General features: G+C 40.9%; 1 protein-coding gene across 1 annotated transcript; it reads right to left on the bottom strand.

The window, feature by feature from the left end:
• Positions 1-36,905: 36,905 nt before the first annotated feature.
• LOC126418711 (serine/arginine repetitive matrix protein 1-like) lies at positions 36,906-135,109 on the bottom strand. The gene is made up of 9 exons (XM_050085614.1): positions 134,921-135,109; positions 134,571-134,789; positions 107,239-107,427; positions 106,889-107,107; positions 76,385-76,558; positions 76,035-76,253; positions 38,200-38,388; positions 37,850-38,068; positions 36,906-37,223 (listed from the first exon to the last, which is right to left on the bottom strand). The coding sequence occupies exons 1-9, from the start codon at positions 135,107-135,109 to the stop codon at positions 36,906-36,908; spliced, it is 1,935 nt and encodes a 644-aa protein (XP_049941571.1).
• Between the last annotated feature and the right edge of the window lie 9,070 nt (positions 135,110-144,179).

Below are 144,179 nucleotides of genomic sequence, written 5' to 3'. Positions count from 1 at the left end.
TTGGTAACTGCCAATTCTGTCCTGTTTCCATCCTTGACTGTAGTTTCCATAGTTGTGGAAACTCACGATCAACGAGATAAAATACGATAAAACTCTTTTTCATGGCACACCTTCAGCAAAACACCAGACAAACAACGTCTGCCACCTTTCCAAATTTCTGTAAATCAAAATTTCTCTGAAACGTGTCAGGCAAGCCTTATGTTTCACAAACATATCAAACATCACCATACGCTGTCTAATATTTGGCAAACATAAGGAAGTTTGACAAATATTTGATCGAAATGGGGCCCTTTAGAGACCCTTTTTTTTTGCCAATACCTTACTTGTGTGAACCTTAATCATAATTTTATAGTGCTCATTGACTCAACTCATTGTCACTGTAAACAGGATCCACATCCTAGTGTCTAAAGTTCGGAGAACCACATCATAAATGAAAAAGACTATATTAATGAAAACGAGCATTTTTTCTCCAGAGTATATAGTTAAATTTTCTCTTGATTGAACAGATCATTTCTTATTAATTAAGCAGCATAACTGATTGTGATTTACAACAATTATAATAACAAGCAATTCATTTTACCTTTCTCTCAATTAAACTGATCTCTTTGCATGTTTTTGATTACTTTATGTACCAATTTCCTGGCTTCAGTAATTAAGAGATGCTATTGTATTTTGTAGTAATTTAGAAATCATTTACATTTAATTATTAATTTCTTGAGAGGGAATTATAAATCATAGGAACAGTTCGTTTATTGAAATTAGTAGCTAACAGTAAGGACTACACTAAGATTGTTAAGTAAATACTTTTGCATCACGTAATTCAATAATTCATTGTGTTTCGAATTTTTCTGTAAGTTCGTTAAAGAATTCTAAAGTTTTCAATATGTACTTTGACATGATGATCTAATTTTGTGATCACTTGTCTAAACAAATTAACTCCCAGGTGAGTAGTGACCATTGACGCCCACATACATGTTACTGATTGTTATAAAAGCTTAAATTCATTCAAGTACAATTGATTTCAGGAATAAATTGTCCCCTTTAGGACTGGCGATACTCTTATTTTATTACACCATTAAAATTTCATCAATTTGCATTTTTCTCATTAATGACAAATTTGAATAATCTTTCAAAATTAATGCACTGAGATGACAAAAGTCAAGAGAGAGCGAGTTGCACGTACACAGAAGGCTGTGGTATCGCATACACAAGGTACAAAGGGGCAACGCATTGGCGGAACTGTCATTTGTACTCAGGTGAAAAAGATTTACTACGTGATTATGGCTGCACGACCGGAATTAACAGATTTTAACGCGGAATGATAGTTGGAAGAAGAGGCATGGGACATTCCATTTCGGAAACCGTTAGGGAATTCAGTATTTAAAGAATTAATTTTTCCGAGATCCAAGAGTGTGCCGAGTGTACCAAATTCCAGACATTACCTCTCACCACGGATAACGCAATGGCCGAGAGCTTTCACTTAACGACCGAGAGCAGTGGCGTTTGCGCAGAGTTGTCAGTGCTAACAGACAAGAAACATTGCGTGAAACAACCGCAGAAATCAATGTGGAACATACGACGAACGTATCCGTTAGGGCAGTGCTGCAAAATTTGGCATTAATGGGCTATGGCAACAGACGATCGACGTGACTGCCTTTGCTAACAGCACGACGTAGCCTGCCGCACCTCTCCTTGGTTCGTAACCGTACCGGTTGGACACTGGACGACTGGAAAATCGTGGCCTGGTCAGATGAGTCTCGATTTCAGATGGAATGAGCTGATTGAAAGGCCCGAGGTATCCATGGATCCAAGTTGTCAACAAGCCATGTGCAAGCTAGAGGTGGCTTCATAATGTAGTGGGCTGTGTTTACGTGGAATGGAACTGGGTCCCCTGGTCCAATTGTACCGATCGTCGACCGAATATGGTTATGTTCAGCTACTTCGAGACCATTTGTTCTCAATCAAGGATGAAATTTTTGTGGATGACAGACAGTCCACCGAGTCTCCGATAACAATTTTTCGCTGTTGGTTAGAAGAACATTCTGGGATATTGGAGAGAATGATCTGGCCACTCAGTTCGTCCGACATGAGTTCCATCGAACATTTATGGGACTTAATCGAGAAGTCAGTTCGTACACAAAATCCTGCACCGGCAACGCATTCGCAATCATGGACGGCTATAGAGACAGTATTTGTGCTGTGGACTTTCAACGACTTTTGGAGTCAATGCCACGTCGAGTTGCTACACTACGCCTGGCAAAACGAGGTACGACACGATATTAGGAAGTAGCCCATGACTTTTGCCATCTCAGTGTATATTCGCATTCGTTACTAGGGCAGTGTATTCACTTGTCATATTAACGGTTGGCTGTAGTCACTTTCACATCGATACGGTTTATTTCATAAAAATCAATGCCTTTCCGATCATTTTCCGTTCGGATAATCGCGTTCGATTGCAGCAGATGTCGGAGGTGGTGGTGAGGCGTAGCGCCGAATACCGATCCTGCCTTGGAGGCGGTTAAGTGGGAGATGTGTCTCAGAGCTGGATAGTACAGATGGCGACGCGAGACTGGACGCTCACGTAGTTTATGTATCAGCCGATAGAGGAAAATACTGGATAGGGGACTGATTTAGTTTCGATTGTGCCCACTAGAGTGCACTAAAGTGGTAGAAAGTTTCTTATAAACTGTTCTAGTATTTCCATAAAGTGTTATGTCTTTTTACGTAGGTAAAATGTTTTAAATGTTTTAGCAGTATGAATGATGCGTGAGTGTGGTTTAAGGTTAATATGAAGATAATTGTTTAACGAGTTATGTAGTGGGATTTAGTGTGGGATCATTTCGAAGACGTATGGATGTGGCCAAAGGGGATTTTTAAAGAATAGATTTGTAAAGTAAGTTTATAGTAAAGGGAAAGTTAATTCAGTTATAAATAACAGTAAATAACGTTATGCATAAACAAAACCTCAGCATATTAGGTAATTACGTCGGTAAAAAGTGCAGTCGTTAGGTTTATTATTTTGTGATTGGCTATTGATTAAAAGCGCGGACTGACGCGAGAGAACGTTGTTTTGGTATTGGCTGTTGAGTAAATTGACCAATGGTAAAGTAATATTGTTCGCTCGCCTTTCTCTGCTGGTAGAGAAGACTTATTGTTAGAGTATTCTAGGGTGGAGTCGGAGCCTAGCCATGACACAGTTCGGACGTGTGTAGTAGGAGTTCCGATGGAAATGATAAGTTGCCGGATCTGGCAGTGTTTCATACATCAAAAGTGTTGTAAAGTGACGGCATAATTATTCCGAAGGGTGTGTAGAAACTTCGGAATTTTTAAGTGAATTTTGTGACGAGAAAAGACATAAATTCCGCGTGGCGTATTGAGCAGGTCGGTGGCTAAAAACTGTGACTCCATTAGGTACCGACAGACTTAATATTTGGCGAGCGTTCTCAACCAAAAACAATACGTATTTTTGTAGTTATTACGTTTTCGGGAAATGCAACACCATAAACTTGCTAACTTGAGTGAAAGGGATTGTGAGTGACTGTATTAAGACTAGCACAGGCTTGGCAGTGATACTTGTTCACCTAAGTTTCAGAATATATTAATTAAGGACAAAATTTCCAACCTTTCATTTCGTGTGAAAACTTTCTCCCGAAACGTAGATTAGTGACTTTAATTGCAGCCTAGTTCACGTCGAAGTACAGTAGGTTTCGCACGGCTTCCCTTCTGATGATCTGCTGAGACAATGTTCACAGGTAGATGCAGGTCCGTCGTAAAGGGACGGAAGGAAACGCGCTGCCGCAGTGGGAAGTTTACAACGTAAATCAGGAACAGTGCCTCTTAGCGTTAGGGTGAGCAGACTCACCACCACCAAGAACTGGACTGTCGTCACCAAGGGTGCAGCAGAACCACGCAAAATAACTTTGCTGGTGTGGGAGTGAGAGTTTCTTAGATGGGGAGACGAGTCGGACGGAGCAGGGAATCCACGAGAGGCGATATCAGATTGATCTGTCGGTGTTGCTTCATCGGGAGGACAGCCTCCGGAATCGCGGCACGCCATGAATACTGTATGTTCGCTACGAGCGCAAGCCCACCTGCTCGATGTCGTCTCTCCTTCTCTGGAACTGGAGCAGCGCGGCTCGGGGGGGGGGGGGGGGGCGGTCTCTCTCTTTCTCCAGCGGCAATGTGATCTGCGCGCGACGCCCCATCGATTGCTGGCCACGCGAGGCTTAAATTTTCATGCTCTTATGCATGCCGCCATGCGAATAAAAATGCTGATACATCGGCCCTTCTGATCCCGTTCGCAGACCGAACCTATTCTCTGCTAGCAGGCGAGGGCAGTACCAATCACAGGTTGCAAAAAACCGTGGGCTGCCAAACGTTATCCCAGTTTCTCGACTGGAAGTTGGGATGTGCCTTTCAGGCACGATGTGATTATTGACCTGCTCGAGAGTTTGCGCGAACTTGTCCTGGCACTTCAAGTGCAGGTCTGCGAAGAAATTACATAGTTGTCTGTTGCAGGATCATAATTACGCTCCTCCATACCCTTTTGTGATAATGGGTACTACGCTGATATAAATAAAAACGTTGACCGTCTAATTCAGCTGTAGACTTCCATTTATTCATCCAGAAGATTCCCTGTAAGTCCATGGACTAAACATTTCACAATAGGCGCCACAATTGCACAATACTTTGACGTAGCTGAACATTACAAAAATTCATCTGCCATCTTGGATAAACAAAAACCTTCGGCTCGCTAGCTTCTGAGAACCAAATACGGCGGGCTTTCTCCCAAAATCACATATTCGATTACACTTTAACCTCCTCATACAAGTGATAAATAAGGGACGGTATTTTTGATAGAAATGCAACAGATGTTGGTGATTTGCATGTACTAGCTCTGCATTTATGTAATGACCATTAACTACAGAAATGTCTTTTAGTTCTCCCATTTATCAGTACACAAGATAACATGAACACAGTAGGTTTTCTGTAAATTTCAAGACAAGTTATGGTTTGAAATTTGTCTTTTGCCTGAAAGTGAGTTCTTAAGTGTTGTGCATCATTTTAATAGAGCAAATATCCAAATGGGATCATAGGGTACGAATAAATTATGTTTGAAATTCTCATATACGGTGAAACAACTTAATGCAACAAACTTGGCAAGATTTAAACCACATTCCCAATTCTCTTTCGCCTAAGTTTTCTGTTGAGGTATGAAGTCTCAAAAGGTAAAAAGCAAACTTTGAAGTTACGTATTTTACAAAATTAAGTTTTATTAATGTTATGTACTATACAAATGTCCTCTCAGTCCTTTACAAATGTTGTGATCATTATCAAACTCAACTGAATTCTACTGGTATTTAAATTGCTTCGCAACATATTACGTCTGGATATTTGAATACTACAAGCATCATTGTAAACACGGCTTGCTAAAAATATATATTTTCTTTGTTAATTATAAAAAAGCCAAATAAGGTGACACTGTGTACGTAAAGGTACCACAGATAGTATTCCAAACTTAGTTATTCAAATAACGAGTTTTATATGCTGACAGCTGAGCGCGAAAAGTGTTAGTAAAGAAACCAATTCACAGCAACATGTAATATTTTGTACAGTACCTGACCGTATTTCTTATTGAGCGTGAAAAGTGTTAGTAAAGAAACCAATTCACAGCAACATGTAATATTTTGTACAGTACCTGACCGTATTTCTTATTGAAATTACCGATACCCTACCTGAAACTTCATAGCTGCTAAGAAGGTTTGATTAATGTTATGTACCATTCAAATGTCCTCTCGGTCCTTTACAAATGTTGTGCTCATTATCAAATTAAACTGAATTCCACTAGTTGGCGTTGTTGGTCATTAAAATGGCAGTACCATGAAACAGGCATGCATAACCGTCAAACTGACCGTAATTATACAAGGAGGCACCAAAAACGTTTCGAGCCTAGCTCTGTAACGCATCAACAGACGACAGCCTGAGGCAGCTTGCGCAGGCACACGGAGCACCGACCTTCACAAGTCAGTGCCCCGGTACACAGGGTCCTGTTTACTCTTTTGTGCCACGAGACGCGATAGCGTTGTCCGGCTTACATTGTGCGTTATTAACCAAGTTGCACCTAACTTTTCTTTGGAATGAAAATAACACAGACTACACTCACTAAATGTAGTGGGCTTATGATGAGCAGCGATGCTATAATGTGCTAAACTTGGAAGTTTTTCATGCGACAGAAAATGTATGTATCTGTACTAGTAACCTACAATATTAATTGAGTTACGTGTTTCTCACGATGTTTCTTTGTGACATATAACGGAACAGTTCGAAATTCTTTCTCATTTTCCTTGTCTTCGTTCATCATCCACCCCAAAAAGTACTGTACATGCTTCCGCTCTATAGGAAACTGTATATCAGTAAAGTTTAATTCACTTGCATTTAGTCACATGTTGTTTATTCGTATTTACATGGTACAAACCAGTTAGAATTAACCACATTCAACAGGTAATCGTATGACTGAATGTTTTCGTTTCTCCTCACTTTTGGCAGCTGTCTGTAACATGTTATGTAAAACCCCTTATCTTCATTAAGAGTAACATGCAACTGATCTATTTCTGTTAATGTCCTACCAGAATCTCACTCTTTAAAACTTTTCACTTTCTTTAACAGCACGGCACTAATATTAGTTGAATACCACTCATCAATAATTTTGGATTGCTTCAGACTTACATTATTTGTATTTAGTTTCGTCTCTATTACATCATCTGACTTGGGAAAGAGAAAGTTGCTGACTAGTGAAAACCCGATTTCAAGAATCTGGTTAATTTTACGAACTCTATTGTCAAAGGTGTAAAAACAGACATTCAAGACGTGCCCAGGATCGCTTAAACCATCCGAATTACCTATCACACCTACTCGTATTTGACTTTCCTCAGAAACCCATTCCAGATTACTGTTTGGATTTAATTTAACGTGCTTTGGAGAGTTTGCTCGTTATTCGCTTTTAGTGCTTATTAGAATTACCTTCTATTACAAACAACAGGGTCTTGTAATGCAAATAAATAAATGAAACATCCCCGCCATCTAGCCACATTTAAGTCAAAAAGCTCCATTAACAAAATGAGAAAGACACTGAAATTCATGATGAGGATAAATTGTATAGAGTACAAATAGAATTGCTCTGATACTTTCAGCTAGATTGTAATACTTTCCCTCAAATAGCTTCATTTAATATATACTCTTTTATTTATCATACACTTAATTTTTCCCGAAGGCATGCAGCTTTACTGTATGATTAAATGATGATGGCGTCCTCTTGGGTAAAATATTCCGGAGGTAAAATAGTCCCCCATTCGGATCTCCGGGCGGGGACTACTCAAGAGGATGTCGTTATCAGGAGAAAGAAAACTGGCGTTCTACGGATCGGAGCGTGGAATGTCAGATCCCTTAATTGGGCAGGTAGGTTAGAAAATTTAAAAAGGGAAATGGATAGGTTGAAGTTAGATATAGTGGGAATTAGTGAAGTTTGGTGGCAGGAGGAACAAGACTTCTGGTCAGGTGACTACAGGGTTATAAACACAAAATTAAATAGGGGTAATGCAGGAGTAGGTTTAATAATGAATAGGAAAATAGGAATGCGGGTAAGCTACTACAAACAGCATAGTGAACGCATTATTGTGGCCAAGATAGATACGAAGCCCATACCTACTACAGTAGTACAAGTTTATATGCCAACTACCTCTACAGATGACGAAGAAATTGAAGAAATGTATGATGAAATAAAAGAAATTATTCAGATTGTGAAGGGAGACGAAAATTTAATAGTCATGGGTGACTGGAATTCGAGTGTAGGAAAAGGGAGAGAAGGAAACATAATAGGTGAATATGGATTGGGGCTAAGAAATGAAAGAGGAAGCCGCCTGGTAGAATTTTGCACAAAGCACAACATAATCATAACTAACACTTGGTTTAAGAATCATGAAAGAAGGTTGTATACATGGAAGAACCCTGGAGATACTAGAAGGTATCAGATAGATTATATAATGGTAAGACAGAGATTTAGGAACCAGGTTTTAATTTGTAAGACATTTCCAGGGGCAGATGTGGACTCTGACCACAATCTATTGGTTATGACCTGTAGATTAAAACTGAAGAAACTGCAAAAAGGTGTGAATTTAAGGAGATGGGACCTGGGTAAACTGAAAGAACCAGAGGTTGTACAGAGTTTCAGGGAGAGCATAAGGGAACATTTGACAGGAATGGGGGAAAGAAATACAGTAGAAGAAGAATGGGTAGCTTTGATGGATGAAGTAGCGAAGGCAGCAGAGGATCAAGTAGGTGAAAAGACGAGGGCCAGTAGAAATCCTTGGGTAACAGAAGAAATATTGAATTTAATTGATGAAAGGAGAAAATATAAAAATGAGGTAAATGAAGCAGGCAAAAAGGAATACAAAGGTCTCAAAAATGAGATCGACAGGAAGTGCAAAATGGCTAAGCAGGGATGGTTAGAGGACAAATGTAAGGATGTAGAGGCCTATCTCACTAGAGGTAAGATAGATACTCCCTACAGGAAAATTAAAGAGACCTTTGGAGATAAGAGAACCACTTGTATGAATATCAAGAGCTCAGATGGAAACCCAGTTCTAAGCAAAGAAGAGAAAGCAGAAAGGTGGAAGGAGTATATAGAGGGTCTATACAGGGGCAATGTACTTGAGGACAATATTATAGAAATGGAAGAGGATGTAGATGAAGATGAAATGGGAGATATGATACTGCGTGAAGAGTTTGACAGAGCACTGAAAGACCTGAGTCGAAACAAGGCCCCCGGAGTAGACAACATTCCATTGGAACTACTGACGGCCTTGGAAGAGCCAGTCCTGAGAAAACTCTACCATCTGGTGAGCAAGATGTATGAAACAGGCGAAATATCCTCAGACTTCAAGAAGAATATAATAATTCCAATCCCAAAGAAAGCAGGTGTTGACAGATGTGAAAATTACCGAACAATCAGTTTAATAAGTCACAGCTGCAAAATACTAACACGAATTCTTTACAGACGAATGGAAAAACTAGTAGAAGCCAACCTCGGGGAAGTTCAGTTTGGATTCCGTAGAAACGCTGGAACATGTGAGGCAATACTGACCGTACGACTTATCTTAGAAGAAAGATTAAGGAAAGGCAAACATACGTTTCTAGCATTTGTAGACTTAGAGAAAGCTTTTGACAATGTTGACTGGAATACTCTCTTTCAAATTCTAAAGGTGGCAGGGGTAAAATACAGGGAGCGAAAGGCTATTTACAATTTGTACAGAAACCAGATGGCAGTTATAAGAGTCGAGGGACATGAAAGGGAAGCAGTGGTTGGGAAGGGAGTAAGACAGGGTTGTAGCCTCTCCCCGATGTTGTTCTATCTGTATATTGAGCAAGCAGTAAAGGAAACAAAAGAAAATTCGGAGTAGGTATTAAAACTCATGGAGAAGAAAAAAAAACTTTGAGGTTCGCCGATGACATTGTAATTCTGTCAGAGACAGCAAAGGACTTGGAAGAGCAGTTGAATGGAATGGACAGTGTCTTGAAAGGAGGATATAAGATGAACATCAACAAAAGCAAAACGAGGATAATGGAATGTAATCGAATTAAGTTGGGTGATGCTGAGGGAATTAGATTAGGAAATGAGGCACTTAAAGTAGTAAAGGAGTTTTGCTATTTGTGGAGCAAAATAACTGATGATGGTCGAAGTAGAGAGGATATAAAATGTAGGCTGGCAATGGCAAGGAAATCGTTTCTGAAGAAGAGAAATTTATTAACATCCAGTATTGATTTAAGTGTCAGGAAGTCATTTCTGAAAGTATTCGTATGGAGTGTAGCCATGTATGGAAGTGAAACATGGACGATAAATAGTTTGGACAAGAAGAGAATAGAAGCTTTCGAAATGTGGTGCTACAGAAGAATGCTGAAGATTAGATGGGTAGATCACATAACTAATGAGGAAGTATTGAATAGGATTGGGGAGAAGAGGAGTTTGTGGCACAGCTTGACCAGAAGAAGGGATCGGTTGGTAGGATATGTTCTGAGGCATCAAGGGATCACCAATTTAGTATTGGAGGGCAGCGTGGAGGGAAAAAATCGTAGAGGGAGACCAAGAGATGAATACACTAAGCAGATTCAGAAGGATGTAGGTTGCAGTAGGTACTGGGAGATGAAAAAGCTTGCACAGGATAGAGTAGCATGGAGAGCTGCATCAAACCAGTCTCAGGACTGAAGACCACAACAACAACAACAACAACACTTTAAAGGTGATCAAATGATCTCCTTCTGTAAAGCACCCCTTCTTAATTAACTGCACTATTTTTGCATTTTCTTTGGAAAATGACAACACATCAAAGCCTGAAACTTTTATTGTGAACATGACTGTGTCTCACAAAACAAATTCAGTGTTACAGTAATTTTCATTTTGGGGAGCACATATCAGTTTTCATATTACTATCATGTTGTGAGAATTTATGAATTTGAATAGATATTGATAATGCTATCGAAGTTAAGTTACTTGAATATGTCAGACATTTAGATACGTGTGATGCATTCTTATTTACATTTATTTATTTATTTACATGTCAAGTTCCGTAGGACCAAATTGAGGAGAAAATCTCCAAGGTCATGGAACGTGTCAGTACATGAACTTACAACATAAAAGTAATAATAGATAAAAATAAATGCTCATGAACCTGAAAGAAAATCAGTCCATAAGTTTAAGCAAACGCTACCAGCATTACAATGAGAATCAGCTTAATTTTTCAAGGAACTCCTCGACAGAGTAGAAGGAGTGACCCATGAGGAAACTCTTCAGTTTCGATTTGAAAGCGCGTGGATTACTGCTAAGATTTTTGAATTCGAGTGGCAGCTTATTGAAAATGGATGCAGCGGTATACTGCACACCATTTTGCACAAGAGTTAAGGAAGTCTGATCTAAATGGAGGTTGATTCTTGCCGAGTATTAACCGAGTGAAAGCTGCTTATTGTTGGAAACGAACTAATATTGGTAACAAGAAACGACAATAAGGAATATACATATTGAGAGACCAATGTCAAAATACCCAGACTCGTGAACACAGGTCGACAAGAGGTTCTTGAACTCACACCACTTATTGCCCGAACCGCCCGTTTCTGAGCCAAAAATATCCTTCTAGAATGGGAAGAGTTAGCCCAAAACATAATACCATACGACATAAGTGAATGAAAATATGCAAAGTAGACTAATTTACGTGTCGAAGTATCACTCACTTTCGATACCGTTAGAATAGTGATAATGGCAGTATTAAGTCTTTGAACAAGATACTGAACGTGGGCTTTCCACGACAGCTTACTATCTATCTGAACACCTAGGAATTTGAACTGTTCAGTGTCACTAATCATATGCCTGTTCTGTGAGATTCAAACGTCGGGTTTTGTTGAATTGTGTGTTAGAAACTGTAAAAACTGAGTCTTACTGTGATTTAATGTTAGTTTATTTTCTACAAGCCATGAACTGAGGTCATGTACTGCACTACTTGAAACCGAGTCAATGTTGCACACAGCATCCTTTACTACCAAGCTAGTGTCATCAGCAAACAGAAATATTTTAGAGTTACCTATAATACTACAGGGCATATCATTTATATAAATAAGGAACAGGAGCAGCCCCAACACTGATCCCTGGGGCACCCCCCCACTTGACAGTACCCCACTCAGATCCCACATCACAGCCGGCCGGCTGAAGTGGCCGTGCGGTTAAAGGCGCTGCAGTCTGGAACCGCAAGACCGCTACGGTCGCACGTTCGAATCCTGCATCGGGCATGGATGTTTGTGATGTCCTTAGGTTAGTTAGTTTTAACTAGTTCTAAGTTCTAGGGGACTAATGACCTCAGCAGTTGAGTCCCATAGTGCTCAGAGCCATTTGAACCATTTTTTTAACCACATCACAGCCATTATCAACATTGTGAATAATGACCTTTTGCTGCCTGTTGCTAAAGTAAGAGATGAACCAATTGTGAGCTACTCCCCTTATTCCGTAATGATCCAACTTCTGGAGCAATATTGTGAGAACAACACAGTCAAATGCCTTTGTTAAATCAAAAAATACGCCAAGCGTTCGAAACTTTTTGTTTAGCCGATCCAGTACCTCACAGAGAAAAGAGAATATAGCATTTTCAGTTGTCAAACGACTTCTAAAGCCGAACTGTACATTTGATAGCAAATCGTGTGATATAAAATGATCAATTAACCTTACATACACAGCCTTTTCGATAACTTTTGCAAACACTGATGGCATAGAAATAGGTCTAAAATTATTTACATTATCCCTTTCTCCCTTTTTATAAAGCGGCTTTACTACTGAGTACTTTAATCGCTCAGGAAACTGACCATTCCTAAAGGAAAAATTACAAATATGGCTAAATACGCGGTTAACATGTGCAGCACAGTACTTTAATATTCTACTAGACACTCCATCATAACCATGAGAGTCCTTAGTCTTCAGTGATTTAACTATTGACTCAATCTCCCTCTTGTCTGTATCACAGAGGAGTGTTTCAGACGTCAATCTCGGAAAGGCATTTGCTAAGAAATTTATATGATTTCCTGTAGAAACTAAATTTTTATTTAGTTCACCAGCAATGCTCAGAAAATGGTTGTTAAGTACTGTACACATATCTGATTTATCAGTAACAGAAATATTATTACTGCGAACTGACTTTATATCGTCTACCTTGTGCTGCTGACCAGACACTTCCTTCACAACTGACCATATGGCTTTAATTTTATCCTGTGAATTAGCTATTCTATTTGGATACCACATACTTTTTGCCTTGCTAATAACATTTTTAAGCACCTTACAATACTGTTTGTAATGGGCTACTGTAGCTTGATTGTGACTACTTCTAACATTTTGATATAATTCCTGCTTTGTTCTACATGACATCCTTATCCCACTAGTCAGCCAACCGGGCTGTCCATTACTGCTAGTACCCTGTTTAGAATGTTCTAATGGAAAGCAACTCTCAAAGAGCATGAGAAATGTGTTATGGAAAGCATTGTATTTATCATCTATATTATCGGCACTATAAACATCTTGCCACTCTTGTTACTTGACAAGTTTTGAAAAACTCTCTATTGCTGTTGGATTAACTTTCCTACGTGGTTTGTAATTAAATATGACGTTGGTTTGAGTACAAAAACCTTTTAATGTTAAAATTTGAGAATCATGGTCTGACAGGTCATTGACCCTTTTACTAACAGAATGCCCATCTAGTAATGAAGAATGAATAAAAATATTGTCTATGACTGTGCTACTATTCCCCTGCACCCTAGTTGGAAAAACCACAGTTTGCATCAGATCATATGAATTTAGGATATCTACCAACATCCTTTTCCTTGCACAATCACGTACAAAATTAATATTGAAGTCACCACATATAACTACTTTCTGGTACTTTCTACAAAGTGGATCAAGAACCCTCTCTAGCTTAAGCAAAAATGCTCTGAAGTCGGAGTTAGGGGACCTATAAACAACAGCAATTAGAAGTTTAGTTTCACTAAATTCAACTAATGCTGCACAACTTTCAAATATCTGTTCAGTGCAGTGTCTTGATACGTCTATGTACTCAAATGAAATACTGTTTTTTACGTACAGAGCCACTCCCCCACCCCACAAGGAACTCCTCGAGAAACAGTCAGCTAATCTGTAGCCTGGTAAAGGAAGCCTCTGAATTAACAAATTATTTACGTGGTGCTCTGATATACCAATAATTTCAGAGTTATCATCTATTAGCAGTTCACTAACTTTCTCTCTAATACCTCTTATATTTTGATGAAATACGCTAATTCCTTCTCTACTTGGAAACATTACATCCTCTGGAGGTGAGCCCTTAGTTAGAGGCACTTCCTTTAAGCAAGTATACCTATCAGCTCACTTCAGTCTAAAAAAGGTGCAGCTCTAACACCAACCACCACAGGAATTTTTCCATGAGTGATACCACCACCACCACCACCACCACCCACTACACTGTCACATATAAGCTTAGCCAGCCTCCCCTTCCCATACCTATTGAGGTGCAGGCCATGCCTAGTGAAACACCATCTACTGATAGACCCAACTGGCACCACTGAGATGTGATCCATGCCCTCCGCCATCAGCGCCCTCCCCAGCCCACATTAACGCGCCTAACAGCCGCATTAAGGTGAGGCCGATCATGACGCTGAAACAGTTGCACGAAATGCACATCAGTGCCACCAGTTTGAGTAGCTATCTTAACCAAGTCACCACTGACATCATATTCCCCATCACTATCGAGACTGTTCCCTGCTCCACCCACTATCACTACCTGATCCTCTTTCGTAAAATTCTTGCATAACTCCCCTATGCTTTCAGTCACCTGAGCCAATCCTGCACTAGGCTTCACAATGCTGGAGACCTGGTACTCACTCCCCAACACTTCCTGCAACTGCTGGCCCACACCTCTACTGTGGGAACTACCTAGCAGCAGAACCTTTCTGCTGGACTTTGCAACTAACCTAGGCCTCCTAATTGCTGAGGACTGCTGCAAGTTACCTACATCTACGGCTACACGAGGCTCCTCTCCACTCAACCCTGACTGTTGGTCGTATCTATTGCATGTATGCAAAGTAAAACTGAATACCTCCTCTTCCTAGCTACCTTCTTTCCAACTGCCAGTTCCCATTCCCCACCACCCTTCACCCTCCTCAACCTATCTCAACCTATCTAGTTCCTCCTTTGCGCATTATAACTGCACCTGAAGGGCACAGATCTTGCGCTCCTGCTCCTCTATTAACTTGTTTCTACTACAGATTCTACATTCCCAGGAGAGGATATCCCTAAAATGACCACTGGCTTCCCCACTGCATTCCCCCAATGAAAATACTTTGAACAAATCCTACACCGTAAGCCACTACTCACAAACTTACGACAGGGCCCACACTTTTCACTCATGGTAAAAATTTTACAGTTACTCAAAAAAAAAAAAAACTATACATCTACGTTACCAAAGTTAGTTACACCAGTAGAACTATTTAAGCACTAACAATAATGGTCTCAAAATTCTCTGTCTACGAAGAAAGCAGCTACTTGTATTATTACTACTACAACACAGCCAATACCAATACCAGCAAAACTTCACAAAATTATTGGCTAAAACCAAAAGATTAAAACGACCACTGTAACACTAAGCGAAGTTAAAACTGTGGTGTCACCGCCAGACACCACACTTGATAGGTGGTAGCCTTTAAATCGGCCGTGGTCCATTAGTATACGCCGGACCCGCGTGTCGCCACTGTCAGTAAATGCAGACCGAGCGCCACCACACGGCAGGTCTAGAGAGAGGTCCTGGCACTCGCCCCAGTTGTACAGCCGACTTTGCTAGCGAGGCTACACTGACCGATACGCTCTCATTTGCCGAGACGATAGTTAGCATAGCCTTCAGCTACGTTTGCTACGACTTAACAAGGCGCCGTGTTCAATTGATAATTGATATTATGAAGCATGTATCATCAAGAGCGATGTTCTACAATTGTGGATTAAAGTTAAGTATTATATCAACTACGTACTTTATTTGCAATTCTCAAGATATTGTCCTGTTCCAGACCTCACGCCAGTCAGCGTGTAATTAAACGCGTGCATTTCGGCCTCCTCTAGAAAAACAGTGTTGGCTCTTCTGCCAACACTACAAATTGGCGACTGGGATACAAACGGTCTCCTTTATATATAACTAATTTACTTGTGTCATGGTTTCGCCACAATCTCCAGATGTACTGTCCGAATTTTGTCGCTTGCAGAATCAGCAGACGCAGGCCTTACTGGATGCCCTTTGACAGCTCGTCCAGGGTCAACGTGCGATGCAAAACGATGCGGCCGCCGCCGCTCCATCGCTACCGCAGCCATAACATGCAGTTGCACCACCTTTTCGTCCGTTTGATGCGGTACTGGAAAGCTGGACGGAGTGGTCACGCCAATTTGGATTCCATCTCGCCGCCTACAGAATTCAAGGTAATGAGCGGCAGCCTCACTTATTATCATGTGTCGGCGTCCAGACGTACCGTGTGATAGTGAAATTGTTTCCCCGCCGCGACGTAGCAACTCTGTCCTACGAAGAAATTTTGTCTGCATTAGATGTATATTTCAAGGAATTAGTCAATGTAGTTGCAAAACGGTATACGTTCTTTCGTACAAAACGTACAGCCAGTCAAACTAATTGGGAGTGGGTTGCAACTTTGCAAGGCCTTACTAGGGATTTCGCTTTTGAGTGTGAATGTGGACTCCCTTATTCAGATACTATGGTGCATGAAGCAATTGCACAGAACGTTTTCGATGTTCGTATAAGGGAGCAAATTTTGAAACTAGTCAATCCCTCCCTTCAACAAGTGATGGACATATTGGATAGGCAAGACACACTTGACTTTGCTCAGGAATCATTTGCAACTTCGCCATCTGTGTGTCACATTAACCGGCCCGCCGGGCGAGCTGCACGGAACTGTAAACAGCCCTCGCGCTCGTCCGCGCAGCTGCCGCCAAGCTCTCAACCACGTGTCCCGCGGCAGCAAGCAAATGCAATGCTAAAATCATGCCCGCGGCGTGCTACTAGACATTCGCGTGAAAATTGCCCGTCACGCCAAGCTATTTGCTTTTTCTGTAATAAAAAAGGACATGTTCAGAGTGTTTGCCAGAAAAAGCTCAGATCGGACACTCACAACAATTCCAGGCCCTTTGCTTCGCGCCAGAATCGAACCACGAATACTCAGGCTCGTGAACCTTCGCCCAAGGACAATCATGTCGTTCATTCCACTCCGCCCAGTGCCACTCTCTCTAACAGTGTCTGTGTTCGTCCCACAAATAGTGTGCGTCGACGTCGCCGGAAATCTCGTCAATTAGCAAGTGATTCTGTACCAGTGTCTGTTCACGTTGCACGAGACAGTAGCTCTTGTCGTCAGCAGGACAATAAACTTTTTGTAGACTTGGACATTAATGGCAACGTGATACCATTCCAGCTCAATACCGGAGCTGCAGTTTCATTGCTCAATTTAGACACGTACAAACAACTGGGCACACCTCCCTTGCGTGCCGCAAATGTTAAGTTAAATAGTTATTCCGGTCAGAATATCCCTGTGTTAGGACAGTGCAGCTTTCTTGCAACATACAAGGGACAAACAAAACTTGTGTCATTTTACGTACTTCGTTCTTCTTCTGCAGTTAACTTGTTTGGTTTAGATTTATCTCAGTTGTTTAACTTGTCTATAGTAAATCAGGTCCTATCAGTGAACCAGGCTGTGCCTTCAGCCAGTGTTTCTCGTCTATGTGAAGAGTTTGCAGACATTTTTGCACCGGGCCTTGGTTGCGCTAAAAACTATAAAGCACATTTGGAACTGAAAGTAAACGCGCAACCGAAATTTTTCAGAGCGTGCAATGTTCCCCACGCATTGCGTGATGAGGTCGCAAGAACATTAAATGATTTGGAATCACAAGGTGTGATTGAACGTGTGCAGGCTTCTCTCTGGGCATCACCCTTAGTAATTTTGCCAAAACCTTCCGGAAAATTGAGACTTTGTGTGGGCTTCAAAGCTACAGTGAATCCACAATTAGTGACTGCAACTTATCCTTTACCCCGCCCGGAAGATCTTTTTGACAAACTGTGCCTGGGTAAATATTTTTCGAAGTTGGACTTAGCAGATGCGTACTTGCTAATACCAGTGGACGTCGAATCCCAGCGCGTCTTGGTGGTTAACACGCATCTTGGTTTGTACCGATTCAAAAGACTGCCATTCGGGTGTGCATCCGCCCTTGCATTGTTTCAGCAATATCTGCAAACTGTTTGTGCCTCGGTCTCTACTGCAGCAAACTATCTGGACGATATTGTGATCTCCGGAAAGACGGAAGAAGAACATTTAGCCAATCTCAGAACATTATTTCAGGTCTTGCGGCAAAATGGTCTTCGCTTGCGGAAGGACAAATGTGTGTTTTTTGCTCGTGACTTACCATATCTTGGCCATGTAATCAATGCCCAAGGCATTCATCATAGTCCAGAGCACCTCCGTGCCATACAAGACTTGCCTTCGCCGCAGAATTTGAAACAGCTGCAGAGTGTGCTGGGTAAAATAAATTACTACCATCGCTATGTGCGCAATGCCTCTTCCATTTCAGCTCCGCTTCATCGCTTACGCCGAAAGGTGTTCCGTTTGTCTGGACGACGGAATGCGAACGCGCCTTTCACCAGTTGAAATCGGCGTTGCTTTCAAATACTTGCTTTACGCCATTCGATCCCCAGAAACCCCTTTTGTTGATGGTAGATGCATCGGATTTCGGGATCGGTGCTGTGCTTGCGCACAAAGATGGTTCGCATGATCGCCCTATTGCCTTTGCGTCCAAATTGCTCTCGTCTGCGCAAAGAAATTATTCACAGATCGAGAAAGAAGCTTTGGCTCTCGTCTTTGATGTTACTAAGTTTCATGATTTCTTGTATGGTCGTCACTTTACCATCATCACAGACCACAAACCTTTGACATCGCTTTTTCATCCGAACAAGCCTGTACCTCCACGTACAGCGCAGAAATTCATTCGCTGGTCTATTTTCCTCTCGCAGTACCGCTACGACATCTTGTATCGGTCCACTGCTAAGCACGGAAACGCCCATGCGTTGTCCCGTTTGCCTGTTGTTGAGGATAGAGCATTCGATTCTTCCGAACTTGCTTGCATGTTCATTGATGCGGAAACCGATGACGTGGTCGAATCGTTTCCGATTGATTTTCGTCGTGTAGCTACAGCCACAGCTGCTGACCCAGTCCTTGCTACCGTTTTGCGTTTTGTTGCTACGCAGTGGGCCTTGTCGAAATCACGGATCGAGGATCCGTTGGTTCGCCGATTTTTTGCTCACAAGGAGACTTTTTGTTCGACGTGGTGTTTTGCTGTTGCGTTCTGATAATGATCAGTCCAGGGTCGTGGTCCCACGTTCGTTACAGTCCTCTGCCTTACGGCTTCTCCACCAAGGACATTGGGGTATAGTGCGAACGAAACAACTTGCTCGTCAGCACTGTACTTGGTTCGCAATCGATGCTGCGATTACGAATATGTGCTCTTCTTGCATGGCGTGTGCCGAACGACAATCCGCACCACCGCGGAAATTCTTTGCATGGCCGAAAGCCACTTCCCCTTGGCAACGCTTACACATCGATTTTGCTGGTCCAGTCTGGAATGCTCGATGGTTGGTTGTGGTAGATTCTTTCAGTTATTTTCCTTTTGTTGTCCGGATGTCTTCCACGACGTCGTCTGCCACCATCCAAGCGTTATCCGCTATCTTTTGCATTGAAGGTCTTCCACAGACTACTGTTTCCGACAATGGCCCACAATTCATGTCTGCAGAATTTCAGTCATTCTGCAAGGCCAATGGTATTCAACATCTGACAACCGCGCCGTTTTCGCCTCAGTCCATCGGTGCCGCTGAACGATTGGTCCGGACTTTCAAGTCACAGATGTTGAAGTTGAAAGAGTCGCATTCTCGGGAGGACGCCTTATTGCTCTTCTTGTCCTCGTATCGCTCTCAGCCTCGAGATGGTCGCTCGCCGGCTGAGTTGCTCCACGGTCGTCCTCATCGAACCTTGATGTCTTTGCTGCATCCGCCGCATCAGGTTCCTGTGCAGCGGCAGACGCCTGCTTTTGCTCCAGGCGACGTTGTATAGTATCGCAACTATCGAGGTTCACGGCGTTGGCTCGCAGGGCGCATTCTTCGCTGCCTCGACCGCGCTATGTATCTGGTTTTGGGGGCCTCTGGTGAGGTGCGTCGGCATCTCAATCAGCTGCGCCACTGTCGTCGCATGGGTTCTGCCGCTCCCCGTCTGCTTTCAGCGACGGTGCCGTCCGGTCAGCGCCGTGGGGACCCATCTAATGGCTCGCCTCACCCCCAGGCGTTACCGACGCTACCTTCCATTTTGCCCCATGGCGACGCGCCGCAGCCGCCGCCGCCGCCGCCGCCGCCTGTTCTCCCGTCGGCGCCGCCCGCAGTGGACGCTTCACTGCAGCCGCCAAGCGCCTCCTCCCGTGACCAGCTGTCCTCCGACATGGAACTCTTGCCCGCTCCGGACCACATGTCGTCTACGCTCGTCGGGTACCCCGACGCGATGGAGGTCGACCCTTCGGCCCCTCCTGTCTCTCTACGGGCGCATACACCGCATGTTGACGTGCACCCTGGACTAGGTTTTCAGGCGTTTCCTAGCTCCCCACGGATCGAATGGCCGGGTGAGGGTGGCACAGCCTCGCCTGTTCTTAGGCTCCCCACCTCGTCGCACACGTCAACGTGGGGTCCTCCCCACGGCGGGCGGAAGTCTTATAACACAACCGTACGCCGATTTGCGGGGGAGGAATGTGGTGTCACCGCCAGACACCACACTTGCTAGGTGGTAGCCTTTAAATCGGCCGCGGTCCATTAGTATACGCCGGACCCGCGTGTCGCCACTGTCAGTAATTGCAGACCGAGCGCCACCACACGGCAGGTCTAGAGAGACGTCCTGGCACTCGCCCCAGTTGTACAGCCGACTTTGCTAGCGAGGCTACACTGACCGATACGCTCTCATTTGCCGAGACGATAGTTAGCATAGCCTTCAGCTACGTTTGCTACGACTTAACAAGGCGCCGTGTTCAATTGATAATTGATATTATGAAGCATGTATCATCAAGAGCGATGTTCTACAATTGTGGATTAAAGTTAAGTATTATATCAACTACGTACTTTATTTGCAATTCTCAAGATATTGTCCTGTTCCAGACCTCACGCCAGTCAGCGTGTAATTAAACGCGTGCATTTCGGCCTCCTCTAGAAAAACAGTGTTGGCTCTTCTGCCAACACTACAAAAACACTAAATGAAAATTTCACTGAAATATTTCACTAGAAAGAATAATAAACGTCATTTGAAAATTAAAGCACGAAATTTACTAACGACTTAAACACACTGAAAACTATAAAACACAGCGAGCGAACGATTACAAAAGTTTATTAAGTTATTATTTCGTCACAAACGACACGCAACACCGCTGAAATCTATTAAATTTAATAACTGTATTACAGAGCACAAATAAGGTTGTCAGTACTTAGCTTATATCCGCTACAGCTGCAGTGCACGCCGCAAAATGTAAACACTGAGGCACGGGGCTTAGACGACGAAAGCAGACTCACAAATAATAGACCACTCGAGTCAATAACACAGGAAGAAAGACTGTGATTAATGAAAATCCACTAATAAGTTACTTTTACGGCAAATATTAAAACAAATAAACTTTAAAATAAGTAAATGAAGTCTAAAATTTATAAAATATTAACGAGCTATTTCAACAGCAGTGCAGCACACGTGTCGTCACACCAAAGATCCAACATGGTACAAACCTGTAAGAATTGACCACATTAAACAGGTAGTCATATGATTGAATGTTTATTACTGCATTTTCCTTTTCTGTCACTGACTCCATTTCCCAGCTACTTCATATTCTGCCATGTGAAATGAGATGGATCCCTCTGCTGTTGAGTTACAGCTGGTAATCAGTAGGTGAAATATGTACGATTGCCAGTAACAAAGAGTGATTCAAAATGAATATCGGCGTTTAAAGCTTTTTAGTATTTATTGCATTCAACTTACAATATTATAAGTAATACAGCAAATGAAAGAGCAGCTGAAACTGTCATCCTTACACGTGTTCAGTGTGGGCACCATTCGTCACCTGACGCACACTGAGTCGATAGGCGAGTTCTTCCCAAATCTTGATCAGTGTGTCTGATGAATACTTTCAACAACTATTTCAATGCTGTTTCCTAACCTGGGTAGATTAGCTGATAGTGGAGGCGCATACACAGGATCCTTTATGAAGCCCCAAACGTAAAAGTAGCATGGCGTCAGATGGGGTGAGTGTGGAAGCCACGCAAAAAATACTATGTCATCTGGACTCTTGTGACCAATCCAGCGATCGGGTATAACTTCATTTAACCAATCGCATGTTGTATTATGCCACCGAGACAGCATACGATCTTGCTGCCTGATATATGTCTGTGGTTCAGCTTGATCTGAGTGAGGCCACCGTTCTAGCACATTAAGATAAGCCTCACCAGTTACAGCTGCTTCACTCTAAAAGAAAGACCCATAAACTTTACACCGAGACTTGGCACAAAAAAATTCAGTGCAGGGTAGTCCCATTGCAGCTGTATCATCTCTTGATGATTTGCTGACCCCCAAAAGCATACGGTATGTGTGTTCACATTACCATTTAGGCAAAACGTCGATTCATCACTGAAGACGACATGATCCAACGTATCTCAGTCGTAATGCAGCAACAATTTGTTTGGAAAGTTGACATGTAAACCATAGTATGTAGGCTTTAGAGGTGGTAACAGCTGCAAACAATAAGGATGTAGATGTAAGCGTCTCCTTAAATGCCTCCATACAGGTGTCAGGAGAATTGTTGATTCATGACTAGCCTTCAAAATTGATTTCTTTGGGCTATGGGTGAAAGACTCTCTCATTCGTTCAACTTATTCTTCTGTCACTCTTGGTCTTCCACTCTTGGCCCTTGCAAAGACAGCTGGTGACTTCAAACTAAAGATACCACCTAAGGATGTTATTATCGTTTTGAGCATTAGAATGGAACTTAACATGGAAGGCACGTTGCACTGTAACAACAGATTCAGCCCTTGGAAACTGTAAAAAACAAGAAACTTTCTGTTCATTAGGCACCGTCTTTGCTACTAGTGTTTTCTAATGCAAGACACAGGGAACAGAGCACGTGCACAGGCATACAAACAAAACTAGCTGGGTTTCTCCTTCGTCTCATGTATTTCCTGTAATTAGAAGTTGAATGTAATAAATGCTACAAAGCCTTAAAGCCCTGACATTCATTTTGAGAGACTGGTATATGTGAGACTTATATTTTGGAGAATAGTGTGCATGCATGTGTGTGTCCAAAAAAAGTGTTGAACAATTATGACTGTGATGGTAAAAAATCACTAAGCTCCAGCAGGTGGGAGCCTAACTTTTGATTTCTGTCTCTCCACTCAATTATCAAGTGCCTATATCTGTGTGTGTACTGTGATGCAATCTGCAAGCATGTCACATTCCAGTAACTTGACTCAAATGCATGTGTGTTTTCTCAGCCAATTCCGACTTGTGCTGACAAGTTGAAACTTATTCCAAGAAGCAAAAGTGGTTAGTCGGTAAGTAGCTACTTTTAGAAGCCAGTAAGTGAAGACTTGTTCTAATAAGCAAAATGCTTACTGCGCGAATTATGATTTATCGACATATGCCTACATGCGTTCAAAGAATCATGGCTGTTCGGCATGTAAATGCATGATGACACTGATGACATGCAAGAGTATGTTCGGATATCTTCAAGAGCCACATAGCCCATCACCCACCAACTGCTACCTCTCAAACAGTCACTGCCTCTGACCTTAACTTTGTCTGTGCTGCGCGCCAGAGTCGAAGCCAGTTGTATGCTGCGTTTTTAATAATTTTATGGTGGTATAATGTGAGGAGAAGTCATACTTCTGTTCATATACATGAAATGCAAACATGGAACATCCTGAATACGCTGAATTACATATTTTCCCTTCTATTTTCATAAGACTCACATGTTCATTGCTCCCAAACATTCACAGTCTGATACAATTTCCTAGAATTATTCGAAGTCAGCCATTCGCCTCACCTTATGAGCTCATTCCATTTCCAGCATTTAGTATGGATTTTTAATCAATGTGATTCGGTCGCCACTAATACTGTATGGATGGTTTTTCCATGCTCAACTACCATTTTGTTACCTTACTTCATAGCCAGTAACAACTCAAAAATGTGATATGCATATTGTTTCTGTTCGTGTGTTACTATTAAACTTACAGCCTTCTTTTATGCAACTCGCTTTGTGTTGCTCAATGTACATGAAGGGACATGCACTGTGTGCTAGTATAGGAGACTGAACGTCAATTTCGTGTTACAGTTTTTGTAACGCGAGTGATACACTCTGAGGAGGAAAAGTACTGCTGTTCATATACAAGAAAGGTATACATGGAACATACTGTATGTGCTGATGTACGTTGCAGGTAGTAGAATCTTTTTAGGTCTCGCATCTTCCCATCCATAATATTCACGGAGAGCACATTGCAACAGCCTTCTAAATTTAAAAGATATAGTGCAGCCATTTCGGCAGTTTTTGTTTGAATGTCGAGTGAGGTAGAGTATCTTCCATCATTTATTGTATGCAACGCCATAGTACAGGAAACAATTAATTGCTTTTTTTACTACTTCTGCTAACATACTAATGACTACACAGCATCAAAGTAAGTCCTGCTTTTGTATAAAATATCTGTCTATTAAGAATTTTAAACATTTTCTCTTATTAATCGTTGAATTAAACCACGAATTCAGATTATGGTAGTCACCATGATGCGCTGGTCACCCTGTAAATTAACCATCCCTTGCACCCATGAAACAGTATCCATGGTCAGCTGGTTGTCATTGCATAGGGTAATGCCAGTAACCACAGTTTGGGGAGAATGTCAGTTACAGCTACTGTTCAATGTTACTTCAAGGAAGTATCATGTAGTCTCCACTGTGCCTTAGCGTAAGATGGCTTTATCAGCAGAAGATGACAAGCTTTCCTTTGTACTGCAAGACGAAGGTTTTTACACTACAATGGAGTTGCTATTATGTTTGACTAACTTTGTAGAATAGGTGACTTTGAGTTTCGACGGAATAAAATGGTAGAGTCGTTGTAATATTTGTAGCTTTAATCGTCCCAGTTTCCGATACATTGCTAACTACTCCCGAACTTCGACACAGTGCCCCACTGCACATTGTTAACGAAGGTCTGAGCAAATAAATTAGGTTCCCAAATATGTGAATGGCTTGAAGACTACTTAAGTATTCATGAGAGACAAGCGTATCATCAAGAGTGTCCCGGGAAAGTGTGATAGAACTGCTGTTGTTCTCTATACAGGGTGGTCCATTGATAGTGACCGCGCCAAATATCTCACGAAATAAGCATCAAACGAAAAAACTACAAAGAACGAAACTCGTCTAGATTGAAGGGGGAAACCAGATGGCGCTATGGTTGGCCCGCTACATGGCGCTGCCATAGGTCAAACAGATATCAACTGCGTTTTTTTAAAATAGGAACCCCCTTTTTTATTACATATTCGTGTAGTACGTAAAGAAATATGAATGTTTTAGTTGGACAACTTTTTTCGCTTTGTGATAGATGGCGCTGTAACAGTCACAAACGTATAAGTACGTGGTATCACGTAACATTCCGCCAATGCGGACGGTATTTTCTAAGTGATACATAACCCGCGTTAAAATGGACCGTTTACCAGTCGCGGAAAAGGTCGATATCGTGTTGATGTATGGCTATTGTGATCAAAATGCCCAACGCGCGTGTGCTATGTATGCTGCTCGGTATCCTGGACGACATCATCCAAGTGTCCGGACCGTTCGCCGGATAGTTACGTTATTTAAGGAAACAGGAAGTGTTCAGCCACGTGTGAAACGTCAACCACGACCTGCAACAAATGATGATGCCCAAGTAGGTGCTTTAGCTGCTGTCGCGGTGAATCTGCACATCAGTAGCAGACAAATTGCGCGAGAATCGGGAATCTCAAAAACGTCAGTGTTGAGTATTATACATCAACATCGATTGCACCTGTATCGTATTTCTATGCACCAGGAATTGCATGGCGATGACTTTGAACGTCGTGTACAGTTCTGCCACTGGGCACAAGAGAAATTACGGGACGATGACAGATTTTTGCACGAGTTCTGTTTAGCGACGAAGCGTCATTCACCAACAGCGGTAACGTTAACCGGCATAATATGCACTAATGGGCAACGGAAAATCCTAGATGGCTGCGACAAGTGGAACATCAGCTACCTTGGCTTCTTAATGTATGGTGTGGCATTATGGGAGGAAGGATAATTGGCCCCCATTTTATCGATGGCAATCTAAATGATGCAATGTATGCTGTGTTCCTAAGTAATGTTCTACCGATGTTACTACAAGATGTTTCACTGCATGACGGAATGACGATGTACTTCCAACATGATGGATGTCCGGCACATAGATCTTGTGCGGTTGAAGCGGTATTGAATAGCATATTTCATGACAGGTGGATTGGTCGCCGAAGATGGCCATGGCCATGGCCCGCACGTCCACCGGATCTGACGTCTCCGGATTTCTTTCTGTGGGGAAAGTTGAAGGATATTTGCCATCGTGATCCACCGACAACGCCTGAAAACATGCGTCAGTGCATTGTCAATGCATGTTCGAACATTACGGAAGGCGAACTACTCGGTGTTGAGAGGAATGTCGTTACACGTCTTGCCAAATGCATTGAGGTTGACGGACATCATTTTGACCATTTATTGCATTAATGTGGTATTTACAAGTAATCACGCTGTAACAGCATGCGTTCTCAGAAATGATAAGTTCACAGAGGTACATGTATCACATTGGAACAACCGAAATAAAATGTTCAAACGTTCCTACGTTCTATATTGTAATTTAAAAAACCTACCTGTTACCAATGTTCGTCTAAAATTGTGAGTCATATCTTTGTGACTATTACAGCGCCATCTGTCACAAAGCGAAAAAAGTGGTCCAACTAAAACATTCATATTTCTTTACGTACTACACGAATATGTAATAAAAAATGGGGTTCCTATTTGAACAAACGCAATTGATACCCGTTTCACCTATGGCAGCGCCATCTAGCTGCCCAACCATAGCGCCATCTGGTTTCCCCCTTCAAGCTAGACGAGTTTCGTTCTTTGTAGTTTTTTCGTTTGTCGCTTATTTCGTGAGATATTTGGGCCGGTCACTATCAATGGACCACCCTGTATACGTAAGTTATCTGACTGAGAAGCGAACAAAGGTCTGGGGTTATTTGCAGATGACACTTTGGTGTATGGGAAGGCTTCATCATTGATTAAACAAGGTGAGTGAAATATAATTTCTAGCTGATGTGATGAATGGCAGCTTGCTCTCAATGTAGAAAAAATGTAAGCTAATTCAGCTAAGTAGGAAAAATAATCCTTCAACGGCTGAATGCAGCATTAGTGTGATGCTTGCCATAATCCCATCGATTACATATTTAGGCTCAATGTTGCAAAGTGATATGAAATGGAATCAGCTTGTAAGGACGGTAGTAGGGTATGCATATTGCTGACACAGGTTTATTGGCAGAATTGTAGATAAGTGTATCTCATCCACAAAAGTGATTGCATTTAGAACACTAGCACAACCCGTTCTCGAGTACTACCTGAATATTTGGGATCCCGGCTAGGTTGGAATAAAAGAATACATCGAAGTAATTCAGAGATGTGCTGCTAGAATTGGTACTATGGTTCTTAGTGGAGTGCATGTTCGGTGAGAAGTTCTTAAAACTCATTTCCTATCCGGATGAGGCCTCCCTTTCCCATTATATGAAAACCTGTTTATTTTATTCATACGGACATAGTTTTTATGTTACTTGTTATACTGTGTGTTATAAAATCGCAGGCTCAAAGTGTTCCTCAAATACATGTGCACACAGCAGGATCCTCGGTTTACAGTACACATGCCATGTTACACGCTAAAATTTGGAGCCCTCTAGTGGACAAGGGCTTCAAATACGCAGGCAAAAAGAATAAAGATGTAGAATGTTGGTAACCTTTGTTTCGTCTAAAAATCTTTGAGAGTTTTCAGATAAAAAAATTTGGAAGTAATGCTTTTCTGGAAACTCTCATTTTCAGTTGTTCGTTATGTAATTACACTTTCTTGCAAGGTCAATGCTGTAAGATTTAAAGCTGTGGTACCCTATTTAAGTATTTCTGTAGACAGATGATCTAAGGATTGTATTTTCAAATGTCATGAGGCGCTGCACGGGAGCATGATCGAGACACACGGATAGCTCCGTTGGAAAACTTTAGAACAGTCATCATTGGCTGATGAGCAACCAAATTGAGTGTGGGTCAACACACTCCTTTCTACACTCCTGGAAATTGAAATAAGAACACCGTGAATTCATTGTCCCAGGAAGGGGAAACTTTATTGACACATTCCTGGGGTCAGATACATCACATGATCACACTGACAGAACCACAGGCACATAGACACAGGCAACAGAGCATGCACAATGTCGGCACTAGTACAGTGTATATCCACCTTTCGCAGCAATGCAGGCTGCTATTCTCCCATGGAGACGATCGTAGAGATGCTGGATGTAGTCCTGTGCAACGGCTTGCCATGCCATTTCCACCTGGCGCCTCAGTTGCACCAGCATTCGTGCTGGACGTGCAGACCGCGTGAGACGACGCTTCATCCAGTCCCAAACATGCTCAATGGGGGACAGATCCGGAGATCTTGCTGGCCAGGGTAGTTGACTTACACCTTCTAGAGCACGTTGGGTGGCACGGGATACATGCGGACGTGCATTGTCCTGTTGGAACAGCAAGTTCCCTTGCCGGTCTAGGAATGGTAGAACGATGGGTTCGATGACGGTTTGGATGTACCGTGCACTATTCAGTGTCCCCTCGACGATCACCAGTGGTGTACGGCCAGTGTAGGAGATCGCTCCCCACACCATGATGCCGGGTGTTGGCCCTGTGTGCCTCGGTCGTATGCAGTCCTCATTGTGGCGCTCACCTGCACGGCGCCAAACACGCATACGACCATCATTGGCACCAAGGCAGAAGCGACTCTCATCGCTGAAGACGACACGTCTCCATTCGTCCCTCCATTCACGCCTGTCGCGACACCACTGGAGGCAGGCTGCACGATGTTGGGGCGTGAGCGGAAGACGGCCTAACGGTGTGCGGGACCGTAGCCCAGCTTCATGGAGACGGTTGCGAATGGTCCTCGCCGATACCCCAGGAGCAACAGTGTCCCTAACTTGCTGGGAAGTGGCGGTGCGGTCCCCTATGGCACTGCGTAGGATCCTACGGTCTTGGCGTGCATCCGTGCGTCGCTGCGGTCCGGTCCCAGGTCGACGGGCACGTGCACCTTCCGCCGACCACTGGCGACAACATCGATGTACTGTGGAGACCTCACGCCCCACGTGTTGAGCAATTCGGCGGTACGTCCACCCGGCCTCCTGCATGCCCACTATACGCCCTCGCTCAAAGTCCGTCAACTGCACATACGGTTCACGTCCACGCTGTCGCGGCATGCTTCCAGTGTTAAAGACTGCGATGGAGCTCCGTATGCCACGGCAAACTGGCTGACACTGACGGCGGCAGTGCACAAATGCTGCGCAGCTAGCGCCATTCGACGGCCAACACCGCGGTTCCTGGTGTGTCCGCTGTGCCGTGCGTGTGATCATTGCTTGTACAGCCCTCTCGCAGTGTCCGGAGCAAGTATGGTGGGTCTGACACACCGGTGTCAATGAGTTCTTTTTTCCATTTCCAGGAGTGTATATGGGTGAGTACGTTTATCTCGCCCCATGCTCCCTGCCCCCTGGGAATGCTAGAGCCACCTTCAAGCCACAAAGTTGCGTGCACCTGTGGTAATCTGACGCCTAGACTAACACAGTGGGGCTGAGGCACTACTACGCTGGTAGTGCTGGTGTGCAAGATGCACCTCCAACCCCTGCCAGTTCCTGTACCAGCAGCCAGCTGTTCTCCAAGCGGCCTTGATGTAGGGGCGACCCCGCGAACACTCAAACATAACTGGGGGATGCATGGTGCTGCCCACCTCCTGCCCCAACCCGTTCGCCTGCATCCCTCTCTAGAATGCAACCACCGAACATGCTACACAGCAGGTGGTCGTCTTACCCTGAGCAGTTGCCTGCGAAAGTGGACATCTCAACAAAAGTCAGCTACATCAACAACAAGGACTAGACAGGCAGCAATTAGTAGTTACAGAAACATTTCCCTTTTTTATTACCCTGTGTGCTGACAATGGGTAAACAATAAATTGGCCAGAAACTTGTGACTGTTAGTGAAGACATGCAGCTAAGCCCGCTAACAAATTTAATGACTGAAATGCGAGGCAAAGACTGATTTACTGTCAGCATTTCCACACTATGTTCTTCATTGAACACAGAATGGGAGATATGATTAAGCAAAGTTTGGACATTAATGATTGTTATATTATGAGAAATTCAAATAAGTGTAATTTCTAATTAGCACACGATCTTTCCAGTAGGATTCATTGATATGTCTGTACCGAGTAGTAACAGTGTGGAAACTCCCCTAACCAAAGACAATTTTTGGAAACGATAGGGAATGGCCAACTGCAAATAGCAAAATTAAAGGACTTATGAACGATAACTGTAGAATCGAGGTTCACGATAGAACAATCATCTTATTGCTTGACAATGGATGCCTTCAATACTGAGTGGTGTTGGAATGACATTTTGCTGGAAGATAAGCGATAGACCGTGCAAAGAACAAGACTTGGAGACAACACCCTCTTCTCATTATCCCTGTCATCATGCCCTTCTTCAACATATGGTGCCATGAGAAGAAACTTTCAAACTCTGACGACCTGACTACAATTTATGTTTTCTGTGTGTGCAGCAACAGTGAACTGACGCGTTTCGGGTGTGCACTGTACAGCATCTCAGAAGTCAAGGTGTAATCTTTTTATATGTTGTGGTTTGTGTACTTTTCGCAGGGAAAAACGATAATTTATCTAAAGATTTCACTGAAACTCGTCCAGATGAAGACCATTTTTGCATTATTATTGTTTTTCTATTATCTGTTTCTTATTTTCGCGAAATTAATCTAGTATTAATTTACATATGTACTTCTATTACATTTCGTTCGGAGCAAGACCATACTTTCACAAACCTAGTTAATAACGATATCAGAATTTTTAAGAAAACTTTTGTGTTGTTCACAAGAATTAGGGTTCCCTCTTGTGATTTCGTCGCTTGATTAGACAAGGTAAAGAAGAGAATAAACAAGGAAAAAAATTTATTGCCTTGTCCCTAGATTGTAATAACAGATCAGTGTAATAAACTGTTTCTCGCATTCGTATGCGGTTTATTTATTTATTCATTGAGAAAACAATTTCTCGTAAATTTCTTTAACTCAAGAACCATCTAATGTAAAAGTAATCAAAAAGAAAACCGCGACATAAAATCAGCCTGTTGATGAAACATAACACATATATAACACTGTTTTTCGATTTCCTTTTAGGTAAGAGAGTAGCTCTGCACTTCACCATATGTCTTATTTCTCGGTCTGCTTAGAAAACAGACACATACTGTAAGTGTAAAAAATGTATGCTGGTTTTGATCTTAGAATAAAACGTGAAACAAACGTCAAAGACTTTTCGTATCGTTCTTACCATAAGTTCTCCAAGTGTGGATATTTACGTAATTGTGTACAAATTAACATTGTTTCAAATCGATTTGGCCGAAATAACGAAGTCGACAGATTATTGTGAAGAAACATAAAGGCGGAACGCGCATTGCATTCAGTCATTAATTTGGTATTGTTCATAGCAAATCGCGGTCCTGAGATTAGATGCCGATTATTTTAACACATCTTGCGATCATTACATGCAAAAATTTATTGTAAATAATTCAGTCATTCTTCTCTGATAAATGAATCTGTCGGGCTTCGATCCTCTTAGATGCAGGACCCACAAAGAAATACTGGTTATTAAAGACCAGCTCAGGTATTTATTAGAACATAAACTTGCACTGACCATTCTTCATGGCCATAACACGCACAATTGAGATGTATTATTACTCTCTCTGTCTCTCTCTCTCTCTCTCTCTCTCTCTCTCTCTCTCTCTCTCCCTCCCTCCCTCTGCCTCTATGACTATAGTTGCATTTTTGTTGACAACTTCATAATGTCGATTACCATTAAATTAAACTTATCGCCACACTTGAGAATCTTAAATCAAGAGAGTAACGTGTTATGGCGTCATTTTTCTAGACTCTATGAGGAGTAATGAAATATAAGTCCCATTTCCTCGTGATTTTGTAGTTTTACCAAGTGTTTCTTCTCTGTCTGTTTCCACATATTTTTACCATGCTGGGCGGAAAGGTTACACTGGGAGCCGAATTGATTCTATTTTGACTTTTAGTTTTTAATGCGTTTAATATTCAGCAAACCATGTAACTTAAACCACGTTTCGTCTTCACACATGACTGCCAGTTTGTGTGAATATGGGTGTAACTGTAAACACAGGCACAATGGCGAAATTAAGTGAACTTTTTAGTTTCCGCTTTGTAGAAGGGACCGGGAACGGCTGCTGAGTTTAATTTTTCGACTCTGGTTCGGGGCACTAAACTTTTGGGGCAGTCATCTGCCCAGGCTTTCTTACCACACAGACCCATGTGCAAGGCAAGCACTTGTTCAATTTTTAAACGTATATCTGAAAATTTTGAGCAAAGGAATCAGGTGTTGTTTCTCATACTTTCTGAATAAGAGGACTCCTAACATCGTGGAAAAGTTCACATTCTTGATTGGTCAATTCGCGCCTCCAAGTTTTTTTCCATGATTGTGCACGGGGATAAGGCAGGCTGTACTTTGTGCAGAGTCAGTCAGTCGCTGTGCTGGTGTCTGGTGAGTACGATGATCCGCTGCTTCGTGACCTTGTAAGCTGTTTTACAATGGGAATTAGTTCAGGTTTTCGTCTTATGAATTTTCCATAATTAATTAGTTCTGTTTTTCGTCTTATGAATTTTCTATAATTTTTAATGCCATTTGTCAGAAGTATTCTGGGTTTCTTGTGAGTGTTATTATAGATTAACTACACTACTGGCCATTAAAATTGATACACCACGAAGATGACATGCTACAGACGCGAAATTTAACCGACAGGAGGAAGATGCTGGGATATGCAAATGATTAGCTTTTCAGAGCATTCACACAAGGTTGGCGCCCGTGGCGACACCTACAGCGTGCTGACATGAGCAAAGTTTCCAACCCATTTCTCATACACAACAGCAGTTGACCGGCGTTGCCTGGTGAAACGTTGTTGTGATGCCTCGTGTGAGGAGGAGAAATGCGTACCATCACGTCTCCGACTTTGATAAAGGTCGGATTGTAGCCTCTCGCGATTGCGACATTGTTGCTCGCGTTGGTCGAGATCCAATGACTGTTAGCAGAATATGGAATCTGTGGGTTCAGGAGGGTAATACGGAACGCCGTGCTGGATCCCAACGGCCTCGTATCACTAGCAGTCGAGATGACAGGCATCTTATCCGCATGGCTGTAACGGATCTTGCAGCCGCGTCCCGATCCCTGAGTCAACAGATTGGGACGTTTGCAAGACAACAACCATCTGCATGAACAGTTCGACGACGTTTGCAGCAGCACGGACTATCAGCTCGGAGACCATGGCTGCGGTTACCCTTGACGCTGCATCACACACAGGAGCGCCTACGATGGTGTAGTCAACGACGAATCATGGACGCACGAATGGCAAAACTTCATTTTTTCGGATGAATCCAGGTTCTGTTTACAGCATCGTGATGGTCGCACCCGTGTTTGGCGACATCGCGATAAACGCACATTGGAAGCGTGTTTTCGTCATCGCCATACTGGCGTATCACCCGGCGTGATGGTACGGGGTGCCATTGGTTACACGTATCGCTCACTTTGAACAGTGGACGTTACATTTCAGATGTGTTACGACCCGTGGCTCTACCCTTCATTCGATCCCTGCGAAACCCTACATTTCAGCAGGATAATGCACGACCGCATGTTGCAGGTCCTGTACGGGTCTTTCTGGATACAGAGAATGTTCGACTGCTGCCCTGGCCAGCACATTCTCCAGATCTCTCACCAATTGAAAACGTCTGGTCAATGGCGGCCGAGCAACTGGCTCGTCACAATACGCGAGTCACTACTCTTGATGAACTGTGGTATCGTGATGAAGCTACATATGCATCTGTACCTGTACACGCCATCCAAGCTCTGTTTGACTCATTGCCCAGGCGTATCAAGGCCGTTATTACGGCCAGAGGTGGTTGTTCTGGGTACTGATTTCTCAGGATCTATGCACCCGATTTACGTGAAAATGTAATCACATGACACTTCTAGAATAATATATTTGTCCAATGAATATCTGTTTATGATCTCCATTTTTTTTTGGTGTAGTAATTTTAATGGCCAGTAGTGTAGATTCTGGGTGGCTGACTTTATTCACTACTGAACTTGCGAATGGTGACGTCAAATAATTTTTTGTCTGTGAGTCACAAGCCGCTTTTGACGACTCAATCTTTCCTAGAAAATGATGAATTTTGTTCTCTGTTATTCTGCGGATGTTTGACTGCTTATGTGTGAGCACATTAACGTCAATGAAGCGTTCCTTAGTCAGCCTCATCCTATCTGAGTAATGATGATTAATGTAATGACAAACAGCTTCGCCAGCGTGCCATCCCACCTCCCGTGGTTATTAACATGATTTACCGTGTAATAAAAGAATACTAGGAAGCATTTCGTGAAGTTAATTCCCTGATTGGCCGATTGAGGTCCACTAGTTAAATTTACTTTGCACGGACTCCGTGTGAATAAACTTGGGGCCAAATTCAATTACAGTTTATCTGACTTCAGATGGTTTGGCATCATGTGGAAGTTATAGAATAATAATCACTAGTTTTTTCAGTGGGAAGCTCTTGGTTACGACAAAGTCTGTGGCATGCCAAAACTTCGTCCCGCTGAAGCACCAATTGCAAATATTTCGGCGGTTTCAGTATTTCATAAACAGTGGGCGACTTTTACGGCAATTATAGTGGTGATTAACGGTGGATACTTTAACTGTGCACCAAACTCCCCATAGCTGTTCTACTCAGGTTTATTCATTTGATCGCTAATGATTCTCAAAACTACCTTGGCTTCGTTATTTGAATTTTGTAGTTTTTGCGGATAGTGCATGATGTTTGCCTTTTGGAAGACGTGGGGAAGTGTTGTGAAGCATTATTTCTAGTGTACACCAAATTTCAAATGCACTAGCAACTAGTTTTGCATAAAGTTCTCTCTATTTGTAGTACAAAATACTCTCTGGAATTCCACTACAAGTATCTCTGGGCTCTAGCAACTTAATACTGTATTGAAAGTGAACAGATTAAATGAATCTAAATGATGGGAAAGTTTTATTGCTGTAATTTGACTTATTAGGGGACTTACAACTGTTTCATGAAAGAGTCTGAGATTCAAAAACTAAATATCAACCACTGTGTGACTCTACTATTTCTGAAATGTTCCCATGGAGAACAAATTAAAACAGCTCACCAGTAACATATCAGGTGCCTCCAAACTTTACTCTCCAACACGAAAAAAAATTTGAAATCCCCACTATGATGACTTTAAAGCTGTTTTACTGTCTTACTTCTATCCTATCTATGTTGTTAATGAAGTGTAAAACATTTCCCAAAATAGCTGTGTAGAGCAACACTTGCTTGCCGACCGGAGTGGCCGTGCGGTTCTGGGCGCTGCAGTCTGGAGCCGGGCGACCGCTATAGTCGCAGGTTCGAATCCTGCCTCGGGCATGGATGTGTGTGATGTCCTTAGGTTAGTTAGGTTTAGTTAGTTCTAAGTTCTAGGCGACTGATGACCTCAGAAGTTAAGTCGCATAGTGCTCAGAGCCATTTGAACCAACACTTGCTTACATCTATTGCTTAGCATTTTATTCCACTTTTGTCTGCACAGCCATTCCCTCTTCCATCGAGTGATGTCTACACCAGCTTGGTAAAAACTGTTTCAATCTAGATGCATCCACTCAATTTCAGTGACTTTCAGAAGATGTTATATTTAGCTTATGACATCTGTAGAAATAAATTTTGATTTTCAGTTTCCTGTTGTGATACCAGTACATCATCTTCAACTAGATACTTATGTGTTGCTTAAAAAGTGTCCCGGTTCTTTATGATTTGTACTCTCCAAGAATCCTATTTTGCCTATTTTGTTAACTTACTCTCTCGCTATAGTTACTTCGCAACTCTGTCTTTATGATACGTTAATCCTTAGTGAAATTACTGGAAATCAATGGGGTTAGTAGCCAAAAGTCTCACACACAGACTGCTTGTGCAAATTAGTAATGCAGGTAACCCTTTAAAGTAGACATTCAGAAGCAGACAATGTCACACCTGGTGAGACTATATGTGGTACACTGCATCACCCACACCTACACATGACCACCATAATCGAATGATCGAATCGTAAAGCTCCAGTGCTTGTTGTGTCACTCAGTGACAAAAATTTTATCTCACTACAAGTTGCATCGTCAGTGACACATCTGATATCACTCTTAATTGCAGAGTTATGGTCTGAACAGTTACCTATACCTACAATAGTCAATACATGTTCTTCTACATGAATATCTTTCCCCAGAGATCTTACATCACAGGTGATATGCTGAGCCCTGTATGTGACGTACAAACAGTACAAACTAGGTATTGACTACGCAGGCATGTCTACGTTAGTTCGAATGTCCCCCACCACGCTCACTGCCTGACAAAAGTTACTCTCCTAGTCTCTCTTTCACTCATCACAATTAGCAATGATCTGCACATTTTCCTTGACTTTTTGATAGTTTCTGAACTTTTCTGGATTGTCCATAGTCAAATCTCTAAGGCGGAAAGTGACTTATAGACTAAATCAACATGACATGTACTATCTCTTAAAACTCTTGTCTGATTTCACATGTTTCACCACAATCCCGTCATCTGCCCAATTTTAACATCACTGAAGTTAACCGCAATGCCAACAGCTTCAATTCCTTCCAAGTAAATTGCTTCTTCACACTATCTTCTGTTTCTGACTGCCAGGCTTCTTCATTGTGATGCCATTTAGTTTGCCTACCAAATAATTCTTTTAAGTAACCAATAAAAGAAAAACCACGATTAAGCAAGTTTTTAAAGTGTTTTATTTAAACCAAATCAGACTGCTTGCGACACTCCACTCACAGCGAGGTTTCAAGCAGCTGTGGTGTTAACGGAATAATCGGCGGGTAATTAGGGTCAGGGTGTTCACAATGAAGAATATAATCACAAAGAGTTGAATCTATGACTGTCGGCAGCTGTCTCTCGTCCGTATTCTTCTTCAGAAGCAGAAATCTTTTCATTGCCTCACGAACACGAGCGAGCCCTCTCTTCATTCGCCTGACGAACCCTGGTCTCTCTGCCATACCATGGTTTCGCCGGTAATCTCTCCTGTTCCGATACATGTCGCGTAGACTCTCCATTAAACGCCCAATCCACGATGTGGGTGGCGGGTTCTCCTGCGAATGAGAAAAAGAATTATTTTTATTACGCCACCTCCTTGAGCAACGCTATATCTACTACCTAAGGTATTGCAGCCTACAAACATTCTGTGACAGGGCAATGACTAGGACTTTTGCAAGTAATCAAAATAACAGAAATATAATATGGATGCTGATGTAGACATAAATGAATCTTCATAATGACAATATCACCACTCAACGAACTTTCCACCCAAATGAATTAAACCAAGTGTTGCAGACATCGTTATGCCCTTACTCATAAATATGCATATTCTTGTTTTGGATCAATCTAATGATCATCATAACAATCGGCACTGGTTACTGAACTTTATTAAACAAATTTGCGATCAATAAATGTTTTCGTTTCCATCTATTCTCAAACAATGTAATGCGATTGCCTTAAGATGAACTTGTCACGCCCCATCATCACATCGTAGTTTTTTACAGAATTTTGTCGTAGTTTATAGAGGACACGATGGGTGAATGAATTAATTAAACCTACATTTACATATATATTTATTACAAGTGTCTTACGCAAAAAGATAATAATAATAAAAAGAAGAAACCTACGTTTGAGTTGCTAATGTAATGCTGTATTTGTAACAGCCACATGGCTAACATACCATTGCTTGTATCTCAGCTCTGAGCTGTGCCATCGCAATCTGCACTTCCTGCGACGGTGCCTCCCGGATAATCTTCCGTCTGCGTGGTCTGTTGGCAAAGATCTGCAGACAACTGGGTGGAACCGGAACTCCGGGCGGGTAGTAAGAGCCAGAGACTTCCTCCTCTTCATCTTCGCCATCAGGCAAGTCAAAATGCACAATTCTTGGTCTTGGACCAAACTGTGGAAAGAAATTGTCATGTCAGTAAACGTGGCTGCATAACATCATTGGAATTCATTTCTATCCTATTTCTTGAACACTCTGACTGTAATTATTGTCTGACTTTGTACAAAGTGGACTGTGCTGCTTACATGCACTGCCTGAAGCACTGGTTTATCAGCAGCGGCCTCTTCGCTGTCAGCGGTGGTGGACTCCGCCTTCTTCTCGTTCGGCTCTGGTCGAGGTGGCCGAAGGCGGCGCAGAGGCGCAGGTGTTGGCGGCTCATCGACCAGCCTGGGTTTCCCCTGGCTGGCAGGTGACGAACTGAACCGCGAGAACATCTGGAAACGTAAAACAAGCAGTCTTTAGTGAATGTCGAATTCGCTGTGGTGAAGATGGTCATGCCAAGTGTGGCTTATTGTTAACTATCATTTCGGTCTCATACCGCAATTTGCTCAGAGTGAACACTCTCCAGCCCTTGACACAACCACCAAAAATTAACATTAAGGGATACTGTATTTTAGATGGAAATTACAATGAAACTGAATGGAAAACTGATCGATTATTAAAAACGAGAAGCATTTATAACAAGGAAACAATTATTGAGAATAATGGAAGTTACTAAATGTGTTAACTGTACACTATAACGTTATTCACACTCACCTGTTACTGCACATTTAATTAGTTTTCGTAAGAACTTGCTATCAAGTCAAATATATTTCATCTGCAAAATTTTTGAAGAACGTTTGGCATTCATAGTCGGATTTATACTGATAGTCACCTTTTCAGGTAACTCAAAGTAGTGAGCAAAGTTATTTCATTTTGTATGTGCAAACAATTTATATAAACCTTCTGACATTATAAGAAAAAATCCTTTTCTCCTCACTCAATGATTTGTACTCATAATTCCAGACTAATTTTCTGGACTACGACCAGCGGAAAATGAAGTCGCTCAACAAGCAGAGAAGTTAATCGATAACGTAATGATGATGGCAGGGGAGGAAAAACCTCATTTACTGTTAGTGAAACCGAGATAAAGATAGTCGATTGTGTTGCTCAACAATATCTGTCACTCAACATTCAAGTCAGCAGAACGTTTTATTTGATTATTTAATGGTTGAAATTGATATCTGAAAACGGGAAGTAATGGTAATTCAATGTACTACTTCTGAAAGTCACCAGTCATTCGAACTATCTCCCTCACCTCATCTAATCCAGCACACCAAACAAAACCAATCGTATGCAGAAATCTACTTAACAGAACACTAAATTACTAAGTATGGGACCACAATTGGAAAAAGTATCTAAAATAAAATTCTCTGCATTCAAATAACACTTTTGATCCATGTATCTGGAAGTGATTTTATAAAAACGGGATGACATTTAGTTTTCTATTATGTCATGAGTAAAAAATTCAGAAGTAAAATAAGCTAATCATAGTTAGTCATCACATCCAGTGTTCATAGACAACTACTACCAAAATCAGATCTAGACTTTGTCTTCATTAAGGGCACCATAGCCTACATATTTGTGTTGTAGATTTGCAGTTTCTTACGGATCTTCAATGAAACTAACATGAGCTTAACCCACTCTGCCTCCTTTATACCAGAGTTGGATGTTAAAAAACGCGTCTAGAAAAAGTTTAACAATTTAGGAATCTAATGTGTGCTCATGCTACATACGTTTTTCTATGTTTTTGCACGTATTACGACCATCGCCTAGAAAATGGTTTGGTTTCGTTGATTGTATGGTTCCTGTTTCCTAGGAAGTCGATGTAGTCCATTATACCCTCGGTTCACACGTAATACGCAATTTGAATATCGGTGGTGGCAATGAAAAACTCTGTTCTACGATTGTATCATTTTCTCAGTAATTACTACACCAATTTTCATCGCAAAAACAAAATGGATGATTCTCTGTCCCGTTATATGTCTGTTAAGCACCAGCCTAGAAACAAATAAAACTTCACTCCATTCGACATCCTCAAAAAACCTTCCATAATCCTGCGTACTTAAGATACTTAAAATATTATATCGCAACCACAATTTCAGTTTCTAGGCGAGCAGAACTTGCGCAGATCCAAAACCCCCAGTCAACATTATCGATTCGCTTACACATCATAACATACTTTCTCCCATTCTGCCTGCCATTCGGTAACGAATCTTCGTAGTGCTTCAACAGCAGCTCTGTTATGCTCTAGTCATACCACATTTTTCATGTAGTTTCGATTACTAGCAAGCGGAGTTCGCAGATATACTTTACATACCAAAAGTTTATCGTGTCGTGCCAATATTACTTGTGTTATTAGCACAAACACGAACCATACACGTAAATCTCGCCTGAAACTGTATTAACTAGTCCACAACAGAAGAAATTTCTAAAAAAAAAACGAACAATTTTATTTTCCTGTTTTGCATTGTCACTCAAGCTATGTTAGTTACCATCTGACAGTTTTATAGAGCCTTCAATTGGTAGTATTTACATAACACCCGACAAAGATATAATTCTTTTTAGTTGATTCTACAAGGACAAGTTGGTAAACGAGATGGAAAGAAAGTTAATAATCTGAATTGCCTTTGATGGTACTTATGGATTTCTAAATAGATTAATTAGTTTTACGAAATTACGTAACACGAAAAATAATAGTATCTGATGTTAGATGACGTGTTTCTGATATTTCAGTACGTAAGTTATAGTTGTAGATCAAGTTGGAAGTCAGATTTTTCCTTGAAGCGTATTTTTGGAGATCGCAGGCTAAAATATCAAATATAGGGATAACTGCTTTTGATATGCTGTAGAAAATATTTTATGGAGGACATCAAAAAATGCTTAGAATGATTTTTCCCGTCGTCGTAAGATGCCGCAAAGCAAAACTTAGGTTCGTGATAACAGGACATAGCTTCGAAAGACACAAATGCTGTCATGAGTCAGAGGACGACCTACTGAATGTACAGTACGTAGCAAGCGCTTTCGAAAAAAGGAAATGAATTTCTGCTCCTGTTGAGCTACAGTATTATTGTGCTTGGCGAACTTACACAAAAGACAAATATTCGTCTACCAGTCTCTGATCCGATGTCTCCAACTGCATAATATTGTAAAACTCATTGATCACGTACCTCCTCACTTCTTCTCAACTTCTTCTCACAACCCGAAGGATGCGAAATAGGCTTCCTAGAAAGCGCACTTCGAAATCGATTCTTTCTTCGGAAGGTTTGTCAATGAGACTGATGCTACGCAACGGTGCGATCGCTTTTGTGAGCGAACTCATTGTTGGTAATATCACGAAGACAAGCATCTGATATATTCGTTAACAATCTGAGTCTGCTTAATGTAAACCGAACAGATTGATCATGATCAAAAGGCAGTCTGTGATGGAAATAGTCGGAAACGATCAGAATGAAGGAGCTGCCAGGGGTTCAGAGAGCCCCGTTACAGTCGCATGTACTTCTTTCCCGTCCTTCATGAGTAAATTATTTAGGGTTTGTGGAATAATGATTGGCTTTGTTTCAAACGTGTATTCTGTTTATTTCCTTTTCCGATGGTGCAGCAAAAAACAAAATTGGGAGTGGATTGAAGATTTCTTTGATAGGGAGCACGTAGCGAGTTATGTTGGATGATTAGTGAGGGACTGATGTGGGTCAGGGAAGAGATTAGAAACCCGTGCTGCTCACCTTATATATTAATGACCTTGCAGATAATTTTAACATTAGCTTCGGACCTTCCGAAAATGATGTAGCTAACTCCTTTTGAAAAAAACTGCACAACTTTTCAGTTATATCTTCATAAAATGTCTATGTGGTGCAAAGATTTGCATGCTGCTTCAAATGTTAAAAAACTCAAATTTTGCACATGACTGAAAGCAGAAATATTTTATCCTATCACTAGAATAACAGAGTGACCAAACTGCACCGAAGCAAATATGGAAAATGCCTGGCAGTAACACTTTGTTTAGATATGAAATGAAATGATCACACAAGCTCAGTCGTAGGCACATCAGATGGATTACATCGACTCGTTGAAAGGATACTAGGGAAACTCATGGAGACCACTGCTGCAAAATACGGGACGTGTACCATACAGGGCCAAAGGGGATTCTTAACGTATACATAGAAGGGTAGCACAAACTTTTACTATTTTGTATGACCAAGGGGAGAGAGTTACAAAAACGCTGAAAAATGTATGAACGCTTCTACATCTACATCTACATTTATACTCCGCAAGCCACCCAACGGTGTGTGGCGGAGGGCAGTCATTACCTCTCCTTACCTCATCCAGAGACGCACCCTCTCGAAACCTGGACAGCAAACTACACCCCTATGCAGAGCGCCTCTCTTCAAGATTCTGCCACTTGAATTAGCTACACATCTCCGTAACGCTATCACGCTTACCAAATAATCCTGTGACGAAACACGCCGCTCTGCTTTGGATCTTCTCTATCTCCTCTGTCAACCCGATCTGGTACGGATCCCACACTGATGAGCAATACTCAAGTATAGGCCGAACGAGTGTTTTGTAAGCCACCTCCTTTGTTGATGGACTACATTTTCTAACGACTCTCCTAATGAATCTCAACCCGGCACCCGCCTTACCAACAATTAATTTTAAATGACCATTCCACTTCAAATGGTTCAGTACGCATACTCCCAGATATTTTACAGAAGTAACTGCTACCAGTGTTTGTTCCGCTATCATATAATCAAACAATAAAGGATCCTTCTTTCTATGTATTCGCAATACATTATATTTATCTATGTTAAGGGTCAGTTGCCACTCCCTGCACCAAGTGCCTATCTGCTGCAGATCTTCCTCCATTTCGCTGCAATTTTCTAATGCTGCAACTTCTCTGTATACTACAGCATCACCCGGGAAAAGCCGCGTGGATCTTCCGACACTATCTACTAGGTCATTTATATATATTGTGAAAAGCAATTGTCCCATGACACTCCCTTGTGGTACGCCAGAGGTTACTTTAATGTCTGTAGACGTCTCTCCATTGAAAACAACATGCTGTGTTCTGTTTGCTAAAAACTCTTCAATCCAGACACACAGCTGGTCTGATATTCCGTAGGCTCTTACTTTGTTTATCAGGCGACAGAGTGGAACTGTATCGAACGCCTTCCGGAAGTCAAGAAAAATGGCATCTACTTGGGAGCCTGTATCTAATATTTTATGGGTCTCATGAACAAATAAAGCGAGTTGGGTCTCCCACGATCGCTGTTTCCGGAATCCATGTTGTTTCCTACCGAGGAGATTCTGGGTTTCCAGAAATGACATGATACGCGATCAAAAAACATGTTCTAAAATGCTACAACAGATCGATGTCAGAGATATAGGCCTATAGTTTTGCGCATTTGTTCGACGACCCTTCTTGAAAACTGGGACTACCTGTGCTGTTTTCCAATCATTTGGAGCCTTCCGCTCCTCCAGAGATTTGCGGTACACGGCTGTTAGAAGGGGATAAAGTTCTTTCGCGTACTCTGTGTAGAATCGAACTGGTATCCCGGCAGGTCCAATGGACTTTCCTCTGTTGAGTGATTTTAGTTGCTTTCCTATTCCTTGGACACTTACTGCGATCTCAGCCATTTTTTCGGTCGTGCGAGGATTTACAGAAGGCACTGCAGTGCGGGCATCCTCTGTGAAACAACTTTGGAAAAAGGTGTTTAGTATTTCAGCTTTAGGAGTGTCTTCCACTGTTTCAATGCCATCATCATCTCAGAGTGTCTGGATATGCTGTTTCGATCCACTTACTGATTTAACGTAAGACCAGAACTTCCTAAGATTTTCTGTCAAGTCGGTGAGTGATGTACACTGAGGCGCCAAAGACTCTGATATAAGCATGCGTATTCAAATACAGAGATATGTAAACAGGCAGAATATGGAGCTGCAGTCAGCAACGCCTTTGTAAAACAAGTGTCTGGCACAGTTGTTACATCTGTAACTGCTGCTACAATGGCAGGTTATCAAGATTTAACTGAGTTTCAATGTGCTGTTGTAGTCGGCGCACGAGTGATGGGACACAGCTTCTTCGAGCTAACGGTGAGGTGGGAGTATTCCCGTACGACCAATTCACGAGTGTACCGTCAATATCAGGAATCAGATAAAACACCAAATCTCCGACATCGCTGCGGCCGGAAAAAGATCCTGCAAGAACTGGACCAAGAACGACTGAAGAGAATCGTTCAACGGGACAGAAGAGCAACCTTTCCGCAGATTGTTGCAGCTTTCAACGCTGGGCCATCAACTAGCGACAGCGTGCGAGCGATTCAACGAAACATTATCGAGATTGGTTTTTGGAGTGGAAGAGCCACTCGTGTGCCTTTGATGACTAAACGACATAAAGCTTTACGCCACACCTTGGCCCGTCCACAGCAATATTGGACTGTTGATGACTGGAAACATGTTGCCTGGTCCGACGAGTCTCGTTTCAAATTGTAACGAGCGGATGGACGTGTACGCGTATGGAGACAACCTCATGAATCCACGGACCCTGCATGTCAGCAAGGGAATTTGAGCTGGTGGAGGCTCTGTAAAGGTGCAGGGCATGTGCAGTTGGAATGATATGGGATCTTGTAGGTCTAGATACCACTCTGACAGGAGACACGTACGTAAGCACCCTGTCTGATCAGCTGCAGTCATTCATGTTCACTGTGCATTCCGACGGACATGGGCAGTTCCAGCAGGACAATGCGACAGGACAATTCGACACCCCAGACGTCCAGAATTGCTACAGATTGGCTCCACACTCTTCTGAGTTTAAACACTTCCGCTGGCCACCAAACTCCCCACACATGAACATTATTGAGCGTATCTTGGAGAGCTAAACCCGTCGTATTCCTACAGGTTTATGGATAGTCCTGCAGAATTCATGGCGTCAGTTCCCTCCAGCACTACTTCAGTCATTAGTCGAGTCCACGTCACTTCGTTTTGCGGCAGTTTGGCGAGCTAGTGGACCACTACACGATATAAGGCAGGTGTATCAGTTTCTTTGGTTCTCAAGTGTGTTAATCGTATATGGCTGAAGTTTCTGATACGTATTTAGCTCCACATTTATCTACTTTAATACTGTATACTGAAGCAATGAATTAAAATTTATAGCAGGTCCGGCATTCGAAACCAGATCTCCTCCTTACTAGGCAGTTGAACTTTTTTTCACTTTATTTTGTTCGTTATTGATCGTTGCATATGTTGAGGGCGGACTTCCAATGACACCCATTCAAGTTCGTCGTTGATCCATTCACTCTGTTTTTTTATTATTATTATTATTATTACAGAGGTCAGATACCGTGCCGGGAACTGCAGACTCGTCCAGACGCTGCAACAGCTGCATGGATCACACTTCTAAGGCTCCCTCCCCCAAAAGAGATTCCATCTCATGTGTCAGCCCTTTGCAAGTGCCTTTCTAAATTCACATCAGTATTGCTGAGGTTTAATCGAACCTGTACGTCAGACGTAGGTAATATTGTAATTATATACAGTTGATGATCCTGAGATAATATGAGTCTCACCTTTATCTAGTATATAACAACGTCTCAGGAATATCAACTGTATGTGCTTTATACACGAGCTACGTTTGAGGTACATACACGATTAACCCCATTTCGCTCATTGCTACGGTGCTATTGCTATATTGGAAAGCTTCGACGACACTGATGCAAGTTTAGAAGGGGAATTGGAATGGGCTGAGGCATGAAGTGGAATTTTATCGGGGATGGAGAAGTACAAAGGTACTGTGTGCAGGTGTGTCAGGTGTAGTGCATGTGTGGTATATTGCCAGGCGCAATTTCTTTGTGAACTCAAGACCTGAGTTTAAAACCTGGTGCTGGTACATATTTTAATTCATTGCGTCGGCCTACATCATTATCGTAGATATAGGTGACTCTCAATATCTCTCACAAGGGAAGCATCACATAGCATCCATTTCAGATATAGTGGTTAGGTGGCCAGTGGATAACCTGTCAAAAACTGAACACATACCAAGAATGAAATCAGGATGAAGATGTACCAAACTATGGAAAACGAAGCAAAATAGGCACAGTGAACCGTTCAAGCTCAAGACGTAGACCACGACAGAATTTCTATTTCCACGGTGTCATCGTTATGTCGCTATGGTGTTGGACTGTGTACACAGGTACGACATGTTACGACTCTTGCGTTCCGTTTGGAAGTTTTGACTCTCGAATTCCTTGTAGCACCATTTATTTGTTGCATTCAGTTCTGTGAGAGGTCTAAGTGGCATCTCGCCTACTCTCACTACTCATCACATTTACTTGCGACAGTAATATATTCTTACCACATGACTCATGTCCTATAACCAGCGTATAGTATGAAAATTGCCTAGACTTCAGGAGAAGAACAGACACGTCAGTGACCAGACAGACAGTACATATATTTGTGAAAAACATTGTGCACGAGGGAGATTTGAACACGGATTTTCTACTTCGTAGACCACCACTGTGACCACATAACCACAAGGCTGTGCCTCGCAACTTGCTCGATGTTGCTCATCTTCTGTTTGTTAGTTTGCTATTTCTATTTTGCTTCTTTTTTCACAGTTCAGTACACCTTCTTAGTGTTTTTATGCTTGATCTGCCATCCGCTGGACCAGATTACCATTGAACATGAGGGTGGGAGTTTCTCTTCTCAGGAAAATCAACTGTAAATATAAATATATTGCAAATCTTGTCAAGAATCCATAATTGTCTGCTCCAGTTCTCCAATTTACAACGAGATTTCTGTACATTTCACATCTGAAGTAACCCCAGACAGAAACACCCAGCCGATTCAGATAAGGTAATCTTGGGGGCCAAGGTAGAGGCTCCACTCCATTTATAGAGTGCCCCAACAACCATATATCACATTCCCCAACCTTTATTCACACACGAAATTTGAGACCAATTACAGGGAAATAATTTCTAGCGAAGTCAGTGGCAACTCATAACCACACACAGGCATTTATCTCGTCAACGGATCTTGGCGGACCCATGTATACTGCAAATACTGTTGTTCCATTGGTGTAAGCTTTCATCTGTGTCGCTTTTCGTTATTAATTGCGATTAGAGTTGGGTAACCGCCGTAGGCTGTTTTAGACTATCATAAGTTAGCGCAGACTACGGTAGATTTTTTAGAAATTTTGGTAAGTTAATGTTGCATCTGCTTTACCTTTGGATTTGGATTGTTGCAAGCCTATCGCACATTACCTCCTAATGATCGTTTTATTTACGTATGCAGTCAGTGTCTTACTACAGTCCTCTAAAACCCGGAAGCAGTGTACCGTTTACAAAATGAATGAGTATATGTAAAGGAACATTTTTGTTCTAAACAATTATCCTCCTGTCTGTTACTTAAGAAAAAACAGAATTTACAATAAACTGAAATTGTCATTGCTTACTTCTGGCTCTATTCGGAAATTGTTGATTTATAAGGTGAAACATAGGGAACGTGTAGTAAATATATAGAAAACAATACAGTGCTATCATATAACGCTAGAAAATGCAATTTTCTTAACAAAAAGTAATATCAGAAACCGCAAAATAAAAATATAACAAACATCGCTTAAATATTTCGTCGGATTTAGATATACCATGTTTCTGTTATTCATTAACAGCTTTCACATTTGTCAATAATAACAACGAACATGGGAATTGGAACTGCTGTCTGCGGATTTCCGAAGACTGCAAGAGTTGATAAGTGCTTGAATTATCGCAGAATCAACTTAACATCTCATGCATCCACGTGCTTACACGAATAATATACAGAAAAATGGAAAAGAAAGTTGAGGGAGTGTTAGATGACGATTAGTTTCGCTTTAGGAAAAGTAAAGGTAAAAGAGAGGGCCTTGTGCCGTTGCAATTGTATGGGAAGCAAGATTGAAGAAAAATCAAGACACTTGCATAGGATTTGTCAACCTGGAAAAAGCGTTAGACAATGTAATATGGTACAAGATGTCCGAAATTCTGAGAATAATAGGGTTAAGCTACAGCGAGAGACGGGTAATATACGATATCTACAAGAGCCAAGAGGGAATAAAAAAAGTGGACGACCAATAACGATGTGCTCGGACTAAAAGTTGTGTAAGACAAGAATGTAGCCTTTTAATTCTACTGTTCAACCTGTGATGGATACACAGTTAAGAGTCAAAGAAACTGGTACACCTGCCTAATATGGTGTAGGAATCCCACGAGCACTCAGAAGTCCCTTAACACTTCGCGGCATGGATTCGACTAATGACTGAAGTAGTGTTGGAAGGAACTGACACCATGAATACTACAGGGCTGCCCATAAATCCGTAAGAGTACGAGGGGCTGGAGACCTCTTCTGAACAGCACATTGCAAGGTGTCCCAGGTAAGCTCAATAATGTTCATGTCTGGGACGTTTGGTGCCCAGCGGCAGTGTTTAAACTCGGAAGAGAATTCCTGGAGCCACTCTATAGCAATTCTGAACGTTTGGGGTGTCGCATTGTCCTGCTGGAATTGCCTAAGTCCGTCGGAATGCACAATGAACATGAAGGGAAGCAGGTAATCTGACAGGATGCTTACGTACGTGTCTCCTATAAGACTCGTATCTAGACGTATCAGGGGTCCCACATCATTCCAACTGCACACGCCCCACTCCATTACAGAGCCTCCTCCAGCTTGAACATTTCCCTGCTGACATGCAGAGTCCATGGATTCACGAGGTTGTCTCCATACCAGTAAACGTCCATCCGCTCGATACTATTTGAAACGAGACTCGCCGGACCAGACAACATTCCACTGTCTGTGTGGATGGGCCCAGGCGAGGCTATGTGTTGTGCAGTCATCAAGGGTACACGAGTGGGCCTCCGACGCCGAAAACCCATATCGAAGATGTTTCGTTTAATGGTTCGCACGCTGACATCTGTTGATGGCCCAGCACTGAAAACTGCAGCAATGTGCGGAATGGTGGCACTTCTGTTACGGTTAACGATTCTCATCAGTCGTCGTTGGTCCTGTTCTTGTAGGGTCTTTTTCCGGACGCAGAGATGTCGAAGATTTGATGTTTTACCGGATTCCTGAAATTCACAGTACACTCACTAAAAGGACGTACGGTGAAATGCCCAATTTCTCGCTACCTCGGAGATGCTGTGTCCCATCACTCGTGCGCCGACTGTAACACCACGTTCAAACTCACTTAAATCTTCATAAAATGCCATTGTGGCAGCAGTAACCAATCTAGCAACTGCGCCAGACACTTGTCTTAACGAGGCGTTGTCCACCGCAGCGCCGTATATTGCTTGTTTACATATCTCTGTATTTGATTAAGCATGCCAGTACCAGTTTCTTTGGCGCTTCAGTGTAAAAGGTTCAGGAGTGGAATTAAAATTCAAGGTGAAAGTATATCAGTGATACGATGTTCTGATGACATTGCTATCCTCAGCGAAACCGAAGAGGAATTTCATGATCTCCTGAATGAAATGAACAGCCTAATGAGTACAGAATATTGACTGAGAGTAATTCGAAGAAAGACGAAAGTACATTTACATCTACATCTACATCTACATGATTACTCTTCAATTCACATTTAAGTGCTTGGCAGAGGGTTCATCGAACCACAATCCTGCTACCTCTCTACCATTCCACTCCCGAACAGCGCGCGGGAAAACGAACGCCTAAACCTTTCTGTTCGAGCTCTGATTTATCTTATTTTATTTTGATGATCATTCCTTCGTATGTAGGTTGGGCTCAACAAAACTGCCCTTTTTTGCACCCTTTCGATGTCCTCCGTCAATCCCACCTGGTAAGGATCCCACACCACGCAGCAATATTCTAACGGAGGACGAACGAGTGTAGTGTAAGCTGTCTCTTTAATGGACTTGTTGCATCTTCTAAGTGTCCTCTCAATGAAACGCAACCTTTGGCTCGCCTTCCCCACAATATTATCTATGTGGTCTTTCCAACTGAAGTAGTTCGTAATTTTGACACCCAGGTACTTAGTTGAATAGACAGCCTTGAGAAGTAGCAGAAATGAGAACAGCAAGAAACTTAACACCAGGATTGATGGTCACGAAGTAGATGAAGTTAAGGAATCCTACTTCCTCGGCAGCAAAATAATCAGTTACTGACGGAATAAAGGGGACATCAAAAGCACACTAGTGCTGGCAAAAAGGGCATTATTGGCCAAGAGAAGTCTCCTAGTATAGAACCTTAGCCTTAATTTGAGGAAGAAATTTCTGAGAATGTACATCTGGTGCACTGTGTTGTATGGCAGTGGAACATGGAAAATGATTCAAATGGCTCTGAGCACTATGGGACTTAACTTCTGAGGTCATTAGTCCTCAAGAATTTAGAACTTCCTAAACCTAACTAACCTAAGGACATCACATACATCCATGCCCAAGGCAGGATTCGAACCTGCGATCGTAGCAATGGAACATGGACTCTGGCAAAACTGAAACAGAAGGGAATCGGAGCATTTGACATGTGATGTTATAGACGAACGTTGAAAATTAGGTTGACTGATAAGGTAAGGAATGAAGAGGTTCTGCGCAGAATCGGAGAGGAAAGGGAATACGTGAAGAACACAGAAAAAAAAGAAGGGACAGGACGAGAGGACATCTGTTAAAACATCAGGGAATGACTTCCTTGGTGCTAGAGGGAGTTGTAGAGAGACAATACTATAGAGGAAGACAGAGACTGGAATACACCCAGCAAATAATTGAGGATGTAGGTTGCAAGAGCTACTCTGAGATGAAGAGGTTGGCACAGGAGAGGAATTCATAGTGGCCTGCATCAAACGAGGCAGAAGACTGACGAATCAAAAAATAATAAAAAAATATCGTAGAATGTACACACCCATTATACTTGGTATACTTTAGCGTATGAAACGTACAAAAACATCATTGTTTTAAATATACATCAGTTGTCACACTTTATTTAACTTCAGTGCATGCTAACCTGGTTTAATGAAGTTACAAATGGAGAATACTCATGCCGTGGGTTGACATAAAGAAAAATTTTATCGCTGGAAGAGTCCAGTGAAACTATGAAGGTGGAACGCAAGATAGACAATCAAAACATGCAGAGTCAGAAAACAGAAGTTCCATGTGGTGGAAATCAAAAGTGATAATTTCTTCAGCTCTGAACAGTTTAACATCAATTCCATCGAACTGGAAAAACGTTAATCACCTAATTACGGCTTGGATGAACATAAGATACATCAGAATAACCAATAAGAAGCCCCATGTAATGCAGTTTACGTACCTTCATAACGACGATGTAGTGAGCTTCTAGGCACGATTTAGAAATAGGCCAAACTTCGGGACATTGCGCTGAATCTCTAGCATCCCAGAGTCCAAACAAGAAAGACCTTGAGTCAATTCCGTGCTTCATTCCACCTCCTCACAATGGTTTTTACAAGCACTTACCAACTGCTACACAGATAGCTAGACATTCCAGGAAAGAAGTGTTTGCAAGAGAAGGGTGTGATGCCCCAAAATAATATTTAAGTATGCAAGGTATTACCTTGTACATGTACATCTGCGAAGAGACGGTTAAGATGTTCAATTTTTATTCCACTTACTTATAATGTCTATAAATTTTTTAGGCCTGAATTGAGTGCATTTTATTTGAAAATCCAATATACTACATTTAATATGTCCTAGAAGTCAGCTGAATCTCCTTTACTTTCCTCGATATCTTAGATGACTTTTTCTGTGGTTGAACTTTCAAGGTCAATATCTCAAAACATGCAATTTCTTGTTTTTTCTCTCTGGCATAGTACCCTCCATATAGCAGAGGTTTCTTTTTGTACGAGCGGTATTCGAAGACTGCTGTGACTGTAATGATACTTTGTGTCCTTGTTTGATGTGGACCAGACTCCGAACACCATCAGTCTGGCCGTAAGTAACGACTCAGACATTAATGCTATACGATCTGCCGTAATTATTGAACCCCTCCCACAACGAGTGATTTGCACAACGAATAGAAGAAAATGTAAGAGATTTACTCGCTTAACGAACGATGTGTCGCATAAAGAGTATGTTGGGTGGTTTCTTTTTGAGTCTTTAATATCAATTTCAGAAACAATTTCTGGCCTGGATCGGTCTCTTTGACCGCTATTAATGAACACTAAGTTACACGTTCTCGTATAAATTACCACTGTGGAAGGTAGAATCTCCGACAATGCTGTATTGAGTCAGCTCTGCTGCTAGCGAATTTTCTGCAAGAATGTTGCAAGATCTCTTCATTGCTCGCGCATGGTGAGTAGTAACCCATTTTCTTGCAGAATCTGTTTATGAATTTCAATTCTGATTTGTCGTCGTTCACCGGCACGAATTCATTAAAGATGTCCGTAAGGAAGTAGCTACACACGGTACGAATTTAATGAACGATGTTGCTAAGTCTCTTTTTCGACTAAGCAGGGCATAAAAAAATACCTTTCGATAATTTTCTTCTAAAGTATGATGTGCTGTACTAAATATAAAAAATTACAGTACTGTGTTATAAGTCTCTTTGAGTATCTACCTTTTCGGAATGGAACACATTAATTAATTCTACAAGGATTCCAACGAAAAAAGTGTTCCACTTAACGAGTATGGATTACGAGTAAGACGCAAAAGTAGTCATACTCATTAAGCGAAGTAACACTGTCGGTGTAATATTGAAGGTCAAGGTCATAAGCAAGCAGATCACTGCGTAATGACTACTGCAGCGCCAGTCAGTGTCAACTCCAAAAGAGTGGCAGCAGAGTGCGAGCTAACATCCCATAGATGTTCGAGCTCGCATGCGGTTCCTCTTCGTCAAAATGTCTTAGCTTAAACTCCTCTAGGGGTTGATCAGCACGTGTCGCGTTACACGCCCTATATTAGACACTTGTGACCCATTGGTTAAATTGTCTGGCTGATGGCAAGTTTGCGAAATACAAAGTTAACATAACATATAATAACAGTAATAATAATATTTGAAACTAAATTAACGACCCATAAATGATGTAGGCCAAACAATTACGATTTGGTTAGAATAATACTTATGCAGAAAGCAAACTAATAGCGAAAGTGGTCGTATTTAGAGTTACTGTTAGACTCGATTGCATATCCGGTTGACACAATTCGATAGTTCACAATCTCATCGTGAAACACAAGTCCAATATTCCAACTCGATATTTACACGAAAAGTTAGAGTTCATACCAGGAGCCTGGTTGCTCAACGCTCGGAGACTAAGTCCCGCGATACCACACAACGCGAAATTTTCTGAGTCGTCTCACTTCCGAGCTGCCTAAAGACCGACTGTCTGCTTTCGCGTCTCAATCCGAACTGTACCCTTTGGTGCCTCCAGCCGAACTGTCCGCTCTCGCGTCTCCACCAGCACTGTCCCTCTGCCCTTCTCCGACCGCATTACCCGCGCACCGAATATCCTCACTCAACTGTCTAGGGCAGTTCCCTTTTCTGACGCCGTCCATATGTTTGGCTACAGCTTATTCTATATTATTTTACATTTTAACATACTTAAATAATGAAAGCTTGGCCACTTTCACGTTCTAAATAAAGTGACAATAATATCCATTACATAATAAACGTTAAATTCTTTTACGTAAAACCAATACAATTTCCTTCTTAGCTTTGAATGCCACGGCCAGTAGCCTTGCACCAGAGTGCTTTATGATATATAAATGAAGAACAAAAGTAACTATTATGCACTAAACTTTACAACAAATATTCTGTTACCTAATGATTCACTAAGATGTCATGGAGTTATCGTTCAATGTGTTTTGTGTGGAAGAAATGATCTCTGATATCTTAACTGAAAATACTAATAATTTAAATTTTCTATATCTTTTAAACCTTCCCCATGAACCACGGACCTTGCCATTGGTGGGGAGGCTTGCGTGCCTCAGCGATACAGATGGCCGTACCGTAGGTGCAACCCCAACGGAGGGGTACCTGTTGAGAGGCCAGACAAACGTGTGGTTCCTGAAGAGGGGCAGCAGCCTTTTCAGTAGTTGCAGGGGCAACAGTCTGGGTGATTGACTGATCTGGCCTTGTAACACTAACCAAAACGGCCTTGCTGTGCTGGTACTGCGAACGGCTGAAAGCAAGGGGAAACTACGGCCGTAATTTTTCCCGAGGCCATGCAGCGTCACTGTATGGATAAATGATGATAGCGTCCTCTTGGGTAAAATATTCCGGAAGTAAAATAGTCCCCCATTCGGATCTCCGGGCGGGGACTACTCAAGAGGACTGTAATTCGAGAGTAGGAAAAGGGAGAGAAGGAAACATAGTAGGTGAATATGGATTGGGGCTAAGAAATGAAAGAGGAAGCCGCCTGATAGAATTTTGCACAGATCATAACTTAATCATAGCTAACTCTTGGCTTTAAGAATCATGAAAGAAGGTTGTATGCATGGAAGAATCCTGGAGATACTTGAAGGTATCAGATAGATTATATAATGGTAAGACAGAGATTTAGGATCCAGGTTTTAAATTGTAAGACATTTCCAGGGGCAGATGTGGACTCTGACCACAATCTATCGGTTATGAACTGTAGATTAAAACTGAAGAAACCGCAAAAAGGTGGGAATTTAAGGAGATGGGACCTGGATAAACTGACTAAACCAGAGGTTGTACAGAGTTTCAGGGAGAGCATAAGGGAACAATTGACAGGAATGGGGGATGAAGTAGTGAAGGCAGCAGAGGATCAAGTAGGTAAAAAGACGAGGGCTGGTAGAAATCCTTGGGTAACAGAAGAAATATTGAATTTAATTGATGAAAGGAGAAAATATAAAAATGCAGTGAATGAAGCAGGTAAAAAGGAATACAAACGTCTCAAAAATGAGATCGACAGGAAATGGAAGACGATATAGACGAAGATGATATGGGAGATACGATAATGCGTGAAAAGTTTGACAGAACACTGAAAGAACTGAGTCGAAACAAGGCCCCGGGAGTAGACAATATTCCATTAGAACTATTGATGGCCTTGGGAGAGCCAGTCCTAACAAAACTCTGCCATCTGGTGAGCAAGATGTATGAGACAGGCGAAATACCCTCAGACTTCAAGAAGAATATAATAATTCCAATCCCAAAGAAAGCAGGTGTTGACAGATGTGAAAATTACCGAACTGTCAGTTTAGTAACTCACAGCTGCTGCAAAATACTAACACGAATTCTTTACACACGAATGGAAAAACTGGTAGAAGCCGACCTTGGGGAAGATCAGTTTGGATTCCATAGAAATGTTGGAACACGTGAGGCAATACCTTACGAGTTATCTTAGAAGAAAGATTAAGGAAAGGCAAACCTACGTTTCTAGCATTTGTAGACGTAGATAAAGCTTTTGACAATGTTGAAGGTGGCAGGGGTAAAATACAGGGAGCGAAAGGCTATTTACAATTTGTACAGAAAGCAGATGGCAGTTATAAGAGTCGAGGGACATGAAAGGGAAGCAGTGGTTGGGAAGAGAGTGAGACATGGCTGTAGCCTCCCCTCGATGCTATTCAATCTGTATATTGAGCAAGCAGTACATCTACATCTACATCTACATCTATACTCCGCGAGCCACCTTACGGTGTGTGGCGGAGGGTACTTATTGTACCACTATCTGATCCCCCCTTCCCTGTTCCATTCACGAATTGTGCGTGGGAAGAACGACTGCTTGTAAGTCTCCGTATTTGCTCTAATTTCTCGGATCTTTTCGTTGTGATCATTACGCGAGATATATGTGGGCGGTAGTAATATGTTGCCCATCTCTTCCCGGAATGTGCTCTCTCGTAATTTCGATAATAAACCTCTCCGTATTGCGTAACGCCTTTCTTGAAGTGTCCGCCACTGGAGCTTGTTCAGCATCTCCGTAACGCTCTCGCGCTGACTAAATGTCCCCATGACGAATCGCGCTGCTTTTCGCTGGATCATGTCTATCTCTTCTATTAATCCAACCTGGTAAGGGTCCCATACTGATGAGCAATACTCAAGAATCGGACGAACAAGCGTTTTGTAAGCTACTTCTTTCGTCGATGAGTCACATTTTCTTAGAATTCTTCCTATGAATCTCAACCTGGCGCCTGCTTTTCCCACTATTTGTTTTATGTGATCATTCCACTTCAGATCGCTCCGGATAGTAACTCCTAAGTATTTTACGGTCGTTACCGCTTCCAATGATTTACCACCTATGGCATAATCGTACTGGAATGGATTTCTGCCCCTATGTATGCGCATTATATTACATTTATCTACGTTTAGGGAAAGCTGCCAGCTGTCGCACCATGCATTAATCCTCTGCAGGTCCTCCTGGAGTGCGTACGAGTCTTCTGATGTTGCTACTTTCTTGTAGACAACCGTGTCATCTGCAAATAGCCTCACGGAGCTACCGATGTTGTCAACTAAGTCATTTATGTATATTGTAAACAATAAAGGTCCTATCACGCTTCCCTGCGGTACTCCCGAAATTACCTCTACATCTGCAGATTTTGAACCGTTAAGAATGACATGTTGTGTTCTTTCTTCTAGGAAATCCTGAATCCAATCACAAACCTGGTCCGATATTCCGTGAGCTCGTATTTTTTTCACTAAACGTAAGTGCGGAACCGTATCAAATGCCTTCCTGAAGTCCAGGAATACGGCATCAATCTGCTCGCCAGTGTCTACGGCACTGTGAATTTCTTGGGCAAATAGGGCGAGCTGAGTTTCACATGATCTCTGTTTGCGGAATCCATGTTGGTTATGATGAAGGAGATTTGTATTATCTAAGAACGTCATAATACGAGAACACAAAACATGTTCCATTATTCTACAACAGATTGACGTAAGCGAAATAGGCCTATAATTATTCGCATCTGATTTATGACCCTTCTTGAAAATGGGAACGACCTGCGCTTTCTTCCAGTCGCTAGGTACTTTACGTTCTTCCAGCGATCTACGATAAATTGCTGATAGAAAGGGGGCAAGTTCTTTAGCATAATCACTGTAGAATCTTAAGGGTATCTCGTCTGGTCCGGATGCTTTTCCGCTACTAAGTGATAGCAGTTGTTTTTCAATTCCGATATCGTTTATTTCAATATTTTCCATTTTGGCGTCCGTGCGACGGCTGAAGTCAGGGACCGTGTTACGATTTTCCGCAGTGAAACAGTTTCGGAACACTGAATTCAGTATTTCTGCCTTTCTTCGGTCGTCCTCTGTTTCGGTGCCATCGTGGTCAACGAGTGACTGAATAGGGGATTTAGATCCGCTTACCGATTTTACATATGACCAAAACTTTTTAGGGTTCTTGTTTAGATTGTTTGCCAATGTTTTATGTTCGAATTCGTTGAATGCTTCTCTCATTGCTCTCTTTACGCTCTTTTTCGCTTCGTTCAGCTTTTCCTTATCAGCTATGATTCGACTACTCTTAAACCTATGATGAAGCTTTCTTTGTTTCCGTAGTACCTTTCGTACATGATTGTTATACCACGGTGGATCTTTCCCCTCGCTTTGGACCTTAGTCGGTACGAACTTATCTAAGGCGTACTGGACGATGTTTCTGAATTTTTTCCATTTTTGTTCCACATCCTCTTCCTCAGAAATGAACGTTTGATGGTGGTCACTCAGATATTCTGCGATTTGTGCCCTATCACTCTTGTTAAGCAAATATATTTTCCTTCCTTTCTTGGCATTTCTTATTACACTTGTAGTCATTGATGCAACCACTGACTTATGATCACTGATACCCTCTTCTACATTCACGGAGTCGAAAAGTTCCGGTCTATTTGTTGCTATGAGGTCTAAAACGTTAGCTTCACGAGTTGGTTCTCTAACTATCTGCTCGAAGTAATTCTCGGACAAGGCAGTCAGGATAATGTCACAAGAGTCTCTGTCCCTGGCTCCAGTTCTGATTGTGTGACTATCCCATTCTATACCTGGTAGATTGAAGTCTCCCCCTATTACAATAGTATGATCACGAAACTTCTTCACGACGTTCTGCAGGTTCTCTCTGAGGCGCTCAACTACTACGGTTGCTGATGCAGGTGGTCTATAGAAGCATCCGACTATCATATCTGACCCACCTTTGATACTTAACTTAACCCAGATTATTTCACATTCGCATTCGCTAATAACTTCACTGGATATTATTGAATTCTTTACTGCTATAAATACTCCTCCACCATTGGCGTTTATCCTATCCTTGCGGTATATATTCCATTCTGTGTCTAGGATTTCGTTACTGTTCACTTCCGGTTTTAACCAACTTTCCGTTCCTAATACTATATGCGCACTATTTCCTTCAATAAGAGATACTAATTCAGGAACCTTGCCCTGGATACTCCTGCAGTTTACCAATATTACGTTAACTTTTCCTGTTTTTGGTCTCTGAGGACGGACGTTCTTTATCAACGATGATAATGTCCTCTCTGGTAAGCCGTCAGGTATTTTATCGTTTCGCCCAAGGGGGGGTCCCTCTAACCTAAAAAACCCCCGTGTGCACGCCACACGTACTCTGCTACCCTAGTAGCTGCTTCCGGTGTGTAGTGCACGCCTGACCTGTCTAGGGGGGCCCTACAGTTCTCCACCCAATAACGGAGGTCGATGAATTTGCAACCATTATAGTCGCAGAGTCGTCTGAGCCTCTGGTTTAGACCCTCCACACGGCTCCAAACCAGAGGACCGCGATCGACTCTGGGCACTATGCTGCAGATATTAAGCTCAGCTTGCACTCCACGAGCGATGCTGGTTGTCTTCAGCAAATCAGCCAGCCGCCGGAAGGAACCAAGGATGGCCTCAGAACCCAAGCGGCAGGCGTCATTCGTTCCGACATGTGCTACTATCTGCAGCCGGTCACACCCAGTGCGTTCAATAGCTGCCGGAAGGGCCTCCTCCACATTACGGACGAGACCCCCCGGCAAGCACACCGAGTGCACATTGGCATTCTTCCCCGACCTACCCGCTATTTTCCTGAGGGGCTCCATAACCCGCCTAACGTTGGAGCTCCCTATAACTAATAGGCCCGCCCTCTGTGACTGTCGGGACCTTGCCGGAGAATCGGCCACTGGCCCAACAGGCGAGGCATCCTGTGGTGGCTCGGAAACGATGTCATCACCACTAGGAAGCACCCCGTACCTGTTGGAAAGGGGTAAGGCAGCTGCCACGCGGCCAGATCCCACCTTCGCCTTTCGGCCAGGCACGCGCGAGCCCACCACTGTCCGCCATTCACCCTGGAGTGATGGCTGACCGGTAAGATGCTCACTGCCGGAAGACGCAGCGACATCGGGGGTTCCATGTGATTCCAAGGCCACCGAAGTAGGCATAGGTCTCACCACAGTTGCCCCAACGCCACTACGAGCCGACGCCTGCGCCTCGAGCTCGATGAGCCTAACAGACAAAGCCTCCACCTGCCCCCGAAGAGTGGCCAATTCTCCTTGCGTCCGCTCACAACAACCACAGTCCCTACACATGACTATGTTTACCCTACTCTATACGGTGACAAATTCCCAAGATAATCTTCTGATGAGCTACTCTGATAATCAAGAAACACTCACTGAAATACGAGACGCGAAAACTACACTAGGTTTTCTTAGAAAAACTATTTAAAAGCTAAGCGCAGCAAATAAGTACAGAAACGCTTTATACAAACAGTACTCGCTGCTGCTGGTGCTCTCGCTAAAGGAAACAAAAGAAAAATTCGGAATAGGTATTAAAATCCATGGAGAAGAAATATGAACTTTGAGGTTCGCCGATGACCTTGTAATTCTATCAGAGACAGCAAAGGACTTGGAAGAGCAGTTGAAAGGAATGGACAGTGTATTGAAAGGAGGATATAAGATGAACATCAACAAAAGCAAAACGAGGATAATGGAATGTAGTCGAATTAAGTCGGGTGATGCTGAGGGAATTAGATTAGGAAATAAGACACTTAATGTAGTAAAGGAGTTTTGCTATTTGGGGAGCAAAATAACTGATGATGGTCGAAGTAGAGAAGATATAAAATGTAGACTGCCAATGGCAAGGAAAGCGCTTCTGAAGGAGAGAAATTTGTTAACATCGAGTATTGATTTAAGTGTCAGGAATTCGTTTCTCAAAGTATTTGTATGGAGTGTAGCCATGTATGGAAGTGAAACATGGACGATAAATAGTTTGGACAAGAAGAGAATAGAAGCTTTCGAAATCTGTTGCTACAGAAGCATGCTGAAGGTTAGATGGATAGATCACATAACTAATGATGAAGTATTGAATAGAATTGGGGAGAAGAGGAGTATGTGGCACAACTTAGCAAAAAGAAGAGACCGGTTAGTAGGACATGTTCTGAGGCATCAAGAGATCACAAATTTAGCACTGAAGGACAACGTGGAGGGTAAAAATCGTAGAGGGAGACCAAGAAATGAATACACTATGCAGATTCAGAAGAATGTAGGTTGCTGTAAGTACTGTGTGATGAAGAAGCTTGCACAGGATAGAGCAGCATGTAGAGCTGCATCAAACCAGTCTCAAGACTGAAGACCACAACAAAAACAACATATCTTTTAAACAAATAAAATTACGGAGTTGATATTTACAATGTTTGTCATTTTAATGACGCGCTTCTATATGAAATTTCGATCGTTAAGATCGACTATAGCGTTCAGACTTTAGCATTCAGGTCTTTGTTCAAAAAACTTGTAAATTTCACTTTAACACTAAAACCTAAACTATTATAGATATGATCAATATTCAAGTTTTGTGGAATAACCATGAAACCCTATCAAGGATGGTAGATTAAAATTATTGTGGCTTCTTTCCCTGCATTACTATAGTATTAAATAGTTTTCATAAATGTTTCCCTTTATGGCCGATCTTAGGTCCTTCATATTTAAAATTGCTACGACTTCCTGGCCACAAATGCCCTCTGCTGTGTTTCCCTATGATGTCGGTTCTCTGTCTCACTCGCACACTAAAGCGCTTTGGCCTCAATAGAAAATAGACGCCTGTGTCCGGCCCCGGTAGCTAAGTGGTCAGCGTGACAGAATGTCAATCCTAAGGTCTCGGGTTCGATTCCCGGCTGGGTCGGAGATTTTCTCCGCTCAGGGACTGGGAGTTGTGTTGTCCTAATCATCATCATTTCATCCCCATCGACGCGCAGGTCGCCGAAGTGGCGTCAACTCGAAAGACCTGCACCAGGCGAACGGTCTACCCGACGGGAGGCCCTAGCCACACGACATTTCATTTCATTTCAATAGACGCCTGTGAGTTTCCCCATCTCATGATGAATCTGCGCCCTTTATGGCACACGTTACTGGACGACAGGGTTCGTTTCACAATTCCTGTAAGCTGACTCTTTCGGCTATATATTTAAATGAGAGCGCAATGCTCATTAGCTCACAAGTGGTAAACGGCACGCAAACTTTCGAATTCTACCAAGGAGTCCCAAGCAGGACTGGTGTATCAGGCCCCAAGAAAACATAGACAGACTATAGCTAGGTCTTGGCATATATGACTTTGTGAAACAGCCAGTATGGCCCTTGGGCTAAAATGTTTGGAGAGCCCTGATGTTGACTAACAATGCTGGTGTTCAAGAATTTGCTATTTTTGATTGGAAGTAACTGTTCATGATATGCTTTTTGGCAATGTTTTGGGTACTTTTTATGTCTCATTTTGGCTACCTCCCACTTAGTATTTTATAGCAGCGTACTTATTCACTTGCTACATATTTTTCATTTTGGGTGAGAGTGCCACAATTGTAGTATAAATGCATTTTCTATCGTTGAGAATGCCACTAGATAACAATTGATGCGTTTGTGGTCAATATTTTAGCCAGACCATCTAAGGTCCAAACTCTCTGTAATCTGATACCACTAAACGAACCTATCGCATTCATCTACTGCATGGGAACGGTCTGCTATCAACAAAGCAACCACAATGTACTTACATTGTTTCGTCAACAGATGGTTGCACTCGTACTTTATGGTCGATAAAGTAAGCACAAAGCAGTCTCAGCTTTCAGTCGATGCAATGTGTCGCAATCTTCCTGGTAAGTATTCACGTTTACAGAATTTAGCCGATTTACTATGTTTGTATGATGTAATATCTGGTGCAAACTGCTGTGAAATGATTTTTTCTTGGTCTCATGTGTGCAAGAAGACATATATAATCTCAATTTTCCTTGAGTTTACGTACGTTCACTTGTAAACAAATACATCTGGACTTGTTATATAGTCTTATTATGGTACCTCAGTATTTTCTTGAAGCTTTTATCAAACAGTTTCTAAAATGTAGCATTGAGCTCAGATGTTATAGCCAGTTTTACACATGCTGACTCCCACGGTATTGTCACAAGGTATACTTTTTGTGAGCAGTGAGCTATACCGGAACATGGGGAGCCGAAGAAGAAGTTTTCCATGCACCATTTATTTCAAATTTTGCTGTTTATTTACATTTACAAAATTAAATCGACTTATTATGATACTACAGTGTAATATCGATATGAAAATGATTATCTGCCTCCAGTTTTACTGCCTATTTTGCAAATCACTGTGAGATGAGTTTTTTGTTTCGGGTTGGCAAAAGTGTGTACTTAATGTTAATTTCCCTCGAATTCATCTTAATATTTCAGTTGCAAACAAATACCTCTGCACAAGTTATTTTGTGTTGTGTTGGTACCTCAGCATTTACTTGATATTTTTAGCAAATAGTTTCAGAATTATAATATTGCATTCAGTAAATAGTTTTAAATAGCAGTCTTGCTTTTGTGTCGTATTTTTACATTCTCGTACAAAAATTAGTATCCTAACATAAATAATATTTTTTGTACAGTTTAAATCTGAACATCTTGGGGAAAAACAGGCTTGAGCCCTGCTGAGAAAGAACAGCTTCTCTTGAGAGTTTTGTTTGGCGACACTGACACCAATTCTTAGTATGGGGGGAGTGTAACGTTCCCTGGCAAACTCACACATTAACAAACTAAAATTTATTTGTACCATATACGCCGCTCTGAGCATTTGTATATAATGTAATTATTTAACAAAAAATATTATTGAATTTTGTGTAAAAGTCATTTGTTATTATTGTAATGTTTTTTGTAGTAATATTCTCTCTGTATTTAGTATGGTAATGTTTCTATATTAAATATGTAATTGCGAAATGTGTCAATATCTGAGATAACAGAGATGTGAAATTCAGCCAGAGGGAATTAATGTCGTGAAATTACAAAGAAATGTTAATAGTCAGCAATACTATAAAAGCACAATGTACTATGTATTTTTTGGTCTTCCTCGTTTAGAGCTGAAAGCGGTAGGAACCTGTGTCGATGTATTTGGTGAATGGGTAGACGTCATTTGTCTGTATCTAGATTTAGCCGCCATTGAAGGAGAAATTACGAACTAATGTGAGTTGAATATTTGTTGTGGTAAAAATATATTGAAATTTATAAAAAGTGTGTATTATTAATGTAAATTAGCTTGCCCATGTCATCTATAATATTTCTTTAAAGAGTTTTCAGCATTTTTTAGCGGTGTTGCTGGGCTGTGCCGCGACCGATCGATTTGCAGCGGCGGCACATTTTAAAAAATTGTTCCGCTAAAGGAAAAATCAACCAAACCCGTAAATCGGGAACAGATAGATAAAAAATTAACAGTGAATTAAGAGAATGTTCTTCTTTTACAGCGATCCAGAGACTGACTGAGATTTTAAAAATAGTTACACATTTGTGCATTCTTAGACGGATAGTTAACATTGAAATTTAACAATTTTGGTTCTTTCAAATAACTTTAATGTATAGCGAAGTAGGTTTGATCAGTGATAATTAAATGTCGGCTTGGTAATAATTAAGCATTTTCTGCTAATAGTGATAATCTTGTGTTCAAAAGCTAACGCCAGGAAAGAATTCAGTAAAAATATTTAACAAAAAATCCACTGCATTTAGAAAATGTGTGCCAAGGCCGAATGATGTAAAGAATTTAATTTTCAACCAAATATTCTTAATCAGTTAATATGAGTTCAAGGTAATTTTTAAATGTACGTAATTCTTTTGAAAGTGAAAAATTTTTATTACCACACGTAAATAAGAGAGAGGTTCTACAACAAAGTTCGCATGCAAAGAAAGTAAGGTAAAGAAAATTAACTTAAAAGAAAAATTTATTATTCTTTAACGAAATAATTTCATAGCGATTTCGTTAAATTGGCGCCCAACGTGGGTCTCGAATATGCAGTGGCCACTAAATACCCATGATATAACTAGGGAATTATTATAGTCGAACTTTGTTGGAGAACATTTAATAATTTTTCCATGTATTGTATGTATTGCATAACCAATATTGTGTGGTAATACCTGTATATGATTTTTTGCATGAGAACACTGTATACCCAGAGGCAAGCTGAAGAAGAGAGCTCATTATATTGAAAAATTAATTACTTACCACAATACCAGGGGGCAGCTGCACCCAAGATAGATCACCAAAAGGTAAAGCTACAGTGTAGTTGTCCTGTGGGTAGTAAAGTAGCCTCAGTGCAGTGTTCTCGGATCATTAGTGGTGTGCTTGTTGTTAGTGCTTTGTTTTAAAATAACAGGACATTTGAGTAGTTAGTCATTGTAGTATATAATAAGCGTGTTTTAACAAATGACCATTTCTTGTGTGATTATGTCAGTGAGACCTGAGTGTTAGGATATTTAGTTCAGATCTTATTTCTTTAGTTTACTATGGTTAGATTGCGTAGTCAGAAGGATATCAACATGGATAATGAACAACAGTTAGTAAGTAGTGATACCGAGTTAGAAAGTGGGACACAAAGTAATGTTAGTGACGTAGTACAGGAAGTACAATGTGAGAATCTCGGGGCAGAAGGGCAAGAAATGTTGCCACTGCCACCCAGTGATTCAGTCGATAGCGAAAATACTGTGCCACCCGCAAGCACTGGACACGGACCAGAGAGTGGTGAGGTGTCAGAAGTGCAATCATTAAGAGTTATGTTCGAGCGCATGCTCAATTTCCAAAATGAATTTGTACGTATGCAAGCAGAGCGTGATCAGAGATTGGTAGCTGAATTTGCATGTATGCAAGCAGAACGCGATAGAGAACGTGATGCTAAACAAGCAGAGTGTGACCGACGCCTGCATGAGAGAGACTTGCAGTTAATGCAATCTTTAGAAGCTATGCAAAGTGAGATTGTTAGTATGAAGCAAAATTATGAAACCATACCCAAAGCGGTGAAAGAACTAAGCGAAAGAGTAGATAGTATCCAAGTGGCCAACGCCAGTATCGTAGAGGATATCAGTGTACTGACCAACAGGGTGGAACAATTAGAGATTGACACAAGTCAAGTAATTGAGCACAAAGTGTCCGAACAAGTGCATAAATGGAAGGCGAATTTATAAAGGAAATAGAGGAGAAAGTGCACGCCGCGATTGAAGCCAAAGATGTGGGCTCAAATGCGGAAGTGCAGAACCTTAAAAAAGCGGTACACACTGACATTCCGCTGTGGCAGCGGAGTGTCAACCGTCGTCTTGCCGAGATATAAGCTTGCGGCATGACGACTCACAGCTGTATGTCACGCCAGCCAAAAATGATAGGCATATAAATACAGCAATAAAAAAATGCGACTGCGAGACAGAACAGGTAACTAATGTAAGCAAAACAAATAAATGTCATTCCAAAGTAATGATTGAAGAAAGTCTGATTAGAAACCGACAGTTTCAGATCTTTACAACGGAGAAGAAATCTGTTCACCCTGTAGTGTTTATCAAGGGATTTAGAAACATTTTGCCTAGCATTTGGAGTCATACACAGAAAATACAGTTCGTTATGTCTTACATACAAGGAGATGCTGCATTATGGGCAACCGAAGCAGCTGACAGTTGCGATACATATGAGCAATTTGGAAAGGCATTCTTGGCCAAATATTGGTCAACATGTATTCAGGAGAGATTACGGAAGGAGGTATATAATCCAGAGCCGTATTCTCCACGATTAGGCAATTTGCGAAAATATTTTGAGAAGTACATTAATAAGACCCGTTATTGGGGCGAGCAGATTTCATCCCGGGATTTGATCAGACTTTTGAAATCACACTTGCCGATACACGTAAAGGAAAAACTTATACACGTGCCCGAAAACAATATGGAACATTTCTTGTCTGTTCTGGACTCAATTGACCTGATTCAGGAGGATGTTAAGGCAGCCTCTGAACAGGCTAGAAGTAACGGAAACGGTTACAGAAATGGTCGAAATAACACGCCTCCACCAAATAATGGAAACGGCGGAGGTAACAATAGGAGGCAAGATTATGTACAAAACGGGAATAGAGGTAGAGACCGGAACGGCAATAGTCCGCCGGTGAATAATGACCGGAAAAGGAGGTCTGATGACCAATATGAAACAGGCCCACCAAGCAATAGTAGATGGAAAAATGCCAGGGGGCTGTGGAACACTAATACTTATAATGATGCAAACCGAACTTGGCCGCAGAACCAGAGGCCCAGTCCGGACCGGCAAAACAGTGAAGGATATGACAATAACCGACCGCCACCACAAAATGCGCCAATTGCGCAACCGTGGCGGCCGACGCAACACAACTTACACATAGTGGAGGTCAGTGACACAGAGCAGCCACACCCATCCACCAGCAATAATCCAACAAACTAGATTCAGCCGAGATACGCTCTCCATCGTCGGCTGAGGTTTGGAGTGAGAGCAGCCCGACACAAAACAAAACATCGGGAATCCGTATCCTTAGGTATAATGACGGGGTACAGATGGGACATGAATTAATAACTGAACCATCCACGTGCATAAAGGAGCACAAAGACAAAGTACAAGCGATAATAGAGATCAAAATTAACAATATTGAAGTGCAAGCAATCGTAGATACAGGTGCTACTGTCAGTGTCATGAGTATGGACTTATTCAGAGTACTGGGGAAAGAAAAGCGTATGCTGACTTTTCCCGTGAATAATTGTAAAGTCACTGGAGCCATAAGTGCACAGCGACAAATAATTAAACTCCAAGTGCGGGTAGAGATGTATATAGGGGAAGAAGCCATAGCGAGCTCATTCCTGGTAGTAAAGGGTTTAAAGGTAGCCTGTATTTTGGGGGGTAGATTTTTTTAAGAGAAACGGACGCAATAATCGACCTTTCTCGGGGAAAGTTAAGTTTGATGAACGCTGGTAGGAGGATAGAATTGTCCATGCTCAGATCTGAAGAGGTACCTGTGCCTAATTGTAATACTATTAACATAAAGTGTAGGAATCAGTGGATACTACATTGTAATACTATTAACATAAAGTGTAGGAATCAGTGGATACTACATTTAGACAATCATTGTCTAGGACTAAATCTCTATTATCCAGACGTACAAAGTGATCAATTAAAAGCAAATGTCGACGCACTTGTGAACAAAATATCACAGTCCGAAAATTTGAATTCAATGCAACAGCAGGATTTGGTACAGTTATTATCTAATTATGTAGATGTATTTTCAGAACGAACAGGAATTGTTAAGGGATATCAGTACAATATCGAGGTAAAGCCTCACAAAACCTACTGTCGAGCCTCATACTCCATTCCTTAGTCCACGAGGGAAATAGTAGCTATCTGTTAGCAGATCCCCACTCAGGGAGAGTACGGGGACTGTATCTGCGTAAGGATGTAAAAATATTCATACAGTGAAAGACTAATAGTCCTATGTGGACACCATTCTTTTATAAATAATGAACATTAATGATGTGTGATCTGTACAGATAATTTACCAATGTAGAAGTATTTAGTTATAAGAATATGACTGAATTTCTCTTTTGTTTATGAATATTTGTGTTATGTCTTTTTTAATTTGTGTTAGCTAAAACATGCTCTAAATGTCTGCACAGATAATCTGATTAGTGCAATTATTTGTAGTGTTAAGCTGTGACAGAGTTCAATCAAGAGAAACATTTTTGTAATGATTTGTTAGTATACTGCATAATTTTCTATATGTGTGTCAAAATTGAAATATTTCTTGGCACAAACTTTTCTATTATATATGTATGTATGTATATATGTGTAGCTGTAAGATTGACAGATTCGAACCCAGAATAATATCAATAATATGAGGCCCTGAGAACTTTATTATCTAACCAATGTTATCAGAGAGAATAATGCACCCAGTAGTGACCCAAGGGCACCATGGGAGGCAAATTTATTGCAAATTTAAGTAACGCAAAGTTACGCACAAAGAAACTTCAATTGAAGCATGTGCAGATTCAATCAGTAAAAAAAAAGGGAGCTAGCCAGATACAGTCCAAGTCAATTTTAACCTACAGAGACTACACTGTAGTTACGTAGGACCTGATAGTAAAGTGTGACATGATTTCAAAGGAGTTATTGAACAATATGCTTGAATCCGGCTGGAATGCACAAATAAAATCTACTCGAACACGAATATAGATGATTTTTGGGCAAACTAATACAAAATTTTAATATTTGTTACCATGTACGCAAATATCACACACCTTGGTAAAGAGTTACAAATGTGCTGTTACAAAAATTGCACAGCGGACATTGTAAATAAAAGTAAAGGAACTTAAACAAAAGTGCAGTATTGTGTGGCAGAGACAGACAGTGACTGTTAAACCTGCAGCAATACGTCACGAAGTTGTTGTGTATAAGTAGTAAAAAACTGTATTATCGCCGTGTGTGCAAGTGGACAAGGAACTAGCACGACACGAACAGTGAGCCGATAACGGACGGTGGACCAAGTTAGTGTCAAACTTTAATTCTTTGTGTGTCAAGGGACGCCAGAAAAGCGCATTGACTGCAGAGATACAATTTGTCCTAAGGTGAAAACTTGCGTGTGACTAATGACAAGTCATGACATGGTGAAAAATATTGTGTGCCCATAAAACGTGTTACTGTGACAACGAAACATTGTGCAAACCAGACTAGTGAAGGCCTACTGAATAATAACTGCCAATAACTGTGTGCGTTCTTTCCCACAGCAAGAAAAATGCCCATAAGGATAGTACACTGTTTGTGAACTTGTTGCATGTTTGCTGGAGCACTGCAAGAAGACGTCACACGGGCGAGCTGATATCCAACGCGCATCCGGCTACATCAGCCATGCAGCGGCCGCAGCAGCCCGTAGCAGACCAGACAGCCACGCCCCTCCGCGCCGTAGCTGTCAACACCGGGGGCGGTGACCTACAAGGAGCCGACGCGCCGCGCCGAGCGCCGCTCAACAATCAATCCGCACCGCTCACCGACTACAGCATTGTTGTCATTTTCCAAAAATATTTACACAAACTGCGTAACATGTCAATGACTCCATTTTTGATAAACATTGAACATTTATTATGTATACCTGTGAACTGATAAGAGAAAATGAACACTAACAAGTGTAAGAGATGGATTTGTGCCACGACTGATCGATTTGCAGCGGCGGCACATTTAAAAAAATTGTTCCGCTAAAGGAAAAATCAACCAAACCCGTAAATCGGGAACAGATAGGTAAAAAATTAACAGTGAATTAAGAGAATGTTCTTCTTTTACAGCGATCCAGAGACTGACTGAGATTTTAAAAATAGTTACACATTTGTGCATTCTTAGATGGATAGTTAACATTGAAATTCAACAAATGTAGCATTGAGCTCAGATGTTATAGCCAGTTTTACACATGCTGACTCCCACGATATTGTCACAAGGTATACTTTTTGTGAGCAGTGAGCTATACCGGAACATGGGGAGCCGAAGAAGAAGTTTTCCATGCACCATTTATTTCAAATTTTGCTGTTTATTTACATTTACAAAATTAAATCGACTTATTATGATACTACAGTGTAATATTGATATGAAAATGATTATCTGCCTCCAGTTTTACTGCCTATTTTGCAAATCACTGTGAGATGAGTTTTTTGTTTCGGGTTGGCAAAAGTGCGTACATACTGTTAATTTCCCTTGAATTCATCTTAATATTTCAGTTGCAAACAAATACCTCTGCACAAGTTATTTTGTGTTGTGTTGGTACCTCAGCATTTACTTGATATTTTTAGCAAATAGTTTCAGAATTATAATATTGCATTCAGTAAATAGTTTTAAATAGCAGTCTTGCTTTTGTGTCGTATTTTTACATTCTCGTACAAAAATTAGTTTCCTAACATAAATAATATTTTTTGTACAGTTTAAATCTGAACATCTTGGGGAAAAACAGGCTTGAGCCCTGCTGAGAAAGAACAGCTTCTCTTGAGAGTTTTGTTTGGCGACACTGACACCAATTCTTAGTATGGGGGGAGACACAGATGAATGGCATGTTCTAGCAGTTGCTTCCAGAGGACAATGTTCAAACAGTGTAGAAGTAGTGAAACAGTGTACAAGTATTATAATATATTTCTATTCCAGAATCAGAGTCTAAAATTTCTAATATGCCGTATCAGCTGAAGTTTTCTAAACAGACAACGAACCCACGCCAGTATAACTCTCCATTATTTTTACTACCGTTTGGTCTCAGAGTGACTGTGTATCTGCATTCTCGTCTAGGCGTTGATGTATGAGAGCGGTCTATAACTTCATTGATGCAGCAACAGTAAATGTCTATATACTTTACAAGAAGCCTTGCTTTCTTGCGGGGAGTGCTAAACCTCTGTCAGATCTAATACATAGAAATATCCTGGCAATTAGCTGATTGAAAAATTCTGCCCAAGACCGTCAATGAAACCGAAACCCAGGCCAAAAATAGTAATTAATAGATGAAAATTTCAGAAAAGAGCTGCGTGATTCCAAGGGATACTGTTCAGGAATGTGACCGTGTATATGCCTACAGCAGGTACATCATGGGGTGTGCATTTCGAAGCACACGAAGCAAGACTAAACGTAGTAAGTTAACAAACTCTACTTGCAGCTATGCGTGCACACCCACCGTAGTCGCGATTGCACAGATATCGCTTCACCGTTTCCTCCCCGAAAGCGAAGCTGATCTCAAAAGTTTGTGTATATATTGTCCCGGCTAGCTAAGAACCATTCCCTGCCATATGAGTCGGGCATAAAACATCTCTGAATCACGTTGTGAATCTAATTGTGTGAACTAGCAGTTGAAAATTGATCTCGTTTTCTATTTCCAGAGATATTTCACACACTTTCAACCAAGACCGGTCCAAAGACAGTGATTTTATTTATTACTCGGGAGTAACATAGCAATAGGGTTCCAGTCTATTTTTTCTAATTTTGGATTCCCAAATAATTTGATTTAGTTACCTTCGCAGCCAATATGCCTTCGTTAAATCCTATTATCTGTTTGTAACAGATTGATCAGCTTTTCTCAATAACCCTTGAATATTCACAGATATAAATGTCTATGTACTAGCTGATTTTTGGGATTTAGAAAACAGGGAGAAAGTTTTGTGTATACGCTGTTTTATTGACACAATTCACATCTTAAATTAAAGAGAGATGGCACTGGGGAATCAATGAGATAGGAATTGATCCTAGTATGTATCGTTTCGGTATAATAACAGTCAGTCCGTACCACATTCCTTCGCGTTCCTATTACCAAAGACATGATTTCCCGTGAAGCTGTCCGTTACCACTAATATCTGATAAATCATAAATACGTCTCTGTCCATACATGTCTAAGCTTCTTAATTCTCACGTCACGATATTAATTATAGGTTCGAGTTCTTTCAATGTCTTGTTCAGCAAAAATTTAGTCTTTCACGGGCAATATATCTCATGTCTCGTTTATTAGCAGAATCGCCTTGACAACGATCTGTAAAGGTATTAGTTTGATAAGGTCCAACTATTTTCTGTCCCAATGTCTCAAAATAATCTATTATCCACCACTCCAATGTCTAATCCAGTTATCAGAATGATATTTAATTAGGCTTAAAATCCCTAACTTCCGACTACCACGGAAGACTGCGAACATGCACCACTCAAAACACACACTCAGGAAAGCTACCAATGCTGCGCATTGGTGTATATATTATATTCAAAACAAAACGCAGCTCTGTTATGTCTTCCTTGGATTCCCCTTGTACTGCTTTGCGTTACTCTATTTCAAATATCTACTCTTTGTAAAATTTTAATTAACTATTACATTGAAAGACAACTACCGATTTATGGCTCTTGGGTCATTCCGTATTACAGAATTTTAATCAGATATTCGTTTCAAAATACCCACTCTCTAAAGAGCGGTTAAAAAGTGTAGTTTTGAGCAAATAACTTTGGACACTTGCACCAGCAGAATTAAGCAACAGAACAAACCTGGTTTATGAGTTATTGTTTTATGTATGTATTTTTATATAAACATATAAAGTACCAGACGATAACGACCAATAAAGCTTTAGTTCCTTCTGTTTATTGCCATTTTTATGAAAGCCCCGATTTTCGCAATGTTGTTAAATTATCGACCACTAAAATAGCACTTCCAGAGAATGGATTTTGGTCGATATTTTGCCGCGCATTAAAATTTATAGTCGTAAGTACCACAAAATTTTTCAAATCTTACATATCTTTTATGTAACTGGGAATGATTTATAATCCAACAGAAAGTTTTGCCCTGTGAACTGCTAACTGACTCGCTAGCATTTTGCCTTGCTCCGTGGCGCACACTTGTGACATTGAACAGTTGCCACCATTCGCAGAATTTTCGTTCCCTTTACACTTACATTAAAAGTAAATGCATTTTTACTGGCACAAAACATGTTCCGGTTACTGTTATACCTGGTTTCAAAGGATCATACCCCATCGTTCTAAGTATCAGTGTCTGCACCCTGCAGAAAACCCGTTCTGATATATGTCAATTGACAAACGGGAATACGATTTCCCTAAGAACTTTGCACTTGATGTTTCATGTAGTGTATGCCCACTCATTACTACGTCTTGTACCTACAAATACTTTTTGATTAACGAAACGTAAGTCTTTGAAAGATATAGATTTAATGTTTCACTCCGAACTAGTTGCAAGCCTGTGACATTATACGCCTGGTATGGTTATCTTTGGGCACTTTTCGGTCGGAAAACGTCACAGCCTTTGAAAAGTCATTCATTTTCCTTGATAAATGGTTATGCTCAAGATAAGGAGGAGCGAAGCAATGTGCCTTGTGTGGTACCATATTTAATGTTTCACCACTCCGAATTTCGCTTTACAGCGGTCGTACCATTTGCTATTGTGACACTCTTTTTTCGGTGTTAAGATATGATACCGTCACTGACTGATTACAACGTTTATTCAAAGAGACGCGTTGCAGTTTTTTGACAATGTTAGGAAATCCTAGAATTTAGTAGTACATAATTCCAATTTAACATCATCTGCCTCTCTGATACATTTAGAGTTGAAGGTCATCTGACTCCTCAACTTTATACATTCGGTGTCTAATATTCCCATAGCGACCTTTGCTTTGTTCCTCTCATTTTTCTCTTTCTGTGTACAGCACATGATTCCTGTCTTTCGGAAGATGTGGACAAATGTTGTGTAACATTATTTGTATGTATGCCCAGTCTTGGTTGTTCTAGCCAAGTGTTTCACTTAAATCTTTATATTTGTACCAAACTGTCTTGATTCTAGATTGTAGCCACCCATTCTCTTGAATTCCACAGTATTTACCTAAAGGCCTTAGCACAGCAAAACTGTATTGAAAGTGATCTTACTGAAATAAATTTCACTGATGGGAAAGCTTTATCCCTTTCATTTGACATTAATGATCAGATCAACCAGTTACTTTCAGACTTAAATTTGTTTCACAAAAGACGGTGAACGTAACAAACCAATTATCAGCCACTACATCCTTCTACTATTCCCAGAGACTTTTTATTTGGAAACATGATAGAACGGTTATAGTAACTCTGGTACTAAGGGGTTGACTTCCCCGCAAGTTTTGCATCAAACCAGACATTTCTTATCATGTAAATTGCCTGGTAGAAGTACCTTCTCGGGCTTTCTTTCACTCTACTTATTAACCATGACTTGCCCTTTTCCTTACTTGTCTGACAGCTTCTGAACTCTTACGGTTGTCTGGATACTGTTGTCTACAGTGTACAAAGCCCTGAAGCCGTGGGAAACTTTCAGACTAAATGTGACTCACCTGTACCGTCTCTTAAAAATGTTGCCTGATTTGGCAAATCTCATCACAGTAAATTGGTCACCCCATTCATAACGTTACTGGAGTTAACTCCCGGTCCAAATGCTCTACTTCCGCTGGTGCTGCTGCTAGTCTAACTTTGATGTATTTCTTTTCTAGCCGGCTACTTCATACGTTCCCACGGAAGATATGAATACGCCGTCCTCTCGCTGTCGATCATTTTTCACTTTCACATTAGTATATTGCAGAAAATTTTTAACACTTAGCGTCCCACTGTAGTAATATTACTGCGCTTTCTGCGAGCGGGAATGTGCGGCGGACGTAATATTACGTCACGCCACATACGACGATTTTGCGCGGTTTCAGACGCATTTTTACGCCTCCAGAATCAACTGTGAGATCTGCAGACTTCTTAGATGACAATAGTGATATCATTTGAACAATTGATTGGCTTTAAGCCCTTTGTTACTATCTCTTGCTTCATGGGTATTAGGTGGCGATTGAGTTCTTTGTGTTTTGTGTGCTCTTATGTTGAGTTGAAATTCAAAATGAGCAGGGAAGAGGAGAAAACTTTGGACAAAATAATCTAAAAAGCCTCTGACGTCTCTAGAGATGATGAAAACGTAGTATTCGATGAAGATTCGGATCACACGTCGCATGAATGTTGTAGTAACTGCGGACTATTGTGATGATGGGTTTCTGCATAAGTTGGTCGCGTATTTTCAAAGATTGTGTTGTCATTCATGGTTCTCCTTCAGTTATATCAGGAGGTGAATGCGAGTGTGGGAGTCCACTGAATGTAATGTTGCGCAGCACTCCACTATGAATGCAATATTTTGTTTTGATCTTGCGTTTCGTGAGTTCCTTTCGATATAAATTGGCTGTAAAAGAAACATAATCAGAAATATATGTGTCTTCTAACATATTTGAATAACAGATCTCCTTTTCAGTTTATGTTCTGTACTGATTACAGTTAATTCATATTCATGTGCTTATTCAAGACTTAGCCCTAGCAATACCAAAGTATGTGTATTCGAAGTAAAAAGTAAACCTAAAATGCTCCTACTACATTTTTGTACACATGAAGTATAATATCAAAAGTAAAAAATACAAAGAGATATTTTAGTCAAACTACAGGTAATGGGAGTTACCTGCTAGACCAGAACTGAAAGTCTTGGAAATTAACTATGCAATAAAAAACCACAATTGAACACGTTTTAAGGTGCTTTATTTAAATACAACCAGACTGGCTTGTGAAACTCCGCTCACAGCGCGGTTTCAAGTAGCTGTGGTGTTAACGGAATGATCGGCGGGTAATTAGGGTCAGTGTGTTCACAATGAAGAATATAATCACAAAGAGTTGAATTTATGCCCGTCGGCAGCTGTATCTCGCCCGTGTTCTTCTTCCGATGCAGAAATCTTCTCATTGCCTCACGAACAGGAGCGAGTCTTCTCTTCATTCTCGTGACGAACCCTGGTCTCTCTGCCATACCATGGTTTCGCCGGTAATCTCTCTTGTTCCGATACATGTCGAGTAGACTCTCCATTACACGCCCAATCCACGACGTGGGTGGCGGGTTCTCCTGCGAATGAGAAAAAGAATTATTTTTATTACGCCATTTCCTTGAGCAACACCACTTAAGGTATCGCAGCCTACAAACATTCTGTAACAGGGCGGTGACTACGTCTTTTGCAAGTAATGAAAATAACAGAAATATAATATGGAAGCTGGTGTCGACATAAATGAATCTTCATACTGACAATATCACCAATCCATGAACTTTCCACCTAATTGAATTAACACAAGTTTTGCAGTTCATCGTTATGCCCTTACTCATAAATATGCATAGTCTTGTTTTGGATCAATCTAATGACCATCATAACAATCGGTACTGGTTACTGACCCTATTAACAACCTATTCTCAAACGATTTATCGCGATTGCCTTAAGATTAACTCGTGACGATAAAAAAAGATAATAATAATAAAAAGAAGAAACCTACGTTTGAGTTGCTAATGTAATGCTGTATTTGTAACAGCCACATGGCTAACATACCATTGCTTGTATCTCAGCTCTGAGCTGCGCCATGGCAGTCTGCAATTCCTGGGGCGGTGGCTCCCGGATAATCTTCCGTCTGCGTGGTCTGCTGGCAAAGATCTGAAGACGACTGGGTGGAACCGGAACTCCGGGCGGGTAGTAAGAGCCAGAGACTTCCTCCTCTTCATCTTCGACTCCAGGCAAGTCAAAATGCACAATTCTTGGTCTTGGACCAAACTGTGGATAGAAAATGTCATGTCAGTAAACGTGGCTGCATAACATCATTGCAATTTAATTCCATCCTATTTCTTGCACACTCTGACTGTAATTATTGTCTGACTTTGTACAAAGTGGACTGTGCTGCTTACATGCACTGCCTGAAGCACTGGTTTATCAGCAGCGGCCTCTCCGCTGTCAGCGGTGGTGGACTCCACCTTCTTCTCGTTCGGCGCTGGTCGAGGTGGCCGAAGGCGGCGCAGAGGCGCAGGTGTGGACTGCTCATCGACCCGGCTGGCAGGTGGCGAACTGAACCGCGAGAACATCTGGAAACGTAAAGCAAGCGGTCTTTAGTGAATGTAGAATTCGCTGTGGTGAAGATGGTCATGCCAAGTGTGGCTTATTGTTAACTATCATTTCGGTCTCATACCGCAATTTGCTCAGAGTGAACACTCTCCAGCCCTTGCCACAACCACAAAACATTAACATTAAGGCATACTGTATTACAGATGGGAATTACAATGAAACTGAACGGAAAACTGATCGATTATTAAAAACGAGAAGTATTTGTAACAAGGAGACAATTGTTGAGAATAGTGGAAGTTACTAAATGTGTTAACTGTACACTATTACGTTATTCACACTCACCTGGCACTGAACATTTAATTAGTTTTCTTAAAAACTTGCTATCAAGTCAAATCTATTTAATCTGCAACATTTTTGAAGAATTTTGGGGTTTCACCTTTTCGGGTAATTGAAATTACTGAGCCAAGTTATTTCATTTTCTATGTGCTAACAATTTATATAAACCTTCTGAGATTATAAGAAAAAATCCTTTTCTCCTCACTCAATGATTTGCACTCATAATTCCAGACTAATTTTCTGGACTACGACCAGTGGAAAATGAAGTAGCTCAACAAGCAGAGAAGTTAATCGATAATGTAATGACGGTGGGAAGGGAGGAAAAACCTCATTTACTGATAGTTAAACAGAGATAAATATAGTCGATTGTGTTGCTCAACAATATCTGTCACTCAACATTCAAGTCTGCAGAACGTTTTATTTAATTATTTACTGGTCGAAATTGATATCTGAAAACGGGAAGTAATGGTAATTCAATGTACTACTTCTGAAAGTGCCCAGTCATTCGAACTATTTCCCTCACCTCATCTAATCCAGCACACCCAATAAAACCACTCGAATGCAGAAATCTACATAACAGAACACTACATTACTAAGTATGGGGACCAAAATTGCAATAAGTATCTGAAATAAAAATCTCTACATTCAAATAACGCTTTGATCCATGTATCTGGAAGCGATTTTATAAAAACGGGATGACATTTAGTTTTCTATTATGTCATAAGAAAAATAATCAGAAGCAAAATGAGCTAATTATAGTCAGTCATCACATCCAGTGATATACAACTACTAGCAAAATCAGATCTAGATTTCTTTTCATCAAGGGCACCATAGCCTATATATTTGTGGTATAGCTTTGCAGTGTCTTATGGATAGTAAATGAAACTAACATGAGCTTAACCCACTCTGCCTCCTTTGTACCAGAGTTGGATGTTAACCAACGTGTGTAGATAAACTTTAACATTCAGAAATCCAATGTGTGCACACGCTGTTTCTGTGCAAATTACGACCATCGCCTAGAAAATGGTTTGGTTTCGTTAATTATTTGGTTCCTGTTTCCTAGGAAGTCGATGTAGTCCATTACACCCTCTGTTCACTTGCAATACACAAATTGAATATCGGTGGTGGCAATGAGAAACTCTGTTCTACTATTGTATCATTTTCTCAGTGACTACTGCACCAACTTCCATCGCATAAACAGAATGGATGATTCTCTGTCCCGTTACGTATCTGTTAACCACCAGCCTAGAAACAAATAAAACTTCACTCCATTCTACATCCTCAAAAAACCTTTCAAAAACCTGCGCACTTCAGATACTTAAAACGTTATTTCTCAACCACAAATTCATTTTCTAGGCGAGCAGAACTTGCGCAGACGCAAAACCCCCAGTCAACATTATCAATTCGCTTACACATCATATACTTTGTCCCATTCTGCCTGCCATTCGGTAACGAATCTTTGTAGTGCTTCAACAGTAGCTCTGTTATGCTCTAGTCATAACACATTTATCATGTAGTTTCGATTACTAGCAAGCGGAGTTCGCAGATATACTTTACATACCAAAAGTTTATCGTGTCGTGCCAATATTACTTGTGTTATTAGCACAAAAACGAACCATACACGTAAATTTCGTCTGAAACTGTATTAACTAGTCGACCACAGAAGAAATTTAAAAAAAAACGAACAATTTTATTTTCCTGTTTTGTATCGTCCGCCAGGCTATGTTAGTTACAATCTGACAGTTTTAGAGATCCTTCAGTTTTAAGTATTTACACAACACCCGAGAAAGATATAATTGTTTTTAGTCGATTCTAAGAGGACAAGACTGGTAAACGAGACGGAAAGAAAGTTAATACTCTGAATTTCCTTTGTTGGTACTCATGCATTTCTAAATAGATCAATTAGTTTTACGAAATTACGTAACAGGAAAAATAATAGTATCTGATGTTAGATGACGTGTTTCAGATATTTCAGTACGTAAGTTATAGTTATGGGTGTGTGTTGTAGATGAAGTTTCAAGTCAGATTTTTCCTTGAAGTGTATTTTTGGAGATCGCAGGCTAAAATATCAAATTTCCGGATATTTTCTGTAGAAAATATTTTATGGAGGATCGTCAAAAAAATGCTTAGTATGATTTTTCCCGTCGTCGTAAGATGCACCAAAGCAAAACTTAAGTTCGTGTTAACAGGACCTAGCTTCGGATGACACAAATGCTGTCATGAGCCAGAAGACGACATACTGAATCTTCAGTACGTAGCAAGCGCGAATTTCTCCTCCTGTTGACCTACAGTATCATTGTGCTTGACGAACGTACACAAAAGACAAATGTTCGTCTACCAGTCTTTGATCAGATGTTTCCAACTGCAGAATATTGTAAAACTCAATGATCACGTACCTCCTCACTTCTTATCAACTTCTTCTCACAAACCGAAGGATGCGAAACAGACTTCCTAGAAAACGCACTTCGAAATCGACTCTTTCTTCGAGAGGTTTGTCAATGAGACTGATGCTACGCAACGGTTCGGTCGGTTTTGTGACCGAACTCTTTGTTGGCAACATCACGAAGACAAGCATCTGATATATTCGTTGACAATCGAAGTCTGCTTAAAGTAAATCGAACAGACTGATCATGATCAATCTGTGATGGAGATAGCCGGAAATGATCAGAATGAAGGAGCTGCCAGGGTTCAGAAAGCCCCGTTACAGTCGCATGTACTCGACTTGTTTCCCGTCCTTCACGAGTAAATCATTTAGGGTTTGTGGAATAATGATTGAATCTAACCATGTCTGGCGTTGTTTCTGACGTGTATTCTATTTATTTCCTTTTCCGATGGTGTAGCAGAAAAGATTTGTGACTGGGCTAAGGATTTCTTGATAGGGAGGACGTAGCGTGTCATGTTAGATGATTAGTGAGGGACTGATGTGGGTCAGGTAAATGTTTCGAAACCCGTGCTGCTCATCTTATATCTTAATGAACTTGAAGATAAATTTAACATTAACTTCGAAACTTCCACAAATAATTTAGCTAACTCCTTTTGAAAAAAAAACCGCAGAAATTTTTAGTTATATATTAATAAAATATCGATGTGGTGCAAAGATCTGCATCCTGCTTCAGATGTTCAAAATCTCAAATTTTGCACATGACTGAAAGCAGAAATATTTTATCCTATCACTAGAATAACAGGGTGACAAAACTGCAGCGAAGCAAATAAGGAAAATGCATGGCAGTAACACTTTGTTTAGATATGAAATGAAATGATCACACAAGCTCAGTCGTAGGTACATCAGATGGATTACATCGACTCATTGGAAGGATACTGGGGAAACGCAGGCAGGCCATTGCTGCAAAGTAAGGGGCGTGTACCATACAGGACCAAAGGGGATTCTTAACGCCTACATAGAAGGGTTTACTATTGTGTTTGACCAAGGGGAGAGAGGTACAGAAATGCTGCAAAATGTAGGAACGCTTGAAGGATGACATAAATTATTCCATGGCAGCTTACTTTGAAAGCTTCAAAACCAGCTTTAAATAAGGAATCTAGGAATTTATTACAACACTCTGCTCCCATAGGACAACAGTAAACTAAGTGCAGATGCATAAAAGCGTTTAGGTGATCGTTTATCCCGCGCTTCATATGTGAATAGAAGACGAGGAAGAACCCCCAACAGCTGTCACGATTGGGGGTACCCTCTGCCAAGCATCGTTAGCAGAGTATGAATGTACAAATTCACTGTATACTCGTACCTGTTCACAAGGAGGTGTTCACGCGTGATCCATTCAATTACTTCCAGTACTGCATTCGTCTTCGTCTATATAGCGAGTTAGCAGTTTTGTAACCTAGATCATCGCGTAAATTTTATGGGCCAAAGCAATGAGCTAAATTGTTTACCGACACCGGGATTCGGACTCCGGTCACCTGCTTGCTAGACAGATGCGCCTAGCCCTTACACCACAGTGACACTGCGGCTACCATTGCTGCACGGATCACCCTAATACGTCTCCCTGCCCGATACAAATTCCAACTCACGTTTCAGCTCCTCATCCCCTCAGCAATGAGTGAGGTACGGCTATTCCTGCCCGTGATTCCAGTGTGAGTGATGTACACTGAGGCACCAAAGAATCTGGTATAGGCATGCGTATTAATATGCAGAGATATGTAAACAGGCAGAATACGGCGCTGCAGTCAGCAACACATATGTAAAACAACAAGCGTCCGGAAGAGTTGTTACTTCTGTTACTGCTGCTACAATGGCAGGTTATCAAGATTTAAGTGAGTTTCAATGTGGTGTTATGGTCGGCGCACGAGCGATGGGACACAGCGTCTCCGAGCGTCCCAGAGCGTCTCCGAGCTAACAATGAACTGGGGGTATTCCTTTACGACCAATTCACGAGTGTACCGCCAATATCAGGAATCGGGTAAAACACGAAATCTCCGACATCGCTGCGGCCGGAAAAAGATCCTGCAAGAACTGGACCAAGAACGACTGAAGATCATCGTTCAAAGGGACAGAAGAGCAACCTTTCCGCAGATTGCTGCAGTTGTCAATGCTGAGGCATCAACAAGTATCGTCGTGCAAATCATTCAACGAAACATCTTCGATATGGGTTTTCGGAGTCGAAGGCCTTTAATGACTACACGACATAACGCTTTACGCCACACCTGGGCCCGTCCACACCGACAGTGGACTGTTGATGACTGCTAACATGTCTGATCCGACGAGTCTCATTTCACATTGCATCGAGCGGATGGACGTGTACGCGTATGGAGACAACATCATTAATCCACGGACCCTGCATGTCAGCAAGGGAATGTTCAAGCTGGTGGAGGCTCAGTAAAGGTGCAGGGAATGTGCAGTTGGAATGATATGGGAGCTTGTAGGTCTAGATACGATTCTGACAGGAGACACGTATGTAAGCACCCTGTCTGATCAGCTGCATCCATTCATGTTCATTGTGTATTCCGACGAACTTGAGCAGTTCCAGCAGGACAATGCGACAGGACAATGCGACACCCCACACGTCCAGAATTGGAGTGGCTCCAGGAACGCCCTTTTCAGTTTAAACACTTCAGCTGCCCACCAAACTCCCCAGACATGAACATTTTTGAGCGTATCTGCGATGCCTTGCTAAGTGCCGTTCAGAAGAGATCTAAACCCGTCGTACTCCTACGGATTTATGGATAGTCCTGCACATTTCATGGCGTCAGTTCCCTCCAGCACTACTTCAGTCATTAGTCGAGTCCGTGCCACGTCATGTTGCGGCAATTCTACGTGCTAGTGGGCCCTACACGATATTAGGCAGGTGTATCAATTTCTTTGGCGCTTCACTGTATTAATCATATTTAGCTAAAGTTCCCGATACCTATTTAGCCCCACCTTTATCTACGTTAATAATGTATGCTGAAGCAATGAATTATAATTTATAACAGCTCCGGCATTCGAAACCGGATCTCCTCCTCACTAGGGAGTTGAACTTTTTTTCACTTTATTTTGTTCGTTATTGGTCGTTGCATATGTTGGGGGCGGACTTCCACTGACACCCACTCAAGTTCGTAGTTGATTCATTCACTCTGTTTTTTTATTATTATTATTACAGAGGTCACTTACCCCAACCACGCTCAGATACCGTGCCGGCAACTGCAGACTCGTCCTGACGCTGCAACAGCTGCATGGATCACCCTACTAAGTCTCCCTCCCCCAAAAGAGATTCCAACGCATGTATCAGACCATTGCAAGTGCCTTTCTAAATTCACATCAGTATTGCTGAGACTCTACAATAACGGAATAGCTTCTTAGCAATGAGCGAAATAGGATTAATCGAATCTGTACGCCAGACGTAGGTAATATATTAATTATATACAGTTGTTGATCCTGAGGCAATTTGAGTCTCACCTTTATCTACTATATAACAACGTCTCAGGAACATCAACTGTATGTGCTTCATACACGAGCTACGCTTGTGGTACATACACGATTAACCCCATTTCGCTCACTGTTACGGTGCTATTGCTATATTGAAAAGCTTCGACGGTACTGATCCAAGTTTAGAATGGGAATTAGATTGGGCTGAGGCATAAATTAGAATTTTTATCGGGGAGGGAGAAGTACAAGGATACTGCTTGCAGGTGTGTCAGGTGTAGTGCATGTGTGGTGTATTGTTGTTGTGGTCTTCAGTCCTGAGACTGGTTTGATGCAGCTCTCCATGCTACTCTATCCTGTGCAAGCTTTTTCATCTCCCAGTACCTACTGCAACCTACATCCTTCTGAATCTGCTTAGTGTATTCATCTCTTGGTCTCCCTCTTCGATTTTTACCCTCCACGCTGCCCTCCAATACTAAATTGGTGAACCCTTGATGCCTCAGAACATGTCCTACCAAACGATCCCTTCTTCTGGTCAAGTTGTGCCGCAAACTTCTCTTCTCCCCAATCCTATTTAATACTTCCTCATTAGTTATGTGATCTACCCATCTAATCTTCAGCATTCTTCTGTAGCACCACATTTCGAAAGCTTCTATTCTCTTCTTGTCCAAACTATTTATCGTCCATGTTTCACTTCCATACATGGCTACACTCCATACGAATACTTTCAGAAATGACTTCCTGACACTTAAATCAATACTGGATGTTAACAAATTTCTCTTCTTAAGAAACGCTTTCCTTGCCATTGCCAGCCTACATTTTATATCCTCTCTACTTCGACCATCACAGTTATTTTGCTCCCCAAATAGCAAAACTCCTTTACTACTTTAAGTGCCTCATTTCCTAATCCAATTCCCTCAGCATCACCCGACTTAATTAGACTACATTCCATTATCCTTGTTTTGCTTTTGTTGATGTTCATCTTATATCCTCCTTTCAAGACACTGTCCATTCCATTCAACTGCCCTTCCAAGTCCTTTGCTGTCTCTGACAGAATTACAATGTCATCGGCGAACCTCAAAGTTTTTATTTCTTCTCCATGAATTTTAATACCTACTCCGAATTTTTCTTTTGTTTCCTTTACTGCTTGCTCAATATACAGATAGAACAACATCGGGGAGAGGCTACAACCCTGTCTTACTCCCTTCCCAACCACTGCTTCCCTTTCATGTCCCTCGACTCTTATAACTGCCATCTGGTTTCTGTACAAATTGTAAATAGCCTTTCGCTCCCTGTATTTTACCCCTGTCACCTTTAGAATTTGAAAGAGAGTATTCCAGTCAACATTGTCAAAAGCTTTCTCTAAGTCTACAAATGCTAGAAACGTAGGTTTGCCTTTCCTTAATCTTTCCTCTAAGATAAGTCGTAAGGTCAGTATTGTCTCACGTGTTCCAGTGTTTCTACGGAATCCAAACTGATCTTCCCCGAGGTTGGCTTCTACTAGTTTTTCCATTCGTCTGTAAAGAATTCGTGTTAGTATTTTGCAGCTGTGACTTATTAAGCTGATAGTTCGGTAATTTTCACATCTGTCAACACCTGCTTTCTTTGGGATTGGAATTACTATATTCTTCTTGAAGTCTGAGGGTATTTCGCCTGTTTCATACATCTTGCTCACCAGATGGTAGAGTTTTGTTAGGACTGGCTCTCCCACGGCCGTCAGTAGTTCCAATGGAATATTGTCTACTCCGGGGGCCTTGTTTCGACTCAGGTCTTTCAGTGCTCTGTCAAACTCCTCACGCAGTATCATATCTCCCATTTCATCTTCATCTACATCCTCTTCCATTTCCATAATATTGTCCTCAAGTACATCGCCCTTGTATAGACCCTCTATATACTCCTTCCACCTTTCTGCTTTCTCTTCTTTGCTTAGAACTGGGTTTCCATCTGAGCTCTTGATATTCATACAAGTCCTTCTCTTATCTCCAAAGGTCTCTTTAATTTTCCTGTAGACGGTATCTATCTTACCCCTAGTGAGATAGGCCTCTACATCCTTACATTTGTCCTCTAGCCATCCCTGCTTAGCCATTTTGCACTTCCTGTCGATCTCATTTTTGAGACGTTTGTATTCCTTTTTGCCTGTTTCACTTACTGCTTTTTTATATATTCTCCTTTCATCAATTAAATTCAATATTTCTTCTGTTACCCAAGGATTTCTACTAGCCCTCGTCTTTTTACCTACTTGATCCTCTGCTGCCTTCACTACTTCATCCCTCAAAGCTACCCATTCTTCTTCTACTGTATTTATTTCCCCCATTCCTGTCAATTGCTCCCTTATGCTCTCACTGAATCTCTGTACAACCTCTGGTTCTTTTAGTTTATCCAGGTCCCATCTCCTTAAATTCCCACCTTTTTGCAGTTTCTTCATTTTTAATCTACAGGTCATAACCAATAGATTGTGGTCAGAGTCCACATCTGCCCCTGGAAATGTCTTACAATTTAAAACCTGGTTCCTAAATCTCTGTCTTACCATTATATAATCTATCTGATACCTTTTAGTATCTCCAGGGTTCTTCCATGTATACAACCTTCTTTCATGATTCTTACAGGTGTTGGAGCAGCACCTTTTTTAGGATAGGTAAGACAGAAAGATGTCAAGTTCTACGAGAGGTCAGGATTGGAACAAATCTTCAGTTTAGGAAAGAAATTCAACAGCACAATTCTAGCACATTGGATCACCAATCACAGCTATCAATTATAAATTTTCATCAATCACCTGAAATTTTATCTCCACCAAGTTGTATCTCAGTCCTAGGTAATTGCATTGATGAACTAAAGTCACCCAACCCAATTGACATAATCTGCCTCTCTGAACACCATGTGACCACTGGTATAGGAACTAGACCTAAGCACAATGAGAAACTCAGACAGGAGAGTACTGCAAATGTTAGAATCAGGAAAGGTTCTCATAAAAGTATAATTAAAAATAATGTAAGTATATTTCATCAAAATATTGGGAGTTTAAAGAATAAAGTAGATGAGCTTCTGGTTTGTTTGGAAGATTTAGAAGCTGAGAATGAAATAGATATACTATGCCTGTCTGAGCATCACATTGTTACTGATATGGATAAGGTAAATGTAAGTGGTTATAAGCTCTCTGCACATGTAATGAGAGAAAATATGGAGAAAGGAGGAGTTGCCATATATGTCAAAAGTTATCATTGTGCAAAAAGTATAGAAACAAAAAAGTTTTGTGTAGAGAAACATATAGAAGCATGTGCCTGTGAGCTTAAATTAAATAAAGGCACATTTATATTTGTAACTGTATATAGGTCCCCATCAGGAAATTTTCATCTATTTCTGAAAAATTTGGACTCCTTGTTGTGCTATCTGTCAGACAGGGGGAAGCAAATTATTATTTGTGGGGACTTCAATGTAGATTCTCTGAAAGAGGGTAATAGGAAAAATGACCTTGAAGTATTACTCAGTTCTTTCAATTTGACACCCGTTATTGATTTTCCTACTCGGGTGGTAAAGGATAGCAGCTCACTGATAGATAACTTCTTTATAGACCAAGATAAGTTTAACCAGATAAATGCTCAGCCTGTTGAGAATGGTCTTTCTGATCATGGTGCACAGCTAGTTACAATATATGACATAGCTCCATTCAGCAATACTAAAGAGTCCTCCAAAGTAGTACGTTCAGTCAACAATTTAACAATTGCAAATTTCAGGGTAAGCCTACAGCAGTTAGACTGGGATGAGGTGTACCGTGAACCTGATGCCAATTTAAAATATAATTTATTTCATGACTTTTTGTAAATGCATTTGAAAACTGCTTCCCCAAGAAAATAGTTAAATATACTCGTAAGAAACCTTGTACCAAACCATGGCTTACTAAGGGTATAAAAATATCTTGTAACCGGAAAAGGGAAATGTATCTGACAGCAAGAAAGAGTAGTGACCCAGAAACTATCAAAAATTATAAAAACTACTGTGTTATATTAAGAAAAGTTATTAAAAAATCCAGGAGTATGTGTATCATGTCTGAAATCAGCAACTCTGATAATAAAATTAAAACAATTTGGAATATTATTAAAAGAGAAACAGGTCAACCAAGAGCAGAGGAAGACAGTATTAGCATCAAATTGAATGAAAACTTTACGAACAAAAAGTCAGAAGTTGAAAATATTTTTAATAATCATTTTCTAAATGTTGTGGATATAGTAGGATCCAGGTGTTCATTAGAAGATGCTAGGCTGTTAATGGAAGAGGCCATACCTATGCAATTTGATACAATTGAAATCTCACCCACTTCTCCCTCTGAAATTAGGAAAATAATAAACTTGCTTAAAAGCAAAAACTCACATGGAATTGATGGCATTTCCAGCAAAATACTAAAAGCTTGTTCTCAACAGATAAGTAAGATTCTCAGCCACCTGTGTAATAGCTCTCTGGAACAGGGCATTTTCCCTGATAGACTGAAATATGCTATTGTTATACCTTTGCATAAAAAGGGGGATAGATCTGATGTCAACAATTACCGTCCAATCTCCCTTCTAACAGCTTTATCCAAAATTTTTGAGAAAATAATGTATTCAAGAGTAGCTTCACATATCTGTAAAAATGAAGTACTAACAAAATGTCAGTTTGGTTTCCAAAAAGGTTTTTCAACAGAAAATGCCATATATGCTTTCACCAGTCAAATTTTGAATGATCTGAATAACCGAACACCACCCATTGGGATTTTTTGTGATCTCTCAAAGGCTTTTGATTGTGTAAATCATGAAATTCTGCTAGACAAGCTCAAGTATTGTGGCATGAGTGGGACAGTGCACAAATGGTTTAATTCGTACCTAACTGGAAGAGTGCAGAAAGTTGAAATAAGTAGTTCTCGTAACATGCAAAGATCAGCACATTGCTCAAACTGGGGAACTATCAAGAATGGGGTTCCACAAGGGTCAGTCTTGGGTCCTTTGTTGTTCTTATTATATATTAATGACTTGCCATTCTATATTCATGAAGAGGCAAAGTTAGTTCTCTTTGCTGATGATACAAGTATAGTAATCACACCTGAGAAACAAGAATTAATTGATGAAATTGTCAATACTGTCTTTCAGAAAATTACTAAGTGGTTCCTTGTAAACGGACTCTCACTGAATTTTGATAAGACACAGTACATACAGTTCCGTACAGTGAATGGTATGACGCCATTATTAAATATAGACCGTAATCAGAAGCATATAGCTAAGGTAGAAAATTCCAAATTTTTAGGTATGTCCATTGATGAGAGATTAAATTGGAAGAAACACATTGATGATCTGCTGAAACGTTTGAGTTCAGCTACTTATGCAATAAGGGTCATTGCAAATTTTGGTGATAAACATCTTAGTAAATTAGCTTACTACTCCTATTTTCACTCATTGCTTTCATATGGCATCATATTTTGGGGTAATTCATCACTGAGGAATAAAGTATTTATTGCACAAAAGCGTGTAATCAGAATAATAGCTGGAGTCCACCCAAGATCATCCTGCAGACATTTATTTACGGATCTAGGGATATTCACAGTAGCTTCTCAGTATATATACTCTCTTATGAAATTTGTTATTAACAACCAAACCCAATTCAAAAGTAATAGCAGTGTGCATAACTACAATACTAGGAGAAAGGACGATCTTCACCATTCAAGATTAAATCTAACTTTGGCACAGAAAGGGGTGAATTATACTGGCACTAAAGTCATTGGTCACTTACCAAATAGTATCAAAAGTCTGACAGATAACCAACAAGTATTTAAGAAGAAATTAAAAGAATTTCTGAATGACAACTCCTTCTACTCCATAGAGGAATTTTTAGATATAAATTAAGAAAAAAAAACAAAAAAAACAAAAATATTGAAAAAAAATAAAAAAATAAAAATAAAAAGTAAAGAAAAACAAAAAAACACAAAAAAATAAAGTTGTTATATTAACTTAAGTATGTTGTTAAATTAACCTAATTATGTCATGTATTGGAAAATTCGACTCGTTCCACATCATTACGAAATATCGTATTCATGATCCATGGAACTAGTATTAATCTAATCTAATCTAATCTAAACCAAGTGTTAGTTATGATTATGTTGTGCTCTGTGCAAAATTCGACCAGTCGGCTTCCTCTTTCATTTCTGTCCCCCAATCCATATTCACCTACTATGTTTCCTTCTCTCCCTTTTCCTACACTCGAATTCCAGTCACCCATGACTATTAAATTTTCGTCTCCCTTCACAATCTGAATAATTTCTTTTATTTCATCATACATTTCTTCAATTTCTTCGTCATCTGCAGAGCTAGTTGGCATATAAACTTGTACTACTGTAGTAGGCGTGGACTTCGTATCTATCATGGCCACAATAATGCGTTCACTATGCTGTTTGTAGTAGCTTACCCGCATTCGTATTTTCCTATTCATTATTAAACCTACTCCTGCATTACCCCTATTTGATTTTGTGTTTATAACCCTATAGTCACCTGACCAGAAGTCTTGTTCCTCCTGCCACCGAACTTCACTAATTCCCACTATATCTAACTTCAACCTATCCATTTCCCTTTTTAAATTTTCTAACCTACCTGCCCGATTAAGGGATCTGGTGTATTACTCGGCGCAATTTCTTTGTGAACTCAAGACCTGAGTTCAAAACCTGATGCTGGTACATATTTTAATTCATTGCTTCGGCCTACATCATTATAGTGGTGACTCTCAATATCTCTCACAGGGGAAGCATCACATCGCATCCATTTCAGATATAGTGGTTAGGTGGCCCAGTGGATAACGCGTCAAAAATTGAACACAGTCCAAGAATGAAATCAGGGTGAAGATGTATCAAACTACGGAAAAGGAAGCAAAATAGGCACAGTGAACCGTTCAAGCTCAAGAAGTAAAATACCGACAGAATTTAGTTGGCACGGAGTAATGGTTATGTGGCTACGGTGTTGGACTGTGAAGGAGAAGGTCTGTGCTCAAATTTCTCTCGTGTCCAGTTTTTTTCTTTTTTTCATAATATGTTGAACTGTCTCTCCGATCATTAAGGTATCTATTCGCTGTATTTAAATTTGTGTCTTTGTCGTGCTTAACGTCCGTTTGCAACAGAGAGGTGTTACGAAGGGCCTCCAGACTTACGTACCTCCCATTTGTTCTACACAAGTACATGTTATGACTATTGCGTTCCGTTTTGGAAGTTTTGACTCTCGAATTCCTTGTAACACCATTTATTTGTTGCATTCAATTCTGTGAGAGGTCTAAGCGGCATCTCGCCTATTCTCACTACTCATCACATTTACTTGCGACACTAATGCATTACTGGCCATTGAAATTGCTACACCACGAAGATGACGTGCTTCAGACGCGAAATTTAAACGACAGGAAGCGGGTGCTGTGATATGCAAATGACTAGCTTTTCAGAGCATTCACACAAGGTTGGCGCCGCTGGCGACACCTACAACTTGCTGACATGAGGAAAGTTTCCAACCGATTTCTCATACACAAACAGCAGTTGACCCGCTTTGCCTGGTGAAACGTTGTTGTGATGCCTCGTGTAAGGAGGAGAAATGCGTACCATAACGTTTCCGACTTGGATAAACGTCGGATTGTAGCCTATCGCGAGTGCGGTTTATCGTATCGCGACATTACTGCTCGCGTTGGTCGAAATCCAATGACTGTTAGCAGAATATGGAATCGGTGGGTTCAGGAGGGTAATACGGAAGGCAGTGCTGGATCCAAACGGCCTCCTATCACTAGCAGTCGAGGTGACAGGCATCATATCCGCATTGCTGTAACTGATCGTACAGCCACGTTTCGATCCCTGAGTCAACAGATGGGGACGTTTGCAAGACAATAACCATTTGCACGAACAGTTCGACGACGTTTGCGGCAGCATGAACTATCAGCTCGGAGACCGTGGCTGTGGTTACCCTCGACGCTGCATCACAGATAGGAGCGCATGCGATGGTGTACTCAACGATGAACCTGGGTGCACGAATGGCAAAACGTCATTTTTTCGGATGAATCCAGGTTCTGTTTACAGAATCATGATGATCGCATCCGTGTTTGGCGACATAGCGGTGAACGCACATTGGAAGCGTGTATTCGTCATCGCCATACTGGCGTATCACCCGGCTTGATGGTGTGGGGTGCCATTGGTTACACGTCTCGGTCACCTGTTGTTCGCACTGACGGCACTTTGAACAGTGAACGTTACCATTCAGATGTGTTACGACTCGTGGCTCTACCCTTCATTCGATCCCTGCTAAACCCTACATTTCAGCAGAATAATGCACGACCGCGTGTTGCAGGTTCTGTATGGGCCTTTATGGATACTGAAAATGTTCGACTACTGCCCCGGCCAGCACATTCTCCAGATCTCTCAGCAATTGCAAACGTCTGGCCGAGCATGTGGGTCGTCACAATACGCCAGTCACTACTCTTAATGATCTGTGGTATCGTGTTGAAGCTGCATGGGCAGCTGTACCTGTACACGCCATCCAAGCTCTGTTTGACTCAATGCCCAGGCGTATCAAGGCCGTTATTATGGCCAGAGGTGGTTGTTCTAGGTACTGATTTCTCAGGATCTATGCACCCAAATTGCATGAATATGTAACCACATGTCAGTTCTAGTATGTTATATTTGTCCAATGAATACCCGTTTATCATCTGCATTTCTTCTTGGTGTAGCAATTTTAATGTCCAGTAGTGTATATTCTTACCACATGACTCATTTTCTATAACCAGTGTATAGTATGACAATTGCTAAACTTCAGAAGAGAAACAGACACGTCAGTGACCAGACAGTAAATATTTTTGTGAAAAACATTGTGCACGAGGGAGATTTGAACACGCATTTTCTACTTCGTAGACCAACACTGTGACCACATAACCACAACGCTGTGCCTCGCAACTTGCTCGATGTTGCTCATCTTCTGCTTGTCAGTTCACTTATTTTATTTTGCTTCTTTTTTCACAGTTCAGTACACCTTCTTCGTGTTTTTATGCTTGATCTGTCATCCGCTAGACCAGTTTACCACTGAACATGAGGGTGGGAGTTTCTCTTGTCAGGAACATCAACTATAAATATTAATATATTGCAAATCTTGTCAAGAATCTACAATTGTCTGCTCCAATTTTTGCAACCAGATTTCTGTACATTTCACATTTCAAGTAACCCCAGACAGAAGCACCCAGCCGATTGAGATAAGGTAATCTTGGGGGCCAAGGTAAAGGCTCCACTCCATTTATCCAGTGCCCCCATAACCATATATCATATTCCCCAACCTTTAATCACACACGAAATTTGAGCCCAATTATAGGGAAATAATTTCTACTGAAGTCAGTGGCAGCTCATAACCACACACAGGCATTTATTTCGTCAACGGCTCATGGCGGGCCCATGTATACTGCAAATACTTCTGTTACATTGTTGTATGCTTTCATCTGTGTCAATTTTCGTTATTAATTGCGATTAGAGTTGGGTAACCGCCATAGGCTGTTGTAGACTACGATAAGTATGCTCAGACTACGGTAGATTTCTTAGAAGCTTTGGTAAGTTAATGTTGTATCTGCATTACCTTTGCATTTGGATTGTGGCATACCTGTTGCATACCTATCGGACATTACCTCCTAATGACCGTTTACGTATGCAGTCAGTGTCTTATTATAGTCCTCTAAAAACCGGAAACAGTTTACAAATTGAATGAGTATATATAAAGGAAAATTTTTGTTCTAAACAATTATTCTCCTGCCTGTTACAGAATTTACAATAAACTTAAATTCTCATTGATTACTTCAGTTTTTATTCGAAAATTGTTGATTTATAAGTTGAAACAGAGGGAATTTGTAGTAAATATATAGAAAATAATACAGTGCTAACATATAACGCTAGGAAATGGAATTTCCTTAACAAAAAAGTAATATCAGAAACTTCAAAAAAAAAATAACAAACATCGCTTAAACACTTCGTCGAATTTAGAAAAAACATGTTTTGTTATTCATAAACAGCTTCCACATTTATCAATAATAGCAAGGAACTTCGGAATTGGAATTGCAGTCTGTGGAATTCCGAAGACTGCAAGAGTGACAAGTGCGAGAATTATCGCACAATCAACTTAACAGCTCATGCATCCACTTTGCTTACAGGAATAATACGCAGAAAGATGGAAAAGAAAGTTGAGGGAGTGTTAGATTACGATCAGATTCGCTTTAGGAAAAATAAAGGTACCAGAGAGGGACTACCGCCGTTGCGGTTGTAATGGAAGCAAAACTGAAGAAAAATCAAGACACGTTCATAGGATTTGTCGACCTGGAAAAAGCGTCCAACAGTGTAAAATGGTGCAAGATGTTCGAAATTCTGAGAAAAGTAGGTTTAAGCTACAAGGAGAGACGGGTAATATACAGTATCTACAAGAGCCAAGAGGGAATATAATAAAATTGGACGACCAGTGACGATGTGCTGGGATTAAAAGTTGTGTAAGACAAGGATGCAGCCTTTCGATTCTACTGTTCATCCTGTGCATCGAAGAATCAGTGATGGATACACACTGAAGACTCAAAGAAACTGGTACATCTGCCTAATAAGGTGTAGGGCTCCCACGAGCACTCAGAGCTCCCTTAATACTTCCCGGCATGGATTCGACTAATGACTGAAGTAGTGTTGGAGGGAACTGACACCATGAATACTACAGGGCTGTCCATAAATCCGTAAGAGTACGAGGGGTTGGAGATTTCTTCTGAACAGCACGTTGAAAGGCGTCCCAGGTATACTCAATAATGTTCATGTCTGGGAAGTTTGGTGGCCAGCGGAAGTGTTTAAACTCAGAAGAGAACTCCTGGAGCCACTCAGTAGCAATTCTGAACATGTGGGGTGTCGCATTGTGCTGCTGGAATTGCCCAAGTCCGTCAGAATACACCGTGAACATGAAGGGAAGCAGGTGATCTGACAGGTTTCTTACATACGTGTCTCCTGTCAGACTCGTATCTAGACGTATCAGGGATCCCACATCATTCCAACTGCACACGCCCCACACCATTACAGAGCCTCCTGCAGCTTGAACAGTTCCCTGCTGACATGCAGAGTCCATGGATTCATGAGGTTGTCTCCATACCAGTAAACGTCCATCCGCTCGATACTATTTGAAACGAGACACGTCGGACCAGACAACATTCGAGTGTCTCTGTGGATGGGCCCAGACGAGGCGTAAAGCTATGTGTTGTGCAGTCATCAAGGGTACACGAGTGGGCTTCCGACGCCGAAAACCCATATCGAAGATGTTTCGTTTAATGGTTCTCACGCTGACTCTTGTTGATGGCCTAGCACTGAAAACTGCAGCAATGTGCGGAATGGTTACACTTCTGTTACGTTGAACGATTCTCTTCAGTCGTCGTTGGTCCCGTTCTTGTTGGGTCTTTTTCCGGACGCAGCGATGTCGGAGATTTGATGTTTTACCGGATTCCTGAAATTCACGGTACACTCACGAAAAGGTCGTACAGTGAAATGCCCAATTTCTCGCTACCTCGGGGATGCTGTGTCCCATCGGTCGTGCGCCGACTATAACACCACGTTCAAATTCATTTAAATCTTGATATTCTCCCATTGTAGCAGCAGTAACCAATCTAACAACTGCGCCAGACACTTGTGTTATATAGGCGTTGTCGACCGCAGTGCCATATTCTGCCTGTTTACATATCTCTGTATTTGATTAAGCATGTCAGTACCAGTTTCTTTGGCGCTTCAGTGTAAAAGGTTCAGGAGTGGTATTAAAATTCAAGGTGAACGTATATCAGTCATACGATTTTCTGATGACATTGCTATCCTCAGCGAAACCGAAGAGGAATTTCAGGATCTGCTGAATGGAATGAACAGTCTAATTGAGTAAAAAATATGGACTGAGAGTAAATCGAAGAAAGAAGGAAGTAATGAGAAGTAGCAGAAATGAGAACAGCAAGAAACTTAACACCAGGATTCAAGGTCACGAAGTAGATAGAGTTTAAGGAATCCTACTTCCTAGGCAGCAAAACAATCAGTTACTGACGGAATAGGGGGGACATCAAAAGCACACTAGTACTGCCAAAAAGGGCATTCTTAGCCAAGAGAAGTGTCCTAGTATAGAACTTTAGCCTTAATTTGAGGAAGAAATTTATGAGAATGTGCATCTGGAGCACAGTGTTGTATGGCAGTGGAACTTGGACTGTGGCAAAACCGAAACAGAAGAGAATCGGAGCATTTGATATGTGATGTTAAAGACGAACGTTGAAAATTAGGTTGACTGTCAAGTTAATGATGAGGAGGCTCTGCGCAGAAATGGAGAGGATGGGAATATATGAAGAACCCTGAAAAAAGAAGGGACAGGACGATAGGACATCAGTTAAAATATCACGGAATGATTTCCTTGGTGCTAGAGGGAGTTGTAGAGGCCTGCCGCGGTGGCCGTGGTGTTCTAGGCACTTCAGTCCGGAACCGCGTGACTCTACGGTCGCAGGTTCGAATCCTGCCTCGGGCATGGATGTGTGTGATGTCCTTAGGTTAGTTAGGTTTAAGTAGTTCTAAGGGACTGATGACCTCAGATGTTGAGTCCCATAGTGCTCAGAGCCATTTGAACCATTTTTTAGTTGTAGAGAGACAAGACTATAGAGGATGACACAGACTGAAATACACCCAGAAAATAATTGAGATGTAGGTTGCAAGTGCTACTCTGAGATGAAGAGGTTGGCACAGGAGAGGAATTCATGGTAGCCCGCATCAAACGAGACAGAAGACTGACGAATCAAAAAATTAAAAAAAAAATTCGTCGAATGCACACACCCATTATAGTTGGTTTACTTTAGCATATGAAATGTACAAAAAATCATCGTTTTCAATGTACGTCAGTTGTCACACTTTATTTAACTTCAATGCATGCTTACCTGGTTTCGTGAAGTTACAACTGGTAAATACCCATGCCGCAGCTATACGTAAATAAAAATTTTATCAGAATGAGATTTTCACTCTGCAGCGGAGTGTGCGCTGATATGAAACTTCCTGGCAGATTAAAACTGTGTGCCCGACCGAGACTCGAACTCGGGACCTTTGCCTTTCGCGGGTAAGTGCTCTACCAACTGAGATACCGAAGCACGACTCACGACCGGTACTCACAGCACTTGCCCGCGAAAGGCAAAGGTCCCGAGTTCGAGTCTCGGTCGGGCACACAGTTTTAATCTGCCAGGAAGTTTCAAAAATTTTATCGTTTGAAGAGTCCAGTGAAACTATGAAGATGAAACGCAAGATAGACAATCAAAACATGCAGAGTCAGGAAAAACAATTTCGTTGTGGTGGAAACCAAAAGTGATATTTTCTTCAGGTCTGACAGTTTAACATCAATTCCATCGAATAGGAAAAAGGTTAATGACCTAACTACAGCTTGGATGAATATAAGATGCATCCGAATAACTAAAAAGAAGCCCCATGTAATACAGTTTACATACCTTCATAACGACGATGTAGTGAGCATCTAGAAACGATTTAGAAATAGCCCTAACCTCAGGTCATTGCGCTGAAAATGGTTCAAATGGCTCTGAGCACTATGGGACTTAACATCTATGGTCATCAGTCCCCTAGAACTTAGAACTACTTAAACCTAACTAACCTAAGGACATCACACAACACCCAGCCATCACGAGGCAGAGAAAATCCCTGACCCCGCCGGGAATCGAACCCGGGAACCCGGGCGTCGGAAGCAAGAACGCTACCGCACGACCACGAGATGCGGGCATTGCGCTGAACCTCTAGCATCCCAGAGACCAAGCAAGAAAGACCTTGAGTCAATACCGTGCTTCATTCCATCTCCTCAAATTGGTTTTTAAAAGCACTTCCCAACTGCTACACACATAGCTAGAAATTCCAGGAAAATAATGTAAGTATGTAAGGTATTACCTTGTAGATGTACATCTGCGAAGAGACAGATAAGCTATTTAATTTTTATTCCACTTACTGACAATGTCTATAAAATTTTTAGGCCTGAATGGAGTGCATTGTATTTGAAAATCCAATAAACTACATTTAATATGTGTTAGGAGTCAGCTGAATGTCATTTACAACCACGATATCTCAGATGACTTTTTCTGTGGTTGAATTTTAAAGATCAATATCTCAAAACATGCAATTTGTTGTTTTTTCTCTCTGGCATAGTACCCTTCATATAGCAGAGGTTTCTTTTTGTACGAGCGCTATTCGAAGACTGCTGTGACTGTAATGATACATTGTGTTCTTGTTTGATGTGAACCAGACCCCGAACACTATCAGTCTGGCCCTAAGTAACGACTCAGACATTAATGGTATACGATAAGCCATAATTTTTGAACGCCTTCCATAACTAGAGATTTGCACAACGAATAGAAGAAAATGTAAGTGATTTGCCTCAGTTAATGAACGATGTGTCGCATAAAGAGTCTGTTGCGTTGTTTCTTTTTCAGTCTTTAATATCAATTTCAGAAACCATTTCTGGCCTGGATCGGTCTGTTAATGCGTCAGGATTGGCCAGGAGGAGGAAGCAGTACGCACGCGTTGAAGTGAAGAATAAAACATAGTTTAACCTGTGTGAAGTTTTAATGTCGTAGAAAGGAAAGGCAGGCCTGGAGAAGCCGCCGAGACTGAATGGGCGCCAGCCCAAGACAAAGGAACGAAGGCGTCTAAACGGTTTTGAAGTTGCCAGCAGAAGAGATCGAACGGTGTGTCCGCTCCCGGCAGCTGGCCGCGCTTCCACCCCCACCTGACCACCTCTAAGCCTCCCTATTGGTCGGTCAGGTCGTAAGACGCGCAGTTCGGTCAACAACACGTGAATTTAGGTGCTGATGGTTCAACACCTGAGTTTCAGGGTGGTTCTGTCCAGTTCTGTGCAACGTGACTGAGGCACTGCAACTTACCGCCAGGCAGAAGGCCCTGACGAACATCATGTGAAAAAATAAAAATCAAATTTTTATATTAATAAACCCATTTAGTAACTGCCTCCTACTGTACAGGTCTCTTTGACCGCTATTAATGAACACTAAGTTACACGCTCTCCTATAAATGTCCACTGTGGAAGGTAGAACCTCCGACAACGCTGTATTGAGTCAGCTGTGCTGTTGACGAATTTTCTGCATGAATGATGCAAGATCTCTTCATTGCTGGCGCATGGTAAGTAGTAACTCATTCTCTTGCAGTATCTGTTCACGAATTCCGATTCTGATTTGTCGTCGTTCACCAGCACGAATTCATTACAGATGTTCATAAGGAAGTAGCTACACACGGTACGAATTTAATTAACGCTTTTGCTATCTCTCTTATTTGTAAAAGCTGGGCATAAACAAATATCTTTTGATAATTTTCTTCTAGGAAAGGATGTACTGTACTACAAATAAAAAACATTACAGTTCTATATTATAAGTCCCTTTGAGTATCTACTTTTTCGGAATGGAACACACTGAGTTATTCTACATCGATTCCTACGGAAAAAAAGTGTTCCGCTTAACGAGTGTCGGTTAAGAGTAAAATTCAAGAACGAATCATGCTCATCAAGCGAAGTAGCGCTGTGCAGGGCAAAGATAAAACAATAAGCAGTTCACTGGGTAATGACTACTACAGTGCCACTCAGTGTCTAGCGTATCAGGCCTCAAGAAAACTTAGACAGACTATAGCTCTTGGCCCTTGGGACTTTGTGAAGCAGCCAGTATGGCCCTTGGGCTGAAATGTTTGGAGACCCCTGATGTCGACTAACAATGCTGGTGTTCAAGAATTTACTATTTGTGATTGGAAGCTACTGTTCATGATATGCTTTTTGGCAATGTTTTGAGTACTTCTTACATTTTGGCAATCTCCTACTTAGTATTTTATATCGCCGTACATATTCCCTTGCTACATATTTTCCATTTTCGGTGAGAGTGCCGCAATCATAGAAGAAATGCATTTCCTATCGTTGAGAATGCCACTAGTTGACGCGTTTGTGGTCAATATTTTAACCAGACCACGTAAGGTCCAAACTCTCTGTAATCTGATACCTCTAAATGAACCTATCGCATTCATCTACTGCATGAGAACGGTCTGTTGTCAACAAAGCAACCACAACGAACTTACATTGTCAACAGATGGTTCCACTCGTACTTTATGCTCGATAAAGTAACCACAAAGCAGTCTCAGCTTTCAGTCGATGCCATGTGTCGTAACTTTCCTGGTAAGTCTTCACGTTTACAGGTGTTAACCGCGTTACTATGTTTGTATAGTATAATATCGATATAGTGACTATAAACTATCTCCATTTACACTGCATCTGGTGCAAACTGCTGCGAAATGAATTTTTTTGTCTCGTGTGTGCAAGAAGACGTACATAATCTCAATTTTCCTTGAGTTTACGTAAGTTCAGTTGTAACCATATATGTCTGGACAAGGTATATAGTGTTATTATGGTACCTCAGTATTTTCTTGAAACTTTTATCAAACAGTTTCTGAAATGTAGAATTGCGCTCACATACTATAGGCAGTTTTACACATACTGACTTACTATCGCAAGGTAAATTTTCTGTGAGCAGTGAGTTATACCGAAACATGGGGAGCCGAAGGAGACGTTTGCAGTGCACCATTTACTTCAAATTTTGCTGGTTATTTACATTTACAAAATTAAATCGACTTATTTTGATACTACAGTGTAATATACACATGCAAATGATTATCTGACTCCTGTTTCACTGCATGTAGTGCAAAACACTGTGAGATGAGATTTTTGTCCCGTGTTGGCAAAAATGCGTACATAACGATAATTTCCCTCGACGTTATCGTAATATTTCAGGTGCAAAGAAATACCTCTGCACAGGTTATTTTGTGTTGTGTTGGTACCTCAGAGTTTACTTGATATATGATCTATACATGATTTACGTGATATATGATTTACTTAATAAATGATATACTTAATTAGTTTACTTGATATAGTTTCAGAATTATATTTTTGCATTCAGTAAATAGTTTTACACTGCGTCCTTGCTTCTATATCGTATTTTTATATTCTCGTACAAAAATGAGTGTCCTAACATAAAAAATATTTTTATACAGTTTAAATCTAAACATCTTGGAGAAAATCAGGCTTGAGCCCTTCTGAGAAAGAACAGCTTCTCTTGGGATATGGGTTTGACGACACTGACACGAATTCTTAGTATGGAGGAAACACAGAAGAATGGCTTGTTCTAGCATTTACTTCCGGAGGACAAAGTTGACTCAAAAAATGTAGAAGTATTGCAATATATTTCTATTCCACAATCAGAGTCTAAAATGTCTAATACGCCGCGTCAGCTGAAGTTTTCTAAACAGACAACGAACCCAGTATATTTCTCCACTATTTTTGGTACCGTTTGGTCTCGAACTGACTGTGTGTCTGCATTCGCCTCTAGGCGTAGATGGATGAAAGCGGTCTATAACTTCATTGATGCAGCAATGTATATATCTTTACAAGGAGACTTGCGTTCTTGCGGGGAGTACAAAAACTCTGCCATATCCAATATTTAGAAATATCCTGGCGATGCGCTGATTGAAAATTTCTGCTCAAAACAGTAAATGGAACCGAAACCCAGGCCAAAAATAGTAATTAGTAGATCAAAATTTCAGAAAAGCGCTGCATGATTCCAAGAGATACTGCTCAGAAATGTGACCGTGTATATGCCTACAGCAGGTACATCAGGGGGTGTGAATTTCGCAGCACACGAACCGAACTTAAACGTAGTAAGTTAACAAAGACTACTTGCAGTTATTCCCGCACACCCACTGTCGTCGCGACTGCACAGAAATCGCTTCGCCATTTTCCTCCGGCAGCGGAGCTGATCTCAAAAGTTTGTGTATATATTGTCGCGGCTAGTGAAGAACCATTCCCTGCCGTGTGGGTCGGGCATAAAACATCTCTGAATCACGTTGTGAATCTAATTGTGTGAGCTAGCAGTTGAAATTTGCTCATACACTTTCAACCACAACGGACACAAAGACAGTGATTTTATTACTCGGGAATAATATAGCAGTCGGGTTCAACTCAATTTTTTTCTAATTTTTGTTTCCCATATAATTTGATTTAGTTTCCTTCCTAGTCAATATGCCTTCGTTAAATCCTATTATCTGTTTATAACAAGTTGATCAGCTTTTCTCGATAACTCTTCAATATTCACAGATACAATTGTCTATGTTCTAGCTGATTTTTGGAATTTAGAAAACACGGAGAAAGTTTCGTATATATTCTGTTTTGTTGACACAATTTGCTTCTTAAATTAAAGAGAGATGGCACTGGGGAATCAATGAAGAAGGAGTTGATTCTAGTTTTTATCGGTTCGGTATAATAACAGTCTTATCTTATCACCGAAGATATGATTTCTTATGAAACCTTACTTTACCATTAATATCTGATAAATCATAAATATGTTTCTGGCTTTACAAAGTCTAAGCTTCTTAATTCTCACGACACGATATTAATTATAGGTTCGAGTTCTTTCAATGTCTGTACAGCAAAAATTTAGTCTTTCACGGGCACTATATCTCACGTCTCGTTTATTAGCAGAATCGCCTTGACTACGATCGGCAAAGATATTTGTATGAACAGGTTCAACTATTTTATGTCCCAATATCTCAAAATAATCTATCATACACCACTCCAATGTCTAATCCAGTTATCGGCATGACATTTAATAAGGCTTATAATCCCTAACTTCCAGCTACCGCGGAAGACTGCGAACATGCACCACTGAAAACAAAGACGCAAGCGAGATAGCAATGCTGCGCATTGGTTCATATATTATATTCAAAACAAAACGCAACTCTTTTATGTATTCCTTGGATTCCCTTTGTACTACTTTGCATTACTCTATTTCAAGTATCTACTCTTTGTAAAATTTACTTAACTATTACTTCGAAACACAACTACCGTTTTATGGCTCTTGGGTCATTCCGTATTACATAATTTTAATCACATATTCGTGTCTAAATACCCACTCTCTAAAGAGCGGTTAAACAGTGCAGTTTTGAGCAAATAACGCTTTGGACACTTGCACCAGCAGAATTAAGCAACAGAACAAACCTGGCTTATGACTTATTGTTTAATGTATGGGTCTTTTGTATCTATTTTTATATACACATATAAAGTACCAGACGATAACGACCAATAAAGCTTTAGTTTCTTCTGTTTACTGCTATTTTAATGAAAGACCCCATTTTTGCAATGTTGTTAAATTATCGACCACTAAAATAGCACTTCCAGAGAATGGATTGTGGTCGATATTTTGCCACGCATTAAAATTTATAGTCATTAGTATTACAAGATTTTTCAAATCTTACACATGTTTTATGTAACTGGGACTGATTTGTAAACTAACAGAAACTTTTGCCCTATGAACTGCTAACTGACTCGCTTGCATTTTGCCTTGCTCCATGGCGCACACTTGTGACATGGAAACAGTTGCCACGATTCGCAGAATTTGCGTTCCCTTTACACTTACATTAACATTAACTGCATTTTTACTGGTACAAAATATGTTCCGGTTACTGTTACATCGGTTTTCAAAGGATAATACCCCATCGTTCTTAATGTCAGTGTCTGCACCCTCAAGAAAACCTGTTCTGATAAATGTCAATTGACAAACGAGAATACGATTTCCCTAAGAACTTTGGACTTGACGTTTCATCTAGTGTGTGTCCACTGCTCACTACATCTTGTTCCTATAAGTACATTTTGAATAACGAAACTTAAGTCTTTGAAAGATTTAGAATTAATGTTTCACTCCGAACTAGTTGCAAGCCTGAGATATTATATGCCTGGTACGGTTATCTTTGGGCACTTTTCGGTCAGAAAACGTTACAGACTTTGAAAAGTCATTCATTTTCCTTGATAAATGGTTATGCTCACAATAAGGAGGAGCGAAGCAATGTGCCTTGTGTGGTAACAACCTCTAATTTCACCACTCTGAATTTCGCTTTACAGCCGTCGTTTCCTATTGGGACATTCTTTTTTCTGTGGTAAAGATATGATACCGTCACTGACTAATTACAACGTTTATTCAAAGTGACATATTGCAGTTTTTAGATAATGTTAGGAAATCCTACAATTTAGTGGCACATAATTCCAATTTAACATCATCTGCCTCTCTGATACTTTTAGAGTTGTAGGTCATCTGACTTTACAACTTTATTCATTCGATGTCTAGTAATTCCCATAGGGACCTTTGCTTTGTTCCTCTAATTTTTCTCTTTCTGCGTACAGCACATGATTCTTGCTTTTCGGAACATGTGGACAAATGTTGTGTAACATTATTTGTATGTATGCCCAGTCTTGGTTGTTCTAGCCACGAGTTTTCACTTAAACCTTTATATTTGTACCAAAATGTCTTGTTTCTAGATTGTAGCCGCCCATTCTCTCGAACTCCACAATAGTTGCCCAAAGGCCTTAGTACAGCAAAACTGTATTGAAAGTGATCTTACTGAAATCAATTTCACTGATGGGAAAGCTTTATTCCTTTCATTTGACATTAATGATCAGATCATCCAGTTACTTTTAGGCTTAAATTTGTTTCACAAAAGACGGTGGGATTTAGAAACCAATTATCAGCCACTGCATCCTTCTACTATTCCTAAAAAGTGTTTATTTGGGAACATGATAGAACGGTTATAGTAATTCCAGGTGGTCTCTGTCTTTAACGTCCTGTGTCAAATAAATATCGACTTCCTCAAACATTTTGGCGACTTTGCAGGTGTTGTCACTGTTTGACTTGTACCCTCTCTAATAGTTAAATGCAGTGTAAAACATATCGCTGTTGGAGCCTCTGCACTAACAAAAAACCATTAGCTTCTATGTTCGCATCTCCATCACTGAATTACAGTAATCAAAGAGCTCATTGCACACTGTATGTCTACAGCAGTTTGATATTAACCTGTATCTAGCTAAATGTATCTCCTTAATATCAGTTTATTTCAAAATAAGTTGTATTTTGCGTAGACTAACACACGTGAAGAAATATCTTTTTATTTTCAGTTTATTTTGTGGTACGAGTAGCCATTCTTTAATAGTTTTGCTGTGTGTAGCTGACTATTTGCGTTGTCCAAACGTCCAACTTCAGCTTTTCCCTTAACTGCTGCTGCTGTGTCTATAGTTAGTTTGTATCTCTGTTTTTCGGAAACATTTGCCATTTACTGAAATTATTAGAAATCACTGGGATTCGCTGACGTGTTCCTGTCAGGTAGACTGCGTCTAGAAATTAGTAATGTAAGTAATCTCTTAAAGAAAACATTCAGATGCAGGCAACGTCACTTGTTGTACGACAATTTGAGGTGCGATGCACCAGTCACGCACATGTATGATTTGCAAGGTTGGTTGAACGAACCCAAGGCTCTAAGGCCTGTTGTAGCACTCATAGAATTATACGATCTTCAGATTTAGTGAAAGCAGCATTTTTAGTGACTTTCCTGATTTCATCTTCAATTGCAGAGTCAAGGTTACGATCCAAAAGCTACTTGTACGTGCAATAATCAGTACATATCCTTCTTCAGGAGTATCCTTCGCCACATGCCTTATAACACAAGTTACATTGCTGCCCCAACATTTGGTACAAAAGCAGCAGGTACTAAGGGATTTACTCCCCCGCAAGTTCTGTATTAATTCATACATTTCCTATCATGTAAATTGCCTCTCAGAAGTACCTTCTCGGCCTTTTTTTCACTCTACAATTATTAACCATGACTTGCCCTTTTCCTTACTTGTCCGACAGTTTCTGATCTCTTACGGTTGTCTGGATGATGTTGTCTACAGTCTACAAAGCCCTGAAGCCGTTGGAAACTTTTAGACTAAATATGGCTCACCTGTACCGTCTCTTAAAAATGTTGCCTGCTTTGGCAAATCTGAACATAGTAAATTGGTCACTCCATTCATTACGTTACTGAAGTTAACTCCAGGGACAACTGCTCTTCTTCCGCTTGTGCTGCTGCTAGTCTAACTTTGATGTATTTCCTTTCTAGCTGGCTACTTCCAACGTTCAAAAATGTCCAGATGTATGTGAAGTCTTACGGGACTTTACTGCTAAGGTCATCAGTCCCTAAGCTTACATACTCCTTAACCTAAATTGTCCTAAGGACCAACACACACACCCATGCCCGAGGAAAGACTCGAACTCTCAAACGTTCCTGTGGATAATATGCATAGGCCGTCTTCTCACTGTCAATCATTTTTAACTTTCACATGAGTATATTGCGTGCAGAAAGTTTTTAACACTCGACGTGCTGCTGTCGTAACATTACTGCGCTTTCTGCAAACGGGAATATTACATTACGTCACGCCAGATACGACGATTTTCCGCGGTTTCAAACGCATTTTTACGGCTCTCGGAATCAACTGTGAGATCTGCAGACTTCGTATATGACAATAGTGATATCACTTGTACAATTCATCGGCTTTAAGCCTTTTCTTACTCTCTCTTGCTTCATGGGTATTAGGTGACGATAGAGTTCTATTTCGTGTGCTCTTATGTTGAGCTGAAATTCAAAATTAGCATGGAAGAGGATAAAACTTAGGACAAAATAATTTTTAAAGTCTCTGACGTCTCTAGAGATAATGAAAAAGTAGTATTCGATGACGATTCGGATCACATGTCGCATGAAAGTTGTAGTTACTGCGGACATTTTTGATGATGGGTTTCTGCATAAGTTTGTCACGTTATTTTCAAAGATTGTGTTGTCATTCATGGTTCTACTTCCGTTATATCAGGAGGGTCCACTGAATTTAATGTTGCGCAGCACTCCACTATGAATGCTAAATTTTGCTTTGATCTTCCGCTTTGTGTGTTTCTTTAGATATAAATTGGCTGTTAAAAAACATAATCAGAAATATATGTGTATGCTTACAAATTTTAATAATAGATCTCTTTTTCAGTTTATGTTCTGTACTGATTGACATTTAATTCATATTCATGTGCATATTCAAGACTTTGCCCTGGCAATACTAAAGTATGTGTATTCGAAGTAAAAAGTATGATAAACCTAAAATGTTCCTACTACATTTTTGTACACATGAAGTATAACATCAAAAAGTAAAAAACGGAAAGAGATATTTTAGTCAAACTACAGGTAATGGGAGCTGCCTACTGGACCAGAACTGTAAGTCTTAGAAATTAACTATGCAATAACAAAAACAATTAAACACGTTTTAAGGTGTTTTATTTAAACCAAACCAGACTGGCTTGTGAAGTCCGCTCACAGTGCGGTTTCAAGTAGCTGTGGTGTTAACGGAATAATCGGTGGGTAATTAGGGTCAGGGTGTTCGCAATGAAGAATACAATCACAAAGAGTTGAATCTATGCCCGTCGGCAGCTGTCTCTCGTCCGTATTCTTCTTCAGATGCAGAAATCTTCTCAATGCCTCACGAACAGGAGCGAGTCTACTCTTCATTCGCCTGACGAACCCTGGTCTCTCTGCCAATCCATGGTTTCGCCGGTAATCTCTCCTGTTGCGGTACATGTCGAGTAGACTCTCCATTACACGCACAATCCACGATGTGGGTGGCGGGTTCTCCTGCGAAAGAGAAAAATAATTATTTTTATTACACCACTTCCTTGAGCAACACTATATCTACTACCTACTACATGGCGCTTACAACAACTTTTGCAAGTAACCAAAATAACAGAAATATATTATGGAATCTGGTGTAGACATAAATGAATCTTCATAATGACAATATCACCACTCCATGAACTTTCCACCCAAATGAATTAACACAAGTGTTGCAGTCCTCGTTATTCCCTTACCCATAAATATGCATATTCTTGTTCTGGATCAATCTAATGACCATCATAACAAACGGTATTGGTTACTGAACTTATTAAACATATTTGCGATCAATAAATGTTTTCGTTTCAACCTATTCTCAAACCATGTATCGCGTTTGACTTTAAGATGAACTTGTCATGCCTCATGATCACATGGTAGTGTTTTACAGAATTTTGGTGTAGTTTACAGGGGACACGATGGGTGAATGAATGAGTTACACATACATTTACATATATATTTATTACAAGTGTCTTATGCAAAAAGATAATAATAAAAAGAAGAAAACTACGTTTGAGTTTCTAATGTAATGCTGTATTTGTAACAGCCACATGGCTAACATACCATTGCTTGTATCTCAGCTCTGAGCTGTGCCATCGCAATCTGCACTTCCTGCGACGGTGACTCCCGGATAATCTTCCGTCTGCGTGGTCTGTTGGCAAAGATCTGCAGACGACTGGGTGGAACCGGAACTCCGGGCGGGTAGTAAGAGCCAGAGACTTCCTCCTCTTCATCTTCGACTCCAGGCAAGTCAAAATGCACAATTCTTGGTCTTGGACCAAACTGTGGAAAGAAATTGTCATGTCAATAAACATGTCTGCATAACATCATTGGAATTCATTTCTATCCTATTTCTTGAACACTCCGGCTGTAATTATCGTCTGATGTTGTACAAAGTGGGCTGTGCTACTTACATGCACTGCCTGAAGCACTGGTTTATCAGCAGCGGCCTCTTCACTGCCAGCGGTGGTGGACGCCGCCTTCTTCTCGTTCGGCTCTGGTCGAGGTGGCCGAAGGCGGCGCAGAGGCGCAGGTGTTGGCGGCTCATCGACCAGCCTGGGTTTCCCCTGGCTGGCAGGTGGCGAACTGAACCGCGAGAACATCTGGAAACGTAAAACAAGCAGTCTTTAGTGAGTGTAGTATTCACTGAGGTGAAAATTGTCATGTCATGTGTAGCTTATTGTCAAGTATCATTTCGGTCCCATAACGCAATTTGCACAGCGTGAACACTCTCCAGCCCTTGATACAACCATAAAAAATTACCATTAAGCGATACTGTATTTTAGATGGAAACTGCAATGAAACTGAACGAAACACTGATCGATTATTAAAAACAACAAATATTTGTAACAAGGAAACAACTATTGAGAATAGTGGAAGTTACTAAATGTGTTAACTGTACACTATAACGTTATTCACACTCACTTGGCACTGCACATTTAATTAGTTTTCGTAAAAACTTGATATCAAGTCAAATCTATTTACACTGCAAAATTTTTGAAGAATGTTGGGGCACTCATAGTCGTTTTAATAGTGGTGGTCACCTTTTCGGGTAATTGAAATTACTGAGCTAACAATTTATATAAAACTTCTGACAATATAAGAAAAAATCCTTTTCTCCCTACTCAATGATTTGTACTCATAATTCCAGACTAATTTTCTGGACTACGACCAGTGGAAAATGACGTCGCTCAACAAGCAGAGTAGTTAATCGATAATTTAAGATGTAGAGCTGATGGTGACAAGGCAGGAAAAATATCATTTATTGATAGTGAAACAGAGATAAAGATAGTCGAGTGTGTTGCTCAACAATATCTGTCACTCAAGATTCAAGTCAGCAGAACGTTTTATTTAATTATTTAATGGTTGAAATTGATATCTGAACTCCAGAAGTAATGGTAATGCAATGTACTACTTCTGAAAGTCACCAGTCATTCGAACTATTTCCCTCACCTCATCTAATCAAGCACACCAAACAAAACCATCAAATGCAGAAATCTACATAACAGAACATTAAATTACTAAGTATGGGGACCACAATTGGAAAAAGTATCCGAAATAAAACTTCCACATTCAAATAACACTTTTGATCCATGTATCTGGAAGCGATTTTATAAAAACGGGAAGACATTTAGTTTTCTATTACGTGATGAGTATAAAAATCAGAAGCAAAATGAGCTAATTACAGTCAGTCATCACATCCAGTGATACACAACTACTAGCAAAATCAGATCTAGACTTTGTCTTCATTAAGGGAACCATAGCCTACATATGCGTGTGTTAGATTTGCAGTTTCTTATGGATAGTCAATGAAACTAACATGAGCTTAACCCACTCTGCCTCCTTTGTACCAGACTTGGATGTTAAACAATGTGTCTAGATAAAGTTTAACATTTAGATATGTGATATGTGCACATGCTACATAAGGTTTTTCTGTTTCTGTGTGAATTACGACCATCGCCTAGAAAATGGTTTGGTTTCATTGATTATATGGTTCCCGTTTCCTAGTTAGTCAATGTAGTCCATTACACCCTCTGTTCAATCGCAATACGCAAATTGAATATCGGTGGTGGCAATGAGAAACTCTGTTCTACCATTGTGTCATTTTCTCACTTATCACTACACCAATTTCCATCGCATAAACTAAATAGATGACTCTCTGTCCCGTTATGTATCTGTTAACCACTAGCCTAGAAACAGATAAAACTTCACTCCATTCGACATCCTCAAAAAACCTTTCACAACCTGCGTACTTAAGATACTTAAAACGTTATTTCGCAACAACAATTTCAGTTTCTAGGCGAGCAGAACTTGCACAAATCCAAAACCCCCAGTCAATGTTATAAACCCACTTACACATCATAACATACTTTGTCGCATTCTTCCTGCCATACGGTAACGAATCTCTATAGTGTTTCAACAGCAGCTCTGTTATGCAGTTTAGATTACTAGCAAGCGGAGTTCGCAGATGTACTTTACATACCAAAAGTTTATCGTGTCGTGCCAATATTACTTATGTTATTAACAAAAACACGAACCATACACGTAAATTTCGTCTAAAACTGTATTAACTAGTGACTACAGAAGAAATTTCTAACAAAACGAACAGTTTTATGTTCCTGTTTTGCATTGTCCGCCGAGCTATGTTAGTTACCATCTGACAGTTTTATAGATCCTTCAATTGGAAGTATTTACACACCACCCGAAAACGATATAATTTTGTTTTAGTTGATTCGAAAAGAACAAGATTGGTAAACGAGACGGAAAGAAAGTTAATAACCTGAATTGCCTTTGTTGGTACTCACGCATTTCTAAATGGAATAATTAGTTTTAAGAAATTACGTAACACGAAAAATAATGGTATCTGATCTCAGATGGCGTGTTTCTGATATTTGAGTACGTAAGTTATAGTTATGGGTCTGTGTTGTAGATCAAGTTTGAAATCAGATTCGTCCTTGGATCGAATTTTTGGAGATCGCGGGCTAAATTATCAAATATCGGGATAACTGCTTTTGATTTGCTGTAGAAAATATTTTATGGAGGATCGTCCAGAAAAAGCTTACAATGATTTTTTCCCGTCGTCGTAAGATGCACCAAAGAAAAACTTACGTTGGTGTTAACAGGACCTAGCTTCGAAAGACACAAATGCTGTCATGAGCCAGAAGACGACAATCTATAGTACGTAGCAAGCGCTTTCCAAAAAAGCAAATGCATTTCTGCTCCTGTTGACATACAGTATTATTGTGCTTGGCGAACGTACACAAAAGACAAATATTCGTCTACCAGTCTCTGATCCGATGTCTCCAACTGCAGAATATTGTAAAACTCAGTGATCACGTACCTCCTCACTTCTTCTCAACTTCTTCTCACAATCCGAAGGATGCGAAACAGACTTCCTAGAAAGCGCACCTCGAAATCGACTCTTTCTTCGGAAGGTTTGTCAATGAGACTAATGCTACTCAACGGTGCGATCGCTTTTGTGAGCGAACTCATTGTTGGTAATATCACGAAGACAAGCATCTGATATATTCGTTGACAATCTGAGTCTGCTTAATGTAAACCGAACAGATTGATCATGATCAAGAGGCAGTCTGTGATGGAAATAGTCGGAAACGATCAGAATGAAGGAACTGCCAGGGGTTCAGAGAGCACCGTTACAGTCGCATGTACTTGACTTCTTTCCCGTTCTTGATGAGTAAATCATTTAGGGTTTGTGGAGTAATGAATGAATCTAACCATGTCTGGCGTTGTTTCTAACGTGTGGTCTGTTTACTTTCTTTTCCGATGGTGTGGAAAAAAAATTGGGAGTGGACTGCTGAGGATTTCTTGATAGGGAGGACATTACGTGTTATGTTGGATGATTAGTGAGGGACTGATGTGGGCCAGGGAAGAGTTTATAAACCTGTGCTGCTCATCTTATGTATTAATGACCTTGCAGATAATTTTAACATTAGCTTCGGACCTTCCATAATGATGTAGCCAGCTCCTTTCGAAAAAAACTGCACTACTTTTCAGTTATATCTTCATAAAATATCGATGTGGTGCAAAGATTTGCATCCTGCTTCAGATGTTCAAAATCTCAAATTCTGCACATGACTGAAAGCAGAAATATGTTATCCTATCACTAGAATGACAGGGTGACAAAACTGCAGCGAAGCAAATAAGGAAAATGCCTGGCAGTAACACTTTGTTTAGATATGAAATGAATTGATCACACAAGCTCAGTCGTAGGTACATCAGATGGATTACATCGACTCATTGCTGCAAAATATGGGAGGTGTACCATGCAGGACAAAAGGGGATTCTTTACGTATACATAGAAGGGTGGCACAAACGTTTACTATTTTGTCTGACCAAGGGGAGAGAGTTACAGCAGTGCTGCAAAACGTATGAACGCTTAAAGGGTGACCCAAATTATTCCATGGCAGCTTACTTAGAAAGCTTCAAAACCAGCTTTATATAAGGAATATAGGGATTTACTACAACCATCTGCTCCCATAGGGTCAGCGAAGACAACAGTAAACTAAGTACAGCGAGTGTAAAACGTTTAGACGATCATTCCTCCCGCGCTTCATATGTGAATAGAAGACGAGGAAGAACCCCCAAATAGCTGTTACGACTGCGGGTACCCTCTGCCAAGCATCGTTAGCAGAGTATGAATGTACTCGTACCTGTTCACAAGGAAGTGTTCACGCGTCGTCGTTTCAATTACTTTCAGCACTGCTTTCGTCTTCGTCTATATAGAGAGTTAACAGATTTATCCCCTAGATCATCTCGTAAATGATATGGGCCAAAGCAATGAGTTAAAGTGTGTACCGACACCGGGATTCGGACTCCTGTCACCTGCTTACTAGACAGATGCGCCTAGCCCTTACACCTCACTGACACTGCGGCTACCATTGCTGCACGGATCACCCTAATACGCCTCCATCCCCGATACAAATTCCAACTCACTTTTCAGCTTTTCAGCCCCTCAGCAACGAGTGAGGTACGGCTATTCCTGACTGTGTTTCCAGTGTGAGTGATGTACACCGAAGCGCCAAAGAATCTGGTATAAGCATGCGTATACAAATACAGAGATTTGTAAACAGGCAGATTACGGAGCTGCAGTCAGTAACGCCTATGTAAAACAACAAGTGTCTGGGACAGTTGTTACATCTGTTTCTGCTCCTACAATGGCAGGTTCAAATGGTTCAAATGGCTCTGAGCACTATGGGACTTAACATCTTAGGTCATCAGTCCCCTAGAACTTAGAACTACTTAAACCTAACTAACGTAAGGACATTACATACATCCATGCCCGAGGCAGGATTCGAACCTACGACCGTAGCAGTCCCGCTGTTCCGGACTGCAGCGCCTAGAACCGCACGGCCACCACGGCCGGCACACTGGCAGGTTATCAAGATTTAACTGAGTTTCAATATGGTGTTATAGTCGGTGCACGAGCGATGGGACACAGCATCTCCGAGCTAACGAAGAAGTGAGGGTATTCCCGTACGACCATTTCACGAGTGTACCGTCAATATCAGGAATCAGGTAAAACACGAAATCCCCGACGTCGCTGCGGCCGGAAAAATATCCTGCAAGAACTGGACCAAGGACGACTGAAGATCATCGTTCAACGGGATAGAAGAGCAACCTTTCCGCAGATTGCTGCAGTTTTCAACGCTGGGCCATCAACAAGTGTCAGCGTGCGATCGATTCAATGAAACATTATCGATATGGGTTTTCGGAGTGGAAGGCCCACTCGTGTGCCTTTGATGACTATACGACATAAAGCTTTACGCCACACCTGGGCCCGTCCACACCAACATTGGACTGTTGATGACTGGAAATATGTCTGGTCCGACGAGTCTCGTTTCCACTGACCACCAAACTCCCCATACATGAACATTATTGAGCGTATCTGGGACGCCTTGAAAAGCGCCGTTCAGAAGAGATCTAAACCCGTCGTATTCCTACGGATTTATGGGTGGTCCTGCAGAATTCATGCCGTCAGTTCCCTCCAGCATTACTTCAGTCATTAGTCGAGTCCATGCCACGAAGTGTTGCGGTAATTGTATGTGCTAGTGGGCCCCTACACGATATAAGGCAGGTGAATCAGTTCCTTTGGTTCTTAAGTGTGTTAATCATATATGGCTGTAGTCCCTGATACGTATTTAGCCCCATTTTTATCTGTGATAATAATGTATGCTGAAGCAATGAATTAAAATTTGTAGCAGCTCCGGCATTCGAAACCGGATCTCCTCCTTACTAGACAGTTGAACAATTTTTTTTATTTTATTTTGTTCGTTATTGATCGTTGCATATGTTGGGGTCGGACTTCCAATGACACCCATTCGAGTTCGTCGTTGATCCATTCACTCTGTTTTTATTATTATTATTATTACTATTACGGAGGTCACTAACCCCGACCACGCTCAGATACCGTGCCGGCAACTGCAGACTCGTCCTGACGCTGCAACAGCTGCATGGATCACCCTACTAAGTCTCCCTCCCCGAAAGAAATTCCAACTCATGTGTCAGCCCATTGCAAGTGCCTTTCTAAATTCACATCAGTATTGCTGAGACTCTACAATAACGGAATAGCTTCTTAGCAATGAGCGAAACAGGATTAATCGAATCTGTACGCCAGACGTAGGTAATATATTAATTATATACAGTTGATGATCCTGAGATAACTTGAGTCCCACCTTTATCTACTATATATAACAACGTCTCAGAAATATCAACTGTATGTGCTTAATACAGGAGCTACGCTTGAGGTACACACACGATTAACCCCATTTCGCTCATTGCTACAGTGCTATTGCTATATTGGGAAGCTTTGACAGTATTGATGCAAGTTTAGAAGGGGAACTGGAATGGGCTGAGGCATGAATTAGAATTTCTATCGGGGAGGGAGAAGTACAAGGGTACTGCGTGCAGGTCTGTCAGGTGTAGTGCATTTGTGGTGTATTAAGCGGAGCAATTTCTTTGTGAACTCAAGATCTTAGTTCAAAACCTGGTGCTGGTACATATTTTAATTCATTACTTCGGCCTACATCATTATCGTAGATATAGGTGACTCTCAATATCTCTCACAAGGGAAGCATCACATCGCATCCATTTCAGATATAGTGGTTAGGTGGCCCAGTGGATAACCTGTCAAAAACTGAACACAGACCAAGAATGAAATCAGGATGAAGATGTACCAAACTACGGAAAACGAAGCAAAATAGGCACAGTGAATCGTTCGAGCTCAAGAAGTACAACATCGACAGAATTTCAGTTGCCACGGTGTCATGGTTACGCCGCTTTGGTGTTGGACTGTGAAGGAGGAGATCTGCGTTCAAATTTCTCTCGTGCCCAATTTTTTTTCTTTTTTGTCATAATATGTTGAACTGTATGTCCGATCATTAACGTATCTGTTCGCTGTATTTAAACTTGTGTCTTTGTAGTGCTTAACGTCCGTTTGCGACAGAGACGTGTTACGAAGGGATCTCCAGACATACGTACCTCCCGTTTTTTCTATACAAGTACGACATGTTATGACTCTTGCGTTCCGTTTTGGAAGTTTTGACTCTCGAATTCCTTGTAACACCATTTATTTGTTGCATTCAATTCTGTGAGAGGTCTAAGCGGCATCTCGCCTACTCTCACTACTCATCAAATTTACTTGCGACAGTAGTATATTCTTACCACATGACTCATGTTCTATAACCAGTGTATGGCATGACAATTGCCTAGACTTCAGGAGAAGAACAGACACGTCAAGATTTGATCACGGATTTTCTGCTTCGTAGACCACCACCGTGACCACATAACCACCACGCTGTGCCTTGCAACTTGCTCGATGTTGCTCATCTGCTGCTTCTCAGTTCACTTTTTCTATTTCGCTTCTTTTTTCACAGTTCATCACACATTCTTCGTGTTTTTATACTTGAACTGAAATCCGCTCGACCAGTTTACCATTGAAAATGAGGGTGGGAGTTTCTCTACATCTACTTCTATACTCCGCGAGCCACCTTACGGTGTGTGGCGGAGGGTACTTATTGTACCACTATCTGATCCCCCCTTCCCTGTTCCATTCACAAATTGTGCGTGGGAAGAACGACTGCTTGTAAGTCTCCGTATTTGCTCTAATTTCTCGGATCTTTTCGTTGTGATCATTACGCGAGATATATGTGGGCGGTAGTAATATGTTGCCCATCTCTTCCCGGAATGTGCTCTCTCGTAATTTCGATAATAAACCTCTCCGTATTGCGTAACGCCTTTCTTGAAGTGTCCGCCACTGGAGCTTGTTCAGCATCTCCGTAACGCTCTCGCGCTGACTAAATGTCCCCATGACGAATCGCGCTGCTTTTCGCTGGATCATGTCTATCTCTTCTATTAATCCAACCTGGTAAGGGTCCCATACTGATGAGCAATACTCAAGAATCGGACGAACAAGCGTTTTGTAAGCTACTTCTTTCGTCGATGAGTCACATTTTCTTAGAATTCTTCCTATGAATCTCAACCTGGCGCCTGCTTTTCCCACTATTTGTTTTATGTGATCATTCCACTTCAGATCGCTCCGGATAGTAACTCCTAAGTATTTTACGGTCGTTACCGCTTCCAATGATTTACCACCTATGGCATAATCGTACTGGAATGGATTTCTGCCCCTATGTATGCGCATTATATTACATTTATCTACGTTTAGGGAAAGCTGCCAGCTGTCGCACCATGCATTAATCCTCTGCAGGTCCTCCTGGAGTACGTACGAGTCTTCTGATGTTGCTACTTTCTTGTAGACAACCGTGTCATCTGCAAATAGCCTCACGGAGCTACCGATGTTGTCAACTAAGTCATTTATGTATATTGTAAACAATAAAGGTCCTATCACGCTTCCCTGCGGTACTCCCGAAATTACCTCTACATCTGCAGATTTTGAACCGTTAAGAATGACATGTTGTGTTCTTTCTTCTAGGAAATCCTGAATCCAATCACAAACCTGGTCCGATATTCCGTAAGCTCGTATTTTTTTCACTAAACGTAAGTGCGGAACCGTATCAAATGCCTTCCTGAAGTCCAGGAATACGGCATCAATCTGCTCGCCAGTGTCTACGGCACTGTGAATTTCTTGGGCAAATAGGGTGAGCTGAGTTTCACATGATCTCTGTTTGCGGAATCCATGTTGGTTATGATGAAGGAGATTTGTATTATCTAAGAACGTCATAATACGAGAACACAAAACATGTTCCATTATTCTACAACAGATTGACGTAAGCGAAATAGGCCTATAATTATTCGCATCTGATTTATGACCCTTCTTGAAAATGGGAACGACCTGCGCTTTCTTCCAGTCGCTAGGTACTTTACGTTCTTCCAGCGATCTACGATAAATTGCTGATAGAAAAGGGGCAAGTTCTTTAGCATAATCACTGTAGAATCTTAAGGGTATCTCGTCTGGTCCGGATGCTTTTCCGCTACTAAGTGATAGCAGTTGTTTTTCAATTCCGATATCGTTTATTTCAATATTTTCCATTTTGGCGTCCGTGCGACGGCTGAAGTCAGGGACCGTGTTACGATTTTCCGCAGTGAAACAGTTTCGGAACACTGAATTCAGTATTTCTGCCTTTCTTCGGTCGTCCTCTGTTTCGGTGCCATCGTGGTCAACGAGTGACTGAATAGGGGATTTAGATCCGCTTACCGATTTTACATATGACCAAAACTTTTTAGGGTTCTTGTTTAGATTGTTTGCCAATGTTTTATGTTCGAATTCGTTGAATGCTTCTCTCATTGCTCTCTTTACGCTCTTTTTCGCTTCGTTCAGCTTTTCCTTATCAGCTATGATTCGACTACTCTTAAACCTATGATGAAGCTTTCTTTGTTTCCGTAGTACCTTTCGTACATGATTGTTATACCACGGTGGATCTTTCCCCTCGCTTTGGACCTTAGTCGGTACGAACTTACCTAAGGCGTACTGGACGATGTTTCTGAATTTTTTCCATTTTTGTTCCACATCCTCTTCCTCAGAAATGAACGTTTGATGGTGGTCACTCAGATATTCTGCGATTTGTGCCCTATCACTCTTGTTAAGCAAATATATTTTCCTTCCTTTCTTGGCATTTCTTATTACACTTGTAGTCATTGATGCAACCACTGACTTATGATCACTGATACCCTCTTCTACATTCACGGAGTCGAAAAGTTCCGGTCTATTTGTTGCTATGAGGTCTAAAACGTTAGCTTCACGAGTTGGTTCTCTAACTATCTGCTCGAAGTAATTCTCGGACAAGGCAGTCAGGATAATGTCACAAGAGTCTCTGTCCCTGGCTCCAGTTCTGATTGTGTGACTATCCCATTCTATACCTGGTAGATTGAAGTCTCCCCCTATTACAATAGTATGATCACGAAACTTCTTCACGACGTTCTGCAGGTTCTCTCTGAGGCGCTCAACTACTACGGTTGCTGATGCAGGTGGTCTATAGAAGCATCCGACTATCATATCTGACCCACCTTTGATACTTAACTTAACCCAGATTATTTCACATTCGCATTAGCTAATAACTTCACTGGATATTATTGAATTCTTTACTGCTACAAATACTCCTCCACCTTTGGCGTTTATCCTATCCTTGCGGTATATATTCCATTCTGTGTCTAGGATTTCGTTACTGTTCACTTCCGGTTTTAACCAACTTTCCGTTCCTAATACTATATGCGCACTATTTCCTTCAATAAGAGATACTAATTCAGGAACCTTGCCCTGGATACTCCTGCAGTTTACCAATATTACGTTAACTTTTCCTGTTTTTGGTCTCTGAGGACGGACGTTCTTTATCAACGATGATAATGTCCTCTCTGGTAAGCCGTCAGGTATTTTATCGTTTCGCCCAAGGGGGGGTCCCTCTAACCTAAAAAACCCCCGTGTGCACGCCACACGTACTCTGCTACCCTAGTAGCTGCTTCCGGTGTGTAGTGCACGCCTGACCTGTCTAGGGGGGCCCTACAGTTCTCCACCCAATATCGGAGGTCGATGAATTTGCAACCATTATAGTCGCAGAGTCAACTGAGCCTCTGGTTTAGACCCTCCACACGGCTCCAAACCAGAGGACCGCGATCGACTCTGGGCACTATGCTGCAGATATTAAGCTCAGCTTGCACTCCGCGTGCGATGCTGGTTGTCTTCAGCAAATCAGCCAGCCGCCGGAAGGAACCAAGGATGGCCTCAGAACCCAAGCGGCAGGCGTCATTCGTTCCGACATGTGCTACTATCTGCAGCCGGTCGCACCCAGTGCGTTCAATAGCTGCCGGAAGGGCCTCCTCCACATTACGGACGAGACCCCCCCGGCAAGCACACCGAGTGCACACTGGCATTCTTCCCCGACCTACCCGCTATTTTCCTGAGGGGCTCCATAACCCGCCTAACGTTGGAGCTCCCTATAACTAATAGGCCCACCCTCTGTGACTGTCGGGACCTTGCCGGAGAATCGGCCACTGGCCCAACAGGCGAGGCATCCTGTGGTGGCTCGGAAACGATGTCATCACCACTAGGAAGCACCCCGTACCTGTTGGAAAGGGGTAAGGCAGCTGCCACGCGGCCAGATCCCACTTCGCCTTTCGGCCAGGCACGCGCGAGCCCACCACTGTCCGCCATTCACCCTGGAGTGATGGCTGACCGGTAAGATGATCACTGCCGGAAGACGCAGCGACATCAGGGGTTCCATGTGATTCCAAGGCCACCGAAGTAGGCATAGGTCTCACCACAGTTGCTCCAACGCCACTACGAGCCGACGCCTGCGCCTCGAGCTCGATGAGCCTAACAGACAAAGCCTCCACCTGCCCCCGAAGAGTGGCCAATTCTCCTTGCGTCCGCTCACAACAACCACGGTCCCTACACATGACTATGTTTACCCTACTCTATACGGTGACAAATTCCCAAGATAATCTTCTGATGAGCTACTCTGATAATCAAGAAACACTCACTGAAATACGAGACGCGAAAACTACGCTAGGTTTTCCCAGAAAAACTATTTAAAAGCTAAGCGCAGCAAATAAGTACAAAAACGCTTTATACAAACAGTACTCGCTGCTGCTGGTGCTCTCGCTCTGGCTGTCACAAGACAACTGCTGATTCAAGTGACTAGTGGCTAACGGCCGCGAAACAAACAAAAGACGTTTTAGGGCGCTTTCTGTTCTAAACGATCAAGAAAACACTAAGAAATCTAACACGAAAACTACGTAAAGTTTTATCAAGAACTGTTAGTTACTATGCAGAGCAGATAAACACAAATAGAATCCCTTCCTTAGTGGAAGGTCGTAAACAAAATGCAAAATAAACGCTTTATACAAACAGTACTCGCTGCTGCTGGTGCTCTCGCTCTGGCTGTCACAAGACAACTTGTCAGTAACATCAACTGTAAATATTAATATATTGCAAATCTTCTCAAGAATCTATAATTGTCTGCTCCAGTTCTCCAACTTTGCAACCAGATTTCTGTACACTTCACATTTGAAGTAACCCCAGACAGAAGCACCCAGCCGATTGAAATAAGGTAATCTTGGGGGCCAAGGTAAAGGCTGCACTCCATTTATCCAGTGCCCCAACAATCATATATCACATTCCCCAACCTTCAATCACACACGAAATTCGAGCCCAATTATAGGGAAATCATTTCTACTAAAATCAGTGGCAGCTCATAACCACACACAGGCATATATTTCGTCAACGGCTCTTGGCGGACCCATGTATACTGTAAATATTTTTGTTCCATTGTTGTATGCTTTCATCTCTGTCAGTTTTCGTTATTAATTGCGATTAGAGTTGGGTAACCGCCATAGGCTGTTGTAGACTATCACAAGTAAGCGCAGACTACGGTAGATTTCTTAGAAACTTTGGTAAGTTAATGTTGTATCTACATTACCTTTGGATTTGGACTGTTGCATACCTATCGGACATTACCTCCTAATGATCGTTTTCTTTAGGTATGCAGTCAGTGTCTTACAACATTCCTCTAAAATCCGGAATCAGTATACCGTTTACAAACTGAATGAGTATATGTAAAGGAACACTTTTGTTCTAAACAATTATGCTCCTGTTTCTTCCTTAAGAAAAAACAGGATTTACAATAAACTCAAATTTTCATTGCTACTTCTGGTTTTATTCGAAAATTATTGATTTATAAGGTGAAACAGAGGGAATTCGGTAGTAAATATATAGAAAAGAATACAGTGCTATCATATAACGCTAGGAAATGAAATTTCCTTCACAAAAAAGTAAAATTAGAAACCGCAAAACAAATATATAACAAACGTCGCTTCAATACTTTATACAAAACTTGTTTCTGTTATTCACAAACAGCTCTCACATTTATCAATAATAACAAGTAACTTCGGAATTGGAATTTCGGTCTGCGGAATTCCAAAGACTGCAAGAGCTGACAAGTGCGAGGATTATCGCACAATCAACTTAACAGCTCATGCATCCACGTTGCTTACAGGAATAATATACAGAAGACTGGAAAAGAAAGTTGAGGGAGTGTTAGATGACGATCAGTTTCGCTTTAGGAAATGTAAAGATGCCAGAGAGGCACTTCTGCCGTTGTGGTTGTAATGGAAGCAAGATTGAAGAAAAATCAAGACACGTTCATAGGATTTGTCGACCTGGAAAAAGCGTCCGACGGTGTAAAATGGTGCAAGATGTTCGAAATTCTGAGAGAAGTAGGTTTATCCTACAAGGAGAGACGGGTAATATACAGTATCTACAAGAGCCAAGAGGGAATAATGAAAGTAAACGACCAATAACGATGTGCTCGGATTAAATGCTGTGTAAGACAAGGATGCAGCCTTTCGATTCTACCGTTCATCCTGTGCATCGAAGAGTCAGTAATGGATACACACTGAAGAGTCTAAGAAACTGGTACACCTGCCTAATATGGTGTAGGGCTCCCACGAGCACTCAGAACTCCCTTAACACGTCGCGGCATGGATTCGACTAACGACTGAAGTAGTGTTGGAAGGAACTGACACCATGAATACTACACGGCTGTCAATAAATCTGTAAGAGTACGAGCGGCTGGAGATCTCTTCTGAACAGCAAGTTGCAAGGCGTCCCAGGTATGCCCAATAATGTTCATGTCTGAGAAGATTGATGGCCAGCAGCAGAGTTTAAACTCAGAAGAGAATTCCTGGAGCCACTCTGTAGCAATTCTCGATGCGTGGGGTGTCGCATTGTGCTGCTGTAATTGCGCAAGTCCGTCGGAATGTACAGTGAACACGAAGGGAAGCAGGTGATCTGACAGCATTCCTACGTACGTGTCTCCTGTCAGACTCGTATCTAGACTTATCAGGGGTCCCACATGATTCCCACTGCACACGCCCCACACCATTACAGAGCCTCCTCCAGCTTGAATAGTTCCCTGCTGACATGCAGAGTCCATGGATTCATGAGGTTGTCTCCATACCAGTAAACGTCCATCCGCTCAATACCATTTGAAACGAGACACGTCGGACCAGGCAACATTCCAGTGTCTGTGTGGATGGGCCCAGACGAGGCGTAAAGCTATGTGTTGTGCAGTCATCAAGGGTACACGAGTGGGCTTCCGACGCCGAAAACCCATATCGAAGATGTTTCGTTTAATGGTTCGCACGCTGACTCTTGTTGATGGCCAAGCACTGAAAACTGCAGCAATGTGCAGAATGGTTGCACTTCTGATAAATTGAACGATTCTCTTCAGTCGTCGTTGGTCCCGTTCTTGTAGGGTCTTTTTCCAGACGCAGCGATGTCGGAGATTTGATGTTTTACCGGATTCCTGATATTCACGGTAAACTCGCGAGAAGGTCCTACGGTGAAATGCCCCAATTTCTCGCTACCTCGGAGATGCTGTGTCCCATCGCTCGTGCGCCGACTATTACACCACATTCAAACTCACTTAAATCTTGATATTCTCCCATTGTAGGAGCGGTAACCAATCTAACAACTGCGCCAGACACTTGTCTTAAACAAGCGTTGTCGACCGCAGCGCCATATTCTGCCTGTTTACATATCTCTGTATTTGATTACGCATGCCAGTACCAGTTTCTTTGGCGCTTTAGTGTAAAAGGTTCAGGAGTGGAATTAAAATTCAAGGTGAAAGTATATCAGTGATACGATTTTCTGATGACATTGCTATCCTCAGCGAAACCGACGAGGAATTTCATGATCGGCTGAATGGAATGAACAGGCTAATGAGTACAGAATGTGGAATGAGAGTAATTCGAAGAAAGAAGAAAGTAATGAGAAGTAGCAGAAATGAGAACAGCAAGAAATTTAACACCAGGATCGATGGTCACGAAGTAGATGAATTAAAGGAACCCTACTACCGAGGCTGCAAAATAATCAGTTACGGACGGAACAAGGGGGACATCAAAAGCACACTAGCACTGCCAAAAAGGGCATTCTTGGCCAATAGAAGTCTCCTAGTATAGAACCTTAGCCTTAATTTGAGGAAGAAATTCCTGAGAATGTACATCTGGAGCACAGCGTCGTATGGCAGTGGAACAGGGACTGTGGCAATACCGAGACAGAAGAGAGTCGGAGCATTTGATATGTGATGTTATAGACGAACGTTGAAAATTAGGTGGACTGACATGGTAAGGAATGAGGAGGTTGTGCGCAGAATCGGAGAGGATAGGAATACGTGAAGAACACTGAAAAAGGAAGGGACGGGACGATAGGAAATCTGTTAAAACATGAGGGAATGACTTCCTTGGTGCTAGAGGGAGTTGTAGAGAGAAAACTATAGAGGAAGACAGAGACTGGAATACACCCAGCAAATAATTTAGATGTAGGTTGGAAGTGCTACTCTGAGATGAAGAGGTTGGCACAGGACAGGAATTCATGGCGGCCAGCATCAAACGAGACAGAAGACTGACGAATCAAAAACTAAAAAAAAAATTCGTCGAATGCAGACACCCATTATAGTCGGTTTACTTTAGCATATGAAATGTACAAAAAATCATCGTTTTCAATGTACATCAGTTGTCACACTTTATTTATCTTCAATGCATGCTAACCTGGTTTCATGAAGTTACAAATGGAGAGTACTCTTGCTCTAGATTTACATAAAGAAAAATTTTATCGTTTGAAGAGTCCAGTGAAACTATGAAGGTGGAACGCAAGATAGACAATCAAAACATGCAGAGTCAGCAAATATAAGTTTGATGGGTGGAAACCAAAACTGATAATTTCTTCAGCTCTGACAGTTTAACATCAGTTCCACCGAATTGGAAAAAAATTAATGGTCTAACTACGGCTTGGATGAACATCAGATGCATCCGATTAACCAAACAGAAGCACCATGTAATACAGTTTACGTACCTTCATAACGACGATGTAGTGGTCTTCTAGAAACGATTTAGAAATAGGTCAAACTTCAGGACATTGCGCTGAACCTCTAGCATCCCAGAGTCCAAGGAAGAAAAACCTTGAGTCAATACCGTACTTCATTCCGCCTCCTCACAATGGTTTTTACGATAACTTACCAACTGCTACGCAGACAGCTAGGAATTCCGTGGAAGACGTGCTGTCAAGAGATGAGTGAGATCCACCAAATAATATTTAGTTACGCAAGGTATGGTTCAAATGGCTCTGAGCACTATGGGAATTAACATCTGAGGTCATCAGTCCCCTAGACTTAGAACTACTTAAACCTAACTAACCTAAGGACATCACACACATCCATGCCCGAGGCAGGATTCGAACTTGCGACCGTAGCAGCCGCGGGTTCCGGACTATACAAGGTATTACCTTGTACATGTACATCTGTGAAGAGACAGTTAAGCTGATCAATTTTTATTCCACTTACTTATAATGTCTGTAAGTTTTTTAGCCCTGCAATGGGTGCATTTTATTTGAAAATCCAATAAACTACATCTAACATGTGTTAGGAGTCAGCTGAATATCATTTACTACCCTCGATATCTCAGATGATTTTTTTTTCTGTGGTTGAATATTAGAGGTCAATATCTCAAAACATGCATGTTTGATGTGGACCATACCACAAAGACTATCAGTCTGGCCCTGAGTATGGACTCAGACATGAATGGTATACGATCAGCCGTAATTATTGAACGCCTCCCATAACGAGTGATTTGCACAACGAATAGAAGAAAATGTAAGAGATTTACTCGCTTAACGAATGATGTGTCACATAAAGAGTCTGTTGGGTGGTTTCTTTTTCAGTCATTAATATCAATTTCAGAAACCAATTCTGGCCTGGATCGGTCTCTTTGACCCCTATAAATGAACACTAAGTTACACGTTCTCCTATAAATTACCACTGTGGAAAGTAGAAACTCCGACAATACTGTACTGAGTCAGCTGTACTGCTCGCGAATTTTCTGCAAGGATGATGCAAGATCTCTTCATTGCTCGCGCATGGTAAGTAGTAACCCATTTTCTTGCAGAATCTGTTTATCAATTCCAATTCTGATTTGTCGTCGTTTACCGGCACGAATTCAATAAAGATGTCCGTAAGGAAGTAGCTATGCACGGTACGAATTTAATTAACGATTTTGCTAAGTCTCTTTTTCGACTAAGCGGGGCATAAAAAATACCTTCGATAATTTTCTTCTAAAGTATGATGTGCTGTACTATATATAAAAAATTACAGTACTGTGTTATAAGTCTCTTTGAGTATCTACCTTTTCGGAATGGAACACATTAACTAATTCTACATGGATTCCAACGAAAAAAGTGTTCCACTTAACGAGTAGGGATTACGAGTAAGACGCAAAAGTAGTCATACTCATTAAGCAAAGTAACACTGTCAGTGTAATATTGAAGGTCAAGGTCATAAGCAACTAGATCACTGCGCAATGACGACTGCAGCGCCACTCAGTGTCAACTCCAAAAGAGTGGCAGCAGAGTGCGAGCTAACATCCCATAGATATTCGGGCTCGCATGCGGTTCCTCTTCGTCAAAATGTCTTGGCTTAAACTCCTCTAGGGGTTGAACAGAATGTGTCGCATTACACGCCCTATATTAGACACTTGTGACCCATTGGTTAAATTATCTGGCTGATGGCAAGTTTGCGAAATACAAAGTTAACGTAACATATAATAACGGTAATAATAATATCTGAAACTAAATTAACAACCTATAAATGATGTAGGCCAAGCAGTTGCGATTTGGTTAGAATAATATTTATGCAGAAAGCAAACTAAAAGCGGAAGTGGTCGTATTTAGAGTTACTGTTACACTCGAGTGCATATCCGTTTGACACAATTCGATAGTTCACAATCTCATAGTGAAATACAAGTCCAATATTCCAATTCGATATTTACACGAAAAGTTAAAGTTCACACCAGGAGCCCGGTTGCTCTCCGCTCAGAGACTAAGTACCGCGATACCACACAACGCGAAATTTTCTGAGTCGTCTCACTTCCGAGCTGGCTAAAGACCGACTGTCTGCTTTCGCGTCTCAATCTGAACTGTACCCTTTGGTGCCTCCAGCCGAACTGTCCGCTCTCGCGTCTCCACCAGCACTGTCCCTCTGCCCGTCCCCGACCGCATTACCCGCGCACCGAATATCCTCACTCAACTGACTAGGGCAGTTCCCTTTACTGAGGCCGTCCATATGATTGACTGCAGCTTATTCTATATTATTTTAAATTTTAACATACTTAAATAATCAAAGCTTGACCACTTTCACGTTCTAAATAAAGTGACAATAATATCCATTACATAATAAACGTTAAATTATTTTACATAAAACCAATACAATTTCCTTCTTGGCTTTGAATGCCACGGCCAGTAGCCTTGCACCAATGAGCTTTCTGATAAGTAAATAAAGAACAAAATTAACAATTATGCAGTAAACTTTACACAACAAATATTCTATTACCTAATGATTCACTAAGGTGTCATGCAGTCATCGTTCAATGTGTTTTGTGTGGAGGAAATGATGATCTGATGCTTAACTCAAAATACTAATAATTTAAGTTTACTATATCTTTTAAACAAATAAAGTTACAGAATTGATATTTACAATGCTCGTCATTTTAATGATGCTCTTCTATATGAAATTTCGATCGTTAAGATCGACCATAGCGTTCACACTTTAGTATTCAGGTCTTCGTTACAAAACTTGTTAATTTCGCTTTAACAGTAAATCCTGAACTACTATAGATATGATCAATATTCAAGTTTTATTGGAATCACCATGAAAACGTATGAAGGATGGTAGATTAGCTTTACTGTGGCTTCATTCCCTGCATCACTATAGGATTAAATAGTTTTCATAAATGTTTCCCTTTAGGGCCGATCTTAGGTGCTCCATATTTAACATTGCTACGTCTTCCTGGACACAAATGCCTTCTGCTGGGTTTCCCTATGACGTCGGTTCTCGTCTGTCTCACTCGCACTGATGGTGACTAACAATGCTGGTGTTCAAGAATTTACTATTTGCGATTGGAAGTAACTGTTCATGATGTGGTTTTTTGGCAATGTTTTGAGTACTTCTTACATCTCATTTTGGCAATCTCCCACTTAGTATTTTATAGCGGCGTACTTATTCCCTTGAAACATATTTTTCATTTTTGGTGAGAGTGCCGCAATTGTAATAGAAATGCATTTGCTATCGCTGAGAATGCCACTAGATAACAATTGACGCGTTTGAGGTCAATATTTTAACCAGACCACATAAGGTCCAACTCTCTGTAATCTGATACCTCTAATCTAACCTATCGCATTCATCTACTGCATGGGAACGGTCTGTTGTCAACAAAGCAACCACAATGAACTTACGTTGTTTTGTCAACAGATGGTTGCACTCGAACGTTATGGTCGATAAAGTAACCAAAAAGCAGTCTCAGCTTTCAGCCGATGCAATGTGTCGCAATTTTCCTGGTAAGTCTTCACGTTTACAGAATTTAGCCGATTTACTATGTTTGCATAGTGTAATATCGATATAGTGACTATAAACTATCTCCATTTCCACTGCATTTGGTGTAAACTGCCGCGAAACGAATATATTTGCCTCGTGTCTGCAAGAAGACGTACATAATCTCAATTTTCCTTGAGTTTACTTACGTTCAGTTGTAAACATATACATCTGGACGTGTTATATAGTGTTATTATGGTACCTCAGTATTTTCTTGAAACTTTTATCAAACAGTTTCTAAAATGTAGCGTTGCGCTCGGATGTCATAGACAGTTTTACACATACTGACTCCCACGTTACTATCGCAAGGTAAACTTCCTGTGAACAGTGAGCTATACCGGAACATGGGGAGCCGAAGGAGAAGTTTTCAGTGCACCATTTGCTTCGAATTTTGCTGGTTATTTACATTTACAAAATTAAATCGACTTATTATGATACTACAGTGTAATATAGATATGCAAATGATTATCTGCCTCCAGTTTCATTGCATATAGTGCAAATCCTGTGAGATGGTTTTTTTTGTCTCGTGTTGGCAAAAGTCCGTACATAATCTTAATTTCCCTCAAATTTATCTTAATATTTCAGATGCAAACAAGTACCTCGGCACAAATTATTTTGTGTTGTGTTAGTACCTCGGAATTTACTTGATATATGATCTATATATGATTTACTTCATATATGATTTACTTAATATATGATATACTTCATTAGTTTACTTGATATAGTTTCAGAATTATAGTATTGCATTCAGTAAATATTTTTAAACTGTATTCTTGTAGAAAATCAGGCTTGAGCCCTTCTGAGAAAGAACAGCTTCTCTTAGGAGATGGGTTTGACGACACTGACACGAATTCTTAGTATGGAGGAAACAGAGAAGAATGGCACGTTCTGGCAGTTACTTCCAGAGGACAAAGTTGAGTTAAACAATGTAGAAGTATTACAATATATTTCTATTCCAGAATCAGGGTCTAAAATTTCTAATATGCCGTGTCAGCTGAAGTTTTCTAAACAGACAACGAACCCAGTATAACCTTCCATTATTTTTACTACCGTATGGTCTCGGAGTGACTGTGTGTCTGCATTCCCCTCTAAGCATAGATGGATGAAAGCGGTCTATAACTTCGTAGATGCAGCAGCAGTAAATGTATATATACTTTACAAGGACGCTTGCTTTCTTGCGGGGAGTACTAAAACTCTGTCAGATCTAATACTTAGAAATATCCTGGCAATGAGCTGATTGAAAATTTGTGCTCAAAACCGTAAATGGAAACGAAACCCAGCCAAAACTAGTAATTAGTAGATCAGAATTTCAGAAAAGAGCCGCATGATTCCAAGAGATACTGTTGAGGAATGTGACTGTGTATATGCCCACAGCAGGTACATCACCGGGTGTGCATTTCGCAGCTCACGAAGCAGACCTAAACGTAGTAAGTTAACGAACACTACTTGCAGTTATGCCCGCACACCCACCGTTGTCGCGACTGCACAGATATCGCTTCGCCGTTTCACCCCGGCAGCGGAGCTGATCTCAAAAGTTTGTGTATATGTTGTCCCGGCTAGGTAAGAAACATTCCCTGGCGTGTGGGGAGGCATAAACAATCTCTGAATCACGTTGTGAATCTAATTGTGTGAGCTAGCAGTTGAAAATTGCTCTCGTTTTCTGTTTCCAGAGATATTTCATACACTTTCAACCACGACGGACACAAAGACAGTGATTTTATTACTCGGGAATAACACAGCAATCGGGTTCCAGTCTATTTTTTTCTAATTTTTGTTTCCCAAATAATTTGATTTAGTTTCCTTCCTAGTCAATATGCCTTCGTTAAATCCGATTATCTGTTTGTAACACGTTGTTCAGCTTTTCTCAATAACTCTTCAGTATTCATCGATATAATTGTCTATGTACTAGCTGATTTTTGTGATTTAGAAAACACAGAGAAAGTTTCGTATATATCCTGTTTTATTGACACAATTTGCTTCTTAAATTAAAGAGAGATGGCACTCGGGAATCAATGAAGAAGGAGTTGATCCTAGTGTGTATCGTTTCGGTATAATAACCGTCAGTTCCTATCACCAAAGAAATGATTTCCCATGAAACAGTCCTTTACCATTAATATCTGATAAAACATAAATATGTTTAAATACCCATTCTGTAATGAGCGTTTACACAGTGTAGTTTTGAGCAAATAACGCTTTGGACACTTGCACCAGCAGAATTAAGCAACAGAACAAACCTGGTTTAGGAGTTATTGTTTTATGTATGTGTCTTTTGTATGTATTTTTATATAGACATATGAAGTACCAGACGATAACTACCAATAAAGCTTCATTTTCTTCTGTTAAGTCCTATTTTAATGAAAGATCCCATTTTCACAATGTTGTTAAATTATCGACCACTAAAATAGCACTTCTAGAAAATGGATTGTGATCGATATTTTTCCACGCATTAAAATTTATAGTCATTAGTACTACAAGATTTTTCAAATCTTACATATCTTTTATGTAACTAGAAATGATTTGTAATCTAACAGAAAGTTTTGCCCTATGAACTGCTAACTGACTCGCTCGCATTTCTCCTTGCTCCGTGGCGCACACTTGTGACATTGAAACAGTTGCCACCATTCGCAGAATTTCCGTGCCCTTACACTTACATTAAAATTAACTGCATTTTTACTGGTACAAAATATGTTCCGGTTACAATTATTTCTGTTTTCAAAGGATCATACCCTATCGTTTTTAGTATCAGTGTCCGCATCTTCAAGAAAACCCGATCTAATTGGCAAACGAGAATATCATTTCCCTAAGAACTTTCCACTTGACGTTTCGTCTAGTGTGTGCCCACTTATCACTACATCTTGTTCCTACAAGTACTTTTTGAATAACGAAACGTAAGTCTTTGAAAGATATAGAGTTAATGTTCCACTCCCAACTAGTTGCAAGCCTGTGACATTATACGCCTGGTATAGTTATCTTTGGGCACTTTTCGGTCAGAAAACGTCACAGACTTTGAAAAGTCATTCATTTTCCTTGATAAATGGTTATGCTCAAGATCAGGAGGAGCGAATCAATGTGCTTTATGTGCCTAGTGTTAGAAAATACTAGAATTTTGTGGTACATAATTCCAACTTAACATCATCTGCCTCTCTGATACTTTTAGAGTTGAAGGTCATCTGATTTCACAACTATATTCATTCTATGTCTAGTAATTCCCATAGGGACCTTAGCTTTGTTCATCTAATTTTTCTCTTTCTGTGTACAGCACATGATTCTTGTCTCTCGGAAGATGTGGACAAATGTTGTGGAACATTATTTGTATATATGCCCAGTCTTGGTTGTTCTAGCCACATATTTCTCTTAAACCATTATATTTGTACCAAAATGTCTTGATGCTAGATTGTAGCCACCCATTCTCTCGAATTCCACAATAGTTACCTAATGGTCTTAGTACAGCAAAACTGTATGGAAAGTGATCTTACTGAAATAAATTTCACTGATGGGAAAGCCTTATTCCTTTCATTTGACCTTAATGATCAGATTAACCAGTTACTTTCAGACTTAAATTTGTTTCACAAAAGACGGTGGGATTTAGAAACCAATTATCAGCCACTGCTTCTTCTACTATTCCTGGAAATTTTTTATTTGGGAATGTGATAGAACATATTATAGTAATTCCAGGTGCTCTCTGTCTTTAACGTTGTGTGTCAAATAAATATCGACTTCCTCACACATTTTGCGACTTTGCAGGTATTGTCACTGTTTGACTTGTACCCTCTCTAATAGTTAGATGCTGTGTAAAACATATCGCTGTTGGAGTCTCTGCATTAACAAAAAACAATTAGCTTCTGTGTTCGCATCTCCACCACTGAAGTACAGTACTCAAAGAGCATATTGCACACTGCACAGAGAACGCGAAAGAACTTGCCCCCCTTCTAACAGCCGTGTACCGCAAGTCTCTAGAGGAACGGAGGGTTCCAAATGATTGGAAAAGAGCACAGATAGTCCCAGTCTTCAAGAAGGGTCGTCGAGCAGATGCGCAAAACTATAGACCTATATCTCTTACGTCGATCTCTTGTAGAATTTTAGAACATGTTTTTTGCTCGCGTATCATGTCATTTCTGGAAACCCAGAATCTACTATGTAGGAATCAACATGGATTCCGGAAACAGCGATCGTGTGAGACCCAACCCGCCTTATTTGTTCATGAGACCCAGAAAATATTAGATACAGGCTCCCACGTAGATGCTACTTTCCTTGACTTCCGGAAGGCGTTCGATACAGTTCCGCACTGTCGCCTGATAAACAAAGTAAGAGCCTACGGAATATCAGACCAGCTGTGTGGCTGGATTGAAGAGTTTTTAGCAAACAGAACACAGCATGTTGTTATCAATGGAGAGACGTCTACAGACGTTAAAGTGACCTCTGGCGTGCCACAGGGGAGTGTTATGGGACCATTGCTTTTCACAATATATATAAATGACTTAGTAGATAGTGTCGGAAGTTCCATGCGGCTTTTCGCGGATGATGCTGTAGTATACAGAGAAGTTGCTGCATTAGAAAATTGTAGCGAAATACAGGAAGATCTGCAGCGGATAGGCACTTGGTGCAGGGAGTGGCAACTGACCCTTAACATAGACAAATGTAATGTATTGCGAATACATAGAAAGAAGGACCCTTTATTGTATGATTATATGATAGCGGAACAAACATTGGTAGCAGTTACTTCTGTAAAATATCTGGGAGTATGCGTATGGAACGATTTAAAGTGGAATGATCATATAAAATTAATTGTTGGTAAGGCGGGTACCAGGTTGAGATTCATTGGGAGAGTGCTTAGAAAATGTAGTCCATCAACAAACGAGGTGGCTTACAAAACACTCGTTCGACCTATACTTGAGTATTGCTCATCAGTGTGGGATCCGTACCAGGTCGGGTTGACGGAGGAGATAGAGAAGATCCAAAGAAGAGCGGCGCGTTTCGTCACCGGGTTATTTGGTAACCGTGATAGCGTTACGGAGATGTTTAATAAACTCAAGTGGCAGACTCTGCAAGAGAGGCGCTCTGCATCGCGGTGTAGCTTCCTCCCCAGGTTTCGAGAGGGTGCGTTTCGGGATGAGGTATCGAATATATTGCTTCCCCCTACTTATACCTCCCGAGGAGATCACGAATGTAAAATTAGAGAGATTAGAGCGCGCACGGAGGCTTTCAGACAGTCGTTCTTCCCGCGAACCATACGCGACTGGAACAGGAAAGGGAGGTAATGACAGTGGCACGTAAAGTGCCCTCCGCCACACACCGTTGGGTGGCTTGCGGAGTATCAATGTAGATGTAGATGTAGATGTAGATGTATGTCTACGGCATTTTGATATTAACCTGTATCCAGATAAGTGTATCTCCTTAATGTTAATTTTCTTTCAAAATAAATTGTATTTAGCATAGCCTAAAGCACCTGGAGAAATATCTTTTGATTTTTCGGTTTATTTTGTGGTATGAGTAGCTGATCTTTAATAGTATTGTTGTGTGTAGCTGACTATTTGCGCTCTCCAAACGCCAAACTTCAGCTTTTCGATTAACTGCTGCTGCTGTGTCTATAGTTAGTTTGTATCTCTGTTTTTCGGAAATATTTGCCATTTACTAAAATTATTAGAAATCCCTGGGATTCGGTGACATGTTTCTGTCAAGTAGACTGCGTCTAGAAATTAGTAATGTAAGTAATCTCTTAAAGAAAACATTCATATGCAGGCAACGTTACATGTTGTACAACAATTTGAGGTGCGATGCACCAGTCACGCACATGTATGACTGGCACGGTTGGTTGAACGAATCCCGAGGCACTAAGGCCTGTTGATCACTCAAAGAAAGATACGATTTTCTTCTTAGTGAAAGCAGCATTTTTAGTGACTTTCCTGATTTCATCTTCATTTGTAGATTCAAAGTTACGGTCCAAAAAGTTACTTGTACCTGCAATAATCAGTACATATCCTTCTTCACGAATATCCTTCGCCACATACCTTGTAACACATGTTACAATGCTGCACCAAAGCTTGACTCAAATGCAGCTGGTACTAAGGGGTGACTCCCCGCAAGTTTTGCATTAACTCAGACATTTCCTATCATGTAAATTGCCTGTCAGAAGCACCTTCTCGGCCTTTTCTTCACTCTACAATTATTAACCATGACTTGCTCTTTTCCTTACTTGTCCGACAGTTTCTCCTATGGATAATATGCATAGGCCGTCTTCTCACTGTCGATCATTTTTCACTTTCACATTGGTATATTGTGTGCAGAAAGTTTTTAACACTCAGCGTGCTGCTGTCGTAATATTACTGCGCTTTCTGCAAACGGGAATGTGCGGCGGTTTCAAACGCATTTTTACGGCTCTCAGAATCAACGGTGAGATCTGCAGACTTCGTAGATGACAATCTGCTATCACTTGTACAATTCATCGGCTTTAAGCCCTTTGTTACTGTCTCTTGTTTCATGGGTATTAGGTGACGATAGAGTTCTCTGTTTTGTGTGCTCGTATGTTGAGTTGAAATTCAAAATGAGCAGGGATGAAGAGAAACCTTTGGACAGAATAATTTGCAAAGCCTCTGACGTGTAGTAACTGCGGACTTTTTTGATGATGGGTTTCTGCATAAGTTTGTCGCGTATTTTCAAATGTTGTGTTGTCATTCATTGTTCTCCTTCAGTTGTATCAGGAGGTGAACGCCAGAGTAGGGGTCCACTGAATGTAATGTTGCGCAGCACTCGGCTATGAATGCAAAATTTTGCTTTGATCTTCCGTTTCGATGTTTCTGTAGATATAAATTGGCTGTTAAAGAAACATAATCAGAAACATCTGTGTATGCTTACAAATTTTAATAATAGATCTCTTTTTCAGTTTATGTTCTGTACTGATTGACATTTAATTCATATTCATGTGCATATTCAAGACTTTGCCCTGGCAATACTAAAGTATGTGTATTCGAAGTAAAAAGTATGATAAACCTAAAATGTTCCTACTACATTTTTGTACACATGAAGTATAACATCAAAAAGTAAAAAACGGAAAGAGATATTTTAGTCAAACTACAGGTAATGGGAGCTGCCTACTGGACCAGAACTGTAAGTCTTAGAAATTAACTATGCAATAACATGCCAAACCATGGTTTCGTCGGTAATCTCTCTTGTTCCGATAGATGTCAAGTAGACTCTCCACTAAACGTCCAATCCACGGTGTGGGTGGCGGGTTCTCCTGTGAATGAGAAAAAGAATTATCTTTATTACGCCACTTCCTTTAGCAACACTATATCTACTACTTAAGGTACTCCAGCCTACAAACATTCTGTAACAGGGCGGTGACTACGACTTTTGCAAGTAATCAAAATAACAGAAATATAATGTGGAAGCTGGTGTAGACATAAATGAATCTTCATAATGAGAATATCACCACTCCCCGAACTTTCCACCCAAATCAATTAACACAAGTGTTGCAGTCATCGTTATTTCCTTACACAAAAATATGCATATTCTGGTTTTCGATCAATCTAATGACTATCATAACAATCGGTACTGGTTACTGAACTTATTACACAAATTTGAGACCAATAAATGTTTTCGTTTCCACCTTTCTATAAAAAATGTATTGCGTTTGCCATTAAGATGAACTTGTCATGCCTCATGATCACATGGTAGTGTTTTACAGAATTTTGGTGTAGTTTACAGGGGACACGATGGGTGAATGAATGAATTACACATACATTTACATATATATTTATTACAAGTGTCTTATGCAAAAAGATAATAATAAAAAGAAGAAAACTACTTTGAGTTTCTAATGTAATGCTGTATTTGTAACAGCCACATGGCTAACATACCATGGCTTGTATCTCAGCTCTGAGCTGTGCCATCGCAGTCTGCACTTCCTGCGACGGTGACTCCCGGATAATCTTCCGTCTGCGTGGTCTGTTGGCAAAGATCTGCAGACGACTGGGTGGAACCGGAACTCCGGGCGGGTAGTAAGAGCCAGAGACTTCCTCCTCTTCATCTTCGACTCCAGGCAAGTCAAAATGCACAATTCTTGGTCTTGGACCAAACTGTGGAAAGAAATTGTCATGTCAATAAACGTGTCTGCATAACATCATTGGAATTCATTTCTATCCTATTTCTTGAACACTCCGGCTGTAATTATCGTCTGATGTTGTACAAAGTGGGCTGTGCTGCTTACATGCACTGCCTGAAGCACTGGTTTATCAGCAGCGGCCTCTTCACTGCCAGCGGTGGTGGACGCCGCCTTCTTCTCCTTCGGCTCTGGTCGAGGTGTCCGAAGGCGGCGCAGAGGCGCAGGTGTTGGCGGCTCATCGACCAGCCTGGGTTTCCCCTGGCAGGCAGGTGGCGAACTGAACCGTGAGAACATCTGGAAACGTAAAACAAGCAGTCTTTAGTGGGTGCAGTGTTGGCTGAGGTGAAAATGGTCATGTCAAGTGTAGCTTATTGTCAAGAAGGATTGACCTAAACCATCATTTCGGTCTCATACTGCACTTTGCACAGTATGTAACACACTCCAGCCCTTGTCATAACCATACATAAAATTAACATTAAGGAATACCGTTTCTTAGGCTGAAACTACAATCAAACTGAACAGAAAACCGATTGATCACTAAAAAACAACAAATATTTGTAACACGGTAACTGAAGTTACTAAACGTTTTAACTGAACTATCACCATATTCACACTCACTCGGCACTGTACAATTAATTACTTTTTGTAAAAAATTTGCTATCAAGTCAAATCTGTCTAACTTGCAAAATTTTTAAGTAGGTTGGAGCATTCATGAGTGTATTAATGGTGAAGGCCACCTTTTCTGTTAATTGACATTATTGAGCCTAATTTCATTTTGTTCGTACAAACAATGTATGTAAACCTTCAGACATTATAAGGACAAATCGTTTTCTCCTCTGGTTCAATGATTTGTACTCATAATTCCAGACTAATTTTCTGCACTACGAGCACTGCAATGCAGCCGCTCATCAAACAGAGAAGCTAATCGACAATGTAGATTGTAGAATGTGGAGATGATGGTAGCTAGGGAGGAATAATCTCACCTACTGATAGTGAAACAGAGATAAAGATAGTCATTTGCGTTGCCCAACAACGTCTGTCACTCAGCATTCAAGTCAGAAGAACGTCTGATTTAATTAATTTATTGTTGGAATTGATATGTAAACATTGGAAGTAATAATAAATCAGTGTATTACTTCCGAAAGTGACCAGTCTTTCGAACTATTTCCGTCATCTCATCTAATCCAGCACACCAAACAAAACCACTCGAATGCGGAAATTTACACAACGGGACACTACATTATGAAGTATGGGGACCACAATTGGAAAAATTATCTGAAATAAAAATCTTCACATTCAGATAATGCTTTAGATCTATGTATATGGAAACGATTTTATAAAAACGGTAGTCACGTTCAGTGTTCGATTATGTCATGCGTAAGGAAATCAGAAGCAAAATGAGCATTATAGTTAGTCAGCATATCTAATGTTCATGTACAACGACAAGCAAAATCAGTTATAGACTTTATTTTCATTAAAGGCATAATAGCATTTCAAATCAAAATAGCCTCCATATTTGTGATGCAGATCTAAAGTTTGTTACGGTTTTTCAATGAAACTAACAAGAGCTGAACCCCCACTGCCTCCTTCGTGCCAGAGTTTGACTTTAAATATAGCTTTCCGCAGATCTTATTCAGATCACATGGTTTATATTCTGCAGTGTTATCAGATGCTTTTTATAGGTAACTTTACTGTTTTGTGAGATTCTTGCAGTTGTGGATCCCTCGCATCTACCTACTTTATCGACTGTACTTGGTGGGGAGGCTTGCGTGCCTCAGCGATACAGATAGCGCCCTACCGTAGGTGCAACCACAATGGAGGGGTATCTCTTGAGAGGCCAGACAAACGTGTGGTACCTGAAGAGGGGCAGTAGCCTTTTCAATAGTTGCAGGGGCAACAGTGTGGATGATTGACTGAGCTGACCTTGTAACACTAATCAAAACGGCCTTACTGTGCTGGTACTCTGAATGGCTGAAAGCAAGGGGAAACTACAGCCGTTATTTTTCCCGAGGGCATCCAGCTTTACTGTATGGTTAATGATGATGGCGTCCTCTTGGGTAAAATATTCCGGAGGTAAAATAGTCCCCCATTTGGATCTCCGGGCGGGGACTACTCAAGAGGACGTCGTTATCAGGAGAAAGAAAACTGGCATTCTACGGATCGGAGCGTGGAATGCCAGATCCCTTAATCGGGCAGGTAGGTTAGAAAATTTAAAAAGGGAAATGGATAGGTTAAAGTTAGATATAATGCGAATTAGTGAAGTTCGGTGGCAGGAGGAACAAGACTTTTGGTCATTCGAATAGAGGGTTATAAATACAAAGTCAAATAGGGGTAATGCCGGAGTAGGTTTAATAATGAATAAAAAAATAGGAATGCGGGTAAGCTACTACAAACAGCATAGTGAACGCATTATTACGGCCAAGATAGACACGAAGCCCACGCCTACTACAGTAGTACAAGTTTATATGCCAACTAGCTCTGCTGATGACAAAGAAATTGAAGAAATGTATGACAAAATAAAAGAAATTTTTCAGATAGTGAGGGGAGCTGAAAATTTAATAGTCATGGGTGACTGGAATTCGGTAGTAGGAAAAGGGAGAGAAGGAAACGTAGTAGGTGAATATGGATTGGGGCTAAGAAATGAAAAAGGAAGCCACTTGGTAGAATTTTGCACAGAGAACAACTTAATCATAGCTAACACTTGGTTCAAGAATCATAAAAGAAGGTTGTATACATGGAAGAAGCCTGGAGATACTGACAGATTTCAGATAGATTATATAATGGTAAGGCAGAGATTTAGGAACCAGGTTTTAAGTTGTAAGACATTTCCAGGGGCAGATGTGAACTCTGACCACAATCTATTGATTATGAACTGTAGATTAAAACGGAAGAAACTGCAAGAAGGTGGGAATTTAAGGAGATGGGACCTGGATAAAGTGACTAAACCAGAGGTTGTACAGAGTTTCAGGGAGAGTGTAAGGGAACAAATGGCAGGAATGGGGGAAAGAAATGCAGTTGAAGAAGAATGGGTACCCTTGAGGGATGAAGTAGTGAAGGCAGCGTAGGATCAAGTAGGTAAAAAGACAAGGGCTAGTAGAAATCCGTGGGTAACAGAAGCAATATTGAATTTAATTGATTAAAGGAGAAACTATAAAAATGCTGTAAATGAAGCAGGCAAAAAGGAATACAAACGTCTCAAAAATGAGATCGACAGGAAGTGCAAAATGGCTAAGCAGGGATGGCTAGAGGACAAATGTAAGGATGTAGAAGCGTGCCTCACTAGGGGTAAGATAGATACTGCCTACAGGAAAATTAAAGAGACCTTTGGAGAGAAGAGAACCACTTGTATGAATATCAAGAGGTCAGATGGCAACCCAGTTCTAAGCAAAGAAGGGAAGGCAGAAAGGTGGAAGGAGTATATAGAGGGTTTATACAAGGGCGATGTACTTGAGGACAATATTATGGAAATGGAAGAGTATGTAGATGAAGACGAAATGGGAGATAAGATACTGCGTGAAGAGTTTGACAGAGCACTGAAAGACCTGAGTCGAAACAAGGCCCCAGGAGTAGACAACATTCCATTAGAACTACTGATGGCCTTGGGAGAGCCAGCCATGACAAAACTCTACCATCTAGTGAGCAAGATGTATGAGACAAGCGAAATACCCTCAGACTTCAAAAAGAATATAATAATTCCAATCCCAAAGAAAGCAGGTGTTGACAGATGTGAAAATTACCAAACTATCAGTTTAATAATTCACGAATGGAAAAACTGGTAGAAGCCGACCTCGGGGAAGATCAGTTTGGATTCCGTAGAAATATTGGAACACGTGAGGCAATACTGACCCTACGACTTATCTTCGAAGCTAGATTAAGGAAAGGCAAACCTACGTTTCTAGCATTTGTAGACATAGTGAAAGCTTTTGGCAATATTGACTGGAATACTCTCTTTCAACTTCTGAAGGTGGCAGGGGTAAAATACAGGGAGCGAAAGGCTATTTACAATTTGTATAGAAACCAAATGGCAGTTATAAGAGTTGAGGGGCATGAAAGGGAAGCAGTGGTTGGGAAGGGAATGAGACAGGGTTGTAGCCTCTCCCCGATGTTATTCAATCTGTATATTGAGCAAGCAGTGAAGGAAACAAAAGAAAAATTCGGAGTAGGTATTAAAATCCATGGAGAAGAAATAAAAACTTTGAGGTTCGCCGATGACATTGTAATTCTGTCAGAGACAGCAAAGGACTTGGAAGAGCAATTGAACGGAATGGATAGTGTCTTGAAAGGAGGATATAAGATGAACATCAACAAAAGCAAAACGAGGATAATGGAATGTAGTCGAATTAAGTCGGGTGATGCTGAGGGTATTAGATTAGGAAATTAGACAAAGTAGTAAAGGAGTTTTGCTATTTGGGGAGCAAAATAACTGATGATGGTCGAAGTAGAGAGGATATAAAATGTAGACTGGCAATGGGAAGGAAAGCGTTTCTGAAGAAGAGAAATTTGTTAACATCGAGTATAGATTTAAGTGTCAGGAAGTCGTTTCTGAAAGTATTTGTATGGAGTGTAGCCATGTATGGAAGTGAAACATGGACGATAAATAGTTTAGACAAGAAGAGAATAGAAGCTTTCGAAATTTGGTGCTACAGAAGAATGCTGAAGATTAGATGGGTAGATCACATAACTAATGAGGAGGTGTTGAATAGGATTGGGGAGAAGAGAAGTTTGTGGCACAACTTGACTAGAAAATAGGGATCGGTTGGTAGGACATGTTCTGAGGCATCAAGGGATCACCAATTTAGTATTGGAGGGCAGCGTAGAGGGTAAAAATCGTAGAAGGAGGCCAAGAGATGAATACACCAAGCAGATTCAGAAGGATGTAGGTTGCGGTAGGTACTGGGAGATGAAGAAGCTTACACAGGATAGAGTAGCATGGAGAGCTGCATCAAACATGTCTCAGGACTGAAGACCACAACAACAACTCTTAAAAGATGTTAAAACTCGTCCACATCTTCAACAGTCTCTAGTTAAAGTATAACATTTAGAAGGCTTACGTGTTGAACTACTGCTTACATTATCTGTTTGTGTGCATATTAGTACCATCACTTAGGACAGATTTTGTTTCTTTGAGCATCTGGTTCCTGTTTGCTACCAAGTTGGTGTAGTCCATTACTCCCCTTCGTACACACGTATTACGAAAATTGAATATCGGCTTTGGCTATGAGACACTCTGTTCTACGATCGTATAATCTGCTCAGTGATGACTATACCAATGTCCATCGCATAAACAAAATGGATGATTCTCTGTTCCGTTATATATCTGTTAACCACACAGCCTAGAAACAAAGTAACTTCACTTCATTCCAAATTCTCAAGAAAACTTCCCTAAATTTACGATCTTAAGATACATTAAACATTATTTCGCAACCAGAATTTCAGTTTCTAGGCAAGCAGAACTTGTGTTAATCCAAAAACCCCTATCTACATTATCAACCCACTTACACATCATGTTGTTGTTGTTGTGATCTTCAGTCCTGAGACTGGTTTGATGCAGCTCTCCATGCTACTCTATCCTGTGCAAGCTTCTTCATCTCCCAGTACCTACTGCAACCTACATCCTTTTGTATCTGCTTAGTGTATTCATCTCTTGGTCTCCCTCTACGATTTTTACCCTCCACGCTGCCCTCCAATACTAAATTGGTGATCCCTTGATGCCTCAGAACATGTCCTACCAACCGATCCCTTCTTCTGGTCAAGTTGTGCCACAAACTTCTCTTCTCCCCAATCCTATTCAATACTTCCTCATTAGTTATGTGATCTACCCATCTAATCTTCAGCATTCTTCTGTAGCACCACATTTCGAAAGCTTCTATTCTCTTCTTGTCCAAACTATTTACCGTCCATGTTTCACTTCCATACATGGCTACACTCCATACGAATACTTTCAGAAATGACTTCCTGACACTTAAATCAATACTGGATGTTAACAAATTTCTCTTCTTCAGAAATGCTTTCCTTGCCATTGCCAGCCTACATTTTATATCCTCTCTACTTCGACCATCATCAGTTATTTTGCTACCCAAATAGCAAAACTCCTTTACTACTTTAAGTGCCTCATTTCCTAATCTAATTCCCTCAGCATCACCCGACTTAATTAGACTACATTCCATTATCCTTGTTTTGCTTTTGTTGATGTTCATCTTATATCCTCCTTTCAAGACACTGTCCATTCCATTCAACTGCTCTTCCAAGTCCTTTGCTGTCTCTGACAGAATTACAATGTCATCGGCGAACCTCAAAGTTTTTATTTCTTCTCCACGAATTTTAATACCTACTCCGAATTTTTCTTTTGTTTCCTTTACTGCTTGCTCAATATACAGATTGAACAACATCGGGGAGAGGCTACAACCCTGTCTTACTCCCTTCCCAACCACTGCTTCCCTTTCAAGTCCCTCGACTCTTATAACTGCCATCTGGTTTCTGTACAAATTGTAAATAGCCTTTCGCTCCCTGTATTTTACCCCTGCCACCTTTAGAATTTGAAAGAGAGTATTCCAGTCAACATTGTCAAAAGCTTTCTCTAAGTCTACAAATGCTAGAAATGTGGGTTTGCCTTTCCTTAATCTTTCTTCTAAGATAAGTCGTAAGGTCAGTATTGCCTCACGTGTTCCAGTGTTTCTACGGAATCCAAACTGATCTTCCCCGAGGTTGGCTTCTACTAGTTTTTCCATTCGTCTGTAAAGAATTCGTATTAGTATTTTGCAGCTGTGACTTATTAAGCTGATAGTTCGTTACACATCATAACACACTTAAACGTATTTTCCCTCCCATTCGGTAACTAATCAATGTAGTGCTTCAATAGCACCTCTGTTGCGCTCATTTCACATAAATTTTCGATTTCTAATAGGTGAAGTTCGCAAATATAATTTAGATACCAAAAGTTTATCGTTATTATCTCAAACACGAGCCATACACGTAAATCTTATTTGAAATTTTGTTTACTAATCGAGCACAGAAGAAATTTCTAACAAAACGAACAGTTTTTTCCAGTTTTGCATTATTCGTCGAGCTATGTTAGTTACCATCTGACAGTTTTATATTAGGTCTACAACTTTGCTTCCACCGTTTTGCAATAGACGGCAGTAGTGGAAAGTAGTGGTGCAAGTCGTTCGTCGTAAGTGTCATCCAGTAAGCTTAAGCATTTGAGAACAAGGCGTCATCAAAAATCAGACGATTTTGGATTGCATCATAAAGCTATTCTCGAGTGAATACGTCAACTTATGAGCCCAATTCTCGTCATCTGCGGGAGGGTTTAATTTCTGCTTTGATATGAAGAAATCTGCGGCTGAGGCTCATAAAAATCTGGGTAAGACCTATGATGAGACGCCTCTTGGTGACAGAACTTCGCAGTAAATCGTTTCCATGCTTCAAGAATGGTGTTTTTGTAGTTGATGACCGGCATGTTTGTGAAAGTGAGAAAGCTTTCCATGCTGCTGCAACCGACAGGAACAATCACAGGAGATCGTTATAGAAAACAGTTGCTGTGTTTGAGCCGAGCACTGAAATACAAACGGCCACACTACAGCAACAGACATGAAAAAATGATTTTGGAACATGACAGTGCACGACCCCATGTCGAAAATCCAGTCAAAACATACTTGGATACGTTGAAATGGGAAGTTCTACATTACCCGCTCTATTCTCCAGATATTTCTCCCTAGACTGACACCTTTCTCGATCTATGACACACGACCTAGCGGACTAGCACTTGCGGTCATATGAACAACTGCAAAATTGGATCAATTCATGATTCCCCTCAAAAGACGCCCAGTTTATACACTGCGGGATTCGTATGCTGCCCTAAATCTAGGAGAAAGCAGTGGCCAACGATGACCAATACTTTGAATCGTACATTTTTTGTAAGGTTTTCACAATAAAGTCTCGAACTTCGAGAAAAAACGGCGCAAGCAAAGTTGTAGACCTAGTAGATCCTTCAATTCGAAGTATTTACACATCATCCAAAAATAATATATATATTTTAGTTGATTCTAAAAGAACAACGATTGGTAACCGAGACAAAAAAAAAGTTAATAACCTGAATTTCCTTTGTTGGTACTCATGCATTTCTGCAAGCGTTAATTACATTTGCGTAATTACGTAACACTGAAAATTAGTTGTAGTCCAAGTGAGATGACTTGTTTCTGATCTTTGCCGTACGTAAATTATAGTTACGGGTTTGTGTTGCACATAAAGTTCGAAATCAGATTTTGGGTCTAGGGATCAGGGGATACTACCCGTCGGTTTTGACCAATGACGTCAGAATTGGCCAGAGAACATTCATTACACAGATGAAAGAGCTGCCAAGCATGTTCAGAAACAAAGGAATACGAGAGACGAAAAATATAGTTGACATATATAAAGGCCAGTAGTATTTTCACGTTAAGGGCATCACGTTTTTGTATCGTATTATTTCTCTGAAAAATGAAAGGGAAGAAATGGATGGAAAATATTGGTAGCATAGAATACATCACGTCACATATATATGTGTTGTACCTCGAACCTGATTCGAACTGTATTGCTTAAGTGCAGTAAGGGATACAAGTTTGGCGTACGTCGATTTCTTCGTTTTCAGTAGCATTAGTGTCCTGTTGCTCAGTTGAACTATGTATTCCCTGCTGCACTAAACCATAAATGAAGCACGGGATACAAATTTTACATGTGTTGTTTATTTCGCCTCCGCTATCACTAAGTCTGTTCTTACGTAGATATTCGTACCACCGACGACAGAACGAACTACGTACATAATATTTGTATCCCACACTTCCGTTGACCTCTAAATATGTACACTGCTAACGAAAACGTGGAAATGGACGTACGTTACATTTGCAACCTGTACCTCAGTTGAACTACGGTAAGAGGCAATAAGACGACACATATACAATTTATATCCCTAACTTCACTATGGGATACAGTTTTTTTTTTCGCCTTCGATGCTAATAGTATCCCATTCTTTACTTCAGCTATATAGCTATACACAACATTGTATCCTGCTCTCCAGTTGACATATGTTGGTAAATCTCATCAATGTTACATATGTCGTTCTTTTCGAATACGTAGCGTCAGTGTAAAGGTCAACTGAAGGACGGGATACAAATTTTAGTTGTGTCGGCAGTTTCGCCTTCAGTACTGCGAGTACAAATTCGAAAAACTCTTACTGATACTAGTGCTGGGAAACGAAAGAAGAACGACACCTGCGAAATTTCTATTACGTACTGGAGCACACGAAAACATACGTATTGGTGTAATACAACAATGAAATACGTCAAAATAGTCAAATGCAGTAAAAGAAGAAAATGGAAAAGTGAAC

Source organism: Schistocerca serialis, chromosome 9 (assembly GCF_023864345.2).
Source record: "Schistocerca serialis cubense isolate TAMUIC-IGC-003099 chromosome 9, iqSchSeri2.2, whole genome shotgun sequence".
Classification (NCBI taxonomy): Eukaryota; Metazoa; Arthropoda; class Insecta; order Orthoptera; family Acrididae; genus Schistocerca; species Schistocerca serialis.
Note: the sequence above shows the minus strand (reverse complement) of the source record. Positions and strands in the feature narration are given on the sequence as shown.

Coding starts and splice junctions, on each gene's coding strand:
- LOC126418711 (XM_050085614.1), bottom strand. CDS start 135,109: ATGTTCTCACGGTTCAGTTCGCCACCTGCCTGCCAGGGGAAACCCAGG. Junction 76,254..76,384: donor CAGTGCTTCAGGCAGTGCAT/GTAAGCAGCACA, acceptor TTCTATCCACAG/TTTGGTCCAAGACCAAGAAT. Junction 38,389..76,034: donor GAGCTGAGATACAAGCAATG/GTATGTTAGCCA, acceptor TTACGTTTCCAG/ATGTTCTCGCGGTTCAGTTC.